Source organism: Leiobunum rupestre, chromosome 10, assembly GCF_980474605.1.
Source record: "Leiobunum rupestre chromosome 10, qqLeiRupe1.1.hap1, whole genome shotgun sequence".
Classification (NCBI taxonomy): domain Eukaryota; kingdom Metazoa; phylum Arthropoda; class Arachnida; order Opiliones; family Sclerosomatidae; genus Leiobunum; species Leiobunum rupestre.
The window spans coordinates 27482565-27626743 of NC_143393.1; the positions used below are offsets into that span (position 1 = coordinate 27482565).

Consider the following 144179-nt stretch of genomic DNA (forward strand, 5'->3'; position numbering starts at 1 on the left):
TGAAATTATATTAGAATAATTATATTGTTAAACTTCTTTCATTTTTAAAAATGTAGTAGAAAATGAAAGATATTTAAATTAAAACATTTCTTAATTTCTTTATTACCTAAAAATATTTACAATATTTACAAATTTTTATATTGTTTAACTTCTTTCATTTTTAAAAATGTAATTGCTTGACTTAAATAAAGCGTGAAAATTATTAGTTTCAAATGATATTTACAAATCTTATCAACTCTAAAGTCCATTTTTCAGGTATTAGTAAGTATTTCATACAAACTAACTTCTAAAATATGGATTTAGTTAGTAAATAAAATTCTTTTAAATTACTTTGAAGGACTCTTTATACGTTTTGAATTTGAATAATATTAAAAACAATAATCTAAGATACCCTTTAAAGTTAAATTCCTTTAGTTTATCAGTAAAACCACTTACTTTAAGTATTTTTTAATCCGTTCGGTCTAATAGTAGATTACGCACCTATAATCCATGATGTTTTCATTTAAATTCGAATTATAACGAATTGAAAGTTTGAAGAAAATATTAATTTAGTTTGTAAATGAAATCCTTTTATAGTACTCTGAAGGGCTCTTAATACGTTTTGAACTTCCAAAATAAATTAATGTACTAAGTTACGTTTAAAAGAACCTTTTGTAACAATTCCAATATATATATATATATATATATATATATATATATATATATATATATATATATATATATATATATATATATATATATATATATATATATATATATATAAAAAACCGTGATAAATAGTAAAACCCACTTATTTTTCAATAAATACATTTCAGATACACAAATTAATTAAATAAAAGTATTTAAATAAGAATTGCTTCACTAAATTATGCATTTGTACTTTAAATAATACCTGATTTTGAAATTATATTAGAATAATTATATTGTTAAACTTCTTTCATTTTTAAAAATGTAGTAGAAAATGAAAGATATTTTAATTAAAACATTTCTTAATTTCTTTATTACCTAAAAATATTTACAATATTTACAAATGTAATTGCTTGACTTAAATAAAGCGTGAAAATTATTAGTTTCAAATGATATTTACAAATCTTATCAACTCTAAAGTCTGTTTGTTTTATTTAAAAAATAGGCTTGTTCACTTTCGATTATTTAAACATTTAACAATTTTTATTTAACTATTGGTTATTTAAATAAATACCACTTTTATTCAAATAAATGCAGCAAGTTAAAATGATATTCTTTTTACCAACGTTTTTTAAATTGTAGTAATTACTACCTATATTTGCATTTCAGAAATCTATTTTAACATATTGAACGCCAAGAAAAGAGGCTTTTGTAGTATTTACTACCTATATTTGCATTTCAGAAATCTATTTTAACATATTGAACGCCAAGAAAAGAGGCTTTTGTAGTATTTACTACCTATATTTACATATTGGTATGTAATTTAACGTATTGAAGGTAGAGTATAGAGATTTTGTAGTATTTACTACCTACATTTGCATTTCAGAAATCTATTTTAACATATTGAACGCCAAGAAAAGAGGCTTTTGTAGTATTTTTCCTCCTATATTTACATATTGGAATGTAATTTAACGTATTGAAGGTAAAGTATAGAGATTTTGTAGTATTTTACTACCTATATTGGCATTTCGGAAGTATATTTTAACGTGTTGAATGTAGAGTATAGAGAGTGTTGTAGTATTTTTCTTCCTACGTGACTACACCGGAAACGTCTCTGTGTTATTCGCTTTAGTAATCAAGCCGACTCTGAACATATGTTTTACTCTTTATTCTACGAGGTTTAAACATACACCATTTCAGTACATTCTTAACTTATTCCATACGCTATTTAAAACACATGCGATAAAGATAACGAGGAAACAAGTTAACTCTGAACATATATGTTATGCTCTATACGTGAAGGATGTTGTAAGCTTAAATTCATAATGGTTAATGTGTAGTATTTTTCTACCTTTTTACATTTTATAGTATTTCTTTATCTATATTTGTGTATCGGAAATGTATTTTAACGTATCGAACGTAGAGTAATTTTTTTTTCTTTATATATTTGCGTATCAGAGTTGTGTGTTGTCGTATTAAAAGAAGAAAAAGGAACTTTTAATAGTGTTATTCTACCTATTTACATATCGGAAATGTATTTATATTTTACCGTATTTAAAATATAGGTAATTGTTTTTATTGGCTTGACTTAAATAAAGCGTGAAAGTTATTAGTTTCAAAATGATATTTACAAATCTTATCCACACAAATTTAATTTAATTTTAATTTTAGTGTTTTATAGTATCTTTCTGACTATATTTGTGTATAAGAATTATATTTTACCGTATTTAAATAGTAATAAAAGCGAATTGAAAGTTTGAACAAAATATGAATTAAGTTCGTAAATAAAATCCTTTTATAGTACTTTGAAGGACTCTTAATACGTTTTCAACTTGAATAAAATTAAAAACAATAATCTAAGATACCCTTTAAAGTTAAATTCCTTTAGAGTTTAACAGTAAAACCACTTTAAGTATTTTTTCAATCCTTATACCTATATTTACATATTGGAATTGTTACAAAAGGTTCTTTTAAACGTAACTTAGTACACTAATTAAGTATTTTTAATTTACCGTAATTAAAATATAGGTAAGTGGTTTTTATCTTATTTTATACCTACGGAAGCGATAAATAAATTAAAGCAATAAATTTTTGGAGTTTGGAGATGGGTGGGAAAAAAAAAATAAGGCTCTTCGTTTTTCCAACTGCTTTTCTGATGTACCCAAAAATGGACCAAAATAGAACAAAAGTACCCTTAAAACGACCAAAGTCACCATTTTCGGCCCTATGTACCCCATTTCGGACCAAAAGTACCCCAAACTGGACCTATTAGCTTTATTGTAATGTTAAACCCCCATAGAGATTCCCCTAAAAGAAAAAAACTTGCGGTCTAATTTTGGGTACATGAATTATTTCGGAGAGGGAATCCATGTTTTAAATTCAAATTAACCGCGCGCCCGGGCAATCCGCGCCTCCCAGGTAATCCACGCCTCCCAGGTAATCCACGCACGCGCGCGCTATCTTCCTGCCTAGGTTATTAATCATACAACTTATATAATTTCCACTTATTTCGTACGATAAAACGTGATCGAGATATACGTTTCAAGAAATACTCGTGAGATTGGTTCAAGTGTCAAGCATACTACAATGATATTAAAATGAAGTTTAAAAATATTTCCATTCTACTTTAACAACGAATATTCCATGACGTCAAAACACTTCAATTCAAATTAACCGCGTCCCCCGGGGTAATCTGCGCACGCGTCGCCTAGGTTATCAATTTTTACATCATTTCAACTTATTCCGTACGATAAAACTTGATAAGATATACGTTCAAGTATCTTTCGAGATAAGCGTAGATAAATGAACAAGTTGGCCTGGACACAATATGTTGATATACGGGAAAACAAATCGTCGCGAGAAATACCCTAAATACATTGACTTTTCGACGATTTTACCCCCATTTCACCCCTTAAATCCCGGACCCCGATCCCGAACCTGACCCCGTCCCCGGGATCGGAGCCTCGCCCTCACTTTCCTTCTACTCATAATATCAATAAGTATGACACTGATCAGCCAAGGCTTATTGAATAAAATTTAATTTGAAAATAAAAGTAGTTATTTGCAAAATTTTGCTTACGGGGGGTTTTGAAACTCAATGTGATTTCAGAGCACGATGTTCGTGTTGATTTTTAGTTTTTTCGGCTGATTTTCACCAGATTTCAGGATTTTCAAGTGGATTTCAAGATTAAACAAAATTATTTTTCTCTAGAGTGTATGGGATTTGTACGAATGTACTTATTTATTACGTTACTAGATATAAATAACTCCTTTTAATACCTAAATGAAGATAAGTTAATTTGCTAGACGGGTTTTCATTGTCTGAAAATACATTTTATATTAAATATTTCAAACCTTAAGTGGAAACCTTAATAGTTCTTTCTATAAATGTTTTACGCTTACCCAACTTGTTAAAAGTAGAAGTATAACATGTTGCTCTTACGTCACAAGACTGAGCTTTGGTGGAATTATCTTAGCACGCGCAATTTGCACGAGCGTTAGAAAATAGGAAGCTCCTCGTGATGCGAGCGCGCGCTCGTAGTGTTGGAGAAGGTAAATGCAGTGACGTAAGAGCTACATTAAAACAAGAAGGCCATGTTACCAGAGATCCTGGTAGTTATAGAGATGCGAAACTCCGCCGAAAACCTGACCAAAAAATGCAAGCATCAGCGCCGCCCTTCGGCCGGAAGGAAGCGCCCGTTTCAAGCCGAGAGACGCAAAAATTGTAAACAACGGTAACAATCCTAGGATCTCTGCGATTACTCCCCACGTACAGGCGTCGCTGCGATCGGCAAAAATTTGAAAAAAACTGGTTTGCTTAGGGTAAAGGGAGTTTCGCATCTCTATAACTGCCAGGATCTCTGATGTTACTTTATAGAAAGAACTATTCCGTGAAATATTAAACCATCTACGTCATTAATAGATAGGTCTGGCCGTCTGGGATTTCGCGGTAAGGGAGCCTGCGTAATAATATTTCCAAAAACTAATAAGTTGATATAATAATAATAATAATAATCAGCTAGGCTAATACCCAAGGCACCACCTTAGGCCTAAGTCATAAAGCGACTTTTAATGGAATTAATTCAGGTGTCTCGGTTACAATGCGTAGGTTGGTGGTGGCAAGCCCTTCATGCTACGCGAGCCAACAGCTACCTACACTTACTATTAACCTCTACAAGTTTTTATGGAAAGAGGAAATCGAAGAACTCGGGGGAAAACTCCTTTAACCAGTGGGGAGATAACTTGCAAACTCAACGTGGAAGGATTGTTTCCGGGTTTTCATCCAGTGTCACAAGCTGATATCGAACCCGGCTCCTCTTGCTGCGAGGCGAAAGTGCTAACCTCTCCTCCACCCCACGGGATTTCCCGTTGGATTTCAGAAATTCTAGTCGGATTTCGGGATTTCTCGTTGGATATCAGGAATTCTAGTCGGATTTCGGGATTTCTCGTTGGATATCAGGAATTCTAGTCGGATTTCGGGATTTCTCGTTCGATATCAGGAATTCTAGTCGGATTTCGGGATTTCTCGTTGGATATCAGGAATATTAGTCGGATTTCAGGATTTCTCGTTCGATATCAGGAATTCTAGTCGGATTTCAGGATTTCTCGTTCGATATCAGGAATTCTAGTCGAATTTCGGTATTTCTCGTTCGATATCAGAAATTCTAGTCGGATTTCGGGATTTCTCGTTGGATATCAGGAATATTAGTCGGATTTCAGGATTTCTCGTTCGATATCAGGAATTCTAGTCGGATTTCGGTATTTCTCGTTGGATATCAGGAATTCTAGTCGGATTTCAGGATTTCTCGTTCGATATCAGGAATTCTAGTCGGATTTCGGGATTTCTCGTTCGATATCAGGAATTCTAATCGGATTTCGGGAATTATCGCTGTATTTCGTGATTGTTAGCTGGGGCGAATATGAACCCGAGCTGACTAACCGGTTATCTTCCGATATCTGAGAACCACGACCCGAATAACCTGATCAGTTGGCCGTGCATGGAACTTGGAAGTACTATTGGGCGAATACTTTTGGGCTACCCTCGAGCGTTTTATGACCAATTTAAAGCTACACTTTAACTGGTAACGAATGTAAAATGTTGGTACTGGTGTAGCTCTGGATCCCTTAGAGCAGACGAAAGGTTTTCAGTATTTCCTCTATTCTGGGACTGTAAATGTGTAACATTTATTATAAATGAATCTATTCCACCAATAGAGTAACTCTTCAAAAGTGTAGCTCGAAATTGGTCGTCAATGCTCGAGGGCAGATCAAAGGTATTCGCGCGTAATGAAAATCGAATCTCCCGCAGCTAGAATGGCCGTAAATAAAAGAAAATGGCGAAGATGGCGACATCTATCGAGAGCCACCGTAAACGCTATAGCTCCGAAAGTCGAACCGCGGCAAAGGGGAACGCGTCACAATTAACTTAACGGAGCTAAAATACGCCCCCCCCCACAAATCGCCCGATTAATACTGACGCGAAACTAAATCTCGAATTCCTCCATTCTAGGAAAGGCGTCTCGTAGAAATTAAATCGGACACGATTTCGGAGAAGCGCCGAGTGTCAGCCACTCTTAACCTCCTTTCGGACAAACTCCCGCAGCCTGGATGATTTATCACTAAGCCAATGGACTCTGATTGAAAATCTAAATCTTTCTCAACGCCAGGGAAGGTCAACAGGGGGGGGGGGGGGGCTACCGTCATTAGAGAGACACCTAGCGACCAAGGGCTAATACGAATTTTATATCCGACGGGTGCATGGTAGCCCCCCCCCCCCAATTTAACTGCCCAGGAATTTCGTTTCGGTGATAAAGAGGGAGTACCTGCTTTTATTGTAAAGACACCCCCCTTTAGTTTGGAAGTTTAGGGTTTTCGTTGGTTGAATATCCGTATTACTATGCAAAGTGTAGTTTCTAAACTAATCAGAGGTAAAGACCAGAATGTATTTATTTTTACCAGGAACGCATTTATTTATACGAAGAACACATTTATTTATACGGAGAACAAATTTACTTATACCAAGAACGTATTTATATACATATATATATATATATATATATATATATATATATATATATGTATATATATATAAACGCTTTTATTTATACCAAGAATTCATTCATTTATACATAGAACACACTTATTTGTACCAATAATGTTTTCATTTATACCAAGAACGTGTTTATTTATACCAAGAACGTATTTATTTGTACCAAGAACGTATTTATTTGTACCAAGAACGTATTTATTTGTACCAAGAACGTATTTATTTATACCAAGAACGTATTTATTTATACCAATAACGTATTTATACCAAGAACGTATTTATTTATACCAATAACGTATTTATTTATACCAATAACGTATTTATTTATACCAAGAACGTATTTATTTATACCAAGAACGTATTTATTTATACCAAGAACGTATTTATTTGTACCAAGAACGTATTTATTTATACCAAGAACTTATTTATTTATACCAAGAACGTATTTATACCAAGAACGTATTTATACCAAGAACGTATTTATTTATTTATACCACGAACGTATTTATTTATACCAATGACGTATTTATTTATACCAATAACGTATTTATACCAAGAACGTATTTATTTATACCAAGAACGTATTTATTTATACCAAGAACGTATTTATTTATACCAAGAATGTATTTATTTATACCAAGATCGTATTTATGTATACCAAGAAAGTATTTATGTATACCAAGAACGCATTTACTTATAACATAAATGCATTTATTTAATACTTTGGGAGAAAGACTATGTTGAAACGGGCATTATAGGTCGAATTTTCGCGTCAGAAGTCGTCAATTTTCGACAACCAATGAAATTTAATTTTTTTGTGGGGAAAGGAGCTTACTGTTAGACCATGAAGTCCTCCCGAAACGGCGCGAAACCTAGACCATGGTACCCGCAGAATAGTCCTAAATAAACGCATTCTTAGCATAGAGCGAAACGCCAATGCAATAAGCATCGTATCTTTAATAGAATCAGTAGCTTCTCCCGAGGCACCGGTGTACTGCTACTGGAACACTTCTACAGGCGTTAGTAGGTCAATAATAGACCAAATATTTGTTCATACTTTAAAAGGAATTCAATTTTAAAGGTAAACATTAAGCGATTCTAATTTCTTCGTAACAATACCTGGTAGATACAGAGTGTTAAATAAAAAACGATACCACGCAAATAACTCCAAATGTATTTTAGCTAGGAATTTGAAACTTTGAGGGGGTCACTCGGCAACGGAAATTTCTATGACCTTGAACCATGTTCTCAAGGTCATTTAAAATTTATCTCGAGAAACAATGGATTTAGAGAAATGGTTCCAATTTGAAAGGTTTTCATCGGGTTAAAGAAATTTAGATTTAAAATTTCAATTTACACAATTTTTAAATTTTAAGTATTTCTCTCATTGGTTCTCGAAATAAACTTTGAATGACCTTGAACCATGAGTTGAATGTCATCCGAGTTTGCAAATTCTAAAGACTGTCTGCTAGATGAGTATGTCTAGCAAATTTTTAAACTCTGGCTTTAGGACTTTTCGAGCTATTAGCCCTTCAAGCTGGTCTCTGGGACACTATTTTCATCACGACATTCCTGTTTTTATCTAAATTCCCCAGACTTGTTATTAGTCAAATTAGGTGTTATCAAAGCAATTTAGACCTAAAATTTGACGGGGAACACTTGTCTAATTGAAGCCAACTTTGTATCTCTAATGGATCTCAAGATAAATTTAAAATGACCTTGAATACATGGTTCAAAGTCATGGAAATTTCCGTTGTCAAGGCACCCCCTGCGCGTTGTATGTTTCCTGAAAATTTCAAAATTATAGCTAAAACACATTTGGAGTTATTGGCCCTGTATCGCCTTTTAGTTAACACCCTGTATAGGCCATTGTAAACTATACTCTGTTTGTTCGGAATTACAATGAAAATTTGCAAACGCACAAAAGTTCTAATTAGGCGGATTCGGGAAGAGCAAATAGTGACGTCGGCGACAATTGGCTCTTCTCTTATTGGCTATTTAAAAAAGCCAGATCTATTTCGTCTCGAATCAATATTTAAAGAGAAGATGGGTTAAAATGGGATCGTCGAAATACAGCGAAAAACTGTTGGCTCAAGAGAGAGAGATGCCTCCGAAGTCGATTCCGGGAAACGTAGGGCACTTCGAACTCAAATTTAGTCGCTTCAAGATGCGAAAGGGACTGAAAAAGATTGGGAGACCCGTAGAGGGTGAAATTTGCGATTTTCATTATTTACGAAATTAGGGAAGTGTGTTGAACTTTTATCATTTTCTGTGTAAGGCAAAGCGAAACATTCCTGACATAATTTCGTTACTTTAGAATAAAAACTAGTAATCTTAAAGTAATTCGATATTATCTTTGCCATTTAAATACTGTAAGGATAATAATTTGTATTGTTACTATAATTTTATTCGTATTTTAAATTAATTATTATTTTGTTTCTTATTTCATTATAACTTTACTAATTTATTTCTTATATCATTATAATTTTACTAATTTATTTTTTTTCATTATGACTATACTAATTTATTTCTTATTTCATTATGACTTTACTAATTTATTTCTTTTTCATTGTGACTTTGCTAATTTATTTCTTTTTTCATTATGACTTTGCTAATTTATTTCTTTTTTCATTATGACTTTGCTAATTTATTTCTTATTTCATTATGACTTTACTAATTTATTTCTTTTTTCATTATGACTTTACTAATTTATTTCTTTTTTCATTATGACTTTACTAATTTATTTCTTATTTCATTATGACTTTACTAATTTATTTCTATTTTCATTATGACTTTGCTAATTTATTTCTTATTTCATTATAACTTTACTAATTTATTTCTTATTTCATTATGACTTTGCTAATTTATTTCTTATTTCATTATAACTTTACTAATTTATTTCTTATTTCATTATACCTTTACTAATTTATTTCTTATTTCATTATAACTTTACTAATTTATTTCTTATTTCATTATAACTTTACTAATTTATTTCTTATTTCATTATAACTTTACTAATTTATTTCTTATTTCATTATAACTTTACTAACTAATTTCTTATTTCATTATAACTTTACTAATTTATTTCTTATTTCATTATAAATTTACTAATTTATTTCTTATTTCATTATAACTTTACTAATTTATTTCTTATTTCATTATAACTTTACTAATTTATTTCTTATTTCATTATAAATTTACTAATTTATTTCTTATTTCATTATAACTTTACTAATTTATTTCTTATTTCATTATAACTTTACTAATTTATTTCTTATTTCATTATAATTTTACCAATTTATTTATAAATAAAAATATAATAAAAATTTGGTACGCCACGCTTTCGTTAAGATTTTAAAAATTGAAATTCGAATTTCTCGAAAAGCGTCAATTATCTAGTTGCAATGTTTTTATTAAGGTTTTATCGGTTTAACCAAGAACGAATAGAAGTAACAAAGAACTATATACGATAATATTTTTTCCTGCTGCCATGATGTTACACTTCGAATGAACACGCCCTCAAAATCTGCTTGTAGCGCTATCTCGAAAATGCGAAAGTGAGTAGATAATAATAATTGGAAGATAATATTGAAATTTGCATTCGCTGACTGAAATATTATAATTTAAAATTATAAAATAAAATAATAATGACCATAAATAATAATAATAAATAAATATTTATAGACTTTACACGGTTCTAGAGGGCGTCAATAAATTTATTGAGGTTATTTTACACTGCTCTCGAGTTTCAGAAATATAACTTCATGGTGCCAGCATTTAATATTTCATATATAGTTGGTTATTTTCCGGAAAAAATAAATGTGAAAAAATTTACGGGAAATTTTTCCAGATAATTTTCCGCAACTCGGGCAAATAAAAAATTGAAACATATTACTTTTTAAGGGTTTTAATTCTAGACTAGTCTAAAAGTTTAGTTTTACTATATTGGATTCGACAAAATGAGGCGAAAATGCCGTGAAATTTAAATTACCGAACAATATTATTCTAATCATGGCATGAAAACCTTTTTCTACTTTTTTTCGGAAAATACGGAAAAGTTCCTGCAAAAAAGGACTCGATAATTTTCCGGAAAATTTTCCAAGCGAGAAATTTTCAAAGGAAAATTTTCCGAATTACAACACTAATTTCATAGTTCTTGGTAACTTCTAGGTCGCTAGGCATTCTTTGTTTTACCGGAAAGTGTATCGTTGAGAAAGGTAATTAAGTGTTAAAATAATGCTGGAAAAGAATTATTTGGGGCGTTAATAATTCAGTTCAAAGGGAACGCGACTAAGAAAGCAATTCGGAAGAGTTCGTTAAAAGAGAAACAAGATTTCATCTTCAGCCAAGTCTCTCTGGCACCTCAAGTGACGTTTCAACCCAAGACAGCGAAAGTGAAAAAGTGCCATTGGCTGAAGTGTCAGCCGATAGCGGAAAAGGGCAGACAAACGAAAGCTAATATGGGGGAAATCAATGGCACTCGATAGCGAGTAGAGCGTCGGTGGAAACAAAACCATAAGACCGCCCCCTAACGACAAACATCCGAAATATAGGGTACTTGGAAAAATCCATAAATAAACGGAAGCTGAAACGTGTGATATTCGTTGAACAAGTAACGGCTGTGCTGTCGTGCCTTCGCTACAAAAACGACTCCCATTGTATTCGGAGCCAAAGTCAAGATCGTGGACTGTGTGTCTAATAGAAACCATTCGGCTGGTAAAACACACGATACAATAATTGTACAATTATACAATAATGGTTTATTTGTACAAGCTTCAATTGTCGTTCCTCAAAAGCATAAGTAACATAATCACCATAAGTATGCTATTGCTTTAACGGTTATTTTTTAGCGAACCTTTTTTCGGCCAGCTTACAGTGGGGTGGCGAAGGGGTTTGGTTAGCAAACTACTAGGAACCACTTCTTCAGCGTTGAGTAATTTAGTAATTTTAAGTATTAATTTTATTTTATTTAGCCGCGTTGAAAAAAAAAACGCATTTAGCCTTTTCAATGTACATAGCGCCACTTAGCGGCCAACGCGAGAAGCTCATTAACTGTGGGATTTTCGACTGCTAAGCAGACGATTTGCGTTTTATAAATAACAAATCGTCAGTTTAGTAGACGAAAATTCAGCACTTAAGGAGCTTCTCGCGTTGGCCGCTATGTGGCGCTACTTACACTGAAAATGTTATTTGTTAACCGGTTCAATTTGAAATTCCACAAATACGTATTATCATAAGGAACATAAAAACTATAAGTACGACACTTTCTATTGTTTTCATTCCAATTTTCTAAGCGAACCTTTTTTTCGACACTGACGCCTTGGATTAACAATAGTAGTGCCTACTATTATTTATCCAAGCTGACGCTCTCGCCCAACTTCGACTTGGACTCGCAGCCGAACTGACAAGGAGACTACCCTAGGTGTTACACACCGATTTTATTCAAACTCGGGGCATTGGTAGACCTTCATGTAACTTGACAAATCCTAAAGGGATTTTATTCAATGGGCAACGGTTTTGCCATGGCAACGAAAAATGTTGTTGACAACTTAAAATAGAAATTTTCCCATTGAAAATAACATGGGATTTTGACCGATTCCAAGGGTCCCCCCTGTGAAACATTTTACAAAATTGAAAAAAAATTAAAATACCAAAATTATAAAAAAAAATTGATAAAAATTGACGAAAAAAATCAAAAATGGTCACATTTTTATCAATTTTTTCACAGTTAAATCGGTCAAAATCCCATGTTATTTTATGTTGTCAAAAACATTTTTCGTTGCCATGGCAAAACCGTTGCCCATTGAATAAAATCCCTTTAGGATTTTTCAAGTTACCAATCCCCCGAGTTTGAATAAAATCGGGGTGCAACACCTCGGGTAGTATATTATTGCCTTGGGTGAGCCCTTCATTCCACACGAGTCAACAGCTCCCTACACTCACTATTAACGTTCACCTTAACTAGTTTTTTTTAATAGGAAAGGGGAAACGGAAGAACTCGAGGGAAAACTCCTTCAAGCAGCGAGGAGATAACTTTTAAACTCGGCGCGCAAGGAGCAGATATTACGAAAATAAAGATATCAAAATCTGAAATGATTTCCGAGATATTCCAGTCTATTGAACCGAGGATCTCCTCATTAGGGTCAATGGGCGGAATCAATTACTAAAACTTCCAAAGCGGAAAAAAATGGAGAAAAATACCTCAAAGAGAAACGTTGCCGCCATCTATCAACGAACGAACGTTATAAAATAATGAAAGATAAAAAATCACGGAGGAGGGCAAAACTATCGTTGTAAATAGGTCTCCATTTGTCATCACAGTCCATCCACGGCGCGTTTCTTACCCCCCTATTAGCCTCCCCTCCCCCACTTTCTCGCGTGTCTGGACAGGTCCGCGTCATTCTAGATTGGCTCTCTTCGTCCCTTCGAAACGGAAGTAAAGGCGTTAGCGAGAGGGGATTTTCGTCAGGTAGGGAGTGTCATTGAACGTCGAGATGAAATTGGTGGACGCAGTCGGCGCTCTCCTTATCTGCCTGAAACAGATACGGTCGTAGCATTGATTAATCAGTTCGGGTTTGGAAGCACGCTGGAGTGAGATACCGAGGTTCCGCTCATTAATCAGCGGCCAATCTGACGGGGACTCACCAGCGTCCGACAAGGGGTTAAGGGGACCCCCCCCCAGAAATTGTTCACGTGGCTAAAAACATCGGCTTCGATTATCAGCGGGTCATCAGTGACTGAGAAAGATTTGACCTTCCGGGTGAAAGGCGAATTCATTTTTTACAGCCTTAGAACAGACATTTATTTTACGGAATCAAAGATATCCTCTAAGATTGCCAGATGATTGAATTGTAAACTGAGAATTTGGACTCTCGGAGAAGGAGAATTTTGATGGAATGGTTACCTTGATCAAGTCAAGTGGCGAATAGCGCTTTCGATGGCGTTTTTAAAAGACTTTTGACCCGGAGCGAAATTCTCTAATAGCTTCTTCTAGTAATATCCGTGTCCGATTCAAAGTTCATGGCCGGATTCACCTCCGTTGAGGCCCTAAGCTTGAGAGTAGTTTGAGGCCCCAAACAAATTATCCTTGTATTTATTCGTTTCTGTAACTCGATTTAATTTATGGGAGATAGTAGCAAGATTAATTTTAATAGAGTCAAGGAAAATTGGACAACCAGCTGGTTTTTCAACAAATTTTTAGTGCGGTCAATTGTTTAACTTGACCTTTTGAGACTTTGGAAACTTTATAAAATCAGACCTTTTGAGACTTTGGAAACTTTATAAAATCAGACCTTTTGAGACTTTGGAAACTTTATAAAATCAGACCTTTTGAGACTTTGAAAACTTTAAAAAATCAAAAATTTTGAGGCACCTTCCAGCTTGAGGCCCTAAGCTTACTTAGCGTGTTCGGTAATCCGGAATTGAAAAAATTAATGGATTGGAAACGATCTTTTTCCCGAACCCACCCTCCAAAAATTGAAAATATTTCTGTTAAATATAACCTTGAATTTGGAACCTACCAATTAACTAAATGAATTATAAAGTCAATGTAATAAAAGACAGATGAAAAATAAAAATTGAAATCAAGACGTAAATTCGCTAAAAATATAACCATCCAAGATATATCTATTCCCGTCTCATATTAATACCGAAAACATCCTCTTGAATTATTCAAGAAGACAGAAGATGAAGTCCGACTGACCTGGAAGCCGGAGTTACTAATACCCAGAGCAGACTTTAAGCATTCTCGGGCTCATTCCGAACTGTCTCCGAGTCACAATTTTCATTTTTAGCGGATCCACGAGAGTCTCCTTCTCGTAACGAAGTCACTTAATATTTTCGCGACCGTCTTTATTATTTGTCTCCGAGCGCTCCACTTTCGTCCCAAACGAAGCGAAGATACCCCTCCCCCCTATACATAGGACATAAGTAAAGTAATAATAATAAGTAAGACTAGTGTTGTAAGTCGGAAAATTTTCCGTATTTTTCCAAAAAAAATAAAAAGGTTTTAATTCCATGATTAGTCTAATATATTGTTGAAAATTTAAATAAAACGGCATTTTCGCATAATTTTTTCGAATCTAAAAGTAAAACTAAACCTCTAGACTAGTTTAAACTGATTAGCAATGTGACACTATTAATGTTTTGTAGTGTTGTTTGTTTACTGATATTAGACATTTTATATCGATAAAAAGTTAAAAACATTAAAAACCTTTAAAAAGTAATATATGTTTCAATTTTTAATTTTTCTGATTTGCGGAAAATTTTCCGCATTTTATTTTTCCGGAAAATTAACAACACTAAAGTAAGACATTTTTGTCGGGAAAAATTACTGTCATGTTAGTATGACACGAGGGATGTTTTCAATAGTCAATTTTATGTTACGATTCAATAATTCATTTTATTTTGCCAAAGTAAGCTTTTTTTTACTGTTGAAAGTCACGAAAGTGTTTCAATAATTACTAAGCCTTGGCTGATCCATCAAAATATGCAGTTGGCTGCGATTTCTCGGGCACCGTTACCATATAAGTTATATTAATATTGTCATTGGTCAAACAGACATTCAGTAAAAAATTAGCGTAAGCGGTATACTTATCGATATTATGTTACTTATGATATTAAAATTTTAAAAGCTTAGGTTAAAAATAGAGTTCTACTAAAGATAATTATAAAATGAAATAATTACGTGTTCATTAACTAATATTCCTTTTCATAAAATAAGCTACGCTTGCTGGACTTGTTTTTATGTAGCTCATTCGTCACGAAATACGTAGAAGTTCCGTTCAGTTTATACCTAAAAACAGGGTGCCTCGTCGAATTTAACCTCATGTCCAAGAATTTTCGTTGAAAAAGGTCATCGATACGTCACCCGTGACGTAGCAGCTAAATCAAAACAAGAGGGCCAACGTTAATTTATGAAAAGGCCAATTGGAATGGCGTTAAAATCTCAACAACAAAAGTCCCCAAACATTTCAAACTATTTTCGGCAATAATACGGAATTAGGCTTAAGCCCAGGTAGCCGTAAGAAGAATAAAATTTAAAATGATCTTCGTTTAAGCGTCACCCAGAAGAGATAAAAATCCTACTTTCTGCTTAAAATCAGCGCCTCGAGGCTGAAATCATAACCGAGGCTGAGAGCCAGTTAGAACATTAAAAGTTAAGGAGCAGTAAAATAGTTGCCGGGATTTTCGACTCAAATGAAACGGAAGACGCCGCCAGGGACTCTTGTTAGAGAAGGAGAGCCGCTCTGGTACAAAGCGTTTCGTTTCCTCCGTTATGCAAAAGAGGGCGCCGCCAGCGTTTGACAAATGAAGGCTGATGATAAGCGTCTAGCAGAGAGAAGCGCATCCACGAGGAAAAGCCAGAAGACGTCGTCAAAAGAAAACCGGAGGAAAACGACCAAATCTAATTACGGACCCGCCTTTTTTATCGCCCGTAAGATGGAGCGACGGCGGCTTCCGGTTTGCCGAATGCGCTCACGCGTCTTCCGCTTAGGCTAAAATGTTTTTCTCCGACCATAATATTCGATTACTCGGGAGACGACGGCTGAATTCGCGCTCCAGTTCACTGCGGTAGAACTCCCGAGGACGCGACATTTTGCAAATCTACACTAAAGAATAATTATCACACGCGAATCCCAACTTTAGGATTTTAATCATTTCCAAAACTTACAAACGTTATGATTTTTTAAAAAACCTATTTTTAAGGGTAATTATTTAAGAAATATAAGTTTGTTCTAACATTACTTTTTATTAAAACCAAGGATGTTTTTATCAATAATTGGGATGCAACGATATATCGGAAACCGATAAATCGGCCGATATATTGGCCTATTTTTCTAATATCAGTATCGGCAAATATCGGCTTAAGCGAAGCCGATATTGGCCGATACCGGTGTTAGAAAAATATTTTCAGAAAAACATTTAAAAATAAGAAAATTCTCGATTAATGATAATACTTTATTTTTTTTAGTCGATTGTGACGTGTGGGACAATTCCGTCCTCTCGTCCATTTGAATAATCAGGGCGAGATATGTGTAAAGGCCACGCCAACGGGGGGATACATGGGGACACGGGTGAGGACACCCGTGGCGGAAGTATTCCGACCACCCGTTGAGGGATTGGTGGTCCTGGCCATCCACAAACTCTGCCTCCCAGACGCTTGAGGTTACAGGAGTACGCCACTACTCCCGGCGGACGACAGACTTCAGAAACTATTTCATACCTTTTTTTTACCCATATCGGTGCATTCCTATACTTAATATAAACAATAATGTATTTAATCAAGTACGTTTGTTATCGAATTTTAACAAAATTTCAAACCCTTCGATAACCCCGGGTTACCAGGTACACCAAGAATTAATTAATGAGAGTTTATTTGTTTCTTCGTGTGCCTGGGTGTACCGCAAATTCGTCATAATTGTACAAGGCCTAGACGTATTTCAATTCAAACCAGTATTTACTCTTTTTAACAAGTATGCTGCTAGGTAAATAATAAGTTGTCATAACTCTGTCTCGATTTGTTGAGAAAATTATAATTATCAGTATTTTAATTTGAACACTTTAAATGTATTACGACGTGTATGCTCGACAGTTGCTAAATATGCGACTCCAAATTTGATGCTGAAGAAAATAAACAGTATGATATTTTTGTGGACTAAAATGATATTTCAGAGAATACAGAATGGCAAGTTAATTTCCGAGGAAATCTTCCGTTTAAATTATAAATCTAATGTTTTTTTCCGTTATATATTTTCGTGATATTGTGTAAAATTAATAATTATTGTCCAAGGCTTTATTTACACGTTCGTGGAATTCTCGTAAGGCGCCATCTTTAGAAGAATCTTTATACACTTGACGCTTTTTATCGAGTTCTCACGGAGATAAAAATTATCACGAAAAACTCTTCTCCAGAGAAGAATTCCTTCTTAGAATTTTGACGCACTCCTGGCTATAAATTCTGACACATGGCGCGGCGTACGGCGGCGATGGCGGTGAGACAATAGTGGCTACAGGAGTTTTACACCAGCCTACGCTAAACTCGTGTAAATCTACCGTCGTTATTCGTGGCAATAATCTACGACTCGAAAAGCCGCACGTGCCAACGGAAGAGTCTAAACTTCGGATAAGTCGAAAAATATATAAAGGCACTCTGAAAGATCCCATTCTAGAGAGCTAAGCAGCCAGAAAATAAAAAGGACACGAAGGCGACCAGTGAAGCTTCCCAGAAACGAAATTTCCCAGCGCCCTCAGTCGTCGAATTCGCGAAACTACCTTCGCGAAAAGTTCTCCTAAAATAGAATTAAATTGTGATTAATTATCGCTAGACTGGCTTTCTGAAGTTATCTTTAAAAAGTCTCGGCACTTGAGACGAGAGGTCTTCCAGACGACGTATTGGTCTGGCACGCCAAAAGTGGAGCGACACGCGGTTAATGACAAATACAGACACAATAGCGTTACTCCAACACCATGTCAACACGTAGTTACGTAACGTAATTACATATATATACAAAGGTTCTCGCTATTGTAAAAAAATATACATATTATGTTCAAACGGGCCCCGAAGAAGTATTAAAATATTTTTTATGTTCAAAGGCAGGAATCCATACCTCTACTTGGAATGCTTATCGCGGCAGATTTTCGTCTCGATGTGGTTGGCGGTGTTTTTGACGTCACTATGTTAACTTAGGCAATACGGCTTGCCACCACCATCCTACGCATTGCAACACGGTCACATGAATTAATATCTTTAAAAGTCGCTTGATGACTTAGGCCTAAGGTGGTGCCTAGGGTATTGCTGATTATTATTAGTATTATTGTTAGGATAAGCATTCAAAGTAGAGGTATGGATTCCTGTCAAAGTTTTTTTTTAAATGTAATAAATATTTCAAAAACTTACATTGTCGTTGGGAATTCAAGGTATTCACACTAGGTGGAACTGTGAAAGTGGTCCCTTAGATGTCCAACAGAAAGTTTCCGGTCACTTTTGTCGTCTGTGGATGGCGTTCTGCGAAACAAAGTATATATATATATATATATTCAAATTATTTTCAAACATTTTACTTGATAATATTAAAAAAATAAAGCTAGATCAATAAAGTATTTGTTTGTTCTTAATCCACCTCATGCTCTAATAATAAGCTCCTCCCCCCTAAACAAAGCCCGGCATCTTATTGGTTCCCTAAAACTGACATCTTCCAACGCCGGTGACATTTTCCTAGCTCCATCACAGATACGAAATTAAATAAAGACACATTCAAATTATTAAAAAACTTAGGCGCAAATTACAAAAAATAAATCTATATAGATAAGCAATTAAATAAAGAAACATTTGAATAACTAAAACTATTTTCTGTAAAGCATACAACGAATAAAATGGTCGCCATGATGGTACGCTTTTTTTCCCACTTATAAAAACATAGGTTACTTATTATCTACGTCATGCTGCCAAATTTCTATAGACCCTAGCATCTAGGAGCAACAAACACAAGGAGAACGCAGCTAGCCTTTAAACACGCTAATGCAGTGTTGTGTACAAATTTCATTGGACGATCCTTTACGGTGCACGTTTTACGGAAAGGGGAAGACAATTTCCGAATTTTCCCCTTCCAACGGCAGCAGGCGCTAAAGCGTCTAACCAATGAAAGCTGTACGCAAGAAAATCCACGAATTTTGACGGGTTGCGTTCTTGTATGGGGTGCTGTGTTTGTTGCTCCTAGCTGACACTGCCTTAATTGGTTTGCGTTTCTTTATGATAATTAAATTTATATTTAAAAACTAAGATGCGAAGTGTAACAAAAAAGCTAGTCCAATACTTTGGGATAATTATTTTGAAGTAAGGCAAAAAGGTTTCGAACAACTGTGGAAAGGCAAAAACAGTATATTTTTTTCCCAACTCGCCCTAAAATAAAAGCTCCTAATGATAAGCCTAATTTATCTCCGAGAAAATTGGTTTTTTGCTTAGCCACACTGAAAACTTTTCGACGTCGTCGCAAAAACAAATTTTCACCACCAAAAAAAAACCTAAAGAAAATACAATGATTTATTAATCCAAGAAAAAATGTAGAAGCCTAATGGATTATCTAAGCTAAAGAGGCAAAGAAATACCAAGAATGACTACGGGTTAGTAGGAGAATAGAGTAGGAGCTTTGGCCATGGCCGCCATTGTGGTCGTGAATTTTTTTATGAATAGGAAAAAGCATGGGGGACGTCGTGTGACGTAACACTGCCATTACTCTATATGTGGCTTCAACTATAACACCTGTTTTCAAGATTTCCGGAAGATCCGCCTACACGGAGATAGAGAACGCAACCCGTCCCAAGTCGTGCATTTTCTTGCGTACATTTTTCATTGGTTAGACGCTTTAGCGCCTGCTGCCGTCGGAAGGGGAAAATTCAGAAATTGTCTTCCCCCTTTCCGTAAAACGTTCAGCGTTAAGGTTCGTCGAATGAAATTTGTACACAGCGCTGCGCAAGCGTGTTTAAAGGCAAGCTGCGTTCTCCTTGTGTTTGTTGCTCCTAGCTGCCATTGTACAGGAGTGTCTACACCCTCTGAAGCCATAAAACCGAAAAATAAGATTAAAATATAAATGCATACTTTTATTCAACGATATATTTCTGAGAATATGTTTGGCAGCTAGGAGCAACAAACACAAGGAGAACGCAGCTAGCCTTTAAACGCGCTAACGCAGTCTTGTGTACAAATTTCATTGGATGAACCTTAACGCTGAACGTTTTACGGAAAGGGGGAAGACAATTTCTGAATTATTAATTAATTAATTATTATTAATTTATCGAGATGACCCTTTATGATATATCTCCGCAATTCATTCCCACCCAACAGGGCCAACACATAAACATTACATAACCAAACTGAATTAAAACTGCCGCGACGGTGAGCGTTCACGAAAAGCAACAAACAAACTCAACGCAATCGCAAATTTATCCGTTAACGCTTACCGTCACACGGCGGTTTTGCCAACCTTTAAACTGCTAAAACGGTTATTCGACTGCGTACGCAGTGAGCCAAGAAACTGCGTACGCCCCGAAAATGCGAACGCGTTCGCAGGCCTGACAGACAGACAGACACGGTGGTTGTATAACCCCTCCTAGGGGACTTTTGTCAATTAATTGTTTATAAACCATATGTTTTAGATGTAATATTTTTTGAAACTCGTTGTATAATGTATTTCTCCTCGCGCTGTTTGGTCTTCTGAATGTTATTTTGGTAAATAATGGTAAGAAATGGTATTTTGGTAAATAATGGTAAGAAATGGTATTTTGGTAAATAATGGTAAGAAATGGTATTTTGGTAAATAATGGTAAGAAATGGTATTTTGGTAAATAATGGTAAGAAATGGTATTTTGGTAAATAATGGTAAGAAATGGTATTTTGGTAAATAATGGTAAGAAATGGTATTTTGGTAAATAATGGTAAGAAATGGTATTTTGGTAAATAATGGTAAGAAATGGTATTTTGGTAAATAATGGTAAGAAATGGTATTTTGGTAAATAATGGTAAGAAATGGTATTTTGGTAAATAATGGTAAGAAATGGTATTTTGGTAAATAATGTTATTTTGGTAAATAATGGTACTTTGGTAGGTAATGGTACTTTGATAGGTAATGGTACTTTGATAGGAAATGGTATTTTGGTAAATATTGGTATTTTAGTAAATATTGGTATTTTAGTAAATATTGGTATTTTAGTAAATATTGGTATTTTAGTAAATATTGGTATTTTAGTAAATATTGGTATTTTAGTAAATATTGGTATTTTAGTAAATATTGGTATTTTAGTAAATATTGGTATTTTAGTAAATATTGGTATTTTAGTAAATATTGGTATTTTAGTAAATATTGGTATTTTAGTAAATATTGGTATTTTAGTAAATATTGGTATTTTAGTAAATATTGGTATTTTAGTAAATATTGGTATTTTAGTAAATATTGGTATTTTAGTAAATATTGGTATTTTAGTAAATATTGGTATTTTAGTAAATATTGGTATTTTAGTAAATATTGGTATTTTAGTAAATATTGGTATTTTAGTAAATATTGGTATTTTAGTAAATATTGGTATTTTAGTAAATATTGGTATTTTAGTAAATATTGGTATTTTAGTAAATATTGGTATTTTAGTAAATATTGGTATTTTAGTAAATATTGGTATTTTAGTAAATATTGGTATTTTAGTAAATATTGGTATTTTAGTAAATATTGGTATTTTAGTAAATATTGGTATTTTAGTAAATATTGGTATTTTAGTAAATATTGGTATTTTAGTAAATATTGGTATTTTAGTAAATATTGGTATTTTAGTAAATATTGGTATTTTAGTAAATATTGGTATTTTAGTAAATATTGGTATTTTAGTAAATATTGGTATTTTAGTATTTTTGTCCCCTAGGAGGGGTAAAAATTTGAAACTCGTTGTATAATGTATTTCTCCCCGCGCTGTTTGGTCTTCTGAATGTTATTTTGGTAAATAATGGTAAGAAATGGTATTTTGGTAAATAATGGTAAGAAATGGTATTTTGGTAAATAATGGTAAGAAATGGTATTTTGGTAAATAATGGTAAGAAATGGTATTTTGGTAAATAATGGTAAGAAATGGTATTTTGGTAAATAATGGTAAGAAATGGTATTTTGGTAAATAATGGTAAGAAATGGTATTTTGGTAAATAATGGTAAGAAATGGTATTTTGGTAAATAATGGTAAGAAATGGTATTTTGGTAATTAATGGTAAGAAATGGTATTTTGGTAAATAATGGTAAGAAATGGTATTTTGGTAAATAATGGTAAGAAATGGTATTTTGGTAAATAATGGTAAGAAATGGTATTTTGGTAAATAATGGTAAGAAATGGTATTTTGGTAAATAATGGTAAGAAATGGTATTTTGGTAAATAATGGTAAGAAATGGTATTTTGGTAAATAATGGTATTTTGGTAAATAATGGTAAGAAATGGTATTTTGGTAAATAATGGTAAGAAATGGTATTTTGGTAAATAATGGTAAGAAATGGTATTTTGGTAAATAATGGTAAGAAATGGTATTTTGGTAAATAATGGTAAGAAATGGTATTTTGGCAAGTAATGGTAAGAAATGGTATTTTGGTAAATAATGGTATTTTGGTAAATAATGGTACTTTGGTAGGTAATGGTACTTTGATAGGTAATGGTACTTTGAAAGGTAATGGTATTTTGGTAAATAATGGTAAGAAATGGTATTTTGGTAAATAATGGTAAGAAATGGTATTTTGGTAAATAATGGTACTTTGGTAGGTAATGGTACTTTGATAGGTAATGGTACTTTGATAGGTAATGGTATTTTGGTAAATATTGGTATTTTAGTAAATATTGGTATTTTAGTAAATATTGGTATTTTATTAAATATTGGTATTTTAGTAAATATTGGAATTTTAGTAAATATTGGTATTTTAGTAAATATTGGTAAGTAGAGATTTTTGGAGAAATAACGGTAATTACCGGAATTTTGGTAAATAATGACCAACAAAGATTTATTTTGAAATAATGATAAGCCTAGGTATATTGTGAAATAACGGTAAACAACGGTAAATTTTGAAATCATTTTAAATAATGGTAAACAACGGTAAATAGTGTAATTACATTTTGTTAAATCAAATCATTCACAAGCAGTAGAAACGAACCGAGAAAACAAGCCAATTAAATTTAATTTTATGAGTATGTAATTTTTTCTAAAAATCGTATTTCCCATCTCAGCTTCACCGTAAATGATCGGTTTTATGGACCTACATTGTTAGAAATTTTTTGTAGTTGAACGTGATTTCATTGTGTAGAATAATGTAAATGTAAAAACAATACAACGTTAGCTGATATCAAAGGCACGGTTTATAGAATCTACACAGGTTGGAGCTCCCTGTACCTTCGTACATGCTAGCGATTAGGTCCCCTTATTTTCTACTGCCTGCCAACCCTGTTCCAGACTTAGCTATCTATGCGCCACCTGTATGTTATAAAGAGTACTAATGTGCTTTATATACAATTTGTTAAAAATAAATTTGAAATATAAATACAACAAAAGCTTCACCTCTTTTTTTATTTAATTTCTATATTCAAAATTTTAATTTAAAGCCAAGATTATAGAGAAAAAAATCCACGTGTCTATCTACGCTAAGGCCTAATAATAATATCATATTTTTAAAGGGATCCCTCACTCACAACAGGGGAAGGCATAGGGGTCACAAAAAAACTGGTTTTGAAGCACACTGCAAGTCTAGATTTTATGTTACCCCTATGCCTCCCCCTGTTGTGAGTGAGGGATCCCTTTAAACAGGAAGCTTAAAACACATTCCAAAAATACAATTTGAAAATTATAAGGTGTTTTAGGATTAAATAATATGAAAAATAAAGAATTAGAATAAACAATATATTTACCTTAGTTAAATATGAAATTCAGAAAACCTCCCGAACATTTAGTAAAATTAAATCACTAGTTTTCTCCAGATGACGCTTTCGGCGCCTTAGCCTGCTGATTTCAAACTTCTAAACGCGGGAGTAGCGAGTAAGCGGACCCTCCCATATCCCAAGCGCTCCAACCTGTGTAGATTCTATAAACCGTGTCAAAGGCTTTTGACTTACGTACGCGTGCATGCAGACATTGCAGATAACGCTGTATAATTTGTTTGCCGGCGCGTGCTGTTTTACTATATGTCGCGGGCTCTAGCCAGAGTAATCTAGAAACAGGTGTTCGCCAAAAGCCCGTACAAAAAGAGATTTATCAAGATGTAAAAAAATAACATCATAGACAAATAAAAACCCAACAAACCTGCCTATTGTATCAGGAAAAACCCGCAATTATTGGGTTTTAACTGTGAAGTTCGTAAGCCTAGGAAGTATTACTATTAACACTTTGGTTCGCCATTGAAAGCTAGATAGGTAGCTACTAAACTAGACGCTATTAGTTTATCCTAAAGCTGGGCGAATAACCGAATTAACCGAATAATTCGATCGAATATCGAGACGAATAACCGTCTCGATATTCGCTTCACGCCTTTTTTGGTATTTGATCGAATATCGAATAGCATTTGTATTATTCGGTATTTATTATCCGTTAAATATTCGGTAAATATTCAGCGAATATCCGGCAAATATTCGGCGAATAATCGTAAAATATTCGGTGAATATTCGGCGAATATTCGGGAAGATATTCGGCGGAAACAAAATTACAAAAAGTACCCTAAAAATAAAATGTGATTTTCTTATTTAATACCGAGATATACTTCAATATTGTAGTACCAAAGATTGTTTACTCTAGTGATATTTTAAAATAAAATACATTTTTTATTTTGGGATGCTCAATGGTACTTTAAACTGATGCAATTCTACCATTTAGATATTAATTTTTTTTAATATTTAAACTATTAGATCTGTTATTCGACAAATATTTGGGTCAATATTCGGTATAGTACTCGACGAATATTCGGTATAGTATTCGGCGAATATTTGGTATAGTATTCGACGAATATTCGCGCCTATTATTCGACGAATATTCGATAAGGTAATATTTCTACTAAGCCTAACTATTCGGTATTTGGTTCAAAAACTACTATTCGTCTCGGTATTCGATTAGAAATTTATTGGGTATTCGATATTCGTCTCGATAGGCTAAAAATGCTATTCGCCCAGCCTTAGTTTTTCCTCATCGTTCTTCGTAAATTTGATTTGATAAATAGTGATACTAGCATTTTAATATTATTTTTGCAACGGTTGCTTATATTTTCATAAGTTTGTTTAAAAAAAACCTTCTTATGACTTTTTAATTTGTCTGTGGCAGACGCTAGATCAGAAAATCCCAATTTGTTTTTGGTGTGGAACCCTAAATTATCCAGCTAATTCTGGCGGAACACAAACAAAGATGGCCGCGCTGTGAATTCTCGGATCAAAATTTTAATTCAAATTGAACGCCATCTGTCGGGGATTTATTTTAAAATATTTATTCTTGGCACTGTAATTGAGAATCTACGAAGTATTTGGCTATTTAAGGTGAATTAAATAAATACATCGTTAAATTGACCTTTAATTAATGTGACACGAACTTAATTAAAAGCTAAATTGAAATTTTCTGTCGAAATATTAAAGAACACATTTTACCGACTGATACATAGATGGCGTGATACAATTGGCCAAATGGAGAGTTACAGGTTTAAGAAAAGAGCTAGCGGACGTGGAAGTTAAGCTCGTTCTCAGTTATTTAAATAGGTTCTTTACTTAATCAATTAGTTTCCCCTTATTTGCATATCAAAAGATCAACAAGACATTCAACTTATTTTGTCTTGAAAAAATAGTTTTTGGCCCAAAAAGTTGAAACGCAAAATTATCCAAAATAACGCCAAGTATTTAAGGTGTATCGCCAGCGCCGCCACGACCTTGTTAGTGTCAAGCGATTTGCGAACTAGCCTAACTTTCTAAAATCGCGCAATTTAGGCTTAGGTGACACTGGAACAAATCTTTCGCGTCTTCAGCAGCGCGCGCTTTTATATTGCGTTTTTAATTTTAATCAAGCAAAGAGTGTCTCACCGATTTCTCACCAGGTGTCGCATCGGACGCGAGCTTTTCGATTCCCCGAAATTTCTTTATTTTATTAAAAATTAACCGTTTAATATTTTTTGATGCGGTTTTCGCCATACATTTTAGTTTTTACGGGCTATAGGGCTATCTAACTGGTTAAAGCTTGACCGTTCCCCTTGAACTACGCCATAATGTTGTTTTCGCGTCGCCTTCCCTTTAACTTGAGCGATTGGGAGAGAAAACGAAGTAGCAGACGACGTTATGACGTAGGGGGAAAGAATCACCACAAGATAGGGAATCCAAGGTTGTAAATAAGGATATTTTTATTAGTAGTCCGCCCATGGACTGTAAATTTTAGAGGACGAGTAAAGCGTAGCCTTCTCCTGTAGAATTTTTGTTTCCCCGAGCATCAATCACTTCGAACTAGAGAGAGAGAGAGAGTCCATCAAGGTCATTTGTACCACGCATAGAGATAGACCCCCCCCCGCATGTTATCTGGAAATCTGGCCGACCGAAAGACACGCGCTTTAGTTTTTTTTTATGACCTTGAGCGACTCCCGTCAGCCTGATCGGTGAACGGGGCGTAAAATACCTCGGGAATACCGGTCCTCTAAAATTTACAGTCCGTGGTCCGCCTGACTAGTGAGCGAAATGTTGGCTGTCCTTCTTGTTTTATACCCCCATTTTTAACCCCACTAGTCAGTGACTATTAAAATAAATTAACGTAGAATTTATTTTAATAGTCACTGACTAGTGGGGGTAAAAATGGGGGTATAAAACAAGAAGGACAGCCAACATTTCGCTTTACCCGTCAGAATTGAAATAGGAATTTATTATCCCTTGAGTTACATAATGTGATTTTTTTAAATAAAATGGGCTTAATGAATGATGAATTTATAATACGCCATATTCGCCATTATTTATGAATATTTCGGTATTAGGTATATCCATCTAATAATACCTGAGGATATAAAGATGTTATTAAAGGCCATGGGCTTTGATCTACAATGTGGTAGGGGTGAAAGTTTTTCATAGTGAACTTCTGTTGAGTATAAAGAGATTAAAACAATGAAAACGTAAGCTTGGATTATGCTACTGCTCATTCTAGTGTCAAGAGTAAGAATTATGTTGAAATAATTGATCTTCTTTAAGTTAAAGAATTGATTGTGCCTTATGTCCAACCCTAATAGGGATAATGGTATTTTCACCCACTGACTTTCGTAGACTCGTATATTCAAAATAACCTAAATAAGTAATTGTTGTCAATTAGTTTAGCCACTAAATTTGGCCAACTAAATGAAAACGATTTTTGGGCCTACGATATTTTTGAGATATACAACTTCTTGAAATTCAATAAATGAAATTCACTTAGTTCGTGACGTCACTGTCGCGAATATATATTCTATTGTTTTAGTTTAAATATTACCAGAAAAGGGAAATATTTTTACGTAACATAATTTTTGAACGGCCCCCAAAATGGCGGCCATGGAGGATTCCACTAAAGAGACGACGACGTCACGAGAAACTAACCGACTGGTAAACGGCAAAAATAGGTCCGCAAATAAAACGTAATGACCAAAACAGTAGCTGTTGGCCGAGCTACTGGCCGAAAGCTCAATTTTAAAGGTACATTCCCAAATATTTGGACCTCGAGTTTATTTAATAAAACAAACATTCCAGGTAAATATTTTTCAAGACCGACTTTTTAAAAAAAAAATGGAGTTACCATTATTAGAATAAAAAAACCTTCACAAAATGTTTAAAAAAGTCCGAAACGAAAACATCCGAACCGAAAAATAAACAACTTCTATTTGGTCCTACTCTTTTTAGTCCGGGGCATCGTAGATGGCGCCAGAACTATACTCTGATAAAGGTACAAATTTCATTAACTTCGTTTTAGTTGACACCAGTGACAAAGGCAGAGTGGACCTTAGATATCTCCAAAATGGATCTCAGGGTATAAAGGGAGTATATAAAGGGGCTTCGTCGTTGTCTGTTCTAGGAATATGGAGCCCTCAAGCTAAATTATAGAATAAAATAATGTTAAAATAGAATTCAGAATGAAATTAATATTAAAATAAAATTCAGAATGAAATTAATATTAAAATAAAATTCAGAATGAAATTAATATTAAAATGAAATTCAGAATGAAATTAATATTAAAATGAAATTCAGAATGAAATTAATATTAAAATAAAATTCAGAATGAAATTAATATTAAAATAAAATTCAGAATGAAATTAATATTAAAATAAAATTCAGAATGAAATTAATATTAAAATAAAATTTAGAATGAAATTAATATTAAATTAAAATTAAGAATGATTTTAATATGAAATTGAAATTAAGAATGAAATTAATATTAAAATAAAATTCAGAATGAAATTAATATTAAAATAAAATTTAGAATGAAATTAATATTAAATTAAAATTAAGAATGATTTTAATATGAAATTGAAATTCAGAATGAAATTAATATTAAATTAAAATTAAGAATGATTTTAATATTAAATTAAAATTCAGAATGGAAGGAAATTAATATTATATCAACATTCAGAATGTAAGGAAATTAATATTATATTAACATTCGGAACGGAAGGAAAATAATATAGATTAAGAATTAAATTAATATAAACAGAAACAGAAATATTTAGTTTCACGACTGCAGATGTCAACTTATGCGCCGGACAATGAAATGCCTTTAGCAACTTGTCTCTTCTTCTGGGTCTTGGAATCTAATGAAAAACTCCAAAAATTTAGCAGGCTTCACGATGCTTCAACGCAATTCCGTAACGCGAGTCTATTTCGAATGGTTCACTACATACTAAGCTGACAGTGGAGGGAAAGTTGAAGCGGCTTTCAGCGATTGTCGATAATGCTTTCATGCGGGCCACAAAAGAGGAGTCGCTACACAGCAGCACCTCAGATCCGAGCGTCATTCTGAAAACTGTCCACTTTAAACTTTCAAATTGAGCTGCATTTTTACAAATTATTAAAAACGCAATTACAATATTTTATATTTTACCTAATTTGAGAAGAAATTTTATTCAATTTGTCTCATGGTTTTTACACAATCCTAAGGATTTGTGTGTATTAGTCTCACGTACAGTATAGCCGTTGCCGATGCCGATGGCGCCGTGTCACGCATATCTCTTCAACGGTTAGGGCTAGAAGAGTCAATGATATCTCGTTCGAATTTACATACATCGCAATTGATAGCCTTTCATAAAGTTTTCAAATCGGAGCCCTAGAAGTTGGGCATTTGCACAATTTATTATTTTCGGTGGTTTCGCATATGTGGTAGATATTTTATTTAAAATTAAGTCCGATAACGTTAAAAAAAATATTATTGGATAGGTTAGGATTCAGTTGAACTACAACTCGGTTTTATCAGTAAATATTAAATTTAAGTATAGTTTTCGGGGTTATTTACCGGACCCCAATGTTCGTGGTTTTATATTTTCGCCTAAAAATCTGCATACAGTTCCTTAATTTAAGTCTGATTTTCATGAAATTTATATTTTTGAATAGCTGTGGTTTACATATAACCTAGAGTGACAAATACGTTTCTTAATTTTAATTCTAAGTAAGGTTTTTTGGGCAGCGTATACGGACCCCCGCAATTTCCAAAATTGTAAATCCGCGTGTTTATAGAGGTCTACGCGCCCGTTTCCCTCTAGCGTTTTTCAAGGCCGTTCTGAGTGCGCCGCGCTTTCAACGTATGACCAGAAGTAACAATTAAGAATGACACTCAACGTAACAAATAAGTGTGATCAGAAGTAACAAATAAGTGTGAAACTGATCGAACTAGTCTTTGTCGTATAACCAGAAACAATAAGTGTGACACTCAACGGCTGACTAGTAGTAGGAAATAAGTGTGATCAGAAGTAAAAAATAAGAGTGACACTGATCAAAGGAAATTTCGATGCTTTCAAAGTATGACTAGAAGTAACAAATAAGTGTAAATACAATTATGTGTGACCGTGGATATATATTGGTTGTGATACCGGTGTTGCAGGTTGCTGTGAATAGCTCAAACAAACTTATCACATTAGAAGGATTGTGTGTATTCTGACCATCGTACGTCTTGTTGTACATTGACAGGATTACATACCTTTACTTGGAATCCTTATCGCGGCAGATTATCGTCTCGATGTGGCTGACGGTTTTTTTGACGTCACTATGTTAACTTCGCAAACAACAACGTGAGAGTCGAGCGCGGGCAAAGGGTAATTTTATCTCGTAGGCGGGGCCAAAGCCGTCAGAGTGATCTTAAAATACGCGATACGGCAAGATAATCATTCCTGACATTAAGTATAGACTTTTGATCTCGTGGTTGTTGGTTACTAGGCAGTATATTTCAGTAAGCTTAAAAAATCTAATATGATTGCTTCCGTAAAACTGACGGATTCTGACGCGATTGTAGTACACGCCGGTGACGTTGAACCTAGGAGCAAAAAACACAAGGAGAACGCAGCTAGCCCACGGACTGTAAATTTTAGAGGACCGGTATTCCCGAGTTATTTTACGCCCCGTTCACCGATCAGGCTGACGGAAGTCGCTCAAGGTCATAAACTAAAGCGCTTGTATTTCGGTCGGCCAGATTTCCAGATAACATGCGTGAGGGGGGGGGGGGAACTAGCTCTATGCCTGGTACAAATGACCTTGACGGACTCTCTCTCTCTATTTCGAAGTGATTGATGCACGGGGAAACCAAAATTCTACAGGGGAAGGCAACGCTTTACTCGTCCTCTAAAATTTACAGTCCGTGGCTAGCCTTTAAACACGCTAATGCAGTGTTGCGTACAAATTTCATTGGACGATCCTTTACGCTGCACGTTTTACGGAAAGGGGAAGACAATTTCCGAATTTTCCCCTTCCAACGGCAGCAGGCGCTAAAGCGTCTAACCAATGAAAAATGTACGCAAGAAAATGCACGACTTTTGACGGGTTGCGTACTCCTTGTGTTGGGTGCTGTGTTTGTTGCTCCTAGGTTGAAGTAGGAATAAATACTTTGCTGATATATTATTTTGTCAGGGCCTATTTTTGTGGAAAGTTCTGCCTTATTTCTAGGTTCTTATTTCAGTTTGGAAATCAGTTTGGGTAAAGTGGCGGAGTGGTTTGCACTTTCGCCTCGCAGCCAGAGGAGCCGGGTTCTATCCCAGCTTGTGGCACTGGGTGAACACTCGGAGTCACTGCTTCCGCGTTGAGTTTGCAAGTTTTCTCCCCGCTGGTTTAAGGGTTTTCCTACCAGCTCTTCAGTTTCCCCTTTCCATGAAAACCTGTTGAGGTTAACGGTAAAAGCCAGAATGTATTGAAGTTACTAAGAATATTTCAGCATAGCATTAACCCTTGGTACCATCCTCACAGCTTTTGTGGAGAAAGTTCGTCTGCATTTAAGGGGCATTCAAAGTCATACCATATAGCAAACTTGAATGGGAAAGCAGACGAATTTAAGCTACAAAGGCTGCGAGGATGGGAAACAGAATCCTGTAGTCCAATATTCTTAGTACCTTCAATACATTCTTGGTAATAGTGAGTGTAGGCAAGGATTCTATCTTAAAATATAGAATCCTTGGTGTAGGGAGCTGTTGGCATTCAGGGGGTTGCCACCACCCTCCAACGCATTGTAACCCGGCCACCAGCCTTAATTAATGGTTTTAAAAGTCGCTTGATGACTTAGGTGGTGCCTTGGGTATTAGCCTAGCTGATTATTATAATTGGTTTTTAAATTTTCGTTAATTTTGCGTAGTTCTAAAAAATTCTTTAAAATAGATATTTCACTTTATCACGATTAAGGTTTCGCACTCACCACGTCACATTTAAAATATCTTTATACTCGAAAGGTAGAAAGAGCTCTAAAATTTCATTATACTCAAAAGAGCCCGTTGAACGATTGCAGGAACACGGGATGAATCGTCTACAATGGGTAATGTCAGTCTTAAACAGTCTTCTAGACGTTCGTTTAAAATTATTTGGCCCCGAGGAGTTGCGACGTACGCCCGACCTCTTTGCCAATAATCCTAAGTTCCCTTCGATGGTGGCCATTCGTTGGAAATATACCAGATATTCCGCCGCAGTTTCGCGAAGGAGCTCTCGTAAAATGCAACGAAAAAATGTCATGGACTCTACTAAAAGGAGAGAATAGATCGACGCCGTCCTGAAATAGGGGGGCTTAACACCCTCCTAAAAGGACAATCGCGTGCTTGGAATTCCTTAGCTCTATTCTCTCGTTTTCACAAGAGTGAAACGAACGATATTTTTTCTTATTTTCCATCTTTCCACGATCTTTCCTACACGGCTTTTATTATTGACGAATAACTTAACACTTTGTAGAATTTATACACTATTGTAGTGGCTTACCTACTATCCTACTACATTTTTCCCTCATAATATCCTACTACAATAGCTTTATAAATAATTGCATATAAGTTCAGTGTAATATTTTACATACTATTTTACTACATTACATATAAAGTATTCGGTATATGATTAATATAGTATTTTACCTACTATATTGTATTTGTTAAATGATTAATATAGTATTTTACCTACTATATTGTATTTGGTAAATGATTAATATAGTATTTTACCTACTATCTTGTATTTGGTAAATGATTATTATAGTATTTTACCTACTATCTGGTTTTTGGTAAATGATTAATATAGTATTTTACCTACTATCTTGTATTTGGTAAATGATTAATATAGTATTTTACCTACTATCTTGTATTTGGTAAATGATTAATATAGTATTTTACCTACTATCTTGTATTTGGTAAATGATTAATATAGTATTTTACCTACTATCTTACTATATAATGTTTTTGGTAAATTATTATTATAGTATTTTACCTACTATCTTGTATTTGGTAAATGATTATTATAGTATTTTACCTACTATCTGGTTTTTGGTAAATGATTAATATAGTATTTTACCTACTATCTTGTATTTGGTAAATTATTAATATAGTCTTTACCTACTATCTTGTATTTGGTAAATGATTAATATAGTATTTTACCTACTATCTTGTATTTGGTAAATTATTAATATAGTCTTTACCTACTATCTTGTATTTGGTAAATGATTAATATAGTATTTTACCTACTATCTTGTATTTGGTAAATGATTAATATAATATTTTACCTACTATCTTACTATATAATGTTTTTGGTAAATTATTATTATAGTATTTTACCTACTATCTTACTATATAATGTTTTTGGTAAATTATTATTATAGTATTTTACCTACTATATAATGTATTTGGTATATGATTAATGTAGTACTTTACCTGCTATCGTATTATATAATGAATTTGGTAAATTATTAATATAGTATTTTGCCTACTATATTACTATATAATGTTTTTGGTAAATTATTAATATAGTATTTTGCCTACTATCTTACTATATAATGTTTTTGATAAATTATTAATATAGTATTTTACCTACTATATAACGTATTTGGTATGTGATTAATGTAGTACTTAACCTGCTATCTTACTATATAATGAATTTGGTAAATTATTAATATAGTATTTACCTACTACTTTACTATATAATGTATTTGGTAAATGATTAATATAGTATTTTGCCTACTATCTTACTGTATAATGTATTTGGTAGATGATTAATATAGTCTTTTACCTACTATCTTACTATATAATATATTTGGTAAATTATTAATATAATATTTTACCAACTATCTTACTAAATTAGCTATTAAGTATTTTGTATACGTTTAGTGTAGTATTTTACTTACTATCTTACTACATAAACAATTTATTGTTTATGTAGTAAGATAGTAAGTAGTATATGCTTAGTGCAGTATATTCCCTACTATCCTACTACTGTATATGTTCAGTAGGAATGTGCGTGATATTTGGTTACACCAAATAATTCAATCGAATATTAATCAAGTCGAATTGAATAGACCTTGAAAATGTTCAAGAATATTCATTTTCCTGATCGAATAGTCGGAAATTCGAAAATATTAGGTTTTTAAATTTTTTGTCCAAAACTGGACGAATAACAGCGGTGGTTTTCTTGATCGGTGAGTTTCAGGGCCGTAAATCAAGAACCTGATGGCTGGATAGTGACTCTTAATGAGCTGTTTGATCTCTTATCGGCTAAATTACTGAGCTAAAACAGCTACCTAAGTAAAATAAAAACTAGACCTGTAAAATAGGAGGGACCTGTAAAACCAAATACCTCAAAAATTTTATTTGGTATTCGAAATACTATTTTTATTTCATCAGCTAAAGCTTAATGGGTCTTGTTTGTTCATTGAAAAATATTCGATCAATCTATGCGATGATTTAAATATTCGATGAATCTATTCGATGATTTAAATGTTCGATCAATCTATTCGATGATTTAAATGTTCGGTCAATCTATTCGATGATTTAAATATTCGATCAATCTATTCGATGTTTAAATATTCGAAATATTCGATTTGGTATTTGACGTGGATAGAAAATAAATATTGGATATTCGATTCGAATAGGTGGTATTCGCTCAATGTTTAGTGTAGAATTTGGAAGGTGCTACACAAGGACATTTCTCGTGCGAATCTAAAGCCGTGTAAAGTCTAAGCGCGAGATGGCGCCACGTATATCAAAATACTGGGGCGAACCAAAGACTAGTGAAAGTTTACCAAAGACGTGACAGTCTCGAGGGACTTAAATATTAGTCTTATGAGCACATGTTTTAGAAAGCAGATGTGATAAACTGAGGTACTATTTGGTTTTGAAAACGTAGGAAAAAGAACTGTAAAGAATACAGGTCTTACAACAAAATTCCAATATGTGATAAAAATGTTTCTTTAAATTACTTAAAATGATTAAATAATTCAAGGAAATTTAACCATTTTGAAAATGAAACTCTATGAAGAAGAGCTAGGCCTTGCTCATGCAGACCTAGGAAAAACAAACACAAGGAGAACGCAGCTAGCCTTTAAACACACTAACGCAATGTTGTGTACAAATTTCATTGGACGAGCCCTTACGCTGAATGTTTTACGGGCGGGGGGGGGGGGAAATTACCGAATTTTTCCCTAAAGCGTCTAACCAATAAAAATGTACACAAGAAAATGCACGACTTTTGACGGGTTGCGTACTCCTTGTGTTGGGTGCTGTTTGTTGCTAATAGATGCAGTCGAAACTCTTTTAAAATGAAAATGAAAATAATTGCACGTGATCATCACCACAGATTATACAGGCAAAAGCGTAGGGGGTTCTTACGCGAAAGGTCCTAGTTGAACGCCTGCCTTACCTAATATCTTACTACATCAGTAGTGTTTTTTTTTTCTATAAGATACGCAATGGGGATCGTACAAACGTCGTTAAATAGCGGATCCCAACCCCGATTTCCCCGTTCCTTTCGTTCAGGGATCCATAATAATTCCATCGTTCCACGTAAGGTGACGCCAAAAGACCCTTTTAACCAACAGTAACCCCCGACCCCCCGAAATTTCGTTTCTGTACGTACAGCCCAACAAAGCTGTTCGCAAAACTGTTCGAAGAAACTCAAAACAATATGGTAAAAACGATAATAGTGCGGCGTAAAATTTTCAGAAACCGTTAAAAAAAAAATTATTTGGAAAAAGGCCTTTCTATAAAATAAACTAAGCTTGCTGAATTTGTTTTAATGTAGCTCATTCCTTACGATATACGTAGAAGTTCAGTTCAGTTTATGCTTAAAAAACGGCTGCCTCGTCGAATTTACTCTTATGTCCAGGGCTTTTTGTAGTAAAACGTCATCGATACGTCACGCGTGACGCAGCAGCAACATCAAAACCAGAAGGCCAATGTTACTTTATAGAAAGGAAAATTTCAAAGAATTCTCTGGTGTTGGTTTAATGTCGTCGATATGAATTTTAGTTCAGGTGGTCCAAGTATAACTTTTCATTTTTTTGGAAACTCAGGAAATTTTAATTTATGTGACAATTTTCTGTAGAATTTCAAAACATTTCAAAGTTTTCGGTTATTTTAAATTTTTGGCCCCTTTTGGTAGGATTAATTATTAAGAGGTAGGTATTCAAAATCTCAACTATGCATTTCTGAAATAAAATTCACGAAATGCATTATGAATGCGCACAAGCCGTGCGCGAACGTTTTTAAACTTAGAACCAGGCGGGATAAATCTCCGCCGCGAGCCCTTAGCACCGTAACCAAGGCTTATTCGAAAATGTATCGCTTTAAAACTTAAAATTAACACCTATCTTTGCCATCAGAACCTAAAACTGGTGATTAGAAATAAGAATTGTGGTCCATAAGGTATTTATTTTTCAAATGTGAGATTTAGACGCGTTTTGTGTGGCATTTATCAACTCGAGCGTGGCTGCTCTACCAAGTAAGATAATATTTTAAATGCCGAAATTTTGAAAAAGAAGATGTCGCTACTGCCCTATCGCCGTACGTTAATTTTTTTCTCGTATGAACAATGCCGTTAACGTGGTGCTCTATGCTAGACCTTTACTTATGGGGACCTTATGACAGGCTTATGATTAGGCTAAAATGTAAAGATGCAGTTGGCATATTGGAGACGAAAGATTGAAGCATACTGAAAATATAATTGCTTCCCTATTTATACAATTGATGGCTTTTAAAATTCATTTTGCGCGTGAAAATACCTTTACTTGTTATGGTCAAAAAGCACGCAAAGAAGGCTGTGTGCCCAAGACATGTACCTGTAGTGTCGCGCGCTAAAACGTAATTTCAAAATCCGTCAATAGCTCTTTATATAAAATACGAGAGGTCAAGTGATTACATTAGATTCATCGTGCATTTAAAGTTAGAGAGCACGCGCATATTTTTGTTTTTGTTGAGCTAGCGCGAAAACGCACGAGACCCTCTACACGGAAATATTAGGAAGCGCGCGCTCCAAAAAATAACACTTTTTATACATGTATGCGTATATATTATTTATAGAAAGAGCAGCTATTGACCTATTTCAAAATTACGTTTTTGCACGTTGTGACTTGGAGGAATAAAACAATTATACTTGTTTTATTCCTCCAAGGTTGTGAGGTATAGCGGGCATATTTACCTGATTTTATACCCTAACATGGCGAAGTATTTTCACGCGCAAAATGAATTTTAAGCTCCACCAATTAGAAAGACCATCAACGTTTGACCTAAGGCATAACATATTTGCAGTTAAAATTACGCTGTTGAGTCAATCAAACAGGGTATTAAGGTCGCGTGTTGCCTAGCACAATATTTTCGTGTCGACACAAAAATCTTCGTTATAGGCCTAGCATAGCGTCGTTTAACACTTTTCAAAAGAGCCAGTACAAGGACCATATAAAGAGTAGCTTACATGTCCAAGCTCTATGTATTACTACTTCGTAGCGAAATGCTGGATGGGTTTTATTAAAGCGTCTATAGGGATAGCAGTAAATAATTATGAGACCAATTAGTGCAGAAAAAAAACGTGGAGGAATTTAGAAATGAAATAGCGACGTAAAAGTAACTAAAAACTGTCAAAATAAGAAAGCAAGTGGCGCCTCCAGTCTAGTTGAATTCGCTCGTTGAGTAAGCATCTAAATCTCGCGTTGATTCGAGCGTTAATTTGCTTTTCGGAATCACGTGATTATTAAACAAGTGGTTTCGGGAAGTCAATAGATGGCAGACAACTCGCCTTTCGTTTAAGTCCCCGGAAGGTGCTGCCACCTATAAGCATTTTTGTAAAAGGTTTTTTACTTTTTTTATAGAGCCGCCACTGGCTTTAAATACTGGCCACATGATTTATACTTCTCAAACTCAGGGAATTAATGAAGGTCCTACATTTCCATACAGGTAGCTAATATGAAGTCTATATATTATTAACTGCCATTAAATCTTCAGAGTGAGGACAAAATATCCAACTTTTGCATTGTCCAGATGAGAAGTATAACATGGCAGCAGAGGACGGTGTTATCGTACTTAGTTTTTTGCAGGGTAATAGCGTTAAATTTTGGGCTCTGGTGTAAGTGTCCTGAAAATTTTAATTAAATATAAATGAACGGTCAATATAATTTTGGATATTCTTACGTTTATCTCCATTCGACCGAAAGAATTTTAAAATGTAGCCCAATTGGCGGGGTGATTTGGTATTTTATTTATAAGGTATGTACTATCTAAGATCCATGTTTAGGTTAGGTTAGGTTAGGTTAGGTTAGGTTAGGTTAGAGTTGGTTAAGTTTACTATTTCAGTTTTTGTTCAGTTACTTTTCTTGACTAGGTGAAGATAAAAATATAATTCATGCTCAATCCAAAAGCCAATTTATTTATATTTATATAAAAACCGCACGTTTCGGCGGAATTCGGTCGAATGGGACACCTCAAAAACCGCCTTCGGTCGAATGGTATTTCGGTCGAATGGGACTAAAGCATTCTTTATTTCTGCCCCCAAGATATTATTGGGAATAGTAGGCGACACGACTTCGCAAATTATGCCTGGACAATACTACTATTAATTGTAAGTGAATATAGCAACTCTGTATGTCATTTAGAAAGTTTGTTGGTAGATTTGCTCGTTCGTAACTGTCCCTGTATATACCATTTTACAATTTCCACCGTGATTAGCTGGAATGCGGGGAGTAAGGAAAACACTAGTCAATAAAAATCAGTTTAAAATTGGAGTGTAGTATTGTCCAGACAAAACTTTTTGTCTTCGTAGATCCTACTACATATCATAATATTATTAGGGCAGAAGTAAAGAACTTCCATAATTTAAATAACAGCTTTAAGGAGATTAATCTAGGAATATGAAAACTCGGTACCCTGGAATAGAAAATTGTATTCCCCCACTACGAGCTCCTCTCTCTCTCTTCGGCAACGCAGCGCGAGCCAGAATCGCGGACATAAGCGTTTAGCGCCACCTTTTCTACATGTTTTTAAAAAATTCGTCTGCTAGTTTTCGAATATGAAAATTCATTGTCTATTCCTACTAAAAACACGAGACTAGAAATACGCGAATAGAAAAACTAGCAGACGAAAAGCCGATTAAAAGTGTAAAGGTTCTATGATAGATGGCGATACTTGTTATGTCTGTGAATTTTTTACGACCACTCCAGGTTAGCTTGAATCCTCCTAGGATTAATGACGTATCACAGTTTCTGTCTTTTGTACAACAAGCGGCTAAAACCCCGAACATTATCCAATAACTTTCTAGGTATTTCTCCATTTTTTAAAAAAAGCAGGCTACACCACACTTCTATTTGGAGGAAGGTGTTTGGACAATACTATATGGCGGAAAAGTTACAATACGCGTATTTTTTATAGAACACTAGCCATAGAATTTCTAATACTAAGAAATATACGGTTGTGAATATACGATTAATAAAATGGAAATACAATAAAAACATTTTATCGACTTGAGCCCATTTGTACTTCGTAGTCGAATATTTTACAACTTGAAGACGACGCCATATTTCTGTCGAGCTTACGTGACACGTCATAATATAGTTTTAGAATAAAAATAATGATAATTACAATTATCCAACTCAACAAATGGACACAAAGTTATTACAACTTATTATTTATCTAGCAGAATACTTGTTTGAATTGAAATTAACCTAGGCCTTGTTACTTGTACAATAAAGATTAATTTGACGAAATACGTACATTGAATTGGAATAGTACCGCTAGAATGACATAAGCGCGTTCGGGAGTCGTGGTTTCGCGAAACAAATTCTGAAATTTTGAGTCGGCGCACTCTATCATTATACGGGTGGCGTCCTCTATCACTTTCAAAGTACATTAGTACTATTATATTGTATAGTATATAGTTCCCGCAGCTAACAGCGGATGGCGCCACTGACAAATGATAGAGTTCTCAATTTTGAAAAATTTGTTTCGCGGAAGGCAGATTGAAATTGTCATTCTGGCGGTACTATTCCCAATTCAATGAATACGTACGAGTATACAAAGATATATTTGCGGTACACCTGGGTACACGAAGAAACAAATAATTGTATATCGACCACACTCATACCTATACGTAACGCCTGTTCTAGTTTAGTTCAAACTACGTTTTTAATTCTTCGTGTACCCTGGGTTAGCGAAAGATGTACAATTCGTTAAAACTCGATCGCAAACGTACTTGAGTGCGTTAGCCGGCGAACTGAAAGCGATTTCAAAGAATGTTCCTTCTCGAACTCGAGGTACTCCGGACGTTGTTGCCTTGCAAAACCTCTCTATTAACAGTTAAAAGCCACCAACGAATTGGCGTCCGTTTTATCTCCATGTATAAGTCAGGCGCGACGGCTAGATGGCGTTAGACGGCTGACTAAAAAGGAGCGTACCATCCATTCAAGAATCGATACGGAAGATTTTCTGCCGTTAGTTTTTATATCAGACGCGGGGTGGCGCTGGAATCGCGATACTCGGCGCTATACCGTGACCGAAGCTTGGACGACACCGATAACAAGGTAAGCGGAAAGGGTAAAGTCTGTGGGAGGATATTAAATATAAACCGCGTAGTGGGGTCTCGCCCCCTACGTCGGGAAGATAGGGGGAGGCTGAGAGGGGCCAAACGCCCGCGATATAAAACCGATATCGAGCTTCCTCGGCGGTTGAGGGCGACTCGACGCAGCAGCGGCAGACTTGGCAGGCACGGCGTATCACGCGAGAGGGCGCGCAGGTTCGTTAAAACGCGTCGTCCCGGCTGTACGCGTTGTGGGGAACTCGGCTGGCATCATCTTCTCTTCCCGGCGGGCAAGCGGCTGTCTCATTCCCGTTATCTTCCTCCCGCCCAACGCACACCATTCCAATTTCGGTACTTCGCGTCAACGGCCGACGTTCCGCTACGGAAAATTTCACCCGTTTTAATTCCGAAAAAAACAACTACTCTTCTCTGTTCCATTCTAAAGTGTCGTCGAATCTCAATGAATCTAATGAAATGAAATAAACCCGTTCAAAGACAAGACAGCTTTTTCTGAGATAAAAAAATAACGGATTAAGATTGTGCGTTTTGGGAAATATATTCACAAGGCAACAGGTAAGACGATTTTCTATTTGAATTTGGACACTGCTACGGATATTTACATTCGTTTCTTACAGTATTTGCGAATAGTTTAATTAAATTAATAGCTTTTTACTCATTATATCCTTAGCATTATTTCCCTGACATAATGAAATTAATATTACTCTTAATTGATGTATGATATTTACTACATTATCTTTTGGGTATGATTAACTGTTAAAATATCTGAATATTCAATTTAAAATAGTCGTTGACGAATTTCGGGATTTAAGTTTATATTTGTTCGCTGAAGTACCGAGAACCAAATATAGTTATAAAACTGGTTTTTGTGGTAGAGGAAGACTTTCATTTGGCGAAAATATTTTATTATCTTGCCCTTTCGCGTTTCGGTATAAAGGTGAGTGTTAAGTTTCATAGCAGCTATGTCAAAAATGTGGAATGTGATAAAAATGGTTTTGATTTCACCTCGATTTTCACAAATATGTGGCAAGTCTCGCTATCGTTTATATTATCGAGGGACGAGGGGGAAATATTTTCACCCAAATCTACTCGTCTTTCGTTTGAAAAAATCTTAGTAAAATATATGTTTATATCGAAGCTATCTTGAAATGCTCTTGAGAAGTAAACGTCAAGGACGTAAAAATTCAGTACTTTTTCAATTTGAGCTAATTTCCCTCTTATTTGTAAACCATTTTTTCCCACTGAAATAGTTTTAGAAATTCACTACATATGTGTCACCCTCCGTAGGGACATTTACTTAGTGTTAGAAATTCACTACTGGATGTATCACTCTCCGTATGGACATTTACTTATTTAAAAACCATATTTTCCCACTGAAATAGTTTTTAGGAAATCACTACATGATGTATCACACTCCGTAGATACATTTAATTTGTTTTAGAAAACTCTATAACAGGGTTGGTTGATAATTATCGATGGATAATTATCATGAGAATAGGGAGTTTACAGTATGACGTGCCACTACGTCACCCGTGCTTTTTCCTATTGATAAAATATTTCCCCCCACAATGGCGGCCATGCTCAAAGCTACGAAGTCATATTTCCCTAATTATCCGACGGAAACATCGTGATAATTATCAAATTAATTTTTTTTAAATTAAATGAAGTTGGCGACACATGTTGAGCTGCTTTTTTTGCAATACGAGTTTAATTTCAAAGCAATACTTACAGGTTGTAAGAGGTATATACAGCAGTATTTATATTTACAACTATCCAAATTGAATTTGATCAAATTTTAAGTGTTTTGCTATGTAATTAGTCTCATTTCAGAGTGAGGGATAAGAGTTCAAAGTGTCATTTTTATTTATAGGTGACAATTTCGTACCTATATGCGGTTAAACAGGCGCCGATTTGTTATTCTTGAAAATATCGGATAATTATCGTATAAATCGGATTTTTTTATTTTTTCCGAAAAAATCCGATTTTTTGCCAACCCTGCTCTATATTATGTATAACATTAAGTTGGCACATTTAGCTTTTAGGAAATCACTACACGATGTATCACACTCTGTAGGGACATTTACTAAGTTTTAGAAGTTCACTACATGATGTATCACACTCCGTACTTACTTACTTACAAGGAGACGACCCGAGGTGATAATCACCGATTTTGTTCAAACTCGGGTATAGTGTACACCTCCATGTACCTTAAAAACCTGCAAAGGAAAAGTTGCGACGGGCTTTTGTTTAGCCATCGCAACCAAAAACGTTTTTGACAACATGATTTGGGATTTTTCCATTGAAAATAACATGGGAATCTGAAGGATTTTAAGGGTGTGAAACCTTTTAAAAAATGAAAAAAATTTAAAATTTCAAAAACGCTAAAAATACATTTAACTTGATTTTAAAAATTAAATTTAATCAAGTTTAAATGCAATTTGGTCAATTGGGGGGACCCTTAAAATACTTCAGATTCCCATGTTATTTTCAATGGAAATAATTCCAAATCATGTTGTCAAAAACGTTTTCAGTTGCCATGGCAAAACGAAAGCCCGTCGCAACTTTTCCTTCGCAGGTTTTTCAAGTTACATGGAGGTGTACATTATACCCGAGTACCCGACTTTGAACAAAATCGGTGATTAACACCTCGGGTCATCTCCTTGTTAGTTATAAACCATATTTTCCCTCTGAAATAGTTTTTATAATTCACTACCTGATGTATCAGACTCCGTAGGAACATTTACTTATTTAAAAACCATATTTTCCTACTGAAATAGTTTTTAGAAATTCACTACGTGGTGTATCACACTCCGTAGGAACATTTACTTATTTAAAAACCATATTTTCCTACTGAAATAGTTTTTAGAAATTCACTACTTGGTGTATCACACTCCGTAGGAACATTTACTTATTTAAAAACCATATTTTCCTACTGAAATAGTTTTTAGAAATTCACTACGTGGTGTATCACACTCCGTAGGAACATTTACTTATTTAAAAACCATATTTTCCTACTGAAATAGTTTTTAGAAATTCACTACGTGGTGTATCACACTCCGTAGGAACATTTACTTATTTAAAAACCATATTTTCCTACTGAAATAGTTTTTAGAAATTCACTACGTGGTGTATCACACTCCGTAGGAACATTTACTTATTTAAAAACCATATTTTCCTACTGAAATAGTTTTTAGAAATTCACTACGTGGTGTATCACACTCCGTAGGAACATTTACTTATTTAAAAACCATATTTTCCTACTGAAATAGTTTTTAGAAATTCACTACGTGGTGTATCACACTCCGTAGGAACATTTACTTATTTAAAAACCATATTTTTCTACTGAAATAGTTTTTAGAAATTCACTACGTGGTCTATCACACTCCGTAGGAACATTTACTTATTTAAAAACCATATTTTCCTACTGAAATAGTTTTTAGAAATTCACTACGTGGTGTATCACACTCCGTAGGAACATTTACTTATTTAAAAACCATATTTTCCTACTGAAATAGTTTTTAGAAATTCACTACGTGGTGTATCACACTCCGTAGGAACATTTACTTATTTAAAAACCATATTTTCCTACTGAAATAGTTTTTAGAAATTCACTACGTGGTGTATCACACTCCGTAGGAACATTTACTTATTTAAAAACCATATTTTCCTACTGAAATAGTTTTTAGAAATTCACTACGTGGTGTATCACACTCCGTAGGAACATTTACTTATTTAAAAACCATATTTTCCTACTGAAATAGTTTATAGAAATTCACTACGTGGTGTATCACACTCCGTAGGAACATTTACTTATTTAAAAACCATATTTTCCTACTGAAATAGTTTTTAGAAATTCACTACGTGGTGTATCACACTCCGTAGGAACATTTACTTATTTAAAAACCATATTTTCCTACTGAAATAGTTTTTAGAAATTCACTACGTGGTGTATCACACTCCGTAGGAACATTTACTTATTTAAAAACCATATTTTCCTACTGAAATAGTTTTTAGAAATTCACTACGTGGTGTATCACACTCCGTAGGAACATTTACTTATTTAAAAACCATATTTTCCTACTGAAATAGTTTTTAGAAATTCACTACGTGGTGTATCACACTCCGTAGGAACATTTACTTATTTAAAAACCATATTTTCCTACTGAAATAGTTTTTAGAAATTCACTACGTGGTGTATCACACTCCGTAGGAACATTTACTTATTTAAAAACCATATTTTCCTACTGAAATAGTTTTTAGAAATTCACTACGTGGTGTATCACACTCCGTAGGAACATTTACTTATTTAAAAACCATATTTTCCTACTGAAATAGTTTTTAGAAATTCACTACCTGATGTATCACACTCCGTAGGAACATTTACTTATTTATAAACCATTTTCCCATTGAAATAGTTTTTAGAAATTCACTACCTGATGTATCAAACTCTGTAGGAACATTTACTTATTTAAAAACCATATTTTCCCACTGAAATAGTTTTTAGAAATTCACTACCTGATGTATCAAACTCTGTAGGAACATTTACTTATTTAAAAACCATATTTTCCCACTGAAATAGTTTTAGAAATTCACTGCGTGGTGTATCACACTCCGTAGGAACATTTACTTATTTAAAAACCATATTTTCCCACTGAAATAGTTTTAGAAATTCACTACCTGATGTATCACACTCCGTAGGAACATTTACTTATTTATAAACCATTTTCCCATTGAAATAGTTTTTAGAAATTCACTACCTTATGTATCAAACTCTGTAGGAACATTTACTTATTTAAAAACCATATTTTCCCACTGAAATAGTTTTTAGAAATTCACTACCTGATGTATCAAACTCTGTAGGAACATTTACTTATTTATAAACGATATTTTCCCTCTGAAATAGTTTTTAGAAATTCACTACATTATGTATCACACTCCGTAGGGGAATCTACTTAGTTTTAGAAAATATCTACCAGATGTATTACATTCCGTAGGGAAATTTACTTATTTATAAACTAGCCGAGAAGCCCACCCTACCAAGCGCTCCTTATAATATAGATCGAACATGAGCCTGCGAAAGTAAATGTTTTAACAAACAAATAAAATTTAGCAGTATGGGATTATGAATATATCCGTCCAGATATTATATAAGCTCGTGATATTAGTAAAAATAAAAAAGAATAATATTTACCAATTAGATAGGCGCGTGCATTGCGGGTAGAACACATCTACAGGCGTTAGTAGGTACAAAAATATCTACAAATGTGGTGGAGTATTGCGAATAAATAACAGCCGTAACGTACGGGTAAAAAGTGAAAGCACCTGAAAAGGTGATTAAAAACGGCGATCGAAAACGTCAACAAACAATGAGAAGCCGGCGGCGTCGCAGTTCAAACTCATCCGTTTACGTTACAGCGAAATCAGCGCCTTAACTTGTAAACGCAATTACGCGTAGAGACACGCGTACAACAGAGCCCTTCGCAACCCCACCCCCCCCCCAATTGAAAACAACGCGGTTATAAAACACTGCCCACCGCCGTTAATATCCGTCGTCTTCACAGCGCCATCTAGCGCGTGATAGTGGTGACGTCGCTCCGGTAATAGCTATTGTGGCCAGACAGTGCTGAAGGGTTTTAGGCTAATGATAGATCAGATGAAGATCATTGTTACAATAATCTCGTAGCCTTTACCCCTCCCCCTTATATCCGCGACGTCATTTCCCAATTGGGCTCGCGCTGAGCGGGTGGGTGAGATACGCGACTCGGAATTTGGCACGCCAGACCACGATTATCCGATACATTTATACTATCAGCTTCCATAGGGCCACGTAGAAGGTCTGTCAAGCCGCGCGCATTGCGGATTGGGCTCACACGCACCCCCCCCCCGCCCGTTTACTTGGGCCAATCTCTCCCAAATATTAATCAGCTCGTAGTCAAATCGGACGACTCGCCTCGTCTCGGTTCGGTTTGCCTCTTACGTAGTCGTTTTTCGGATTTATTTTTTTTACGAGGGATCGTTGCCACGGTAACCATCCTTATGAAGCGGGTGCTAGTTTGTTGGGATATAGGTACGCTTCTTTCACAGGTGGTTGATTAAATCGTTTCTTACTATGTTAAGCTATTAACTAAATCGGGTTATTCGTCGATTAATTTAAACTATCGATTAAATAAATTAATTCGGTTACTTTTAAATAAGGGTTTTATTGGTCGATTAATTACGGTCACTGTCTACTGATTAAATTAATTCGGTTATTTCTAAATAAGGGTTTTTATTGAGCAATTAATTGCGGTTACTATCTACCGATTAAATAAATGAATTCGGTTACTTTTAAATAAGGGCTTTTATTGGTCGATTAGTTGCGGCTAGAGCATAGCGCCGAACCAATCTTCAACGGCGGCGGCGGGAACGATAATTAGTTCGGCGGCGGCGTGGCGCGCCGATTTGCAGAAAATAATCGGCGGCGTTGAAAAAAATCGGCGGCGGCGGCGCCTAAGGGGAAAAACTGCCCCCCCCTCAGAAATAGCGACAGCCTTTTAAAAGACCGCTAGAGCTTGAACTGTTAAACACATTTTAAAAAAATACATGTTTAATAGAATGTATTTTATTAAAATAGGAACCACTTGTTTCCAAAACGAGAAAGAGGTAACTTTGGTTACATACTATCATATGTAACTTATTTAATCATAAGTGTGCCAGAAAGAACTTTTTCACAATGAGACCTTGTTGCAAGGATATGACGTAATTGACGTCACTTCCCAGTCGATGACGGTTTTATCGTCATCAAAAGTAGTTCTGGCGGGGAGGGAAGGAAGTTAAAACCAGTTTTACGCGACGTTAGTCCGTATTTTCTTTGGTGGCTGTGAAACAAGGTCTCATTTAAACTTTTAATACAGAGATGTTAAACAGAGGCACACTTATGAGTAACTATGTTACATATGATACTATTAAACTAAAACATTTACGCTGGTAATAACAATACTGTACTTATTTACTAGTATTTCTCTAGTATTATTACCTATATACTCTTTTTAGAAACGTTTACTGGGCGCCGCCATTATCGTACCGACAAGCAACGAGCCAGCCCTCTACCGCTGAAATTTCATCTCCCCAAAACCAGTTTTTTCATCACCCTCCCCGTAGACTGTAAGGTAATGGCGGTCGATTGGGAAGGCGCTTTTAAGTCTATTATCACAAATTATTTTATCTTTGTATCAAAGGAATTTTTAAAATATAATAGACTAGTTATTGCTGAATGCAGCTGCTGATACGTTTCTGTACTTATTGCAAAATACGAGGCGAGGCAACTCCAAAGCAGTTTCCGTTTCTCTCTCTCCAATCCCAGCTGTCTGCTGCAGAAAATGTTAGTGCGCGCGGTGCAGTGGTGCCAGATCTTTTAGAAATTATTATTTTTTCCAATTTTATAACGCGAGTACGGTGCACCCACCAACCTAGAAATCGTATTTAGAATTTAGATCTCAAAACGCAATTATTATACTATAATAATGTAAATACATTCGGCGGCGAAATAAAAATGTTTCGGCGACGGCGGCGGCGGCGCCGCCGAAATTAAATTTATCGGCGGCGGCGTTTCGGCGTTATCTAAATAATCGGCGGCGGCGGCGTTCGATCGGCGGCCCTATCCTCTAGTTGCGGCCACTATTTAAATAAATGAATTCGGTTATTCCTAAAACGGGTTTTTGATGGTTTATTATTTAGGGTCACTATTCCCATCGATTAATTAATTAAATTCGGTTAATTCTAAATAAGGGTTTTTATTGGTCGATTAATTTAATCCCATTATCTATCGATTAAATAAATGAATTCAGTTTTTCTAAATAAGGGTTTTATTGGTCGATTTATTACGGCCACTATCCACCGATTAATTAAACTCGGTGATTTAAAACAACTTTTATTTATTTCGGCGATTTATGTAGAATGTTTTTTAAATCAAACAATTTCAATTAAAAAATTTTTAAATGAAATCAATTTCACATTAATTTTGATTTGAGTTAACATTACCAATGCATACGTATTATAAAATGGTTTTTAGCGCGACCGTATGGAAGCGAAGTTCTATAGGCTTATATTACCAGTCCTGTAGGATGTAGTTTGCCCATGGGTAGAAGGTCATACAACGCGGACATATCCTTATAAGGACTTGGAATCGTGACATCACGCCGTACCCTTGCCTATGGGTGACGTATTATCTACGTCACGCTGCCAAATCCCTATAGAATGCCTAATTAATTAGTAAAAACAGCCTCTTTGATGGTACAGACTTTCAACACGTTGCTAACGAAATGGGCTTCAAATCCTTTCGGGGGGGGGGGGGGAATCTCGAAATTTCGACGAAGAGAGTTTGTAGCCCCCCCCCACTCCGCTGCTTTCCCCTCTTTAGACCCAATAAATACCGAGGGGGGGGGGGGGGTGGAATTGGAGCCTTATCCTTATTGATTTTGAAATCGAATAGATTTGATTTACAATGGAGTTCCAAATGTGGAAGTTCCGAAGGCGCTCACACGCTATGCCAGGGGTTGCCAATCAACTTAAGCTTGGATTTATTTATTTCGAAATTCTCTAATAGGCGAAACTATAAAGTCCAGGGGGCTGAAAAGATGGTAGTCTGCAGCTCCATCTATCCTAAGAAATACGAACTATTATGCATTTAATTTTGCTAATGGTGGTTTAAATTTTGATCGATTCGTATATATTCTCTATTTATTATTTAAAACATTTTGTAGTAGAAAAGTGTAAGTTAATTAGCTGTCTGCAGTATCTGGAAGGAATATTTTTTATTTAACGTTGCACTGCCAACTATTTACACGAGTTACCGAATCGAAGTTGGCTGTGATATGGTAGTCACGTGATTTTGTTTTCCCATTTTAAGAAGTTGGTTAAGACCAAATTTACTTAATAGTATCGCCTATTGAGCAAAGTTGTAAATGGATTATTTTAATTAAAATGTTATTCTTGTCCGGTCGATATATTTGTCTGACTGATGTCCGCGTAGAAATTCGGCCAGGGAATTATACGTAACGTTGTTTTAGGGGGGGGGGGGTGTCGAAATGACTTTATGGACCTATTAGGTGATTCCGAAAAAGATCGGTGGTCACGTGATTTGGTTACTTTCAATCATATGGTTTAAGTATTTGAGAACGCGATTTTATTTTTCATTTGCCACAATCTACTAACATGTAGACGACCCGAGGTGTAACGCACCGATTTGGTTCAAACTCGGGGGTTTGGTAGACCTTCATGTTACTTGAAAAACCCTAAAGAGAAATGTCTTCATACGCAACCTTTTGGCCATGGCTACCAAAAATGTTATTGACCAATTCAATTGGCCAGACTATAGACTAAATATAATGTTGCTAGTACTATTCCAACTAGTTGGTTATTTAGTCTATAGTGTGACTAGGTCTCACTAGAAATTTTAATAGGCGCGAAGGTACAGCTGACACACTTTTGGGTCTTATGCTACTTTTGTTATTATTAATAGATCAAGAGCGCGCGCCAGAATTAACTTTTATACATGTATTTATCGATTTTATATTTCAGAATCACCTATTCTAACGTCAGTTTTAGGCTATCGATGAGATACTAAACCAGTGGTTCTCCACTCTTGTCACCTCGTAGAACCCCATTTATGTTTCAAATTTATCGTAGAACCCTCGCTTGCTTGAGAAAAAGTTAAAGAAACGATATTTTATTTTTAAATTTCATGCCCCTAGAATTGGAAATGGAGCCCTGGGGTTCCATAGAGCCCCATTTGAGAATCACTGTATACTAACCCGATTTGATTCTTCGAGCGATAGGAGGATTGAAGTGAATACATATGGAGATTTTCAGAGGAGGTTGTACAAAGGGCTTTGGGGATTTTCAAGATGATTTCTAGGCTTATGAACTGTGTTTTCTGGGATAGTGTCTGCGATTTTGGTGAATATTCGACGACTTAGTTGCACGGCTCAATTTGAAGTAAATCATGATTTAAATAAAGTAATTTTAAATTTCTTTGATTTAAATAACATAATGGAGGATTTAATAAAGACAAAAACCTTGTTCTTTCTATAACAATTAGAATTATAATAAATTGTAAATCTGAGGAAACTAAATTATTAATTAGTAATTAAATATAATCGAGATTATTTTTAATTTGAGATAATGTAAGCGAAAAAGGCAAAGGTTTATTGTTTATATAAAATCAGTTTATTAGTTGAAAGCTAATTTTAATTATTTTTAAATTTTTATTTTTATTTGCTTAGTTGCATTTCAGTTAATTGGCGTATACATAATGGTTAAGTAATACCAGAAGCGTATAATATATCTGTTACGAGATAAGTTTACCGCTAATACTATTCGCTCGTACCACGTATTTTACTATTTTCGCAAGCTCCCGTTGATTTTTCAAAATGCTATTCACCAAATTTGATTTTTAAATTATTTAAAAAAAATATCCACTCTATTTATACGAAAAAAAACCTAACGACTCTTTCACGGTGTTCGTAATAATGATCATTTAAATTTGTAAAAAACAGTGTATAATTAATTGGTCTCGCAAAATCAAATTATTGTTGTCTTGGCACGCTTGACCCAGTTCCCAACCAAAACAAAGCTTTCAAGATAGCGCTTAAAACAAAATCTTCCGAGTACTAAGTTCGAAAATCAAGGTCGATGTACAATAACTCCAAACCTCCCCTTGAACGAAAAATATTCGAAGAGCTCCAATTTACAGGAAAAAATAAAGCGTAACAACGAAAGTAAATAAAAACAGGACCCCCAGAGGTCCTATAATTCCCATAAAATCCTATATTTTAAAAATGTCCTATAACATCCTATATTTTTAGCAAAATCCCCAAAGAGTCCTATAAAATCCTATAATTTTGATAATTTGCTCATTTCAAATCCCGCCACTCATAATGTCAGTGAAATTGTTAGATTTAGCTATAGGATAAATTCCTATTCAAAGTCATTTTAGTCTATACGTTGGTGGTTGTTAAAATGGTTAGCTACTTGTATATTTTGGTGATAAAATGGTTAAATTGTTTCTATTTTTTAAGTGAAAATCAAAGATTTATTTAACTAAATATAGATTTTGTTTTTTAATTGCATAAAAGAACTTTAGTAAATAACATATATAGTCCTATAAAGTCCTATATTTTTAGAAATACAATCCTATAAAAAAATTGAAGATTTGAGGGGGTCCTATAAAAAGTTTAGAAATTCAGGCGTTTTCTTAAAGGGAGTGTGAGTTTCCAAATATATGGTGTAGCAAGGGGTTTCGTTATTCCTCCACCAGGTTTAATTAAATTTAGGCGTAATTGGCGCTAGACACGTTAAAAACAAATCGAAGCACGTTTTAGCAGACAGTTTTTAGATTTAGTTTCTCGAAAACACGTGACTGAGAACCAATAGAATTGCTTCAAATTCACCGCCTTTAAATTGCACGTTTCTAGAGGCTTCTGTATTTGATTTTGAGGCCTGTTTTATTATGCCAAATAACCAATTATTGTACTCAGATTAATTTTAATTAAAATCTGATACATTTTAACAAAATAAATAACTGTAAAATATTGTAATTTTACGAACCATTTAAAACATACTTGTTTTTATCATTTATAATAGTATTAAATAGCATTCTAGATATAAAAAAATAAAAATTCATTTATTTTTCGTGTAATTTAATAATTTTAATGGCTATGGTGTTATGATAATTTAAAGGGGGCGTTAGAATATTTGTGACGTAATTTAAAGCAACTGTCAGCTCTATCATTGCCACCTTCATTATGATAAGGTCTATTAGAGATGGCAATTAATCTATCCGATTCTTCGAAAAAAAATTATTTTACTGGAGAGCGTGGTGCCATCTATTAATGGTACTGGAAAATAAAATCCAGAAAACCGTTGTAGAGTATTAAAATTAGACAACTAATACTTTACTAAGTGGATTTTAACCTAAATTATATGTCCCATATAAAATATATTGTTAAAAATTACTATAATTTAAGTTACTGAGCTTATTGTCAAATTTCAAAACGAGCAAACCAACACGAGGGGTACCTATAAGTACCCGCCTTTTGAGACAAAATGTAGCTGAAGCATCTTGTTTTGATTTCGACGCTAGCGACGTCTGTTGAAAAAAAAGAGCTAATACACGTCCAGCCGACACTTTCTTTAAGGGGTGGGGTCTTTCCAGTTGTCACTCTTTACTACGAGGAGTCGATTTTATTGCGTTACGTAATTTGTAATGGACTCCTAAAGTATCTTTAAATAAATATGGGGGAACGAAATGATATCTTGAAAAATATCCCCCCCCCCCATATTTCGTCACGAGAGCCGATCAGAGTTGAAAACTTCATCTCCTATTTACTTTTGGAAACAATCGAATTGTCGAACAACTGATAAGGAACGTTTCGGTTAATAATTAGGCTGCAGGATGGTGTACTTACTGCGTATTCGAAGCCCTTGTTAATTAGGCAGATTAAGCCAAATCTCAACGGGGTCGTTTTCATCCCCGCGAGTTTTATTTCACTCCATAAACGCGATAGCGGCAGAGACACAAGAATAACATTAAAAGCCAAGCTTCATCCGATGCTGCTCACGAAAGGGACTAACGATGGGTGGAGGTAAGACTTCTCGTAATGACAACTAAAACGGGATCGAACCCGTCTTTGACACTCACGTTTACAGTGGATTTAAAGGCTGTAAGAACTTTCGCTTCTAGTTTCAGGTGACGTAAACTAAATGTTAAAAAATTGTTAATTTTACCGTCGTATAGGCGTTTTCAAAAATATATATTTTTTTTAAATTTCGAATAACTAAATTTTATACATTATACTAATATTATATGTAATGTTAAAAATTCTAATACACAATTTTTTTATAATATACTAATATTATTACAATATTATAATGTTCAAAATTACAATATTATAATGTTCAAAATTCGAATAAACAAATTTTATATAATATACTAATATTATTACAATATTATAATGTTAAAAATTCGAATAAACAAATTTTATATATTTTAACCAATGTTATTACAATATTATATTATAATAATGCAAAAAAAATGAATAAACAAATTTTAATTACATACTAATATTGTTACAATATTATAATATAATAATGCTAAAAATTCGAATAAACAAATTTTAATAATATTATTATAATATTGTAATATAATGTTAAAATTTCGAATAAACAAATTTTAATAATATTGTTATATAACAATGTAAACTTATGTAAACCATGAAGCGGCAAATATTTTTATTTACAAAATATTATTTTTTTTAATTCCGTTCTTTTCGGATTGTGTTTTACAAATTCGTGGTTGTTATATTAAGTTGAAGACACCATTTTTACAGCAATGCGCCTTGTCACCTAAAACTCGGCGCTAAAGCGAGGTTAGCCTTCACTCCTCGCTGCCAACCGGGTCCGAGTCGGTTCGAATCCATTGACTGCATAATGGCGCGCGCACTCCAACCGAAGGTGAAACAAAATTATCTCGCTATTTTAAATAACGAGCGAAGGGATTAATTAAAATTCACGCGGCGCCCGTAGATGGCGCTGGGAATACATTAAAATAACATAAAAGGAGGAGTACGCCACCAGATAAGGCGCTCGGGAAAATGACGTCACCTAGTTTTATCACCCAATAGCAATAACGACCAAGCGGAGAGTGGAAATTATGTATATCGGACAATAGCGCCCTCTTTTAGTAATGAACGGAAGCAATGGCTTTGTTTCGACTTGACCTCGAAGTAATTAATCAGAAACGAGGGATATTTTATAGGCAATCTCTCTTTCGGCTTCTGGTGTCGCGAAAACAATACGTTTTCCATTCATTATTGGCAGACCAACCCGGCCCCCCCTTCGACGCCATTTATTATTCTCTCGCCTGGTTCCTATCATTGGACCACGCCTTCACTCGTTGCAAATAATTCAACTGTCTTACGAGATAATTAAAATTAATTAAAAAATTAAGCTCGGGGACCAAAAAATAAGAGATGGATGCCATCATAAGTAATGTAATAAATGTAATATAAGTATGACAATGAACTATTTCGGTTATTGATAGGCCAAAGAATTGGACGAAAAAGATAGTGATTGATATTATCATAAGTAGCGTAATAAATATAAGTATGACGCTAATTGATATTAAATTCAATTAAATTCAATATTTATTTGAATTTTTAATTTAATTTGACTTTGTAATTTTTTTATTTTATGTTATTTTTATTTTTTTATTTTATAATTTATTTTACATTTAATTTTTAATTTTAATTTTTATTTCATTTTACATATTTATTGTATATATATATTTCATTATATATTTTTTTTAGATATTTATTATACGTTTATTATTTTTTGTTATATATGTATCATATTTATTTTATATATTTATCGTATATTTATTTTACATTTATCGTATATTTATTATATATTTATTTTATATATTTATAATATATTTATTTTATAATATATATATTTATTTTATATATTTATTTTATAACGCAAAATGGTTTCTTTTTCGGATTTGCATAATATCGTTTTTCTATGTCCTGAATCTGAACTGCCCCGTCTTCCCCTCTCTCTGTTCAATATCCCCCCCTCAGGTTCTACCCCCTCTCACGAACGCGTGAGGGGGAGGAAGAGATTCAAGTTCACTATCTCGAGGTGGCAGGTGCGCGCAGACTTCTCTGAAAAGGCCATTTTCTTTTGAAATATTTGGGGGATGTTGAAAGTCAATGACACGAACGCTCTCGGTCCTAAAAAGGAGATTATGTTCTTACGAAGGCGACGTTCAAAGAGTATGATGTCACCCATGTATGATGACATTGTTAAACGGTGAAACTGAATGTTATTACGCTGCCTTAAAGCAATCGTTTTTGCGTCTTGTAATGTCCTGTTTCGGTATTCCTTGATTACGCTAGCTACTACACTGCCCTACGTTTCAGAAACGCATTATTTTTGTAATTCTTATGAGAAATAACAATACTACCGTATTTAGGTAACTGAAAACTAGTTGTTAGGGGTTTCTTTTAGTTCTCAATCTAAATATGACAATGACTATCGCCAAAATTAAGTAAATCTCAGAATAATTTGACATAATTCGTTTTTGTACGTTTATATTTGGCTAAACCTCTTGGCAGAAACGCATAATGTGGTATAATAATACTGGTAACGGCCATTGTGACTGTTACCCTGGGAATGCGGCTCAAGAAATTGGAGCAGACAAAATTATACGAAATGAAGACGGTGTCTTTTCGATTTTAAAGCGTTTTTGCATTTTGAAATCTCTGAAACTAGACTAGTACAGACTTGAAAGGTAGGGCAGTACATTTATATAATAATATTAATAATATTAATAAAATAATAATTAAAACGACAAAAATTATTTAGGGGGCCTAGCTTCTATGGAGGCTAGGTTTGGCCTAGTGGGGTATTTTACAAGTATATGCCCTTAGGATTTATGGCCGTTACAATCTAGACAATTTCAAGGTTAGAGTACGTTTTAACAGGAGTTTATAATTTTGGATAAAGTTAGAAGCGCATTGTGATACGAAACCAAAACAATGATGAAACGTAAAAATTGGTTTAAAATTAGCCATGTAAATTTATTTTAACATTATTTATTATCAGTATACTTATCAATTTATGAGATTAGTATACTATACGGAGATGAGTCGCTCGATATGAGTACTTGCTTCGCGAGAAATATACTATACACTTTTGTTGTTACTATTTTTATTGAATTCTGCTAATTGATGTATTTATACTTAAAATAAATATTCCAAACATAAAGTACATGCTTTCTTCATAAAAAACAGTAATATTAAATTAACCAAAATAATAAAGAAAATATTGAGAATATTAATAAGAATTTCGAGCAATTAAAATAATTATAATTAATTATATTTTACGGTACATTAAACAGAAATATTTTATTGGGCTTACTAATACGTAATAAATTGTTAACTTGGCAAGAGTCGTTAGAAACATTGCGACAGTTGAAATAACTCATTTAGATTCTCGACGGAGGTGTAAAAAGTCTCGAATTTGTGACGCTTAAAAATAGTAGCCAGCCCCCCAATAGAGGCCGGGAGTGGCCCAATGGAGTTTGCCACCGGATGTGAATCCCGGGAACATGAATCATATTATACTCCGTAAATAATTTGTCAGGTTTCGTCAGACTCTCTCACGCCGAATATTTAACCTTTTTTTGTTGCGAAGCTATTACGAGATTTTTATGAAAATAAAATTGAAAATTAGTAATAATCTCGTGTACGAAACGCGATAGCCTTATCGAAAAATTTACCTGGCGGGGGGCGCGGGAAACCCATTAATAATTTTTTCCCGGAAATTTGAACAATTTTAAAAAGATTAAACTGTAGTCATTTTAAAAGTGAGGTTCCGTCGAAAATGGTCACTGTTTTCGTAACCGATGAGGGCGAAATGACCCCACTGACCCAAATAGCCTTCGCCGGAGCCGAACACTCGTGGACTTCCGGTAGAGAGCGGGAGTGAAAGGGGAGAGCTTACTTCCGGGGGAAATAGTCGGGCGCCAACCTTGTCGCTCTACTGGCGGGCTTCAACGAGGTTTTATCCGTGGTTTTATCGTCTCTAGGCCTAGGGAGATACCGCTCAAAAACGCTACTTTTAATTAGCCCCGAGTGTGTTCCTCCCACGAAGGAAGAGTTACCAGTTGGCAGGGTTGGCCAGAACCAGCCAGGCTGGGTTAATCTACCCTGGTTTAAACCGGTTTTATATACCGAAAAAAATAATCATGGTTAAGGGGGAAGACTACAGTGGCCATTGTCTACTTTCGCGCTATTTCAAGCTAAACTCTTTTAATTTAGTATTTTAACTTAAAAATTAATATTTATGTGCAGAACAGCCTCTTGTTTAGTGATTAAAATAATTTTGACAATTTTAAATTTATAAGTAATTAAGTTATTACGTTTTAATTCGGACTTCCGGAGCTAAACAAGTTGGACAACCAAACTACACTTTAGTTAGGAGTTAGGACCTTATATCTCGTTAACTATTAATATCAGAATTATTTCAAGCACTAGAGGAAGGTGCAGCTTAATAAGAAAAATATAATTAAATTATGTAATTGTTAAAACAAACGTTCAGCTTGAACGAAAAAGAGGCTTTTACTGTATTCTTCCCCCTTAAATCCACTCTATTTATTAAAAAAATATTGAGAAATGAATTAAAAATATTGAAAAAACTAAAACTTGACCTTCATTTTTTTGTCGTAAGTAATGAGAGCTAGATATAAGCAATAAGGGGATCTTAAAATTCATTTTGCGCGTGAAAATACAGCGCCATGTTAGGGTATAAAAGCGGGTAAATAAGCCTGATATACCTCACAATGTAAAGGTACTGTCACGCGCAAAAACATAATTTTTAAATCGGGCAATTTGAGCATTATCGAAGTAATGAGGGCTAGATATAAGCGATTTGAGCATTTTTTATTAATGGTTTTAACCGGTTTTACGCATACTGGATTTTTAAATTTTAATAAAAGCCGTTTTTTTGCCAACCCTGCCAGTTGGTCGGGAAAACCGCCAAATTGGGCGACTTTTTGCGCTAGTTTCATTTTGCATTTGGGCTGCTGGGCACGTCACTTCAATTCAATTATATTTTTTATTTACATCAAAATGTAACTCGGAATAATTAGGGAAGGTCCACCTACGACCATTATTTAGATAATAATTTCTAGACGTACTACTTAGTACGCTATTTTCAATTATTTGTTACGAGTGTACGATATAATGTTTATGTTATATATTTTTTGTTTTAGTTTAGCCCAACTCGATTAAAAATTTGATTTTTCATAAATAAAACCTTCGGCTATGTTTACCGCCTATTTTCGAGCACGCGATAATATTATTCTGAAATCGATAATTTTCTGCCCTTGCTACGATAATTTGATTTTCAGAACCTGGCAACGCTGTCCCACGGCGACAATTTTCAAATCGCGTGCGTCAAAGGAAATAGTAATTTCGTTCGTTTTTGTACTTCCGTGATTTTAGTGGATTAAATCATTCTATCAATAATTTAATATTTGATGTTATTAATTCGAGCCCTCCCTCTGACCTCGCGGAAACAGGAACGCCGCCTAGCGTCGGATTGTACAAAGGAAAGCTTTTATTTGTTATTTGACGTTTCTAGATTCGACAGCGACCTCCAGCGGTCGTTTCTCGTGGACCATAGAAGTTTCGCTAATGTCGATTTATTAAACATTTTTTATTTGTTATTTATTTATTTATTTAATTTATTTGTTATTTACCGTCAGAGAAAAGTCAGGCGAATTTTAAAAATCTGTAAATTAAGCCTAAAATGCCAGGAGAGTTTAGATAATTTAACTATAAAATCCCTTAAATTGACTACAAATTTCCTATTTTGCCTGTAAGATATTTTTATAGTTTTCTTTGGTCACCCTGAAAAAGTTAAAAAATTAAATTAAAATCCTGGATCGGTATATTCCCATTCGATCGAAATCCCATTCGACCGAATTCAATATGTTTCCGAAATATAGCCCAAAAGGCGGATTCGGTTCATTGGGACCTTTTGTTTTGTTTTTTACTTTTGCCCCGAGATATAGCAGGGTACGCAAAAAACGTTATACCTAAACAAAATTGCTACAGGTGTACTAACGGTTAGGTTAGGTTAGGTTAGTCTCTCACTTCCCTAGGGTGGCGCGCTTTTATAAATATATTTATGCTTTGAACTTTTTATTTATATCAAGAATACAATAATTCGAACAATTTCATTTTTTAATGTGAATGGTTAAGTTTGTAGCAATTTCGACGAGTAAGGCTATAAAAAATAATATAAACGTGCAAAATTGGGCTGTAAACCGCACAATTGGGGTATTTTCGATCGATTGGGACTCGATGTTAAATCGTTTTCGAACGAATGGGATTTCGGTCGAATGGGACCAAAGCCCTGGATCGCCTGGTTGCACCCCTGCCACCACGACAAAATTAAATTCCATCGCTTTTCTAGCAAAAAGTCTTAAAGGGAAACGCAAGTGAGGTTCGTCTCCGTCATTCTGCTCACCTGAGGGGGTCAAATACGGATAATTTTCTTCGTGAGAACAATCGACGGATTATGGCAAGTCCAGTTCCGAGAACATATGAACGTGCGAACGCTTTATGGTACCTTCTTTGAGAAAATCTGATTTAACCATGATTAAAAATTAGATCGTTATTAAAATTTTGAGAATAATTAAATCGTGATTATTTTGATTAGATCTTGATCTTAATTGAATGATTAAATCGTGATTATTTTGATTAGATCTTGATCTTAATTGAATGATTAAATCGTGATTATTTTGATTAGATCTTGATCTTGACTGAATGATTAAATCGTGATTATTTTGATTAGATCTTGATCTTGACTGAATGATTAAATCGCGATTATCTTGATTTAATTAGTTTACTTTGATTATATAACGCATCCAAACCAGTAGTGACCTGCCCGTTGTAATTATAATAAAATGGTAATAACTAATACAGTATTATCTTTTAATAGTGAATCTATTGACATAAGCAATGGTTCCAGCGAGGGTTCCAGGGAAGTTCACTTCCTTGATCAACTACGCACCCCTTAGATGATTAAATCCAATTTATTCGTGATTATATTGATTACATCCGTTTTAATCATGATTATATTGATTACATCCGTTTTAATCATGATAATATAGATTACATCCGTTTTAATCATGATTATATTGATTACATCCGTTTTAATCATGATTAAAGATAATATCGTGATTAGAGCACCAGAAAATCGAAATAGCTGTGTGTTGTAAAATCGGTTCAAAATTCTGGGAAAACGTAGAGAAAAATTCCTCGTCCGAACGGTCACCGCTATTCACCTGGGAGGGTGAGCTAACCCCCCTAGGTTACCCTAGCTTCTCCGTGCGAATAAGTTAAAGAGCAACGCAAGTGAGCTATCATTTGTGTGAATATGTATGTAAAGTGCGAAATTTATGGTAAACTGTGCGTGGTGTCGCCAGTACCGAGGGAGGGTGTAGGGGGTAAAAAGTACGTTGCTTTTCCTTTTTTTGCCACAGAGCTTGCGTTGCCCTTTAACCATAAAGGGGTATTTTCAGGACCAATTCGAAGAAAAATCTTCGGTATTAAGTCCTGACAGAAATATTACAATCCTCATCTTGACAGATACATCCCTGCAGGGGGGGGTGTTAGGGTTACCTCCCCACTTTCCTTGAGGGTGACGCTGTATCGGAAAAACCGTCACGGTTCCTCGCATGCCAACGAAAAGGATTCGAAATCATACTTCCAAAGTAAAAAGTCGCGAGGAGGGACTCGGGGGAAAAGTACGGAGGGGGGGGGATAGATGTGACGTCGCGCGGGGGGGGGGGGGGACACTTTCAAAAAAATATGGGGTTTAGCAAAGAAGTGACGTCGTGTGACAGCATTGCCAGATCCTAAAAATAAAATTATCGTACAATGCCCAAAAAATTATCGATTTTTTAAAAAAAATATCGTACGCCTGAAAATTGTCGGCAAATCTGAATTTGGTGGGAATATTGATATTAAACTTGGTCCAAGTTATGTTTACGAAATTTTTTTTTTAATAACGCTTAAATCAAGTTTAGTTTATTCGAAAAATCTGGAATTAAACCTAAAAATAATAAAATCATAAAAAGTGTATTAAAATATAATGGTACATTATCGTACGTGGAGGCTGATTTATCGAAAATCGTTTACTATATTGTACGCCGTTGAAATTAACGTACGGCCCATAAATTAGCTTGAAATTATCACGGCAGGTTGATTTAGTGTTGTTAATTTTCCGGAGAAATAAAATGCGGAAAATTTTCCGGAAATCGGAAAAATAAAAAATTTAAACACAAATTACTTTTTGAAGGTTTATAATGTTTTTAACTTTTTACCGATATAAAATGTCTAATATCAGTAAACATACTACAAAACATTACATTGATATTCAGTTTAAACTAGTCCAGAGGTTTAGATTCGAAAAAATTATGCGAAAATTCCGCTTTATTTAAATTTGCAAACAATATAATAGACTAATCATGGAACGAAAATTTTCCGACTTACAACACTAGGTCGATTTGTTATAATTTATTTCGTTTCACCATAGTTTTATTACATTTTTTTTAAAAAGGTAGTCGAAGTTGGCCGTAAATAAGGTAAATTCTGACCAATCAGAGAAATCCTAATTTTTTTCTCCGCGGGTAAAGTACTACTGATAAGCTGAATAGTTTTATGGGCCTAATATTGTACGTCTGGCCAAAGAATATAATATATTCTTTGGTCTGGCAATGCTGCTCGGGTTATAAAAGTGACATCACGCTGGGGGGGGGAGAAACATTCCGGGGGGGGGGTACACGGGGGAAAAAGAACGAGAGGGTTGACAAAAAGGGAAGAAGACGCTGTCAAAATTTAAGAAGGGAGGCTGCAGCGGACTTCTCACTTCGCCTCGGCAGCGTGGCAAGCCGACTTCGACCACGTTTTGTGTCACGCTGCCAAAGAGCGGTGATAAATAGAAATTCTCCGACTCTTTTATGCGGAATTTCGCCGGGCTGGTCCGTGTTTTAGTTTCCGCCCCTGTTAAGCCCTCCAAGTCCTAGACTCCCCGTCGAGTTGAACGGAGGTAATGGCGGACGGGAGGAGGCAACTAAGAAGGGAAAAGAAAGACGCGAAAAAGAGTTTATTTTCGTCCGGAGAATCGAGAGCGTTGCCCGCTAAAAATGAAGCTGAATAACAAAAACAAGCTAGTCGTGAACCGGACCTACAGGGTTCTCTTTACTCTATGCAACGAGGCAGCCAGAGAGAAATATTGGGGAAAGATAACGAGGGGGTAGCATTGGCAGCCAGAGGTAAATATTGGGGGAAGACAACGAGGGGGGTAGCATTGGCAACAGAGAGAAATATTGGGGGAAGACAACGAGGGGGGTAGCATTGGCAACAGAGAGAAATATTGGGGGAAGACAACGAGGGGGTAGCATTGGCAGCCAGAGAGAAATATTGGGGGAAGACAACGAGGGGGTAGCATTGGCAGCCAGAGATAAATATTGGGGGAAGACAACGACGGGGGTACCATTGGCAGCCAGAGAGAAATATTGGGGGAACACAACGAGGGGGTAGCAAGGGCAACAGATCCCTACACTGAGAACTTGGAAACTCAACGCGGAAGGAGTGGTTACGATTTTTCACCCAGTGCGACAAGCTGGGTCGCTAATACAACATAAGACAACTGGCGCCTTCTATTGATCAATGAATGAAGCTCCGCCGATGTTTATCAACGGTAAATGCCGGCCACTTTAGTACTCTCAGGTAACACTGATGTAATTAGATTATATAATTAGCTAAATTTAAATGAAATGTTTCTAAATTTTAATGATTTGAACATCGTTAAGGGTTTACGAATTAATTCGATTTTAATTAGGTTTAGAAATACAATACGTATAGTTTGGAAAGTTCCTTCAGTTGGAAAATTTAAATTAGAATATTTTAAATCCAATAAGTGCGTTTTTCTTAAAAATTATAAATTTACTTTTTTAAACCAAAAATATGTTTATCAATACTTAACATAAAAATAATTTATTTAATAATACTTCTGTTGAGGGGAGTCACGGGAATCATTATCGAAGTTTAAAGCCTTTAAAATCAGGTGGTCGGGTTACAACGCGTAGGAGGGTGGTGCCACGTGAGCCAACTACACTTAACTATTATAGTTAACCTCCAAAAGTTTTTATGGAAAAGTGAAATCGAAGAACTCGGGGGAAAACCCCCTTAACCACCAGGGAGAGAAATTGCCGCTTGATTTAAAGGCATTTAAAGTCGCTAGATGACTTTGGCCGAAGGTGCTGCCAGTGTTCCTAAAATGTCACTTTTTTCGAATATAGGCCATGTCACTGGTAAATAGTGACAAATAATGACAAATTTGACAAATAATGGCATATAATGACAAATAGGGGAAACAAATAATTTTGTACTCTTAGAACACTTTATTTGCTATGACTTTTAGCAATGAATAAAATAAAATAAAATAAATATAAAAAATAGCCCAATTCTTGGCAACCTCGCGTAGGATAATTACAAAAATAGCCTAAAAATGCTTTTATGGTATTTCATACGAAACATTTATTAGTATTTTTACTTTTTCTAATATTTGCCACTATATGTCAATTTGTCACTAAAAATCATTATTTGCCAAGTCACTTTTTGCCACTATTTGCCACAATAAATGTCAGGTGGTATTTACCACCCGTGAACACTGGGTGCTGCCTAGGGGTATTAGCCTAGCTGATTATTTACAGCTGTGAATATCTCTGAAATAGGATTCCCAATAGTGGTATGAACCCTGCCTGGTTAAAATTTCCTCTCTAAATCAAAATAATTAATTAACCAAAGACTCGTATTTGTAAGCATCGAAAACTACGGTACCCCTACAACAGCGACTACGCGCTGAGTATTGTAATCGTTTCCCTCAAATAGCGTCTATGAACGAAGGAGAGGAGAAAAGTCGAGGCATCCGGAGAAGAGTCGAGAGGAGCCGGCTCAGTGACACGAGCGAGTCAAGAGCAGTTCCCCCGCATTGTTGGACGTTTAGTGACAAAGAAACGGCGGATAGATGGCGCGCCTGAAGGAAAAATTCGGTGAAACCGAAGAAAAATAAGAGAGAATAACAACACGTAGCGTATATAGTTAGAAAAATATTCATTGCGTGTGTGATACGTCGGGAACAATTTATTAATTAAAACCTGTGGCGCCCCGGGGTGAGCGCGACGGTAACACGCTGATAAAGAAAAATGATAGTTTATAGGTTTCTCAGACGGCCCGAGGTAATGTAGCACCTCGCCAAGAAAAAAGAGACATCTACCGGCCCACAAATTAGCTCGCCTTCTAATTAACAATTAATTCGTTACGGTTGCATCCTACCGTGAAGTCCGACAGACGTCATATTTCCGTGGAAATTCTTTGGGTACTTTGAAAGATATTACATAAATTTGGAGGAAATTCTTCTCAATATACGCTTCAATAATAACCCCATTCTGAGAGTAGTAATAGTAGTGTGGACGTGCTAGATACTCTTTATATGGTCGTTGTATTGGGCTCGTTTCTAAAGGACAAAACTCCGGTATGGTGACAGCGATTTTTGCGTCCACGCGAAAAACTTGTGCTGATTTGATAATATATTTTTAAATAGTAAATTAAACTAATTTAAAAATGGCAAATATGAATAAATAAATGAAATTTTGATAATTTGTAAACATTAAATTGAACTAATTTAGAAATGGCAAATATTAATAAATAAATACATTTTTGATAATATATCTTTAAATAGTAAATTAAACTAATTTAAAAATGGCAAATATAAATAAATAAATTTTGATAATATATTTATAAATAGTAAATTAACGAAATTTGTCATTTTTAAATTAGTTTAAAACCTCTATGCTTATCGCAGTTTCTTCTAACTTTCTTTCGTATGAGATATACATCGCATTGAGTTGTTTGGGTGCGAGAGAGAAAGCTTTCTATTTCTCTCGCTCCGAGTGGCCGCACTGAATCAAACCCCATTCCAAAAGAATATCGGACTTGGGGATGAAAATCGAACCCGCAACCCCCCCTCTTCTCCATAGCAACGAGGTTTCAAAAGATAAATCTCCCCCCTCGTGCTTGGAATGAAACAAAAATAAAACAACAAGTCGCTCGACTCAAAATACACTAGGCCTTTCCATAAAATATTTTCACTTTTTTTCTACGTCACCCACCACCATTTTCGCTAAGACTAAACAACAAGTTGGCTGTACTTTTTTAATTTTCTCCAAACATTTTAAGGGAGCTCGGGTTAGGCTTAGTGACATCGGAGTTCAAACTGATTTTAATTTATTTTCGATACTAATTAAATGAATTATTATTGCAATACTCATATCAACTCTATGAAAGTATTGTTAATACTTAGATATTTATTAGCTAGTATTTTATGATAAACAACAATCTTTACCTGATACACTGCTGTGACTGTCAATGAAATGTTAAGCCTTAGTTCACAAAGCTATAAACTTTTAAACATTATCAAAACCGTACAAAAAATTTCGTTATTTTAAATATTTAAATCCCCTTCTCTTATATAGTTAATTAAATAAAATACTTTTATACTTTAAACATTTCATATATCAAATTGGATTAATTTTAATCCGCCGTGTTTTGTAAATACTTACACTAGGTAGCAGACGACATACCGAGCTCAAGAGTCGAGCGAGGGTAAAAACAAGGAGTAATATATGTAACGTTGATCTAAATTATCCTTGCAAAAACGAACATTTTATTGAAAAGGATAGTTAGGAAAAATGAAGTTCTAGAAAATTTAGAAAGTAAATGAAAATTTTATTTGATTAATATCGCAAAATCTTTGCCCCTTAGTTATGCATTTTACGGGAAATACTGAAGGAAATATTAAAAAATAACGATAACTTTAAAGTTTCGATATTCTTTAGCCAAGCAGTGTTGCTACAGTACCTGGAAAACCTGGATAACCAGGAAAATTCAAGGAATTTGAAAATGGGTTTGAAATTTTGGGAGAAGTCAGGGAATTTGAAATTGAGTTTGAAATTTGGGAGAAGTCGGGGAATCTAAAAATGGGTCTAAACTTCAGGGAAAAGTAAGCAATTGCAAAACCTTTTAAAAACGTAAAGGAAAGGTTAGGGAATTTAATTTTAATTGCAAATGCCGAACGTTTGTTAAAATACAGATAACAAATTTGCCAAATTTTGGCTTAAAATAAGTCGAGGAAAATATTTGGAAATGATCAAGGGAAACCTGGAAATGTACTGGAATTTTTATCTGAAAAATCTGCGGCAACCCTTTCTAGCAGTCTCATTTTAAAAGCGTTAAATATGGCGAAAACCTATGAAAACATAGCACCGGCGAAAAGCGGAAGGTTCACGGGCTGAGTAAAAAGTATATATATAAGAAAGAACAGCTAGGAAAGAACAAAAATAAGTTGATTTGAGAGTCCGGCTTGACTGACAGTTACTTTTAAAGGTTTGAAGATTTAAAATCCGTTCGGTTGACTAAGATGCAGGCCGCCTTCGCGCCTAGTAGCGGGTGAGCGGCGCGTCGTAGCCGCAGCTGGGAGCCACTGGAGGAAATTGCATTACATCGGAGTAAAAAGAGTCTCTGACGTTGATTTCGTTTTTATTAGACACGCTTTGAACTTTCTCTTCTCTCTAACTTCAATTTTATAGTGTTGGTAAATCGCTTGTTAAGGACCAAGCTGTACAGCCAGCCAGTAATAATGGTATTTCCAGGAGCGGAGTTCCAAATTCGACCTATTTTTAGAGCATTATTTTCACGTTGATATTACCATTAATCTGATAAAAGGGTGAATCTGTTGATTTTCGACCTTTTTTCCCAAGCATTAGAGGAGTGAAAGGAAAGTCCTGTCAAGTTGAATTGACGCTGCTTCTTTTGGATAACTTTACAGTGGTGGATTAACCCTCACGCGGGGCCACCTTAAGCTTGACGTTTATTAATATCCAATGGTCTTAATCTAGACTACCTTTTGGCTAATGTTTCGCGCGCCCCCCTACGTTTTGGCTAATGTTTCGCGCGCCCCCCTACGTTTTGGCTAATTTTCCGCGCGGCCCCCTACGTTTTGGCTAATGTTCCGCGCGGCCCCCTACGTTTTGGCTAATGTTCCGCGCGGCCCCCTACGTTTTGGCTAATGTTCCGCGCGGCCCCCTACCTTTTGGCTAATGTTTCGCGCGGCCCCCTACCTTTTGGCTAATGTTTCGCGCGGCCCCCTACCTTTTGGCTAATGTTTCGCGCGGCCCCCTACCTTTTGGCTAATGTTCCGCGCCCCTATTCTTCAACCTCCGCAGCCTGTTGTAGTGCTACCAATATGTTACATTCCCTTCCAGCAATCTAATCTGGAATTTTATCCGATTCGTTATCCCAAGAAACCGATCTTAATTGGTCCGCTATAATTAATCTCGGTAATTTCATTTATCTGAACAGATATCTTGGGGACGCGAGGCAAAATAAATAGAGATTGAAAGTTCGAAGGGAAGTTAATCCGGAGGATGTCTAAAATCGAGAACTTCGATTCATCTGAAATGCGCTCACCTTCCAGTTTCGGGTTTTAACTATTTGATTTGCATTTGGACCCAAATCATCTAATCGGTTAATATCTTAACGTAAATACGGATAACCTGATTTATCACAATGCATTTATCGCTTCAGATAACGCCATTGTTATCTGAGGATCGATTTGAGAGACTAGTGTATTGGTTAATCGGACGCTGCGGTTTTAGTATCTCAAAATATATAACGTCTGTAAGTTTCAGGGTTGGAAAAAAAAAAGTGTTTTTTAATAAAAACTCAAAAATCCGTTTTTTTTTTCAATCAGGTTTTTTTAAACACTGCTATTATTTACTTTTAAGCTATTTTTCGCTTTTGTTTAACCGTGCATACATATTACCAATCAACTAAAAATTAATGAGTATTATTACAAGTCTCACGTGACCAGAACAAAGTTTTAGTTTTAGTTTAATAATATAAATGCAGGGTGACCAGGAAAATGCCTTTAAAATTTTATAGAGAAAAAAGGAAATTTTCAAGGGAATTAAACGGAAATATACACTATAAGAGAGGGGGAAGGAGCGAAAAAGAGTGTATAGGAAAATAAGGATTATTATCGAAAAACAGTAGCTAAAATGAAGTTAAATATATTATGAAGAAGGGTATACTATGACGGAATGAGAAAACCTAAGGAATTTATAGGAAGGTATTGAAAATATAGGAAATGTGGTCCCCTTGTAAATGTTTTAGAAATGTAATCATTTCTTTAAGAAAATGTACACACATTTTGGAATAATTTTTAGTTAAATAAAAAAATTATTAATAAAACTAATTTTAAGCCAGCCAACCCTAGTAAGTGTAGCTGCTGGAACGTAAAACGTGAAAAGAAAATACTATTTAATTGAGCTTTACTGTACCCAATACCGTAGGATGCTTTGGAAGTCCCTACCTCCATCTGGTGGCAGAAAACGTTACTAAAACATTAATATCGTTTCCTCTTAAAGAAATTAGCGGTTTTTTCGACGTCTAAGCATCAGTATCCAGGAACTTTAGCCTAATGTTTATTTTGGTAAAGCAGGGTACACGACGACGTCAACATGTGGAATATTCTCTGAACTTATCCGACGTACTTCTGTCCAAACACGGAATTCGTCGTCGCGTGTCCTCCTTTACCAAAATAAATATTAGGCTAAAGTTCCTAGATACTGATTGCCGGTTTTGTAACGAAGCGATTACCCACTTCCGGCACGTCACTTCCTAAAAACATCTATTTTAAAGGTAGTATAACCCCTCTTGTTTGGTAGGGTGCGCTTAGACTATACCGACTAGCTTCCACAAGCCTTCTTAGCGGGGTGGGTGGGGGGGGGGGGGCAAGGAAGAAGTAGGAAGGCTTGTAGAAGCTAGTCGTTGTAGTCTAAGCGCACCCTACCAAACAAGAGGGGTTATACTCCCTTTAAAGGTCTAAATTTAAAATGTGCTCTGAACAGTTTTTATTGGATGTTAAAACCAATCTGCCTAATACTGAATTCATACGAGACCTATTAACCCAGATAAAACCACGTTTAATAAACCGAAGTTAATTTTCAAATCGGTTTTATTTACTAACTATAACTATATTAATTCTTGGTTTTAAATAAACTGAACTTGACTTATATTATAATCGTCTGAATAGGGTATAATAGTACCATAAGTAACATAATAAGAATAAGTGTGTCACTTCCTATTGTCATAATGCTAATTTTCGGACTGAACTTTTTTACACACAATCCGTCAGGGATTTGTGTGTACTGGACTCACGTACAGACTACAGTGTAGCCGATGCCGATGCCGCCGCATTCCACATAACTAACTCTTCAACAATTAGGTCTCAAGAAGTTAATCATTTCTCCAACCAGTTGTCTAAAGCAGCGGTTCCCAAAAGGTGTCCCGCGGAGCCCCAGGGTTCCGCGGAAGGGTCACAGAGCTTCCGAGAATTCGCAGCGCGGCCATCTCTGTTTCTGTCAAGAGTCTTTTAAGATAAATAAAAAAAATAATTGTGGTTCCGCCAGAATTAAGTGGATAATTTACGGGTCCATAGCAAAAAAAAAATGGAAACCGCTGGTCTAAAAATTAATTTAATTTAACGTGTTCCAGGAATCCATACCTCTACTTGGAATGCTTATCTTGCCGTATCGCGTATGATAAGATCACTCTGACGGCTTTGGCCCCGCCTACGAGAGAAAAATCCCCTCTGCGCGCGCTCCCCTCTCACGTTGCTATTTGTGAAGTTAATATAGTGACATAAAAAAAAAACCGTCAGCCACATCGAGACGAAAATCTGCCGTGATAAGCAATCCAAGTAGAGGTATGGATTCCTGCGTGTTCGCGTTTCGCTACCCTATTTCCAAAACCACGTAGCTCGAAAAATTCGGTTTGTCTAAAAATTAATTTAAATTAACGTGTTCCCGTTTCGGTATTTTATTTCCAAAACCTGGTAACTCGAAAAATTCTTTTTCGATAAAATTCCTCTTGGGTTTATTAAGTTAATGTACCATATGATTGGAAATTTGTTCAAATTTAAATTTAATATTTAAAATATAGTTAATGCATCGGTGGGATTTTGTGTCCTTAAATGTCGGTGACATCTTGTTTCGGCTGGGACTCGCAACCGAACTGAACAATGTATAATTTTTCTCGGTTGTAGTAGTTTATTTCGGCATTTACACAGTGGCGTAGCTGATGGACCGCAGGGCCCGCGATGCGGGGGGGGGGGCTCGAGCTTCGCAGGGGGGCCCCGCTAAACATAAAAAATAAAAAGGGGGGCCTCATAGAGATTTTGGCGGGGGGGGGGGCTCTGAGTTCTCAGCTACGCCACTGCATTTTCATATTTAGACACGAGGAGGCTCTGCGCTGAACTAAACCTTGATAAAGCTAAATAACTCTGAAAATACGTTCGATGATAATTTTAATATATTGTCATACTTATTTTTTACATTACTTATGGAACTATTTCTATGTATGGTTAACTGTTAGCGCCATATTTTAAGTAATTTTTAATTAAGAGTCAGGTTAAATATTTTATCGTATACTAATATGAAATAGAAATAATAACTTGATCACGCATTAACTCTGAAAATGCGTTCGGTCGTAATGTTTGATAATTGTCATACTTATAATTATTATGTTACTTATGATAGTACTAATGATAGCGTAAACTCTGAAAATGCGTTCGGTCGTAATGTTTGCTAATTGTCATACTTAAAATTGTTACCGATTGTTACTTATGATAGCGGAACCCTTGAAAATGCGTTTGCAGGGTTGCCACGGTACCTGGAATTCCTGGAAAAGTCAGGGAATTTGAATATGGGTATAAAAGTCGGGAATTTAAAAAAATAGTCTAAAAATCAAGGAAATGTCCAAAGAATTTAATTTCGGTTGTAAATAGGAAACTTTTTCTAAAATATAGGTTAAAAAATACCAAATCTTGATTAAAAATAAGTCAGGGAAAATCTCTGGAGATGGTCAGGGAAAACCTGGAAAAGTCAGGGAATTTGACTGTCAAAAAACCCTGGTTCGGTCGTAATGTTTGCTAATTGTCATACTTATAATTATTATGTTACTTATGATAGTACTAATAATAATAATGTAAACGCAAAACCGCAGCCCGACAATATCACGGCTTCCTGAAACTATTGTTGAAAATTTACACTCATTTTAGAAATAGAAAAGTGGGTTAAATAACCGAAAATAATCTATTATGTACTTTTTCGCAATCGGCGTTCGCTTGAACGGCGGGCTTTCATCGGGAGATTAGGATGAAGGGGTAGACGCTTGTGTCAGAATGACCCCCCCCGTTTTGCTAAACTACTGCCCTCTACCGGTAGCTGCGTAATATATTTTTATTGTGATGATTTTGCGGCCGTCGCCCCCCCCCCCTTCGGTTCCTTTTGCGGACCGTTGAGTTTTTAGGTCGATGGAGTCTAGAGATTTATTTTATCTCTCTCTTCTCCGATCCTTAGCAGACTATACAATTCTTTTCCCAAAAGCAGAAGCAACAAAGAAAGGATACGGGGGGGGGGGGGGTCGTTTTGAGCCCATCTTTTGTTATGGAGTGCAATTTTGAATATTAGTCGTTTTTTTTACTTCGCTTCGAAATCGTCAAATAGTCCTTTAAATAAAAGATCATTCATAGCCGTTTATAGACAGGGTTGCCACAGTACTTGGGAAACCTGGAATTTCTGGAAAAGTCAGGGAATTTGAAGTATGGATTTAAAAATCAGGGAAAAGTCGGGGAATTTTAAAAATTAGTTAAAAAATCAGGGAAAAGTCGGGGAATTTTAAAAATTAGTACAAAAATTAGGGAAAAGTCAGGGAATTTAAAAAATTAGTACACAAATCGGGGAATTTTAAAAATTAGTACAAAAATCAGGGTAAAGTCGGGTATTTTAAAAATTAGTACAAAAATCAGGGAAAAGTCGGGTATTTTAAAAATTAGTACAAAGGTTAGGGAAAAGTCGGGTATTTTAAAAATTAGTACAAAAGTTAGGGAAAAGTCGGGGAATTTTAAAAATTAGTTCCAAAATCGGGAAATGTCGGGGAATTTAATTTCGATTGCAAATAGGAAAAGTTTACTTAAATATAGGTGTAAAAAGACAATCTTGGTACAAAATAAGTCAGGGAAAACCTGGAAAAGTCAGGGTTGTGAAAAGTCTGCTGCGACTGGACATGTAACTGGTTTTTCTATGGTTTCTCTTTATACTGCCAAAGCTGAGAATTTGCTATGCATAGATCTGGCAGCATTCTTCATCAGGGGGCAAGACAGTCAGAGAGGGGTTTATTTAAGCGCCCACTTTAAATGCAAAATGAGGGGGAAGCTACTAAAGAAATCTGGTGAACAAACCGTGATAAATCGAAATAATTATTAACTGAAATATATTAAATATTGGAAATCCAGGGTAAATATTGAAAATCTAGAGATTTCCAAAGAAATGTTAGAAATCTCGAGAATTAAACGGAAATATTTTCGATATTTCTGGAAATCTAGAAATATTGGAAATATTTAACAGGGTTCGTACACGACATGGAAAACCTGGAAAAGTCAGGGAATTTCAAAATGTTTCCAAAAGGTCAGGGAAAAGTCAGTGATTTTAAAAGGTTTCCAAAAGGTCAGGGAAAAATCAGGGAATTTAAAAATGGTCCCAAAAAGTAAGGGAATTTTAAAATGATCCCAAAAAAATCATGCAAATAAATTTTTTAAACAAATTTTTTCCAAGATTTTTACCTCAAACTAGTGATGTAAGTCGGGTAAATACCCAGTGGGTAGGGTATTTTTAAATAGGTATTTACCCGGGTATTTACCCCATGCACGGGTAAATACCCAAAACTAGGGTTTTTATGATTAGAGCGTTAGTTAGTATCGGGTCGAGTGGAGCTATCTGTTATCCTCCTTGTCTACATCTTTTGCTTGGTTTGGGCTTATTAGGTTGGGCCATTTGGGCAAACTACATTTTTAAAAGCAGTTTTATGTTAGTCAATTTTATTTCTAGCCTGGGAGTTATTCAAAGATAAAAATAAAGGTGTTGCTTTCATGTGTATATTGCTGTAAGGAATACAAACATTCTAATGTCAACAAAATGACAAAGTATATCAGGAAATGTTTTAATGGCCCACATGAAATGAATAAAATCCTTAATTGCTCATGTTACTGTTAGTGTTAAGCCTGGTAATAAAATAGTCATGATGAGGAGTCTGAGGAGAGCCAGGGGCAGCAGAGACTGAACTTTCAAGTGATCATCCAGATAATGAATAAATAATATTTAATAGTTATCTCATATGTAATGTTACTATGTAAAATTTGCAAAAGAAGTGAAAAAACCATAATTAATATTTAATATGAGAATAACTTGATGTGTTTGTGGGTTTTTCAATTACCATATTCTTAACTTAATAAATTAAAAAATATTTAACAAAGAAATTAAAGGTGTTTATAAACACATGGGTATTTATGTATTTTGGGTATTTACCCGGGTAAGTACCCAAGGTATTTACCCTGCGTTATAAATACCCGGGTATTTTACATCACTACCTCAAACCATTCATTTATTCTACAAAAATGGACAGGGAAAATTTGTCAATTTGGTCAGGGAAAACCTGGAAATGTCAGGGAATTTCATTCCGGAAATTTTGTATGAACCCTGTTTAAGAAATATCGGAAATATTTGGAAATCATAAATCTGGTGTATAAGTTTTTTCGAAGTGGCGACTCCTCGATGCCAAATTAAAGAAATACGAACTTCCAATCAATGTTCCACGCGAAATTTATTTTCAATTTAACGAGAAAGGTTTTCTAGGACGAATATTCCATATCAACTCAATTCAGTTTATTAATTCATAGAAATTCTCAGAGGTATACAAAAGCGCGTGTCGTGGGCTAAGTCAACTGGCGCCTTGTGATTGTAATGATGAGATATTTTGGGGTCATCCATGTCATATTAATGGGGAATTTACGTGAAAGAACGCGTATTGACGTCATCAGGGATGCCACACATGGTAGACATAGTACCTGGAAAACCCAGGAAAAGTCCAGGAATTTAGTTAGGGTATTTTAATAAATACGGGAAAAGTCAGGGAATTTTAATAAATTGTAAAAACTTCAGGGAAAAGCTAGGGAATTTTAATAATTAGTAAGAAGTCCAGGAATTAAATTTTTGGGTGCAAATGGAAAATATAGGTTAAACATTGTCAAATTTTTATTTTAAAAATTAGGGAAAACCTCTAGAAATGGCCAGGGAAATCCTGGAAAAGTCAGGGAATTTTAATCTTAAAAAACTACGGCAACCCTGCCACAGGTTTGTTTGAGAATACAGGGAATTTAAAAATAGGTCTAAAATGTTAGGGGACTTAAACTCATCTTGAAAATGTTTGAAAAATATATCTAAATTAATAGGGTTTTGTAAACTTTCCGTTGATTGCTTTGGTTAAAACATAACCCGAAGAGTCGACTTACTAAAATATTAGATTAAGTGAATTCTTCTGATAAAGTAAAGGTAAACATAGTTTTATTTTAGCCTCAAAAAGGTCACAGAAAATAATCTAAAAAGGGTCAGGGAAAAGTCAGGGAATTTTATTCTGAAAATATTGAGCAAATAAACAGTAACTAAAATTTCTAAAATAATTTAATCAGGGAACTGAGAGGCATCTGAACGAATTTAGACTAGTTTCTAGTGGCGGAGTGGTTAGCACTTTCGCCTCGCAGCAAGAGGAGCCGGGTTCGATCCCAGCTTGTGGCACTAGGTGTAAACTCGGAACAACTCCTTCTGCGTTGAGTTTGCAAGTTCTCTCCCCACTGGTTTAAGGGGGTTTCCCCCGAGTTCTTCGGTAAAAACTTGCTTAGGTTATCGGTAATAGTTAGTGTAGGGAGCTGTTGGCTCGATCTCGTGGCATGCAGGGCTTGCCACCACCCTCCTACGCATTATAACCCGGCCACCTGAATTAAGGCTTCAAAAGTCGCATGATGACTTAGGCCTAAGGTGGTGCCTTGGGTATTAGCCTAGCTGATTATTTATTTTAACAAATCTGGTTTGCATCAACTGATTTGATAAACTAATGTGAATAATGTGATATATCGCACTGATTTCTTCAGTTCGGATAACGCAACTTTTATCTGAGCATAGTTTGGAACCGCTAGATCGTACCTGAGTGTGCCCCCCCCCCGTACCGTGGAGGGGCGTGGCTTATCTTCCGGGAATTCACGAGTCGAACAGAAAGCTTCCCCTGTATTATCCGTTCACCTCAATGCATTTTCCCAACAGACAACGTAACCCCTAAAATCGATTCGTTTAGATAACTTGTTTTCAAAACCAGCGCAGCGTGATAGATTGCTTTCGAAACGACAAGGCGGGGAGATCACAATTGCTTATATTTTGAAAATTCAAGCAAATAATATTATTGTACGTATAACAATTTTTCGTCCTTTCAAAATGCGAGGGGTCGGACACTTGCCATTATTTTGTACGGGATTTCGGGATTTCGTAGAGATTTTGTCTATTTTATCATTACTTTTTGAAGTGATTTTGGGATTTCAATGTTAATTTACCATAGAGAGAGTTAAAAGATTTTGAGATTTTAGACAAAGTGTACGGGATTTTGGTAAAAGTCCGACCCCTCGTCAAAATGCTTCGAACTGAGTCTGTAACCGATTTTACCCTCAAGTGTGACCGGGGTTTATTTTATCCCGGTGCGGGATGAAATTTGAATATTTCAATAGTCGTTTGTTTCCGAAAATATATAGACGCTAGAGAGAGATCTAGTGTCGAAAGCACCGCTCCATTCAAACCGCGTCAAAATAATACACGGCCAATTTCTTGACATCAAAGGAAAGTGTATCAAAACTAAACTTTTTCCCCGACCTCGTAAAATTCTCCCGGATATTGGCGCCGTATTTTTATGGGCTAAATCACATTTCCCAACTCTTTGCCAGCCAGGGATTAAACGACTCTATCCTTACAGTGGACTCGGGAGGACGGAACGAGGTACGGTTTGCGTACCGTATTACTATTTAGGAATGAGAGGTCACGCGGGACAATTTCCGCTAAATCGCTAAATTGTTTAAAGACGTGCCCAGACTACGTAAACGCGAATCAACTAAAGGGGGGCAGTAAATGGCCACTACCCCCCACTCCCCGAAAAGGTTTATAAGCTATATCCCCCTTAACAATGATAACAGAACGGGGGGGGGGTGGATATTTATAACCTTCTTAATTTTATTTGGGCCACCCCACTCGTTGTCATATTTAAATCTAGCCGACGTAATGGAATCGCCTCGCAACGAAAATGAAACTTTTATATTATTTTTCGGGGATAAAGTGTAGTGCTCTCACGCTGCGGGCCAAAATGGCTCCTCCCACCTTGAAATGGTACAAGGGTTCTTTAGCGACCTCTCTTAAAAATGAAGTGCTGTAAAAGTTTTACGACTTTTAATATTTTAAAATGCGTCTACAATATTTAATTATAAATAAATGGACAACCTTGGTTAAGTTTAAAGGAATAACCGCCAGGAGGTGAATTTTCTCAAATCTAGTTGAAAGAAAAAATAGTATTCAGGTTAAAGGCCGACTACATGAATTTTCGGTTTACTCAGACTTTAACTGGAAGTAGGCTGACTGCATAGCACACGTGCCTTGCAGTCAGCCTACTTCCAGTCAAAGACAGAGTAAACCGAATATTCATGTAGTCGGCCTTTAACAGTTATATGTCAGCTCAATTATAGCCCACTTGGAAAAAATGTAAACCAGATTTTTGATATACAAATATTTGTTATATTTCTGTATTTTCGATATTTCTCAACGATTTCCGATATTTCCAAAATATCTCCGGATTTACCGAGTTTTCTAGTATTTCTCAGAATTTCTTATATTTCCGATATTATTTTTGGGATTTTATGAATTTCCAAAAATAATTATTTCGATTTCTTTCCCAACAGTTTCCTAATTTCTTGTGTATGTTTCAGTATTATTGAAAATTTTCTATATTTCTTGTGGATTTATTAATTTGTAGAAATAATAATTTTTCTCGATACTTGTACACCAGATTAAATGATTTGCAAAAATATCTTTTATTTCTGTATTTCCGATATTTCTTGCGAATTTCGGTATTTCCATTATTATTTAAATTGTTTCTACGTATTTCTACAAATTTAAAAATGTCTACTGATTAACCGAGATTTCTAATATTTCTTCGAATTTCTTATATTTCTTATATTTCTTGTGGTTTTATTAATTTCCATAAATATTATTTTGCGATTTATCGCTACTTGTACACCAGATTTCTGAACCTCTTTTTTTCGTGATTTCCTGGTGATATGCTCCGCCTACACGAAGCGAAAGCCTGGCTTTAAACGAGGGCAGGCGGCGGGGCGTGGCTTTAAACGAGGGAATCACGAGGCGACCATGTCGCTAAATGCGTTGACTCGAATATAATCTGGATCGCACTTACAGAAACTAACTTTCGAAACAGGGTGGGAACTTTTTCTGGAAACTCAGCAAAATTTAGTTAATACGATGTCGCTGTGCGGAATCAGCTTAAAACATTTTAATAAACAGAAAATTATGTAAAATAGAGTGACCCTTCTCCTCGTTTACCGACTCATTTTGCATACGAAGTAAATTTGGAGGATTAAATCTTCTCGAGGGAGGCCAAATTAGAATTTACATAGGGTCCCTACTTTATTTTCCAAATTAAATAACGCGATTAAAACTTGGCCCGCAAAAATTGAGAATATTCCGACAATAGAGGCTTATAACTTGATATAAGTCACAATTTCAAATGTTTTGCGAATGTTAAAACAAAATAATACTTTATTAAGGTCTGGTAGTAAATTTTCGTATTTTTTGTGAACGTTAAAACCAATATTACTTTATCAAGTTCTGGTAGTATAATTTTTGAATGTTTTGTGAATTTAAAAACAAATAACTATTTATTAACTTCTTTTGATATAATTTTGAATGTGTTTTCGAATAATAAAACAATAAATTACTAACTTTTCGTAAAATAATTTTGTACGTAAACAATTTGTATTGGTTTACCATAACCCCACACCGACATTCTATTCCGAAAGTAAATCTTTAGGGTGGCGGCTCGCGCTTTAGGGTGGCGGCTCGCGCTTTAGGGTGGCGGCTCGCGCTTTAGGGTGGCGGCTCGCGCTTTAGGGTGGCGGCTCGCGCTTTAGGGTGGCGGCTCGCGCTTTAGGGTGGCGGCTCGCGCTTTAGGGTGGCGGCTCGCGCTTTAGGGTGGCGGTTCGCGCTTTAGGGTGGCGGTTCGCGCTTTAGGGGTGGCGTCTTACACTGTAAGAATGATACTTGTAATCAACTAACTCAACTAGCTGGGGCCTACCAAGCTACTGGACAAAATACAAAAGGCGGTGACTGAGGACTCGCGGTGAGAGAAATGCAAGGCAAAAAGAGGTTGCACGAAACTAAAGAGAAATAATCGATGGAAAAAACCGGCTCGCGTGTTTCGACTCAATAGATTTTCTAAAAAATAAATTCCCGTTCAATAGGCTCAATACCAACTTCCATCGCAATCATAGTGATGTAAAATACCCGGGTATTTATAACGCAGGGTAAATACCTTGGGTACTTACCCGGGTAAATACCCAAAATACATAAATACCCAGGTGTTTATAAACACCTTTAATTTCTTTGTTAAATATTTTTTAATTTATTCAATTAAGAATATGGTAATTGAAAAACCCACAAACACATCAAGTTATTCTCATATTAAATATTAATTATGGTTTTTTCACTTTTTTTGCAAATTTTACATAGTAACATTACATATGAGATAACTATTAAATATTATTTATTCATTATCTGGATGATCACTTGAAAGTTCAGTCTCTGCTGCCCCTGGCTCTCCTCAGACTCCTCATCATGACTATTTTATTACCAGGCTTAACACTAACAGTAACATGAGCAATTAAGGATTTTATTCATTTCATGTGGGCCATTAAAACATTTCCTGATATACTTTGTCATTTTGTTGACATTAGAATGTTTGTATTCCTTACAGCAATATACATATGAAAGCAACACCTTTATTTTTATCTTTGAATAACTCCCAGGCTAGAAATAAAATTGACTAATATAAAACTGCTTTTAAAAATGTAGTTTGCCCAAATTGCCCAACCTAATAAGCCCAAACCAAGCAAAAGATGTAGACAAGGAGGATAACAGATAGCTCCACTCGACCCGATACTAACTAACGCTCTAATCATAAAAACCCTAGTTTTGGGTATTTACCCGTGCATGGGGTAAATACCCGGGTAAATACCTATTTAAAAATACCCTACCCACTGGGTATTTACCCGACTTACATCACTACGCAATCATAAAAATAATTTATTCAGTTTGACAGAGCCTCAGTTTTCATGATTTCCGGAAGATAGTCTCCGCCCCCGCGGATCGTAGCGGAGTGTTTTCCGCCGCCCCTTATCTCGAGAAAGATTACGCGACGAAAGGCGAAGGGGGCGTGGTTTTTCTTCCGGCAATCACGAGGCGAACAGGCGGCTCCGTTCGCATTCTCTTCCTAACATTTCAGAAACGCATTACCGACCATTTTTGACTTTTTGAGTTTCAATCCTCCTCATATTAATTTTAAAGTGCTGATTCTAAAATTCAAGTCCGTTTTCTTCTATCTGGTCTAGTTTCCGAGATGTAAAAACGCATTAACATCGAAAAGTTTCGAAAATACTCCGCAGAAACGCATTATGTATAGTTATTAACCAATATTTAAATTAAATTATTAAATATTTTCGGTTGCCATGGTAAATCGAATGGGTAGTGCAACGTCTCCTTTTGGGAAATTTCATATCTCATATGTCTACATTACGCCCGACTTTGAACCAAATCGGCAATAAACACCTCGGGTACTCTCCTTTGTCAGTTTTAGCCAAATATAAACGTACAAAAAGCATTATGTCAAATTATTCTGACATTTACTTAATTTTGGCGATTGTCGTTGTCACATTTAGATTGAGGACTCAAAGAAACCCCTAACAACTAGTTTTCAGTTACCTAAAATCCTAAATACGGTAGTATTGTTATTTTTCATAAGAATGAAAAAAATCGATTTATCTCGAAATGCCGAAACGTAGTGCAGTTAATCTGGTCTATACGTATCGCTACACGTTACGCAACTCCCGCAAACGCGTAGCTAGCTTAATATCGAACGCTTTCTTTCAAAACTATTTTAGACCATTCCGAAAAACGTATCGGGAAAAAAAAAACTATACGAAAAGTTAAGAACCAACAATATTGGGTTTTTCCCCCTAAGATAAAACCATTTCCCGCTAGGGATAGAAGAATAAATTTACGTAACCAAAAAATGACTATAAAAAAAAAGGTTTTTTTGGGATGGAAAAAAATCAGCGCTATCTGTTCGACGCGTTACTTATTTTGTCTGGTTGTATTTGGCCATACAGTTATCGTTGATTTTATTGATACTAGGGCTGCTCAGTTGCCATCCAAGAAACTTTTACCCGAAACACGTGACATCGATTTTATTCCGCCCTCTGGTGGGGAGAGACCCAAGTAATTGTGGCGAATTTTTCTTCTTTATACGTTAGATGTTAAAGGTATCGGTAACGACCCTGGCTCCCTCTAGACATGACACCCGAAACTATCTACTTCGGTGTTATCATCATCATTGGATGGTAATAAAAAGAAAGCCAAAAGGAAAACCTAGATGGCGTTGGTAGTGCTACAGCGTTAGTTCCTCCCTCTCGCCTTTGTTGAAATAGTGGAAATCAACGGGCGAAAAAAAAAGGGTATTCTAGTCGGTCGAATAATATTGCCTTTTTCGTAAAACTGTTGCTATCATTTGGAAGAAGAATTTGAAGGGTTCCTACAGACGGGGTTATTTCGATAATTTTTTTAAAAGATAAAACCGATAAAGGTGGCGTTTTATTGATATTCCATTTGAAAACTAATACTTTAAAAGTTACGAAAATGTGAAAAAGAAGTAACATTTACAAATAGTCGCTTGCAAATTCTAGTACATTTCCCAGAGGGATGACCTCATCTTTCTTATCAAATATTTTACTGAAACTATGTAAGAAAAGTAAAACATTTTTCCATTTTCTAAAAACACGCTTAAGATACTTAAAATAATGCGTTTCGTGAAGAAGGGAAAAACCATTTACAGGCGAGGATGGCAGTTAAATACTTAAAAACTAAAAAAAGGTCATAAAAATATATAGAAAGAGACTTGGAGGATTATAAACATTATTTTTACCAAATAAAATGTGCTGTTGGTAAAAATTAAATTCTGTGGCGGATAAAAAGCAAAGTTTTTCTTCAACCTTGGGCGAATGAAGTGCCCGTATCTCAGGGCTCCCACCAGGTCCCTAACATACCTTAAGTCCTTATTTTTCTACCCTAAAGTACCTTATTTTCATGCAATCTAGGGAATTCAACATAATCTTAAAATATGTTTAAGCATCTGCTCAAGGACATTTTTCAAAATAATCAAAGCTGAGGATTAACGATAAAATAGTTCGACAAACTTGGAAACATAATTAAAATCCTAGGACTGAGTTTAGTTAAAATAAAGAACTTTTTGTTTTACACTGATCCTTAATTTGAAAAATTTTGGTCCTTAATCCCTAATTTAAATCCAGATTTTGGTGGGAGCGTGGTTCTTTCCGATATTGGAAAGATTTACACCCAAATATTAAATAAGTTAGCGAAATAATTGCACCGACGTTAGGTCATAAGTGTATAATTTTGTTACATAAGTGTGACACTTCCTATTCTCCACATGCAAAAGTTTTATTGAGAGCTATTCACAAGACAATGCATTACGGGCTTCGTCGCCGTTATGCGTCCGCTTGCTAACGCGTCACACGCAGTGGCGTATTATCCAATAGGCTGAGTAGGCTTAAGCCTACGGGCCCGGAGGATAAATGGGCCTGGTAGGATTTTTCTAGAAGGGCCCTCGAGAATAAATAATCCACAGTTAACGCAAAATATAAAAATATTTAAGCTTTTAGTTGGAAAAAAATTGTTGGAAAATTGTCCAAACACAAATTTTTGTAATCGCGTTGCCTACTGATTGTCGGATTTCATTTCAACAACCGCCGCTAAGATCGTCTATATTATCTTCGTTTTGTAGTAAAGCCGGATACATGAAAACGTTATTTTTTTTGATAATACTACTCTGCTTATTGATTTTATCTATATAGTATAATCAAAGCCTTTATTTTATGTATCCTGTTGTCCTCAAAATTAAATTAAATAATACTTTGCGAGTAGCCACGAAATAATAAAGGACCTGGACAGTACGGATCGGAGTCAGAGTCCGAGTCCATCACCAATGAGGCGGTTATTTTCATGACCAATTTTGATATATTATAATATTTGATTAATTGAATGACTGATTGACTGTGATAAACTGTGCGCTGTTCATAAAACTTAAGGCAAGTGCCAATCGAGAATGGATTAGAAATTCTAATTTCTGACTCGAGTTATCTGTGCGACCCAAATAGCAAGAAAAATAATTTCGCGGCTTCTGAGACGAATTCAGTTAAGGTGTGCTTTGTCAATGGTCAGTTCTTCATCTTGTATCATCAGATTTTTTTAGTTATATATATTTCATAAGAAAGTTTAGTATCGTACAAAGTACAGTCTGTTACCAAAGTCTTCGACAAAGGGAGTTTTTGCATTTACCTTAAATTTTCTCGAAACGTGTAAACGATAGAAAAATGAAACCAGAAGCAATTTTAATACTTTTTTATTTCCTTTCGCTTGGAGTTGTCGTATTTTGCAAAGCGATAATAGTTACGGCGGAAACGCCAAATGTCGTTTTTGACCACTTTTCAAATAATGGAGTTACGCCCCTGAAACCGGCATTTTCATTTTTCTATCGTTTACACGTTTCGAGAAAATTTAAGATAAATGCAAAAAGTCCCTTTGTCGAAGACTTTTGTAACAGATTGTACAACCATAAATGCTTAAACGAATAATATCAAAACCGCCGCGGCAAGTTTCCCAAGGTCAAGGGGCCCCTAAACAAAGCTAAGCTTAGGGGCCCGAGTGGTAGTTAATCCGCCACTGGTCACACGTAGCCTTTACCAGCGCCTCGCCAAGGGGAGATTTTCTTCTTGTGATGACGTCACTCCGTTACTAGCTCTCGGTAAAATATTGCACCTAACCAATGAAAACTGTACGCAAGAAAGTGCAACACTTTTGACGGGTTGCGTTCTCCTTGTGTGGGGCGCTGTGTTTGTTGCTCCTAGCTAGCAGAAACTGTCTTATTCAACTTGTTAAGAAGTTGCTCGCGCGTCTTGATATTTTAGTGTATACGGGCTCCAGCGATTCCGCGCGAGCTCCCTAATTTAAAACAAAAAGTACGCGAGCTTTTGACGATAATATATCAAGGAGCGCGTGGAACCTTTTCAAGACATAAATAGCGCGCGATGGAGGAGAGGAGAGGGGGGGAACCGATGTCGACCCCCAGACGACCTTCGATGAAAATGTTCTATAATAAAAAATAAACCATTTTCAACCGTAATGGTGTTCGCGTGCGTCTCATTTTGAAAAGGAAGAAAAAATCGTTTCTTATGATTATATATTTTCTTCAAAATTGGGTTAATGCTTTTTTAAGCGAAATATAGGGGCTCCGTAATTCCTTTTAAGTTCGACAAAGATAAGAACCCGTATTATCGTTCTCAAACATCAATTAAAACGATGAATAATTAGCTTTTTTAACTAGTTAGCATTTTCCTATTTAAGGATATAAATTCTTATCGAGACATATTGACCTCAATAGTTAAACTAACAGGCTCTGTTGATGTTAATAAACAAAATTACACGTCATTTACTCTTAAATAACGAGAAACATTGGAAGAACAATAAGAACGTATTTAATAATACTTGGGAAAAATTCCGAAGTACAGGCTAGCACCTATAATTGTTGATTTTATAAAATGTCTTTACGCTTGCCCAACTTGTTGAAATGTTGCCCTGGAATAGTTCAGCGAATGTCTAAGAATGAGTTCATAAACTCTTTAGTGGGAGATAAAACGGATCCACAGCTGGAGCGGGAAGGCAACATTTCAACAAGATGGTCAAGGTTATTTTATAGAAAGAACTATTCCTATAAATTCCAATAATTTTAAATTTTTCCTATTTTTTCCTATTTTTCTAAAATTGTCATTAGATAGCTGCTGAAACGCTTATCAAAAAGGTACTAAACACCTTAACTTATAGGAAATCTTAAAGAAATCAATTAATTATAATAATAATCACTTAAAAATATTATTATTATTAATTTAATTTATTGATGAAACATATACATCACCCTAGTGCCACATAAGCAATGAATTGCTTGTGTGTGGCAGAGTTTTAAATAATAAATTATAAGTTACAAAAGTAAAAATGTTAATTATGAATTACATTTTAGATTAGGAGAAAGGGTTAGTTAACAAGAATTCATTTAATTATCTAGTTTTTTATATAACTCAATAACACCAAGATTAATTATCCATGACATTACCTTTCTTTTTTAAATATAGCTATGGACAGTAAATTAAGAGGACAGGTTTTCGATACCCTTCCACAGTGCATTTTATTTCTCCCCGCGTATCAATCAGCCCGAGAGACTCCGAGGGAGTCTTGCAAGGTCGTTTGTACCACGTGATCTTAAATTTTCAAATTGGCAATCTAATGCGGTTGATATTGTTACGTAATTTTTTGCGCTTCATATTTTAGTAGTTTTTAATTTTAGTTTTTTAATTCTATAAAAACTATTAACTGATATTTAGTATATCATATTTAATCTATAAAAACGTGAAAAAATACCTTTTGGCGTAATAATGTACTTCGTATTTATCTTTTTTCTTTTTTCGAACAGTATCGTCCACTCTTAGCGATACCTGTTTTTTTTCGAATAACCTTGGCCAACTCGATTAGTGTGATTGGTTTACGGGGGCTGAAAACCAAGCTTTTTACCAATCCTCTAAAATCTACTATCCATGGTTTCACATTTCTTAATATCGTTATCCAGAAAATTATATAAATTTGGGCATGTCTTAGATAGCTGTTTAAACGCTTATGGGAAATGTACTACACACCTTAAAGGCCGACTACATAAATCTTCGGTTTACTCTGTCTTTCACTGGAAGTAGGCTGACTGCATGGCACACGTGTATTGCAGTAAGCCTACCTCCAGTGAAAAACAGAGTAAACCGAAGATTTATGTAGACCGCCTTTAATTTATAGGAAATCGTAAAGAAATCACTTAATTATAATAATAATCACTTAAAAATAATAATGATGTATATTATAATTACCACTAGGACTGGGGTTAACACTTATTTATCTGGCTGCTCTAAGCAGTGCTACGGCATTCTTATGGAATCTGATTTTTCCAAAAAAAAACGAAACACGTATTTTTATTAACAATTTTAATTTTGATACACGTTTTAAATATTGAAGCAATATTAAATGTGACAGAAAAAATTAAAGTGTTAAAATATTTGACTTTTGTTATAAGGGTTTTTTTATGGGGATGATGTTCCTATATAATCCTATTTTTTCAAGAGATTTTTAGTTATATCCCCACTGGTTAAAGGTGTTTTCGCTCGAGTTCTTCGATTTCCCCTTTCCATAAAAACGTGCTGAGGTTAACGGTAATAGTGAGTGTAGGGAGCTGATGGCTCGCGTGGCACGAAGGGCGTGCCACCACCCTCTAAGCAATTTAACCCAGCCACCTTTATAGGTGTTTCCATAAAACAAAACTTTATTGCGACGCGCGTTTCGCACGTGGACTCAAATTCCAAATTCTTTATCGACTCGAGCGCGCGCTTTCTATCTTAAATATTAACAGGAATCCATACCTCTACTTGGAATGCGTATGGTAAGATCACTCTGACGGCTTTGGCCCCGCCTACGAGATAAAAAATCCCCTTTGCTCGCGCTCCCCCCTCACGTTGTTGGTTGTTAAGTTGACATAGAGACGTCAAAAAAACCGTCAGCCACATCGAGACGGAAATCTGCCGCGATAAGCATTCCAAGTAGAAGTATGGATTCCTGTTAATATTTAAGACAAATTCAAATACAATATAAAATATAGTAATTGCGTTTTTAATAATTTGTAAATATTTAAAAATCCAGCTCAATTTGATGGTTTAAAGTGGACAGTTTGCAGAATTACGCTCCTGTACATAACTATATAATTACTCATAAGTGTGCCAGAAATAACTTTTTCTCAATGAGACCTTGGATATGACGTTTTTATCGTTTTTATAGTCATCAAAACTAGTTCTGGCGGGGAGGGAAGGAAGTTAAAACCAGTTTTACGCGAGGCACACTTATGAGTAATTATGTTACATATGGTATTAGCCTAGCTTATTATTAAGATAGTACGCTGACGTCACGGTCTAATTTACCCCGGCAGAAGTAGGGGGGGGGAGGAAAAACGTCACCGGAGTGTTCTTCAATCGAGTTGGAAGATGTCAGTTTTTCTGAGGGAGAAAGGTGCTATATAAAGCGCGATGGGGATTAGGAACGAGGCTAAAAATAATCTCGACGTTGTAATTCTATCTAAGCAGAAATAAATATATTCTTGATAATATCTGCATATTTAAATCTGTCGAAAATTAGATTCTTTTAAGAATAAAGGACCGACCTACTTTCCCAGCGAAGACGAGAAATTTTTATCTTACTTTTATCATTTTGTCCTTCCAAAATGGGAAAAACAGATTAATGATATTACAAAGAAGGTTTTAAACAGCTAACGTTTTTATAGATAGCAAAGGCGTTCAACATAAATAATAAACAACGTTTCTTTCCCATTTTACAGATAATTCAAGTTGATATCCGAAGAAGAGTACAAGAATTGACTAAAATTTCGAATCCGTCCAAAGAATTCAATCCATTTTGGTGAAATTTGCTTAAAAGAATATATTACTGTTATTATTGGAAAGTGCGCGTGCTGCAGTGGCCGTTGAAGGGTCGTGGAAACCCATTTTCGCGTTGACTGAAGATCAAGCGGTCGCGTTTTTGTATCGGAGAGTGCGTTCAGATGGAAGAGTGGAGTTGCAAACTAGTTTTGGTAGGGAATAGCAGAAGTGGAAAAACATCATTGGTGCAAAGATTCATTCAAGATCAATTTCTGGAGGTAAGCCCACTGTTTAATAGAATGTTTTATACTATATTTAAAAAAAACCGCGCTAATACATAATAGTTCTTTTTATAAACTAACGTGGCCTTCTTGTTGAAATGTTGCTCTTACGTCAGTCTCTTACTTTCACAAGCCTACGAGCGCGCGCTACAGTCACGAGGAGAATAGATTTTTCTAGCGCACGTGCAAATCACTCGTGCGAAGAATATACTAATAAATCTGTGTCTTGTGACGTAAGAGCAACATTTTAACAAGTTCGACAAGACCACTTTTTATTTTATAAAATCAACTATTATTTCGCGTGGATGCTAAAATCTTTGTTAGGCCTATAGCACTAATTTTTCGCGTCGTTGAAAAAAAATCTTCGTTAGGACTAAATTGTAAGTAAATTTTTTGGCATTGACTCAAAAATCTTCGTTAGGCCTCGCAATTGTTTCGCGTCGACGCAATAAACAATCGTAAGGCCTAACGCCATTGTTTCGCGTCGACGCAAAAAATCTTCGTTAGGCCTAACGCCCAGTCGCGTAGTTAGGGGGGGGAGTGGTTAGGGTGTGATTTGGGGAGTGACGCCCGATCGTGAAAAAATAAAAACTAACACAAACTAGAGACTAGCACACAATGATAACCGCCCCGGGTGTAACCCATGCTAGCAACGCCACTGCTAACGCCGTTGTTTCGCGTCGACGTAAAAATCTCAGTTAGGCCTAACGCCGTTGTTTCGCGCCGACGCAAAAAAATTTCCTTTAGGCTTAACTCCATTGTTTCACGTCGACGCAAAAAATCCTCCGTTAGCCTTAACGCCATTGTTCCACGTCGACGCAAAAAATCGTCGTTAGGCCTAGGACAAGTTTTTGAGTCGTTTGACTGCAATAGGGTAATGGCAATTCGTATATAGAATTTTTTTGTCAATAGGATAAAAGCGTAGGTGACGTTTTGTGACGTCATAATGCCAAATCCCTATTCCGATAAGGAATGGCAGCGTCAGTCGCGTAGATAAGGGGGGTTCCGTGTGCAACCCCTCCATTGGCGTAGCTTTGAATGTACGAGATTCATTCAGACAGACTATCATTAACTGAATTCGTTCTGTGCCATACTTAAGTTTATTATCCACTTATGATTTTGGATCGCAAAAGGGAAAAATAGCTATATTTAAGGAACAATTTTCGTTACTTACAATATTTCTAACAGAAATAAGCGAGTTTCAATAACCACACTGATATTTATAAAATCATAACAGGGGTTTGCAGGTAGTTTTACATTAAACATATTACAACATGGAACTATGAATTATATTTTGATTAAAAGCATTTAATTTTAAAATTCAATCTGGAGTTTGAGATTAGTGCTTAAATTTTAACTGCAACTGATCAGGTTATTCAGGTCGTAACTTTCAGGTATCTGAAGGTAATCAGTTTGCCAGATCAGGTAATATTTTATATTAATGCAATTTGATCACAGTGATCAAATTATATCTGATTCCTTGTCACAAGTACCTGATCTGAACTAATCAGTTATAATTCATTAGGATATTTAAAGATAATCAATGATAAAGATCAGGTTTATATTTAACATTTCCTCTCCTAGAAATTCAACTCATTATCCTAAGAAAACTGATTTGAACCACTTATGTAAGCAGGTGCAGAAAGCGAAAAATCACATGAGAAAATCACTGCAACCCACTGAAATATTGTGAAAAATCATTGACAGACAAATTGTTAAATAGAACGTTTTTCTAAGATAAGAAATCAGGTGTACAAACGTGTTACTCCCACGGCACGACCTCAGATATTTGAGATCAAACCAATTTAAATGTAGTGGATAAAATTAAAAATTACATACACCGCTGAGTAGTTTGTTTCAGTATGAGCTCAGAAGAGATAACCTAATTATTCTATCGACAGTAGTTTTTGTACAACGGCTTAATCTTTTGGAAAATATCTAGAGAGCGTATTTTCCTGCGCTTTTAATTTACATTGGAATGTCCCAAACTATGCAAACATAAAAATGTGAATGTGACTTCTCGGAATGCGGATAATCTCATTAAAATTAGAGTTTTAGAATGTTACGAGAGAAAGGACGAAATACGAGAACATATTTAGGATTACCGAGAACATACTTATTCGCTCATTTTCTCTTATGGGTTGTAAGAACTACTTTTTTCATCTTTCGATAGTAGAGAGATTAATTCGGTGTTTGATAAAGCTACGTCTGCACTTCTAGAAGTTTCCCGTACACGTTTTCTGGGGCGGGTTTAATCTCCCTAATTAGAATTGCTGTTTTAAATCCTAATTTAATTCGCGCGCAACTTTATATAACGATTGAATTTAATGTTTAATTTTAATCGTAGTGTTCTCCAGAATAAATATCGTGATTGTAATATTTACCGACAGATGGCGATACTATTTTAATATTATTACTAGCAAAAGTGACATAATCACCAAAAGTGTGACAATCCCTGTACTTTCGTATGCTAAAGGTTTAATGAATGCTCGACTCGAGATCAACCATATAAAAGACTATTTATTGTCGCCTTTCTGGATCGTTTTTTGGTCTATGGTATTATATCGTAGGTAGATGGCGATAGCATCTCCACAGAACGACGAAAAATCAAAAAGTGCACTAACTTTGACCAGTGCTACTTAGTTCCTCCGTTCCTCACTACGAGGCGTTATTTGTTGGTTTTAACTTCCTTCCCTCCCCAAGGCATACTTTCCCTTCTCCCCTCCCAACTTGCATTTCGCTCGTTTGCCAGTTAGGATAAAGTTACAGAACTTTTCTTTTGTGAATAAAATCTCTAAACACAAGTAGAAGTGGATTATGTTTTTTCAACTAAAACTTTTAAAAACTAAATTTAATTTAAATTAATATTGAAAATGTAAAAAAATTGTATAATTAAGTATATTTCAATATCCAATCATCAAATATTGTATTATTATAATATTTGGGGAAATAATTTGGGGGTGATCACCCTTACCGCCTGACCACCCTTACCTAAGTGGACGCCGCTTTTGCCGGCATTTATACTCCATTGTTGGTCACATTAGTGATTTTAGGTGGTAACCAAATCAAAAAAGTGTACAATGTTCAGACAGATTATTAAAAAAAAAACACACATTTAAAGGGAATATAACCTCAGGTATTTGGTGTGGAACACCAACGCTTGCAGCTTTGGCCGCTCTTGCCTTTGGCATTAGAAATGTTTGGCGCCACTGTGCAGGGAAATTTGAAATATTGAAGGGGTCTTCCATAAAGATGGCTTTGCAGGTTATATTCCCTTTAATCAGCTAGGCTAATACCCAAGGCACCACCTTAGGCCTAAGTCATCGAGCGACTTTTAAAGCCTTTTTAATTCAGGTGGCCGGGCCCCATTGCGTAGGAGGGTGGTGGCCAGCCCTGCAAGCCACGCGAGCCAACAGATCCCTACACTAACTATTGCCGTTAACCTCAACAAGTTTTATGGCGTATAATGTTAACAAAACTGGCCAAAGTTAACTGGGAGATTAGTTATTTTAGCGTCACGCGGGTTTCCTTATAAGCCGCAGCTCGGTTTCTCCGCCGATTGCATCCATCCATTAAACCCCTCTTAATACGGGTGTCCGATCAATTCCCGCTTCGTATCTCGGTGTTTATATCTCAGTTCCACTTTGTCCCGAAAGTCGGGAAGCCTGATCGACGAAGTTTGGTGAAAAATGATCCGCTTCCGCGGGCTATCATTTGGCGCCGTCATCCGCTCTTAAGACACCTTCCTCTTCGACATCATCCATAAGGACAGACGAGGGAAAGAGACCGATGAGCCATCCCTAATCTTGCCTCGACTGAAACTCTATTGGCTTTGGAAACAAATTCTTAAGGCCGGATTTCACTGTGTCGACTCGAAAAATCTCCGTTTAGATTTGAAGGCTGGTTTTCACTAGGGCGCGCTTAGTTTTTCAATGTGGGGCGCGCTTAGTGTACAAAATTGTACGCTTATTTTCCGCTAAGGCGTGCCTAACTCATTCGACGTCGAGAAAAACAGCTTTTATCCTACGTTTCCAAGTTAAAGGGCCATGTAAATGTTTGAAAAATTCAAGCCAATTTCGGGTTGCTCCTCCCCTTTGTACCATGTGATCCAACCCATCATAATGTAGCATTTTTGTGGCCCTATTTCTGGCAACTAGCGAAACACGAACGATTGCGTGGCCTTTTTAAATAAAATAATTTTGACAGTTGATAATTGGATACTTAAGCCTCGGCAAAACGCGTTGGACTTTTATACGCGAACCAAAATATATAGGTTTTGAAACAAATTAAGTCTGGATAACAGTGAATATGACGATTCATCTATTTGTTAGAAAAAATGAAAGTGCTTTTCATTTCGGTTTTATTTAAGCCTCGGCCGTAAGTTATCCTGTCGCCTTCGGAACGTAGTCCGTCATCGACTTTACTAGTCAAGCGTCAGATTATCGAGGCAGTAACCGCCGCCTAGAGCGTCGAGAATTGATAGCAGTCGCCGTCGGGTGGCGCTGGCGCTGCGGTAGAAAACCGGAAGAGGTCAATCGTCCTGGCACTGGCGGCGCCCCCACTCGGCGTTTTATTAAAACACCCGCTAGCTTCGATGACAGGCTCGATAGCGCAATTGGAGGGGGGGGGGGGGGGCTGGGAATTAATGAAGGAATGGTATTCCCCCGTTTCACGCCCCCTTCGCGGGATGACGTCACTGACCAATAATTCGGGCCGGCCATTGATCAGAGTGAAAAGAGTCCGCCTAGTGGCGTTCGCTCGAATTAACTCTTATTTAGTTAACGATTCCCCGGAGCCCTAATCGCTTGCTCTAAAATGTCATAAAAGTTTCCAACGCAAAATTGATATACGTAAAAGTAATTACACCTAATGAAACGCTGCTACAGGTAAATGGTCGAATCAGTCATGTTTCTACGTTCAGCCACTAATGGAAAATAACAAATATTAATCTGTACCGGCGTTCCATTAGCTCTGAATGTTTTCAAAGTGGTTGTAAAGAAATCGGAAATTAAAATTTGGAATGATAGATGGCACCTAGGAGCAACAAACACAGCACCCCTTACAAGGAGAACGCAACCCGTCAAAAGTCGTGCATTTTCTTGTGTACAATTTTCATTGGTTAGACGCTTTAGCGCCTGGTGCCGTCAGAATGGGAAAATTCGGAAATTGTCTCCCCCTCCCCCGCCCGTAAAACGTGCAGCGTAAAGGCTCGTTAAATGAAATTCGTACACAACACTGAGTTCGTGTGTCTACAGGCTAGCTGCGTTCTCCTTGTGTTTGTTGCTCCTAGATGGCACTTACTTGGGGAAAAGGGGGTGTTTCGCTGACGTAAGCAGTAGCGGCGCCAGAATTTTTTGGGAGGTTAGGCCAACCATTTGGAGCCTCCCCCCCCCCCACCACCACAAGTTTTGCATATCCGTCCACGTGGATTATAATTTTTTTTTAATTAAGTGGTGCAATTTTTGGGTACAACGGGTACGCGACGAAAAAAATAGAACTAAATATGAATTTAAACATTAGTAAAAACAGAGTGTGTGTTGATCCTTTTTTGTGTACCGATTACACTTAAAATGAGTGGTTATTTACTTGTTTCTACGACTGAATTCCAGTCTGAATTCCAGTCTATCAATTTACATTCGCCCTTCGGTCCTTCGCATATACATCCCTTACATCAGAACTTACAACTTAACTAAAATGAATGTCCGTAGGTGCACTATAAGTTAAGATTTTAGAACCATTTATTTGTAAAGATAAAATTAAAATACAATTTGGATATAGTAGCGCTCGCGAAAAATGAAAACTTAAAAATAAATAATAATCATAATAATAATGTAAGTAAATATACTCGTACCTTTGAAAGGAATAAAAACCGCAGTGTTGTTAAGCGAATCACTCACATTGAATATTGAAAAATTATTAAATAATAAAAAATTTCGCAAACAAATTACAGAAATATTTTGGAGGCCCATATATTAAATTTGTGAGGCCCCTTTAGCCGACTTTTGGAGGCCCTCTACCACAATTTCAGTAGGCTCTGATTTTATCAGATTAGTTGATACTGGTCAAAATGCACACCAATTAGTTGAAATCCGAAATTAATCTGAATTAATTATGAACCGAACGACAAAAGGTGAGCGGATATCAAATATTTATTTTAAATATCCACCAATTAGATTTCTTTCGAAATTTTTATTTCTGTTCATTTTGATTTGTATCTATTAAACATAATAGAACTGCTCAGCTAACTGAATCTGATCAGATGATCTATAAGCGGATCAGTCTAGATCGGTTACTTGGGAGAATGAATCAGATACAAGTTGAGATCAAACTGTTGAGTGGGGGGAATGTAAGTGATCAATTTGATCCGACTGATTATCTTCAGAAATCTGAATAACTTAATTTTCCGGAAAAAAATACATACAATTTTACGAATAATTAAAAATAAACATATATTACTTTTCAAGGGTTTTGATTCTAGACTAATCTAGTGGTTTAGTTTTACTATATTGGATTCGACAAAATGAGGCGAAAATGCCGCGAAATTTAAATTTGCGAACAATATTACGCTAATCATGGAATTAAAACCTTTTTTTTTCTTCTTTTTGACGGAAAAATACGGAAAACGTTCTGGAAAATAGGCCTCAGTAATTTTCCGTCTTACAACTCTAAAAAATATTAATTAAACACTCTTTACGAACGACAAAAATGTGTCGATTTTAGCGCAATTTTTAATCAATTACGGTGAAAATTCAAGACTATTAGAGCTAATAGTCCAGTATCGCAAAAACCTAATTGGAGAAATCTGTACGACCGGCAAGAGCCGTGTTCGAGCACCCATAGAAAAGCTAATTTTTTCGGGAGGTTCCAGGCTCCGAAACCTTCGATGAAGTCGAGTAATTTTTTATCTACTAAAACCAGCAGCTAAAAAGGAGCAAAATGTTCCAGAAACCGTTTTTTTCTGTCGCGCTGAAGCGAAACAATTAAGCCAGCTCGTCCGTTTAACTATTCAAAAGCGTTTTTTCTCTATTATCGCTCCGCCATCGAACAAGGCTTCAACTGGAATCGGGATACAGCCAGAATCTCGAGAGAGTTTCGAAGGAGAGTTTGCTAAGCTACGGATTCCGCGGTAGATAATTCTACCGCCAATCCGCGGTTTCAGTCGAAAGCGGCTGGCTGGTAAAGTTTGCTGGTCAGTGGTCTCTTCCCCGCGGAGACCAATGGCTAGTTTCGTGGATTCTAAAGAAAGAGGTGTAAGGCTGGAGGGGATCGAGGCGCTGGCCGCGGATAGATGAGATTCGCTGTTTACTTTATACCACCCTTTATCTCTCTTGTTGATATAAGGTTCCCTTACCGTCGCTTTAGAGCGAACAATCCCGCCCTCTACCGCCGGGAATTAAAACTAGGATGTTGTCGCTAAATTTTGGATGGCTGGCTACTTCAAAAGAATATCCGTATGTTGGAGAGCCAGATAAGCTTTCCCATTCCCAACGATTCCCGTTGAAACTATACCCATTCCCGTGTAAACTATACCCATTCCCCGGATTCCCGCCCATTCCCGTGTAAACTATACCCATTCCCGTGTAAACTATACCCATTCCCGTGTAAACTATACCCATTCCCGTGTAAACTATACCCATTCCCGTGTAAACTATACCCATTCCCGTGTAAACTATACCCATTCCCGTGTAAACTATACCCATTCCCGTGTAAACTATACCCATTCCCGTGTAAACTATACCCATTCCCGTGTAAACTATACCCATTCCCGTGTAAACTATACCCATTCCCGTGTAAACTATACCCATTTCCGTCCATTCCCGTGTAAACTATACTCATTTCCGCCTATTCCCTTGTAAACTATACCCATTCCCGCCCATTCCCGTTTAAACTATACCCATTCCTGCCCATTCCCGTTTAAACTATACCCATTCCTGCCCATTCCCGTTTAAACTATACCCATTCCCGCCCAAACTATACCCATTCCCGCCCATCCCCGTTTAAACTATACCCATTCCCGTTTAAACTATACCCATTCCCGTTTAAACTATATCCATTCCCACCCATTTCCGTTTAAACTATATCCATTCCCACCCATTTCCGTTTAAACTATATCCATTCCCACCCATTTCCGTTTAAACTATATCCATTCCCACCCATTTCCGTTTAAACTATATCCATTCCCATATCATTTTACTTAAACGTTTCCTTTTTTCCAATTTCCTTTTGTCTAGCAATCAAATTCCATTCCATTAGACATAAGCTTTCCCATTCCCAACGATTCCCGTTGAAACTATATCCGTTCCCGTCCATTTATTTGGTCTAGCAATCAATTTACATTCCATTTGACATAAACGTTCCCATTCCCGCCCATTCCCGAATTTAAAATTACTTTTTTTTATGGTCCTTACTGTATGGTGTTGAACTTAAAATTTCATTACGGAATAGCTCTGAAAATCAGTTCGGTGATAATTTTAAATTGTAATACTTTTTTTATTAAGTAACTTGTGGCACTATTTCTATTAAATAACTTGTGGCACTATTTCTATTAAGTAACTTGTGGCACTATTTCTATTAAGTAACTTGTGGCGCTATTTCTATTAAATAACTTGTGGCGCTATTTCTATTAAATAACTTGTGGCACTATTTCTATTAAATAACTTGTGGCACTATTTATATTAAATAACTTGTGGCGCTATTTCTATTAAATAACTTGTGGCGCTATTTCTATTAAATAACTTGTGGCGCTATTTCTATTAAATAACTTGTGGCGCTATTTCTATTAAATAACTTGTGGCGCTATTTCTATTAAATAACTTGTGGCACTATTTCTATTAAATAACTTGTGGCACTATTTCTATTAAATAACTTGTGGCACTATTTCTATTAAATAACTTGTGGCACTATTTCTATTATTTAAATAGCTGTTAGCGCCACTTTGACATACGTGTGATAAATAATTTATCTTTTATATTTTAAATAATTCATATACTAGAGTTATGTTAAATATTTTGACTAAAACGAATATGAACTAGAAATACCTAACTAAATAATATTAATTAATTGCCATACTTGAACGATAGTATATTAATAAGAATAATCGGCTAATACCCAAGGAACTGAACCACCTTAGGCCCAAGTCATCTAGCGATTTTTACTACAACGTGTAGGAGGGTAGGGAGAAGCCCTTCATGCCACGCGAGCCAACAGTTCCCTACACTCACTATTACCGTTCACCTCGACAAGTTTTTATGTAAAAGGGAAACCGAAGAACTTGGGTGAAAACCCCATCTTGCAAACTCGAAGCGGAATTTTCAGCCAGTGCCACAAGTTGCGATCGAACCCAGCTCCTCCCGCTACCCTTCCACGTGACCAAATGCACCGGCTAAAAGTAATTGAAATCTTAAGACTTACTACTTATTTCAAATGAGCCGGCAGTGAATGATTCTATATAGCTTGGATGACCAGGCCGCTGATATAACGACCCAGTATGACAAATCTTCTGTAAATTGGAGACGAACCTTGAATGTCAACAAACGAAATCAGAAACGGTACATTAGCAAATGAGCTGCAAGCATGTCCAATATATATGAAACCCAACCAATACCTTAAAATAGGTAGAAAATTAACCGCTAAAGTTTTGATTAACCATAAAAATTACGATTAACGGTTTATCCATGGATATTATCCACGGCTATATAGCAATATAACATGTGAAATAATCGTTTTTTTCCCGGATAATTTTCGTTTGTGGATAAAAACAAATAAAGTGATTATTTCTTATCCAAACGCCGAGCTCTAAAAATAGGTTACCAATTTTTTCGTTTTCAGGGTCTATGAAATTTCTCTAATCGATTACTAGGTCCAGGGTGACCAGGCTTCACATATTTCTTATTTTCAGCTATTTTCCGATGTATTCCTATAATTTCACGGTCTTTTGAAAATGAAAGAACTTTTTTGTACGTGTCATAGAACATCTATAGAACCAAATCTTGAAATGTAGGGCTTTGTAAATCCGCTCAATGTTCCAATGGTGCAAGAAAGCAGTGTACAAACAATTTTCAATATTCTAGGTGATTCGAGTCGAAGTATCCCGATATGCAATAATTACTTTTATTTTTCCTATTTTTCATTATTTAGGGACCAATATTTTCCTATAATTCGCCTATTTTTATTTCCTATATTTTCCTATAAATCGCCTCTAAAATTCATATATTTACTATCAAAATTTCAAAGCGTTTCCCTGGTCACCCTGCCATAAGTATAATTTAATACATTCTTGAAATCATATCATTTGTCTTTAGCTTTAAAATTACTTTAGTATGTGAGAAGATTTTTGACAAATGAAATCATATCATTTAAAATTACTTTTTGTATGTGAGAAGATTTTTGACCTAAGAAAATTGGGTAATCGATGCTACGTTTGGCAGAACTTGTAGAAAAAGTGTAGGGGAAAACCACCTAATTTCTCGATATTTTGTTAATCTAGACCGAGCATGGTTTGAATTTAAAGACATTTTTCTAAAATAAATGATCCTACATAACTTACGAACTCAATAGAACTATTAGCATATTTTGAACAATAAAATGAAGCTTCTTAATGTATTCCCCCATCCATATTTAATTCTCCAAATGGATTCTCCAGTAAAATATACGCCACGCACGTCAAGAACATTATCGGAAATATCGACTACGACAGAAGAAATAATAAAATATTGACGATTTCAGAGAGTAATACATATTCATTCGTAAGAAGAGAAAAAGCGGCTGGGGTCCCGGAAGAGCCTCCTTAATTAGGAATTTCAGCTCAGGTTCCATTTAAAGGCGGCCCGAATTTCCCTCGTGGTTACGTGTTATATTATCCTGACAAACGTACTTAGTAGCCGGCTAGATTTTTTACAGGCTTGTATCTCTCCGTCGAGATATCGTCTACGATATGGCGATTTCGGCCACCGTAGAAAGAGGCGCAACGCGTACCCTCTGAACCCGTTGAAGACGCGCTATCGGGTAAGGCGCGAGAAACCCCCCCGTCCAATTAATCTCCGACGCAATCGAGAGAGGAAGCAAAACCGAGAAAAATCCAGTCTAGAAAACAAATCCCGAAGAAAAATACGCTTAGATAGTTGACGGCCGCAACTTCGGATCGTGGAGGCCGGCCGCGCTTTGTACGGCGCCCAAATAGCCGACGGGGCTTCGACGTTTCCCGCGGGACACGCGCCGGACGACGAATCAATTGAAACGGCTAAGGCTTCAAACGACCCGCTCGCTTGACGGCGAAATGGAAGCTGGGATTGAGCCTCCGTCGAGATGCCGAACCGAGTCAACAGACGACAGAACGGCGTGTCGGTGTACCCTAAAAGCCAATAAGCGGTGGTAAAACTACGTGGGAGGGGTGGAGCCAAATTTATTACCCAATTAACTTTCCGTTTCCCCCTCTTTTCTCTGCCCGCCACCCCTTCGCGGCGGCTTCCTCCGAGTACACGCTCATCTAAGACGAGGCCAGTCGCGCGAAGGGGAATAATGTAAAAACAATAATCCTTCTCCAATATGTACTCTTACAGGTATTTGATGCCGCCTTTCTTAGATACATCTTGTAAGGTCAACGGAAAAGGCTGGGAAAACCAAAAATAAAAAACTTAATTACCTTGATATACAAAGGCGCTATTTAATCTTTACTATTTTACGGGATGATTTTTAAAATTTACATTCGTTATACGGAGAATAGGTTTTTTAGATGGTAAAATAGAATAAGAAAGTTGGATATTCTTAACTTCTGGTCTCAGATACTTCGAATACTTCGATACTGCCCACATTCTCTTTTGGTCATTCCTGGTTCGACTTACTGAACATAATTTTTGACGCAATTTAAAGTAAAAAATTAAACAATTAACGAAATATTGTTTTTTTAAGACAAAACTCCACAACCGTCAAAAAAATTAAAAAAAAAACTCATGTTCCTTTAATTTTCACTTAATTTTAGGGTGACCACACTCCCATATTTTATAATTTTTCCTATATTTAGATTGTCTTCCTATAACTTCTTATAATTTGTTTTGAAATGAAAATGTTATATTACTTAAATGCATTTTCAAGTCACAAAGTTTGTGATGTTTCTATTACATCAAAGTTCATTTAAATGCATTGGTTTTATCTTTATTAAAATTATTCGAATTAATTCACCTGAACGTTCCTATAATAGCCTATAAATCCACCTGAACGTTCCTATAATAGCCTATAAATCCACCTGAACGTTCCTATAATAGCCTATAAATCCACCTGAACGTTCCTATAATAGCCTATAAATTCACCTGAACGTTCCTATAATTTCCTATCAATTCACCTGAACGTTCCTATAATTTCCTATCAATTCACCTGAACGTTCCTATAATTTCCTATCAATTCACCTGAACGTTCCTATAATTTCCTATCAATTCACCTGAACGTTCCTATAATTTCCTATCAATTCACCTGAACGTTCCTAAAATTTCCTATCAATTCACCTGAACGTTCCTAAAATTTCCTATTAATTCACCTGAACGTTCCTAAAATTTCCTATCAATTCACCTGAACGTTCCTAAAATTTCCTATCAATTCACTTGAACGTTCCTATAATTTCTTATCAATTCACCTGAACGTTCCTATAATTTCCTATCAATTCACTTGAACGTTCCTATAATTTCCTATCAATTCACCTGAACGTTCCTATAATTTCCTATCAATTCACCTGAACGTTCCTATAATCTCCTATCAATTCACCTGAACGTTCCTATAATCTCCTATCAATTCACTTGAACGTTCCTATAATTTCCTATCAATTCACCTGAACGTTCCTATAATTTCCTATCAATTCACCTGAACGTTCCTATAATTTTCTTTATTTATCTAAATAAAGAATTTCCCATTTTGTTTATTAAAAATTGGAGGGTTTCCGGTGGTCAACCTGTAATTTTCATGAACGCTTTAGTTTTCAACAAGTAACGATAGATGGTGCCATGGTCGAGGAATGGATTGGAAAGGTGATTTTGAGTGGTTCGGGACTGGATTTTTCCCTTTGGCCGCGGTACTTTTAATCGGGAATGAGCGGGAACTAGAAAATTTACGTCAAATGAAACGAGAATTTGTTGAAAGATAAATATTTGAAAGAAAGGTTTGAAAACGAAAACCGCGTAACTCGCGTGTTAAGTGTTTCAGCGTCCAGACGCCTAGCTCATTAACCCACGCTAAATTTCGCTGACTGAATAGTAAATTGTTTGGAAATTGCCCGTAGCGCGCCAACCACCGAAGCGAGTTTCGGAGTCGCCAACTCGAATTTGTCGCCGATAGCCGCAGCCTCCAGTCGGGCTTGCTTTAGGAGGTCGTTATACGCCGAACCGCCGGTCGAATTTGATAGCGTTTATAGGGAAGGAATCGATTAAGGGGGGCTGTTGCCGTAATGAGATTAGCGAACCCGCGCGGGTGTCGCTAAAACTTTAATTAAAGCCAAATATCGTTTATTCGAATGAGCCGTTTAATAAACTAGTAAATATTCATTCTGAGCCCCAAACCTTGTCGTGGCGCGGTTTAGCGTCGGGTTTACTCGCAACTATATCACTTGCACCAACCGTTCAAATGTCTGCCTTGAAATCAATTTTAGCCGAGATTACCTATTACAGGGTTGCCACGCATCAGGGAAAAGTCAGGGAATTTAAAAATGGGCCTAAAAAGTCAGGGAAAGGTCAAATAATTTTAAGAATTTGTAAAAGGTCCGGGAAAAGTCAGGGAATTCGATTTTCTCTTGACAGTTTTTGAAGATAATTTCACTCTAGATCTATCATTTATTTTATTGAAAGTTTGGCTAATTTTTTCAACATAGCATTAACCTTTTTACTGAAATATAAGGCCTTTTAAATTTATTTAATTTTGTAAAATCTAAAATAAAACTTTTGACCTTAAAAAGTCAGGGAAAATCTCTTAAAATGGTCAGGAAATAGTCAGGGAATTTGAATCTGAAAATTTTGTGGCAACCCTGTATTAGTAAACCGATATTTTTCGTCCGAGTAAAGCTCGTACATGTACATGTACGAGCTTTACTCGGACGAAAAATATATCGTAGATTGTTGTTAATATTTCGATTTTCATTAATCGATTTTTGCTGTATTTCGACTTTGATTCGTGATTGTTTTTAATATTTTGATTTTCATTAAAGGGCCACACCGGCACTAGTTTAAATTAGTATATCGTACCACGTACTAAATTCGGACTGAGTTTTTTAAATTCCGGTTTGGCCCTTTAATCGATTTTTGTAGTATCGCGACTTCGATTGGTAGAATTTGAAATATTTCAATTTTCACCCCATTTCCTGAAATATTATACCCTGGCATAGAAACAGTTTACACCCTGTATTCCTACACAAACCTAATCGCTATAATCTACGGTGGAAAATGGTTTATGGAATTACAAGAACTGTCACTTACTGAGGGGGCCCAACCAACGCCGAGGAAATCGGTTTAAATTTAAATTACAATTTCTTCCCCTCCGCAACGCGCGCATTCTAATGTTATTATTCAAATGATATACGAAGGCTATTAAAATTTCCAACAGCGCGAGCGAGTTCGTGATTAATAAGTGCCATTTAATTCAGACCCCCCTCCCCCCCCCCCGACTTGGCGTTCAGTATATCAAGTTCACGATGATCCTGCCAATCGATAAGTTATTAATAATATAAATCGCCCGTTTCCAAAGTGCATTCGAGCGTTGCGCTTGAAATAAGCCTCCTCCTCCTACCTGAAATACGTTTCATTTTATTGTTATATACAGACAGAAATATTTTTTTTGTCATATGGCCGATTAATATTCAAGCGATTTTTTTCGGGAAACCTAGCTAAAATGTGCGGGTTTCAAATAAAACCCAACCTAAATTAACCTTACCTAGCCCAAGCTGAGTCATGTCGACCTAACCCTACTTAACCGATCCTAAGTCATATCAACCTAGAACAACCTAAGTTATATCAACCTAGCCCAACCTTACCTAACCCAACCTAAGTCATATCAACTTAGGTTGGGTTAGCTAAGGTTAGGTTGGTCATATCAACCTAGCCCAACCTAACCTTAGCTAACCCAACCTAAGTCATATCAACCTAGCCCAACCTAACCTTAGCTAACCCAACCTAAGTCATATCAACCTAGCCCAACCTAACCTTAGCTAACCCAACCTAAGTCATATCAACCTAACCAAACCAAGTCAACCTAACCCCACCTAACCTAAGCCAAACCAACTTAAATTAACCTAACCCTACCTAACCTAAACGAAACCAACTGAAATCAACCCGACCCAACCTAATCTAACCTGAATCAACCCACCCCCCCCCCTAAACCAACCTAACCTAAACCAAAACAACTGAAATCAACCCAACCCCACCTAAACCGACCTAAACCAACCTATCCTAAACTAAACCAACTTAAATCCACCCAACCCCACCTAAAGCAAACTAACCTCTCCTAAACCATAGACTAAGAAATGTGTAACCTAAACTAAGCCAAATCAAACCAACCCAAACCAATCAATCCTAACCCAAACCAAACCTTCCTAACCCAAACCAAAACGGCCCAACCCAAATCAAATAATCGGAAAATATGTCTGAAAATTACTAGCGCACCCAGAAATGAATTAATGTAATTCCGTTCGTTTTAGGAGGGTGCCACTGTTAAAAATATTTAATTTCCAGTATTGATCCTACCAAGAACGTATTTAGGTTTACGATGAGACCAATCTACGGAAACCCAATGTACCATTGTACCATAGTTCAGACACCACGAACTCGTTAAAATTTCCTTTTTTTTCAGTCTCTATTCCGTAACAAATTACACGTAGAGGTCGCCCTAAAAGTTCGTACCTTAAAAAAGAAATAGGAGACGTAAAAAGGCAAAGGCCTAATGAGCCGGAATAAGGCTTCGTAGACCCGGAACAAAAAAAGAGAATATTTTTCTCTTAAAGAGCGATCGTAGACGGGGAAAAAATGCCCCAAATTGACGGAAGGGTTTCAAAAAGCTCGGGGCTATAGATGGAGCCACCGTACATTCAATTCCCGCCAAAAAGGGTCCACGGCGGGAAAAGGGGAAATATATTACCAGGGATTTAGCAGGTGTAAAATAGCGGGGGGGGGAGGGGGTTGAAGGAAATAAAGCCGCGTGGGTCGTGAAGAACTCTTTAGATTCATCGGCGTTGGCGCCATCTATTATATTTTATTTTTCTTTCCATGAACTAACGAAAGAGGGCGTCTCGCTTTTAGATCGACTTCCACAACGGTTTTTTTTATTCTTCTTTTAAGGCGTGTTTTTTTGTTTTTACTGGCAATTTTCGCAAAGCAAGGCGGGCGTTTAAAGAACCTTGATGATAGGCTACCATTACCGATTCGCGGGTATTTACCCAACTGGGGGGGTTATCCTTAAATTTCCATAAATAACTATAACTGGTTTTAGGTATGACTCAGTGTTTCACATGTTAACGTTAGACTATTATTATTATTATTATTGTAGAAGCTTCGAAACTTTATTTGAGACGACGGCAACTGAATATTAATACTCATACTCGACTTGAAACGACGACACTTAATATTAATACTCATCCTCGACTTGAAACGACGCGGCTTAATATTAATACTCATCCTCGACTTGAAACGACGCCACTTAATATTAATACTCATCCTAGACTTGAAACGACGTGGCTTAATATTAATACTCATCTTCAACTTGAAACGACGCGACTTAATATTAATTCTCATCCTAGACTTGAAACGACGCGACTTAATATTAATACTCATCCTCGACTTGAAACGACGCGACTTATCCTCGACTTGAAACGACGCGGCTTAATATTAATACTCATCCTCGACTTGAAACGACGCAGCTTAATATTAATACTCATACTCGACTTGAAACGACGCCACTTAATATTAATACTCATCCTAGACTTGAAACGACGCCACTTAATATTAATACTCATCCTAGACTTGAAACGACGCCACTTAATATTAATACTCATCCTAGAATTGAAACGACGCCACTTAATATTAATACTCATCCTAGACTTGAAACGACGTGGCTTAATATTAATACTCATCTTCAACTTGAAACGACGTGGCTTAATATTAATACTCATCTTCAACTTCCAACGACGTGGCTTAATATTAATACTCAGTTTCAACTTGAAACGACGTGGCTTAATATTAATACTCATCCTCGACTTGCAACGACGTGGCTTAATATTAATACTCATCTTCAACTTGCAACGACGTGGCTTAATATTAATACTCATCTTCAACTTGCAACGACGTGGCTTAATATTAATACTCATCCTCGACTTGAAACGACGTGGCTTAATATTAATACTCATCCTCGACTTGAAACGACGTGGCTTAATATTAATACTCATCCTCGACTTGAAACGACGCGGCTTAATATTAATACTCATCCTCGACTTGAAACGACGCGGCTTAATATTAATACTCATCTTCGTTTAAAGTTGATGATGAGTTTTAATATTGAGTTGCATCGTTTTCCAGTCGAGGATGAGCATTAAAAATAAATTAATATGTGCGTTATCTGAACCGAGTTAATAAGTACGAAATATCAGATATCAGCTAGTTATCAGCATTTAAGCTTAGATATGGGTGAAAATGCAACCCAGATAGTTTTAATCCGAAATTAATCCGAATTCATTGAACAGATTTTTCGCGTAATTGAACTGCATTATAGTCCATTGGTGGTTCTTATTAACTTTAACTTGTAGATTTTAAATATCCAATTAGATAAACCTGATTATCTTCAGATCTCTGGAAGTTCCGGTAAAGACGTTTTAAGTGAAAATTTTAACACTAAAACACCGGATTGGCTGACGTAGCCATTGGTTTAAATGAGACGACACTAAAATTCGCTACTACAGACATTAAATAATTAGAACGAACAGAACTTTATGAAGAGTCCCTAGTGATTTGAGAGGTCGTGGCGCGAATATGGAGGCTTCCTCAAAGACGGTGATGGGCATTTTGTTAAAGAACCGCTCAGCTCGCACTCGAGAAATTGAGTGCCGAAATTTTCGCTCTTTTAATTTCCGTTTTGCGCTCTTTTAAAAAGATATTTTACCGCTCAAAATGACCAAAAACTGTCCGAAATTACCAAAACCCTCTCGAAACGACTTAACCAGCTCGAAAGGACAAAAACCGCTCGATACGAACAAACCCACTCGAAACCACAAAAATCAAAACGAAAAAAATTCCTCGAAATGACGAAACCCGCTTGAAATGACAAAAAAACGCTTGAAACGACGAAAACCGCTCCGAAAGACCAAAACCAAAACGAGAAAAAGCGATCGAAATGACAAAAAACGCTCGAAACGACAAAAAAAAACCGCTCCGAAAGACAAAAACCAAAACGAGAAAAAGCGATCGAAATGACAAAAAACGCTCGAAACGACAAAAAAAAAACCGCTCCGAAAGACCAAAACCAAAACGAGAAAAAGCGATCGAAATGACAAAAAACGCTCGAAACGACAAAAAAAACCGCTCCGAAAGACAAAAACCAAAACGAGAAAAAGCGATCGAAATGACAAAAAACGCTCGAAACGACAAAAAAAAACCGCTCCGAAAGACAAAAACCAAAACGAGAAAAAGCGATCGAAATGACAAAAAACGCTCGAAACGACAAAAAAAAACCGCTCCGAAAGACCAAAACCAAAACGAGAAAAAGCGATCGAAATGATAAAAAACGCTCGAAACGACAAAAAAAACCGCTCCGAAAGACCAAAACCAAAACGAGAAAAAGCGATCGAAATGACAAAAAACGCTCGAAACGACAAAAAAAAAACCGCTCCGAAAGACCAAAACCAAAACGAGAAAAAGCGATCGAAATGACAAAAAACGCTCGAAACGACAAAAAAAACCGCTCCGAAAGACCAAAACCAAAACGAGAAAAAGCGATCGAAATGACAAAAAACGCTCGAAACGACAAAAAAAACCGCTCCGAAAGACAAAAACCAAAACGAGAAAAAGCGATCGAAATGACAAAAAACGCTCGAAACGACAAAAAAAAACCGCTCCGAAAGACAAAAACCAAAACGAGAAAAAGCGATCGAAATGACAAAAAACGCTCGAAACGACAAAAAAAAAACCGCTCCGAAAGACCAAAACCAAAACGAGAAAAAGCGATCGAAATGACAAAAAACGCTCGAAACGACAAAAAAAACCGCTCCGAAAGACAAAAACCAAAACGAGAAAAAGCGATCGAAATGACAAAAAACGCTCGAAACGACAAAAAAAAACCGCTCCGAAAGACAAAAACCAAAACGAGAAAAAGCGATCGAAATGACAAAAAACGCTCGAAACGACAAAAAAAAAACCGCTCCGAAAGACCAAAACCAAAACGAGAAAAAGCGATCGAAATGACAAAAAACGCTCGAAACGACAAAAAAAACCGCTCCGAAAGACAAAAACCAAAACGAGAAAAAGCGATCGAAATGACAAAAAACGCTCGAAACGACAAAAAAAAACCGCTCCGAAAGACAAAAACCAAAACGAGAAAAAGCGATCGAAATGACAAAAAACGCTCGAAACGACAAAAAAAAACCGCTCCGAAAGACCAAAACCAAAACGAGAAAAAGCGATCGAAATGATAAAAAACGCTCGAAACGACAAAAAAAACCGCTCCGAAAGACCAAAACCAAAACGAGAAAAAGCGATCGAAATGACAAAAAACGCTCGAAACGACAAAAAAAACCGCTCCGAAAGACAAAAACCAAAACGAGAAAAAGCGATCGAAATGACAAAAAACGCTCGAAACGACAAAAAAAAACCGCTCCGAAAGACAAAAACCAAAACGAGAAAAAGCGATCGAAATGACAAAAAACGCTCGAAACGACAAAAAAAAACCGCTCCGAAAGACCAAAACCAAAACGAGAAAAAGCGATCGAAATGATAAAAAACGCTCGAAACGACAAAAAAAACCGCTCCGAAAGACCAAAACCAAAACGAGAAAAAGCGATCGAAATGACAAAAAACGCTCGAAACGACAAAAAAAAACCGCTCCGAAAGACCAAAACCAAAACGAGAAAAAGCGATCGAAATGACAAAAAACGCTCGAAACGACAAAAAAAAACCGCTCCGAAAGACCAAAACCAAAACGAGAAAAAGCGATCGAAATGATAAAAAACGCTCGAAACGACAAAAAAAAACCGCTCCGAAAGACAAAAACCAAAACGAGAAAAAGCGATCGAAATGACAAAAAACGCTCGAAACGACAAAAAAAAACCGCTCCGAAAGACCAAAACCAAAACGAGAAAAAGCGATCGAAATGATAAAAAACGCTCGAAACGACAAAAAAAACCGCTCCGAAAGACCAAAACCAAAACGAGAAAAAGCGATCGAAATGACAAAAAACGCTCGAAACGACAAAAAAAAACCGCTCCGAAAGACCAAAACCAAAACGAGAAAAAGCGATCGAAATGACAAAAAACGCTCGAAACGACAAAAAAAACCGCTCCGAAAGACCAAAACCAAAACGAGAAAAAGCGATCGAAATGACAAAAAACGCTCGAAACGACAAAAAAAACCGCTCCGAAAGACAAAAACCAAAACGAGAAAAAGCGATCGAAATGACAAAAAACGCTCGAAACGACAAAAAAAAACCGCTCCGAAAGACAAAAACCAAAACGAGAAAAAGCGATCGAAATGACAAAAAACGCTCGAAACGACAAAAAAAAACCGCTCCGAAAGACAAAAACCAAAACGAGAAAAAGCGATCGAAATGACAAAAAACGCTCGAAACGACAAAAAAAAACCGCTCCGAAAGACAAAAACCAAAACGAGAAAAAGCGATCGAAATGACAAAAAACGCTCGAAACGACAAAAAAAAACCGCTCCGAAAGACAAAAACCAAAACGAGAAAAAGCGATCGAAATGACAAAAAACGCTCGAAACGACAAAAAAAACCGCTCCGAAAGACCAAAACCAAAACGAGAAAAAGCGATCGAAATGACAAAAAACGCTCGAAACGACAAAAAAAACCGCTCCGAAAGACCAAAACCAAAACGAGAAAAAGCGATCGAAATGACAAAAAACGCTCGAAACGACAAAAAAAAACCGCTCCGAAAGACCAAAACCAAAACGAGAAAAAGCGATCGAAATGACAAAAAACGCTCGAAACGACAAAAAAAAACCGCTCCGAAAGACCAAAACCAAAACGAGAAAAAGCGATCGAAATGACAAAAAACGCTCGAAACGACAAAAAAAAACCGCTCCGAAAGACAAAAACCAAAACGAGAAAAAGCGATCGAAATGACAAAAAACGCTCGAAACGACAAAAAAAAACCGCTCCGAAAGACAAAAACCAAAACGAGAAAAAGCGATCGAAATGACAAAAAACGCTCGAAACGACAAAAAAAAACCGCTCCGAAAGACAAAAACCAAAACGAGAAAAAGCGATCGAAATGACAAAAAACGCTCGAAACGACAAAAAAAAACCGCTCCGAAAGACAAAAACCAAAACGAGAAAAAGCGATCGAAATGACAAAAAACGCTCGAAACGACAAAAAAAACCGCTCCGAAAGACCAAAACCAAAACGAGAAAAAGCGATCGAAATGACAAAAAACGCTCGAAACGACAAAAAAAACCGCTCCGAAAGACCAAAACCAAAACGAGAAAAAGCGATCGAAATGACAAAAAACGCTCGAAACGACAAAAAAAAACCGCTCCGAAAGACCAAAACCAAAACGAGAAAAAGCGATCGAAATGATAAAAAACGCTCGAAACGACAAAAAAAACCGCTCCGAAAGACCAAAACCAAAACGAGAAAAAGCGATCGAAATGACAAAAAACGCTCGAAACGACAAAAAAAAACCGCTCCGAAAGACCAAAACCAAAACGAGAAAAAGCGATCGAAATGATAAAAAACGCTCGAAACGACAAAAAAAACCGCTCCGAAAGACCAAAACCAAAACGAGAAAAAGCGATCGAAATGACAAAAAACGCTCGAAACGACAAAAAAAACCGCTCCGAAAGACAAAAACCAAAACGAGAAAAAGCGATCGAAATGACAAAAAACGCTCGAAACGACAAAAAAAAACCGCTCCGAAAGACAAAAACCAAAACGAGAAAAAGCGATCGAAATGACAAAAAACGCTCGAAACGACAAAAAAAAACCGCTCCGAAAGACCAAAACCAAAACGAGAAAAAGCGATCGAAATGATAAAAAACGCTCGAAACGACAAAAAAAACCGCTCCGAAAGACCAAAACCAAAACGAGAAAAAGCGATCGAAATGACAAAAAACGCTCGAAACGACAAAAAAAAACCGCTCCGAAAGACCAAAACCAAAACGAGAAAAAGCGATCGAAATGACAAAAAACGCTCGAAACGACAAAAAAAAACCGCTCCGAAAGACCAAAACCAAAACGAGAAAAAGCGATCGAAATGATAAAAAACGCTCGAAACGACAAAAAAAAACCGCTCCGAAAGACAAAAACCAAAACGAGAAAAAGCGATCGAAATGACAAAAAACGCTCGAAACGACAAAAAAAAACCGCTCCGAAAGACCAAAACCAAAACGAGAAAAAGCGATCGAAATGATAAAAAACGCTCGAAACGACAAAAAAAACCGCTCCGAAAGACCAAAACCAAAACGAGAAAAAGCGATCGAAATGACAAAAAACGCTCGAAACGACAAAAAAAACCGCTCCGAAAGACCAAAACCAAAACGAGAAAAAGCGATCGAAATGACAAAAAACGCTCGAAACGACAAAAAAAAACCGCTCCGAAAGACCAAAACCAAAACGAGAAAAAGCGATCGAAATGACAAAAAACGCTCGAAACGACAAAAAAAAACCGCTCCGAAAGACCAAAACCAAAACGAGAAAAAGCGATCGAAATGACAAAAAACGCTCGAAACGACAAAAAAAAACCGCTCCGAAAGACAAAAACCAAAACGAGAAAAAGCGATCGAAATGACAAAAAACGCTCGAAACGACAAAAAAAAACCGCTCCGAAAGACAAAAACCAAAACGAGAAAAAGCGATCGAAATGACAAAAAACGCTCGAAACGACAAAAAAAACCGCTCCGAAAGACCAAAACCAAAACGAGAAAAAGCGATCGAAATGACAAAAAACGCTCGAAACGACAAAAAAAACCGCTCCGAAAGACAAAAACCAAAACGAGAAAAAGCGATCGAAATGACAAAAAACGCTCGAAACGACAAAAAAAAACCGCTCCGAAAGACAAAAACCAAAACGAGAAAAAGCGATCGAAATGACAAAAAACGCTCGAAACGACAAAAAAAAACCGCTCCGAAAGACAAAAACCAAAACGAGAAAAAGCGATCGAAATGACAAAAAACGCTCGAAACGACAAAAAAAAACCGCTCCGAAAGACAAAAACCAAAACGAGAAAAAGCGATCGAAATGACAAAAAACGCTCGAAACGACAAAAAAAAACCGCTCCGAAAGACAAAAACCAAAACGAGAAAAAGCGATCGAAATGACAAAAAACGCTCGAAACGACAAAAAAAACCGCTCCGAAAGACCAAAACCAAAACGAGAAAAAGCGATCGAAATGACAAAAAACGCTCGAAACGACAAAAAAAACCGCTCCGAAAGACCAAAACCAAAACGAGAAAAAGCGATCGAAATGACAAAAAACGCTCGAAACGACAAAAAAAAACCGCTCCGAAAGACCAAAACCAAAACGAGAAAAAGCGATCGAAATGATAAAAAACGCTCGAAACGACAAAAAAAACCGCTCCGAAAGACCAAAACCAAAACGAGAAAAAGCGATCGAAATGACAAAAAACGCTCGAAACGACAAAAAAAAACCGCTCCGAAAGACCAAAACCAAAACGAGAAAAAGCGATCGAAATGACAAAAAACGCTCGAAACGACAAAAAAAAAACCGCTCCGAAAGACAAAAACCAAAACGAGAAAAAGCGATCGAAATGACAAAAAACGCTCGAAACGACAAAAAAAACCGCTCCGAAAGACAAAAACCAAAACGAGAAAAAGCGATCGAAATGACAAAAAACGCTCGAAACGACAAAAAAAACCGCTCCGAAAGACAAAAACCAAAACGAGAAAAAGCGATCGAAATGACAAAAAACGCTCGAAACGACAACAAAAAAAACCGCTCCGAAAGACAAAAACCAAAACGAGAAAAAGCGATCGAAATGACAAAAAACGCTCGAAACGACAAAAAAAACCGCTCCGAAAGACAAAAACCAAAACGAGAAAAAGCGATCGAAATGACAAAAAACGCTCGAAGCGACCAAACCCGCTCGAAACAGCAACAAAAAACGCTCTAAAAGACAAAAACCAAAACGAGAAAAAGCGCTCGAAATGAAAGGATCGCGGCCATCACTGCTCAAAGAGAGACTTCAACATCTCCATCTGGCGGGAAAGAGACTAGTCAAGTAGGCACTATGGGGCGAGCCAACCTGGCTGCCTTAGGCCTGATTGAGAGCTAGGTTTCCTTTAAAACAGAGCCGCGCCGTGAGAGCCGGGGACTTTATACTCCGAAAGATGAAGAGAAAATAGATAATCTGAAAATGACTTCCTCGCGGGAAAGAAAACGAAATAGGAGATGGCTTCTTTTCTATTCGGAAGCTAAAAACATTTTTTATGCCCTCCTGGTTTTTATATTTTTCTAAAAAAAGCTTAACTTTAATCTGTAATCTCGGGGTATTCTTAAGAGCCGACAAGACAGTACGATGTTGCCGCTCTCAAGTTTACGCGTGACACAGACGAGATGAAGGGATGATGAAAGGTTGCGTTCGGATCCGTCGTATCAAAACAATGGCCGTCTTTTGGGTTGATAAGCGCGGTTACGAAGTGTTATTTAAATTATGTGGTATAAAACGGGAAAAGTGGTAAATTAGGGTAAATAATATATTTCCATGAATTATTTACAGTATTTAAATCTTAAAGTTACGAATATGGAGGTTAAACCTTTTAGACTTGGAACAGACTTGTAGAGTAATTAAAATAAAGATTAACGGCCTAGGTTTTCTTCTGCCTGTCCCCCTTTAAATTAGGCCAACATGTTCAGCGGTTGGCCTACCACCAGGGTATTTGTGCTCCACTAAGTTAATTTAAAGGGGGACAGGCAGAAAAAAACCTAGGCCTTTAAGATCTTCAATACAACATAAAGCAATATTTACCAATATTTAACATATTTACCAGCATACCGCGCAAAATTCTAAAGAAATTGAGTTTTGGAACACTGTTAAAAGAGCTTACTGAATAATTTTAATGAAAAGCGTGGTTTTTCAGCCGGAAATAAGTATTTTTGAAAAAGAAAAAACCCCGCCAATTGCTATAATTTAGGTTTAAATATAATCTTTCTTGTACTTCCCCCCTAAATTTGCATTGGATTCTACCTGTGGGTGGAGATCACGCCGAATTTTTTTGTAAAGTAAAAATAAATAAAAACTTCTATAAGATTATTAACTTAAAGGCCGACTACATAAATCTTCGGTTTACTCTGTCTTTCACTGGAAGTAGGCTGACTGCATGACACACGTGTATTGCAGTAAGCCTACTTCCAGTGAAAGACAGAGTAAACCGAAGATTTATGTAGTCGGCCTTTAAATTTAATAAATTAATTATATATAGATATATTAAGTCTTTAAAAAATTAATATATATATATATATATATATATATATATATATATATATATATATATATATATATATATATATATTGTCTTTAAAAAATTAAAACATATTTGTTTTATATAAAATTATGATACTAAATTATATAAAACTTTGAAATTTTAATTAAAATAAAAAATCCATAAAAAGCAGATTTAAATAAAAAAAAATCGATTCATTTGATTTTATAATTCTTTTTAAATCAAAAAATTTAAAACCCGGATTATTTAAGCTAATGCGCGAGGCACCACCCAAAGACTATGAAAGGTTTCACTTTCATAGTCTTTGCACCACCTTACGCCTAAGTCATCGAGTGACTTCTAAAGTCATTAATTAAGATGGCAGGGTTGCAATACGTAGGAGGGTGGTGGCAAGCCCTTCATACCACCTAACTAGACAGTTGTAAGCTGATTAAAAAAAGTACTTATTTATTCGTCAATATGATCCGAACGTCGACTTTGTAGATAAGTGGATTTAAAGTAATAAGCTTCAGTTTATAACAAAACGTGGGGAAAATGTCAGAGGCTTATGTCAACGTTTCGGTGACACGTAATTCGAACAGCGCTCGGCCAAGAGTGGGATGTCATCCTGAGAGTCCCCGAAAGGTTCCCGAGCAGGAATGGGGAGATCCCGAGGTCATCCGCGCAGGCAGCCTCCCATTAGGGCGCGTTAATTGTTTCGCAGTTAATGAGTGAAAGTTAGCCGGCGTCCCGGACTTAATCCTCTTTGGGGCCAAATCTGACGTCGCCTTGTTTTGTTTTTCGGCGCATCAAAATCTTTCCTCTAAAAACAGTCGTTTGCGGCCTTGTCTAACAAAATCCTCATCGCGAAAAGTTCACTTTGCAAACACGTTCGATCGGAGGATTAGGAAATTTAAAGAGACAAGCGTGAATGATGTAAATATTAGTTCATTAGGAAATTTTATTAATGGTAAATTTTAATTCTAAATTTTGATTAATTAAAAAAATTTAGTTCATTATAAATTTTGATTCATTTTTAAATTGCGATTCATTTTTAAATTGCGATTCATTTTTAAATTGCGATTCATTTTTAAATTGCGATTCATTTTTAAATTGCGATTCATTTTTAAATTGCGATTCATTTTTAAATTGCGATTCATTTTTAAATTGCGATTCATTTTTAAATTGCGATTCATTTTTAAATTGCGATTCATTTTTAAATTGCGATTCATTTTTAAATTGCGATTCATTTTTAAATTGCGATTCATTTTTAAATTGCGATTCATTTTTAAATTGCGATTCATTTTTAAATTGCGATTCATTTTTAAATTGCGATTCATTTTTAAATTGCGATTCATTTTTAAATTGCGATTCATTTTTAAATTGCGATTCATTTTTAAATTGCGATTCATTTTTAAATTGCGATTCATTTTTAAATTGCGATTCATTTTTAACTATGCGATTCATTTTTAACTATGCGATTCATTTTTAACTATGCGATTCATTTTTACTATGCGATTCATTTTTAAATTGAGATTCATTTTTAACTATGCGATTCATTTTTAACTATGCGATTCATTTTTAACTATGCGATTCATTTTTAACTATGCGATTCATTTTTAAATTGAGATTCATTTTTAACTATGCGATTCATTTTTAAATTGAGATTCATTTTTAATTTCTAAATTTTAATTTCGTAACTTTTTTCAATTTGTCAGCCGTACACACCGACTGGCTTCGAGAAATACCCGGTAACCTACGAAATGGCCGACATCAGAATTCACTTTCATCTTTGGGACACGTCGGGTAAGTAGCTACGCAGTCACTATCAGCCTACCCGTCACTGACGCCACCTGTCCATAAATGGTTTCGCAGGAGCTCAAGCCTACGACACAGTTCGGCCTTTAGCCTACCAAGACGCCAAGGTCTTTCTCTTGTGCTTCCAAATCGGAGATCCGGACTCCTTAGATGACACCGTCAATAAGGTAACTACTCACGGAGCGTGTTTAGGAATTTGTAAAATAAGAATCGCCACTGCGTGGTAAGTTCTCCCAATTTCGTGAAAATTAAACGAAATTCTATATATTAAAGCAAATGTCGGCTCTATCATTGCCACCTGTATTATGAAAGGGAAACTAGATTTTTCCGCGGTTTTTTCCACCTATTGTTTTCCTGTTAAAAACCGTGTGGAAAATCGTATTCCATGGTTTTTTCCACCTCTAGTGGCAAAATTCAATAAAAAATAAATAATAAAAGCAGTATATTCTTCTATTCTATTCACTCTTATTCTGGCCTTTTTTTCATCTCTCCTATTTGCAATGGCCAAATTAGTCTCTTAATGGATATATCAATGATTAATTTAGCACGATAAGAGTTTTTTCTATTTTTTCTGGTTTCTACCAGTTTTTCCCACATGTCCCGACAAAAACTTGTTTTTGCCAACCCTGTCAGAGAGCAACTGTAGGGTATTTTATTTAGACAACTTATACTCTATTTAGTGGACTATAACCTAAATTATATATCCCATGAATCCGTGAGAAAATTTTGTTTAAAATTGCTGTTATTTATGTTATTGACCAATATACAAACGATCCAATCAACGCGAGGGGTACCTATAATTACCCGCCTTTTGGGTCAAAGTGTAGCTTAACTAACTTGTTTTAATTAGACGATAGCGACATCTGTTGAAAAAAGAGCTACTTCACGTCGAGCCGACACTTGCTTTAAAGAACGACTGGCTTCGAAATGAATAGAGCGAAGCCATGAGAGGTTCTTTTTAACGCTTTCATTTATACCAGATGGCGCCAATTTAAACCTTTTGGCGGGAAAGCAACAAATACTTAAATGGTTTATTACAAAAACAAATAACTATTTTTGAGTGATGTTTCATGTAGAAACTATTAATAAAAACATTTGGATGGTTCATGGACCAATAATCTAAGGGGACTCAATGTTCCCGATATTTAGGCGCGGCCTAAATCGGAAGGCTTACCGAGGTACATCAGCCGCTTTGAAGACCCTTATCAATTCTGTTCAACCATCACTACGAGAATCTTAGTCGGGACCTAGGGTACCTGCGAGAGTGTTAGATTAGGCTTAGCTCATGAAATTTTTTAAGTTTAGAAATGAAATGGATTCCAGTGAATTGGATAAAAAAAACCTTAGCCATACGCGGCTTACTGGTTATTTTGACTTAACACAATGTTTAATTACCATCACTTAAACTTTTAAAGAACCAATTTCAAAAATAAGAGGTCTATAACTTACTAAGCCTAATCATTTAACCGACAACAACAACGCCATTTTGTCAAAATTGAACGTGAACGCTCCAGCTTCTCAAGGAAACTACGCCGGAAATCGACTTCAGCGACGCCAAGTTTGTTCACAATGAACTAAAATTAACCGTGATTTTCCTATTCCCAGTATAGAGTAGTATCGCTCTGTAGCTTTGGGCTATGGCCGCCATTTTGAGGGCAGTTTAGCATCTATAGGAAAAAGCATGGGTGAAGTCGACAAACGTCACATCGATATTACTCTATTCACGCGTGCTTTTTAAAGCCTGAACAGTGAGTCCCCTTAGATTCTTGGTCCATGGCCGATTTTTAGATAATTAAAATTTTCGAAGTTTCTGACTGCTGGCGCCATCTTGTAAGGTTTCGGGTATTTAATAAATTGCACTTTAATGACGTTACCCTCGTTAAAGGATTTTATCTCTTTAATAAGTTAAATTCAGGTAACATTTGTCATATAAAACATAAAACAATAATTTTCGCGGTTTTTAGCTAATTTAAAATTTAGACGTTTCGGCGCCATCTGGTAAGGCTGCGGGTATTTAAAAATTTACCTCTAATGGTGTTACCAACGTGAAAAAATCTTATACCGTTCTCAAATTATTATATTTGGATGTACGATAAAAAACTTTATATGAAAATAATTATAGTGGCACCCCGAAATCCGGCAACAGTGCACCAACGTTCCCATCATCCTTTGCGGCTGCCAGAGTGACCTTCGATCCGATACGGACACGATATGTGATTTGGCCAAATTCAAAAAGTCGCCCGTAACGTCCGAACAAGTAAGTTCAAAAGTTCATTATAATTAAAATTGGTTGATTTTGCCCCATATAATTAACACTTGTTGTTTTAATTTTATACATTAACTAATACAGACGATAAATTCCAATCAACTTTTAATGGGTGGGTACTTCTCTCGTAGAGATATAAACCTCTGATAATATATAGATGCTTACAGTGGCGTAACTAAGATCTCTGCAACCCCTCCCCCCACGAAACTATTTTGGGGGATGCCCTTATGTTCAAAAATTGTTTTCGATATATTTAAATAGTAAATTAGTGGTTTATTACCTTAATTAGCCTTTCCAGGGAAAATATAGACACGTTGTGACCAACGAGAGAAGTTCATTAACTGCTGGATTTTCGACAGCTAAGCAGATGTTTTTCATTCATAATATACACAGTTTCTGATTAACAGACGAGTATCTAGCAAATCTGATTTATACAGGGTGTTTCAAAAGGTTATGCAAAAATTGGAAGGAGTTGTAGGGGTGATTTGAGAAGTATGCCTGTTTTTTCCCGGGCGCCAGAGAGCTTGAAAGTGTGGCCTACTAGCCCCTGGAAGTAGGCTGCAACAAGCGCAAAACCAATTTTTGCACAACCTTTTGGAACACCCTGTAAAAAGAACTATAACGGGTTTGTCTTCAAAACTCAATCTTATTTTTTACCAGAAATATATAAATAAATAAAGGGAAGTGTGTAAGCGTATATTTGGTAACCCCGCTTTAGGCCTTGGCAGTGTCTCGGAGAATAGGAGCTCTGACGTACGTGGAGACCAGCGCCAAAGGGGGGGCGCGGACGGTGCGGGACGCCTTCGAGGTGGCGGCGTTGGCGGCGTTCGGGAAGCTGAACAAGAACCACGTGATGGCTTCCATGCAGAGACACAGGTCGTTCCTCAAACTCAGGTGCCGAAGCAAAATGGACCTCAAAGACGCCAAAACACGAAACTGCGCCATTATGTGATGACATCTGGTGGTCGAATAATGAAATCATTTAAAAAAAAAACTAATGAAACCACAACCACCCTTCCTATTAGTTCCTTTATATACCTTTAGACATTTTCGAAAATAAATCACACGCAATGTTCAACGCATTATATACGTCAGTCGTACTTGTAAATACGCGTATATTATATAGTTTTATATTACGATAAAAATAATGTGCGAAAAATAAAAGTGAAAAACTTTTACTGAACTAAAGAAATAAGAATGATATTAAAATAAAAAGAGTGTTTAAGAGAAAAATTTAAATATCCTTTTTGTAGATTTTACTAGAGGCGCGACAAATATTGTGGTTTTTTAAAACGAAAGTAATTGGAAGTTTGAAGATATTTTTGTGGGTTGTTACCGATGGTTAAATGATAATTACAAAAATAATGACGCGATTGTTTCGCGGTTTGTGTAGTTTATATATAAATTAACGATTATTATTCAATAAAAATTGGAATGTTTTTCGTTGCGAAGGGAAACGTTTGTTAGTGGTCTTAACCGAACTTGTTTATAGTGTTTATGATGTTATATATTACTATTGACGTCGCCAATATTCCAAGTTAAATATATAATTATGTTCATTAAAATTTAAATCTAAATAGTTCAAAATTAGACATTTAATTTTATTATAATATTCCAATTTAAATATTTAATTTTATTATAATATTCCAATTTAAATATTTAATTTTAGTATAATATTCCAATTTAAATATTTAATTTTAGTATAATATTCCAAATTAAATATTTAATTTTAGTATAATATTCCAATTTAAATATTTAATTTTAGTAAAATCATTTCAAAATTAAAAATATTCTATTCCGTATTTTCTCGACTTTGGTCTAATTTTAACCTACAAACGCCTGTAAAAGTGTTCTAGTGGCCATACACCGTTGTTCGTGGGAGAAGCCATTACGAGGGTTCGTAAAAGGAGTAAAATTAGCGACCGCAAGTATTTTGATTAACAAATTAACGCGGAATACTGGCGACGGAATAAAAGTAAAATAAAAGCGATTGTCAAAGGTTGTTCATTGGCTGAAATGTGAAAAGCCCTATAGCGAATTTGTATTCCTTATTTTGTATGAGTGGAAAAATTCTAATTTGAGTTGATGCGGACATATCTTGAAAGAAAGCGAGCTAAAGAATGGAATTAAAGTATAAAACTAGAAAAGAAAATGGCCTAAAAATTTAAACGATTGGAAAACCTAAATTCTTTCCGTTGGTGTTTCTAGAATGACTTTTGCATACCGTTGGCGCAGGCAAAGATTTAACTCGGGGGGGGGGGGGTGAAACGGGAGATTTTCGATCCTGTAAAAGCAAACGTACGTAAGAAAACTGCTATTCCGTAACTCGAACGTTGTCGCCTTTGGTTGTTAAGAGTTTCGCGGTTAAAAAATGAGAAAGCTGAAATCTACGTTAAGACCTAGACGTTTTCGTTGCTAACGTCGACCTCTTTAACCTCTCTAATAAACTAAAGGGACCGTTTAAGTTATGGAATCGCTACGACCGTTTCCATTAAAGGGTATCTTTCATTTTATTTTTTTGGCCGCACCGCAAGATGGCGCGAGGGACGGCGGGCTATATTTGAATTTATTGTTTCTATTAAAAGCGGCGGGCGGAAAATTCTTGATCCCAGCGGCCTCTTAACGACCTTTTTCGTTTGCATTTCGCTCCCAATTCTCTCTTTATATTTATACTGTTATTATTATTTTATACGGAACGCGAACTGGTTTTATTGTGGAAGTTTCGGGAGAGATTTTTTGTCCCCCCCCCTCCCTGGCGCCATCTACCGACGTTGGCGAAAACTATTAGGTCCAGAGCCTCTGTTTCGGACCATTTGGTAAGGGTGGTCGTAAAATGAGAAAACCAGGGTTAAAAAAGACGAATGAAGTCCTTTAGGCCATTTCTCGCTAAGCTCCAATGATCATAATAATGAGAGTAAAAGAAAATGTTAATATTAAAGATAGTTACAAATCGCTCTTTTGTTACGGAGCAACGAAATTAAACCTTCTTTTCAAGGCGGTATAATCCTAGCGGTGAAGGTCAAGAATCCGTCGAAAATTACCACAGTCTAGAACGTAGTTGTAGATACCAGTTTTCCATCCTACCGGGAGGTTATATCAGTGGCGTCGCTAGGGTGTTTTAGGCGGCGCTTGAGCCACCTGTAAAATTTCTGAAGCGCCACCTAAAATTTCTGAAAAGCGCCTCCTAAAATTCAGAATTTTTACAATTTACTTGGCGAAATGTTTCTTCGAACTTAAAAATGGGATGGCCCTGACCAGCGCTTACGGCTTAAGCGCCACCAGTTTGGAAATCCTGGTGACGCCACTGGTGTATATACGCAGATGCAGGTTAAGAAAGGCAAAATATCTAGTACATTTGGTGGAAGGATACTAGCACGACTTTCCGGTAAATCAGCTGCGGGAATTTCGAATTTGGCCTATTTACGGTTTAATTTCTAAATATACCAGCGCGCGTTGTATAAATTTGGAAAATACCGCCTATAGCCTTATATTTCAAAATGATAATTAATGAATTAACATAGATAAGATTTAAAAAACAGTTGTAATCATTTATTTTTAGTATTACCAGTGAGGCATACCTACAAAAATTCGATTTGGCGAGTCCAGGGTAAGTATAGAACGGGTAATACCGAGATTACCCAGTTGACGTATATAAAACGCGATTTGATGATGGTTTAGGAGCGTAATACTAAAACTACGCTATAATTAAGCTTAAATATAATAATCTACATTACATTTTTATTGATCACTTTGAAATTTACGAAATAGACATTTATAATATGGATTAATATAACTCGCGTAGGAACTTTGTGGGAATTCAACAGAAAATAGGCGAAATTCGAAATTCCCGCCGCCAATTTACCGGAAATTAGTGCTAGTATATCTCCGCCAAATGTACTAGATATTTTGCCTTTCTTAAGCTGTAACCATGGATAGTAGACTGTCCATGCTGCAACTGAGTTTAGAACATTTTTGTACTACGTTCTAGACCGTAGCGCCACCAGTTAGTATTGACGGAAGCTGAACTTTCCCTGCTAGGGTTATAATCCTTTTATATTGTATCGTAAGTAACATAATAATATAATAAATGACACTTAAGCCGCGTTCACACTGGACACTTTGGAGACGTTTTCTCCAAAGTGTCTAGTGTGAACGCGGCTTTATATCGCTAAAACGCTAAGGACTGACAACGGTTCCAGATTTGATAAAACTGCCAGGTAACGATGCCCGGGAAATCAAGCCTTTTTTTCAGATAAGTCAAGGCTTATTGAAAATGGTATTTTAACAGTAAAATTAAATGATTGAAAATATAATGAATTGGTTGGTCGTTATTTTCGAATTTACTCGCAATCAATATTAATCTATGTTTATAACCTGCACTGCAAAAGGCCCTCTTAAAGGCCGACTACATAAATGTTCGGTTTACTCTGTCTTTCACTGGAAGTCGGCTGACTGCATGGCACACGTGTATTGCAGTCAGCCGACGTCCAGTGAAATAGAGTAAACCGAAGATTTATATAGTCGGCCTTTAAGGGAAATTTAAAGCAAGTGGCGACTGTATCGAAAAAAGTAAAAAATATTTACAAAAAGGCTTCTAAAAGCGCTTTCAGGTGGCAGCACCTACCCGGGACTTAAAAGAAAGGCCAGTTGTCTGCCATCTATTGGCCTCCCGAAACCACGTGTTTAATAATCACGTGACTCCGAAAAGCCAATCAACGCGAGAAGCCCCAATTTGCCACACCCTTTATACTAGATTTTAATGCTTACTCAACTTGTTTTAATTATTTATTTTAATCTCTTACTGTAAGGCGTTTCAAACAGTTTCTACCTCTCCGAGGGGACTTTGTACCCTAGAAGGGGTTATACAACCACCGTGTCTGTCTGTCTGTGGGTGGGTCTGTCTGTCAGGCCTGCGTTCGCATTTTCGGGGCAAAGGGTAATCACTGCGTACCCAGTTTCTTAGAATCAGGGAAAAGGTTTTTCCAAAAGCGCCCTCTTTTTGTCATTGGGTGTAGTATAATTTTATAATCGGCTGGGATTCGAACCCGAGCCCTCTTGCACGACAGATAAGCGTTCTACCGCAGAACCATGGATTCAATTACGCCAACTTGTTTAATTACAACTTGTTTTGATTTATACGCTAACGACATCTGGCGCGGTTGAATTCAACTAGACTGTAGCCGCCACTTGCTTTAAAATAACACGCTGTAATTTTGTCAACACAGTGAGTAAGATGTGAAGAATTTTTAGTTAAGAAGTTACAGATTACGCAATATCCCCGAGGACAAAGTATCTTTCAAATATATCGTTCAGTGTCGTACTTATGTGTATTACGTTACTTATGATTATATTTATGGATTTGTTGGAAGAACGGAATAGCTTCTGCTAGCTCCAATAATTTACTATCGCTTAAATCGTTAAATTGTATCTGGAGCTTTACGTCAAGTTTAAAAAATGTTAGATCGAAAGTGCACTTTTTATAGGCTGTTTTATTTCAACTCTATAATTACTTTTTTTAAATTAAAGAGACGTTATTGGTCGATTATAAAAGTAAAGGGTGTGGCTTATAACTTAACAGGAAGTGACGTCAACGTGCGGGTGAAAATGAAAATATTATAAACGTTTTCGTTATGTTTTCTGGATTTGAACCACGTGACCATCCCCAAAGTGTACTTATTAAAAAATGACAAAAAATCACTTAAAACATTGTTAGATAACTGTTCTACTAAAAAAAATGTCAATTTTTAATTAAATTATTAAAAAAAAAACTTTTTTAAAAATACTGTAATAAAAAAGAAACTCGAAATATTGTAATAAGTATTTAAAACTTCCCACCAACAAAAACAAACGCTATTATTATATAGATAATGTAAAAAAATAATAAAGAAATATGTTAAATTAACAGAAATTTCTTTGTTCGCGTTATAATAAAAATTAAAAAAAAAACAAAGTTTATAAATAAAAAAATGACTTAACAAAAAGTTCGGCGAATAAAAATGTTATTTAAAAAAATTGTGACTTTTCTTGTAAGGATTTACAGGCATACGTCTATAATTTAGCCTATAAATTTAAAGGGGCAATGAGTTTTATTTTTCTTGGCTCAATTTATGCAAATGCAATGTTTCCGGCCTAAAAATATAAAGTAGCTGCCCCACTCCGGGAAAACATCAAGAACGAAGAGCCGCCAAAAGGCTGAAGAAAGACCAAATATAATCCGGCGCTCAAGTCGCCATCTACATTCGTGAAACCGAACATTTGGTGGAAAAATCTAGGTAATAATATTTTAATTTAATTCTTTATATTAATGCCGTTCTTTATTTTTAATTCCATATTAATTTCTTTCTTTATTTTAATTTCATATTAATTTATTTCTTTATTTTTAATTCCATTTTAATTTCTTTCTGTATTTTAATTCAGTATTAATTTCATTCTTTATTTTAATCTAATATTAATTATTTTGTTTTATTTTCATCCAATGTTAATTCCATCTTTATTTTCATCCAATGTTAATTCCATCTTTATTTTAATCCAATGTTAATTCCATCTTAATTTTAATCTAATATTAATGTCATTCTTAATTTTTAATTTTTTAATATAATTTAAATTTCATCCTTAATTTCTTTCTTTATTTTAATCTAATATTAATTTATTTTTTTATTTTAATCTAATATTAATTTATTTTTTTATTTTAATTCAATGTGAATTCCATCCTTACTTTAATCTAATATTAATATCATTCTTATAATTAATAATTTTTTAATATAATTTTATATTCATTTCATCCTGAATTTTAATTTCATATTCATTTCATCCTGAATTTTAATTTCATATTCATTTCATCCTGAATTTTAATTTCATATTCATTTCATCCTGAATTTTAATTTCATATTCATTTCATCCTGAATTTTAATTTCATATTCATTTCATCCTGAATTTTAATTTCATATTCATTTCATCCTGAATTTTAATTTCATATTCATTTCATCCTGAATTTTAATTTCATATTCATTTCATCCTGAATTTTAATTTCATATTCATTTCATCCTGAATTTTAATTTCATATTCATTTCATCCTGAATTTTAATTTCATATTCATTTCATCCTGAATTTTAATTTCATATTCATTTCATCCTGAATTTTAATTTCATATTCATTTCATCCTGAATTTTAATTTCATATTCATTTCATCCTGAATTCTAATTTCATATTCATTTCATCCTGAATTCTAATTTCATATTCATTTCATCCTGAATTTTAATTTCATATTAATAATAAAATTACTTTTGGCAAGTTTAGCCTCCATATTCCCAGAAGCCCCTCTATACCCTGGCAGTCATTTTGCAAATATCCAAGGTCCACTCTACCTTTGTTACTAGTGTCAAACCAAAACGAAATTTATCAAATTTGTCCTTCCATCAGAGTATAATTCGGGCGCCATCTATGATGCGCCGGACTAGAAAAATCCTTTCAGCGTATTGGATTTGACTGGCAGCGCTGAAACTAAAACTAAAACGGAGAGGGGGGACACACGAACCTAACGTCCAATTTTATTTTCTTCTCTTCTACCACTTTTATAAATATGACGAGATATTGCGAATAAAAAAGATTTGATAAAAAAATGGAAGCGCTTATGCACATTTTATATTAAGGGAAGACGTCACTCGCAACTCCTTATTAAAAGAATACGCGAAGGGATTTAAAGATCGACCGCTCGCCGTTACGAAGTCGAGGTAAACGCGTAAGTCCGTCTGCGTTAAGAATTAAGATTTTGTAGCGAGGCTACACTGTCAGTTTTTGAGACGCCGGGATAAAGGCACCCCAACAAAAAAGTGATAAAAGACTCAATAAAGATGCCCACTTTACAAACCTCCCAAAATATCATCATCTAAACTAGGCGTTTCAAACATATTTAGATCATTTGTAGAAAAGCAGGATTGGCAAACGTTCTTTATGCGTCGAGTTTGACATTTCTTCCCCAGTTTGCTAAAGGGGTTTTTCTCCGAGGACTTCGGTTTCACTTCATAGAGGTCTTCAAGCAATAGTTGGTCACAATTCATCGAACTATAGGGAAAGCGATTTCCCTAATATTTCCCATGGATATTTCCATGATTGTTCCAGGTGCAAGGGATAACCTATGATCATATGATCATGATTCACATTTAAACGAAATTGGTTTCATATATATGAGATAAGTAATAAACTCAACTCTTTAATAAGAAAACTTATTGATATAAATTTTTACTTTTTAAGGCAAAATTTCTGAACCCTCATAAATTTCCCTAATTTCTACGAAACCAAATCGGAATTTCCCTGATATTCCCTAATTTTTACAAAAAATGCGAGCTTCCATGATATTTCTGTGATTTTTACAAAAAATGCGAGCTTCCCTGATATTTCCCTGATTTTTACTAAAAAATGCGAGCCTACCTAATATTTCCATGATTTTTACAAAAAATACGAGCTTCCCTGATATTTCCATGATTTTTACTAAAAAATGCGAGCCTGCCTAATATTTCCGTGATTTTTACAAAAAATGCGAGCTTCCCTGATATTTCCCTGATTTTTACAAAAAAATGCGAGCTTTCCTGATATTTCCCTGATTTTTACAAAACAAAATGCAAGCTTTCCTGATATTTCCCTGATTTTTACAAAATTGAGAACTTTCCTGATATATCCTTGATTTTTAAAAAAATGGGAACTTCCCTGATATTTCCCTGATTTTTCTGTCTACAGTATATTTCCCTAATATTTCCAGGTTTTCCAGGTATGTATGAACCCTGTTGGCTTGTCAAAATGATTTAATGTCTGTTGAAATGCAGGTTATGAAAATAGTTTACATATAATAAATAAATCTTATTTTATTCATTAAAGTTTATTATTATTGTTATTATTAGTATATCCAGATGCACACTTTTGGAGGTAAGGTAGGTTTTTATATAATCTCTATCAAGAACGTATTTAGGCTACTGAGAAAGTATTACCTAGGCCAGAATTGAAAATCATTTTTTAAATAGAAATATTAACGACATCTGACGGGGATTTGATTTAAAATATTTGTTCTCAACACTACTAAGATTGTAAATATTTTGATTATCTCTCGCTTCTTCCCAAACGACTTCGCTTATCAATTACAATGACTGGCTCTTCAACTTTCAATCTGGACAATTTCGTTGCCATTGTTCAATGTAGATTTCAAGTATTTTTCATACTACAAAAGGGAAAAACTGACTGAGATAGGAACCGGGTACGTTCTCATTAACCTAAATACGTTCTTGACTCAATCAAAGAACCACTTTTCGAGGAATAAATCCACGAGAAAAGCGCGGAAATTATCAAATTAACTCGTTCGAAAAACGCGCTAAACAAACGCTCCGAAACCGATTCCGACGTCGGAATAGAGCGCTTACCAAAAGCGGCCGTCTCAAAACGACGCAAACCGCACCCTCCACCGCGGCTTCCTTCGCTTCGGCCTCGAGACACTCTTTAGCTATAGATTTATCCGCGGGTGATACTTCATCAAGCTAAAAGCCACTTCATCTTAATACCTCTTTAGGTCGAGAACGGAGACTACACCCCCCGGCCTTCATTCCACCGCGCTGCCTTCTATTATCGCCAAAACGTCAACAGAGTATTCTCCGCCGTTCCACTTCCGGGATGGAAAAATGGAACGAAAAAATGCAGTTCGTAGCTTTACCAGCACGCGCGGGCTGCGTCAGTCCAATTGCCGAAATAATATTTCCACCAGGAGGGGTTGCTCGCCTGACTAAAATTTCGCCAGCCACGAAAGCTAAAAGGTAGGGGGGGGGGGCACGAAAACAGGGGGGGGGGGGGGCGGAACACGAAATGGAGGAATAGAGCACGTTGTTATGTTTGTTCACAACGGCAGAAAATCGGACAAGCAGACACGGATCCGTTTCCATGACAACCGCATCCTCCTCCGAGGATGAGAAGGGGGGACGGCAAACGCGTATCTCCCCCCCTTCTGCTCGCTCAGAGATGAAAGCTACGCGGATGAATTATATTCCACCGAGTTGAAATGGGGGCCGTAAAGAAGCTGGGAGGGATTGTGTATGGCGTAAGCGACCCTGCTGACGATTCTGGTAAATGTAGAGTCTCTCTACATTTAAACCACGCGAGAAATTGACGTAACAGATAAACTAGGCGAAAATAACCGTAGATTAAATTTTAAGATTGATAAAATTAAATGATGAGATGCCAAATAAATATGGATAGGAGGGGTGTGCTAATAGTTCAATTTTTAAACTGATTGGAATATAATTCAAATAGTAATCGGTTATTCGATTTCCTAAATAAGTTATTCGAAAATTCGATTTTTCAAAACGATCATCCGAATTAACAAATATTCGGTATAAATGTCGAAAAGTCGGATTCTAAACGATTATTCTTTCGAATATTCGCTTTAAACGGTGAAAAGTTGAATTCTAAACGATTATTCGTTCGAATTGGGTTTAAACGGTGAAAAGTAAGATTCTAAACGATTATTTTGTCGAATATTCGGTTTAAACGGTGAACAGTTGAATTCTAAACGATTATTCTTTCGGATATTTGGTTTAAACGGTGAAAAGTAAGATTCTAAACGATTATTCTTTCGAATATTCAGTTTAAACGGTGAAAATGTCGGATTCTAAACGATTATTCGATCGAATATTCGGTTTAAATCGTTAAAAGTCGAATTCTAAACGATTATTCGATCGAATATTCGGTTTACCCTATTTTTTAGAATAACCGTTTCAAAATTCGGTAAGTCGTTTTTTTTAAATTGAGCAGTTGACATTCAATTCGATTAATCAATTAAGAAACCCCGAATAATATTCGAAAATTCGGTCCGGAATCAATTTACGTTCGTCCAAATATCGACTTTAACGAAATTTCCAAACGTAAGACGTACGCAGGTTGGTGAACTCCTCAAAATAAGCTTAGATGAAGTTCCGGGAAATATACGAAACCTTGTCGAAGTAGAAATCCGATTGGAAATAATCAAAACGTTCCAAGAAGAATCAGATCATTCGAGATTAAACCAACCGATATCGGAGGACCAAAGCTAAATGGAAAAGGAACGATTTTGCGGAAGAGAAGAGTTTGGAATTCTCCCCCCGAGGCGAAGTCACGTTCGCTTTTGTTGAACCTCTCGGAAAACTTTGGAGAACTGGGGCTATTGTGGTTCCCCAGATATTACGACCGGGATAAAAAAGGGGTTTTAACCCCAGCCCTTTATGGAGCCTCTATCGTCTTCTATGGCAACGCCAATGGCTTTTATTTCTCTGTATTGGTTATGGCCAATGCCACCATGCCTACCACTCATTGTCTTTTTTATTACGGTCGTCGTAAATAGTTGGCACTGGGTGAGGATACGTGGGAAGGAGGTAAAGTTAGCGTGGTTGCCTCAGGGGTTCGATTGTCAGACGTCCGTAGCGTTGCAAACCAAAAGGACCCGAAATCGACCAGTTTAGTCTCATACGAAATTTACCAACATCGTTTCGCCAGTTTCTAGCTTTTAAATTTAAAGTTTAACATTTATCCCGTATTTCGAAGCGCCACCAAGCGGAAATTTCGCGATTTTGAGTGCCAAGTTTTGTTTTTAAAAACCCTCAAGTAAACAATAGAATTTATTCCGCTTTGTTTCGATAAAATATCGCTCAGGTTCATTTTGAAAATATCGAACATCATCTCGAATAAGTAATTTGAAAATACTCGTCGATTATCGAGTACCAAAAAATTGCATAGTACGGTACTACTACTCTAACAAGGAGAGTACCCGAGGTGTTTATTGCCGATTTTGTTCAAAGTCGACCTATATGAGATATGAAATTTCCCAAAAGGAGACGTTGCGCTACCCATTCAATTTGCCATGGCAAACGAAAATGTTAAATTTTTCAAACTGTACAATAGTGGATTTTATTTTTAAACTTAGTTCATACTTATTTTAAATTTAGTTTCCTAATTACTTGAATAAAACCAACTCCTAATCAAGTATTCGATAACACGACTCGTTTAAAATATTACTCGAGGATTTTTCTGAATTACTGATTACTCGACTCGACTTCAATATTACTCGACTCGAATACTCGATGGAAAAAAATTCGTACTCGATACCCGATTCGATTGCCTAATATCGAAGCGTTGAATAAATTAAATTTTGAATTTACCGAATACGCTTATAATTATGGCATTCCATTCAACGATAACATATTTAAATTTAAATATTTTAACTTGATGATAAATTCGCGTATGATCAATAGCGCGATATTTAAAAACTAATGCTCTATGGAAGGAATACGAATTTATTCTTAAAGATAATTGATGCTATTGCATGTGATAGAGACCTCCAGTGGCGGAATTTGGAATCACCGAGTGAGAGGTACAGTCGTGTTAAAAAAATTATTTTCCCATAGCGTTACGCGATTTTCGAGGCGTCTTAAAATGGTTCTTAACCTAATTAAATATAGTTCATAAATAATAAATATTAGCGAAACGGCTTCAGAAAGGCTCGAAACATAATCTATTAGCGTTTTGAGATACACTGGAACTTTATTTTCTAAGTAAAAAAGGGGGAAAATATGACATAGTTTTTTAAGCCTCGGCGAGTTGGCGAATATATTTTTCGCGTTCTGCATCAGCTGGTAGCTTACAGCTGTGATTAAAAGCATCAATTGAAATTTTTTAAATAAAAATTAAATAAATATTTTAGTCACTTCAGGTTGGCTTAATATTGGAATTGCTTTAGAGCCATTGAATTCGATTCACGATTTTTATACCAATCTCTTTGTAAAACTACTGATTTAAATTAAAAATTTTAATTAAATCCGTGGACATCTAGTCAGGGTCTTAGCTAGGCAGGGGCGCCAAAATATAATTTTAATATTATTCTATAATATCGGGGCCGCCAAATTTTAACTCATTTAAAGAGATATTTTACCGCTCAAATTAGCTTAAAATGAAACCCCGCTCAAAAATGAGAGGAGCGTGCCCATCACGGTTGAAATCATGATTTAACTGAGCCAATCCGTTGTCGTAAAAACAAACCCGGAAATAAATGTTTTTCTAGACGGCCTCGCATTTCTCCAACAACGTCTTAGAAAAAGTAACACTCCAGACACTTGAAAATGAAAAACGCTCAAAACAAACAAACGAAAAATCAAGGGAGCTTTCAAAGAGGAAAGATTTGTAGGAGGCTTCTTGGAGCCAAAAACGGTACCGAAAAAAACGCCACCAAAAAACGAAGATGTACGTGCTGAAAGTAGCCAAGTGCGAAGCAACGTCTGGCTTCGGTCAACCCTGACTCAGACCAAATTCGAGAAAAATAAGATCAAGCCAGCCAAATACATAGATCGATTATCGCTCGCTTCTTCCAAAACGTCTTCGCTTATCGATTACAATGACTAGCTCTTCAACTTTCAATCTGGACCGTTTCGTCGCCATTGTTCAATGTAGATTTCAAGTATTTGAAATGTATTCTACACCAAAAGTATTTGTAGTACAGAGTTGCGTTGAAACTGGGCTCATTTTTTCATATTTACCAAGATGACCATGTGAACATAGCGGGAATACTTGCGAACAGTTTTATAATTTATGTTCGGTTAGGAAATGGCTGGAAAAGGGAATTGGAATTTCCTCTGGTCACCATATTTTAAATGGAACGGGAATGAGGTAATTTACGTCGAATGGAAATTTCGAGAATGAGAAAATTTACGTTGAATGGAACGGGTATGAGAACATTTACGTCGAATGGAATTTAATGAGAATGGAAATTTCGGGAATGAGAAAATTTACGTTGAATGGAACGGGTATGAGAAAATTTACGTCAAATGGAACGGGAATGAGGAAATTTACGTCGAATGGAATGGGAATTGGAACGGGAATGAGAAAATTTACGTTGAATGGAACGGGTATGAGAAAATTTACGTCAAATGGAACGGGTATGAGAAAATTTACGTCAAATGGAACGGGAATTGGAACGGGAATGAGGAAATTTACGTCAAATGGAACGGGAATGAGAAAATTTACGTTGAATGGAACGGGTATGAGAAAATTTACGTCAAATGGAACGGGAATGAGGAAATTTACGTCGAATGGAATGGGAATTGGAACGGGAATGAGAAAATTTACGTTGAATGGAACGGGTATGATAAAATTTACGTTGAATGGAACGGGTATGAGAACATTTACGTCGAATGGAATTTAATGAGAATGGAAATTTCGGGAATGAGAAAATTTACGTTGAATGGAACGGGTATGAGAAAATTTACGTCAAATGGAACGGGAATGAGGAAATTTACGTTGAATGGAACGGGTATGAGAAAATTTACGTCAAATGGAACGGGAATTGGAACGGGAATGAGGAAATTTACGTCGAATGGAATGGGAATTGGAACGGGAATGAGAAAATTTACGTTGAATGGAACGGGTATGAGAAAATTTACGTCAATTGGAACGGGAATGAGGAAATTTACGTCAAATGGAACGGGAATGAGAAAATTTACGTTGAATGGAACGGGTATGAGAAAATTTACGTCAAATGGAACGGGAATGAGGAAATTTACGTCGAATGGAATGGGAATGTAAATTTCGGGAATGACCGGGAATGAGAAACGTCCAATGGAATGAGAATGGAAATTTCGGGAATGAGAAAATTTACGTTGAATGGAACGGGTATGAGAACATTTACGTCGAATGGAATGGAATGAGAATGGAAATTTCGGGAATGAGAAAATTTACGTTGAATGGAACGGGTATGAGAACATTTACGTCGAATGGAATGGAATGAGAATGGAAATTTCGAGAATGAGAAAATTTACGTTGAATGGAACGGGTATGAGAACATTTACGTCGAATGGAATGGAATGAGAATGGAAATTTCGAGAATGAGAAAATTTACGTTGAATGGAACGGGTATGAGAACATTTACGTCGAATGGAATTTAATGAGAATGAGAAAATTTACGTTGAATGGAACGGGTATGAGAACATTTACGTCGAATGGAATTTAATGAGAATGAGAAAATTTACGTTGAATGGAACGGGTATGAGAACATTTACGTCGAATGGAATGGAATGAGAATGGAAATTTCGGGAATGAGAAAATTTACGTTGAATGGAACGGGTATGAGAAAATTTACGTCGAATGGAAAGGGCGGGAATGATAATAATTACGTAGAATGAAATGGCAATTGAAAGACAATTATTTGAATGGAGATGGATATTGTTCAAACGGGAATGGGCGGGAAAGCCAACGTCTGTGTTTCAAATGCCTCTCTCTCTCTAACTATTATTGTAATAGTTATCGTGTCTCTTTTACCACGAAAAAAAACATACTATGATGTTCTCCAAAGAATTCAAAACAAAATCACGTATTTTTAAAACCTCTATAAAAATAAATCATCCAAGCCGTTATCGAAGCAGGACCCGCAACGATGATATTTCAGAGTTACAGCCAGAAGAAAAGGTGACACGACGTTCGGGTTTCAAAATTGTTTTCTTCACAGACACACACCTTTCTTTCCTCCGTAAGACAAGCCCCTGGTGGGTGTCTTCGAGAGACACGTCGCTCTTCTAAATGGCTTCCCCGGGGACTCCTAAACTATCAAAATAAGAAGGAAAAAGTTGGTTCCGGAGTACAGCGTGGCTCGCGACCAGCAAAATAAAGCCTTTTTCGTTGATTTCTTTCGATTCGATATACCTCTTAGCTCACGCCTATTTTTCGAAAGGTACTATAATTCGTCACGTGTAGTCGGCGTAGTAAGTGACGTAGATTTGGGCTTTGCAAACGTGGACAACCTTGGTGTACAAATTTTCAATTTGAAATACCGAATGTCAAATCGTTATTTAGAATAAATACAGGGTGTTTCAAAAGGTTATACGAAAATGTTAAAGAGTTGTAGGGGGTAAGTTGAGAAGTATGCCTGTGTTTTCCCCATTTTCTTACGATGAGTTAAAAGAGCGCCAGAAAGCTTCAAAGTGTGGCCTACTAGCCCCTGGAAGTAGGCTGCAACGAGCGCAAAACCAAGCAGCAGGAATTTTAAATAATGTTTAAGTTTACTTTTTGACGCTGGTTACCTCGATTTGCTTACAAAGTCCTTTTTTACTAATCACACGAACCCAAACCTTAATGTTCGCGTTTCCCCGCTGCTTGGGTTGGCGCTTGTTGCGGCCTACTTCCAGGGGCTAGTAGGCCACACTTTGAAGCTCTCTAGCACTCTTTTAACTCATCGTAGGAAAATGAAAAAAAAAACAGGCAAACTTCTCAACTCACCCCTACAACTCCTGAACATTTTTGCATAACTTTTCGAAACACCCTGTATAACGGTTTAATATTAATATTAATATACGAGGTATCGTGATTTGCGTCTACAATAGTTATTGGTTTCTCGACAACAAGAAAAAAATCGGTCTTTGCGCATGCGCTTACATCTTTTGAAATATGGAGAACCCGGATTGGTTGATCTTAATAAAAAAAATAATTATTATTACAGCGCTCAGAGTTGGTTAGGGTGGGTTTTGACCTTTGGGATTCAAATTTGAATTACCCGACCATCAAATGTTTTTATACTATAATAATATTTAGTCTTTAGAATGATAATTTTCCTTAAATAATCTTATCAAAATATAAGGAAACGATGCAAAAATTATATTAAAATGCAAGCAGTGTTGGGCATTTTCATGAAAGAGCCGCTCAGCTCACTCATCGCTCGCACTCGCTAGCCTTATTTACGCTCACGCTCACGCATTTTTGAGCGGTAAAATCGGAGCTCCTCTCTTTTAGCTCATTTTTGAGCGGTAATATTTGTGCTGGTGGAGTGTCCAGGGTGTTAGCTTGCCTAGGGGCGTATCCACGTGCCCCCGAAATGTATGTTTATATGAACAACTTTCTTATTTTTTATACAATTGTGTGCCCACTCCGAACCAAAATCATAAATTTCTAGGAATCCTGGCTACGCCACTGAGCTTACCTGATGGCAAGTAGGCCCTAGGCTCAGGCTGTGGGCTTCGGGGGCCCTAATGAAGAATATGAAGTGGGCCACCCCCTTAAACATTAGGAACATGTCCCACAGTGACACAGTCCCACTGCCGGTGACTGGTGGGCCCTTTAGCCTCTAGGCATTAGCCAACCTATATTTTTAGCGCATTTTAAGTTCGTAGAAGTTAGAACTGTTTTGTTATAGCTTTCAATGGCGAACCAAAGGGGGCGTAGCGATAGTTTTCGGTGCAACGAACAATAGTCCTGAACGGACCACCTTGTTTACCTTTTTCAATCGGTGTACTCTTTTGGAAAAGTCGTTTTATCTTTCTCGATTGGGGACCTGGCAAAAAAGTTATCCCTCCCTGGCGCCCGTTGTCTCTTCGCAGACACGAATCGAATATCATTTCAAACCTTTGCCTTAGATTATCATTTTCCATCACTGTTTCGTTTAATTACAAACGGTTAATCACAGCTCACAGATTCGAGAAGAATTACGTTCCACTGCATCAACGTGATGTGGACAGAAATCGACAGCAGTTTGTACAAAATGAACTAGAATTTGCCCCTTCAATTTTTTAGTACATGTAATAATGGGCCAAGAATCTAAGGGGACTCACTGTTCAGGCTTTAAAAAGCACGCGTGAAAAGATTAATTTCGCGTGACGTATGTCGACGTCACCGATGCTTTTTCCTATAGATGAAAAACTGCCCTCAAAATGGCGGCCGTAGCGCAAAGCTACAGAGCTATAGTACTCTATACTGGGAATAGGAAAATCACGGCTAATTTTAGTTCATTTGGCGTCGCTGAAGTCGATTTCCGACGTAGTTTCGTTGAGAAGCTGGAGTGTTTACATTCAATTTTGACCAAATGGTGCCGTTGTTGTCGGTTAAATGATTAGGCTTAGTAAGTTTTAGACCTTTTATTTTTTAATTTAGTTCTTTATAAGTTTAAGTAATGGTAATTAACCATTGTGTTAAGTAAAAATAACCAGTAAGCCGTTTATGGCTGAGGTTTTTTAATCAAATTCACTGGAATCCATTTCATTTCTAAACTTAAAAAATTTAATGAACTAAGCCTAACCCAGCACTCTCTCCTAAGATTCTCGTAGTGATATTTGAACAGAATTCTTGAGTCGATTCAAAGCGGCTGATGTACCTCAGTAAGCTTTCAGATTTAGGCCACGCCTACCGTGTCAAAATATCGGGAAAAGTGAGTCCCCTTAGATTCTTGGTCCATGCTGGAACCATAGAAATCTCATAGGTAACTAGAATGCTGCCGCCTACGGCCGAGCTTGACGCCAGTTCGCCTTGAACCTTCAGCCAATGAGAGGCCGTAGAGTGGTTCCGCCAAGGAGGATAATAATCCTCCTTGGTTCCGTTACTATAGCGGGAGATAGGTGACGTCATTCTCTCCGGTGATATTAAATTCTTGGCAGAACCGCTCTTTGAGCTCTGATTGGCTGAGATCTGGCTATCGTCTGCCACGGCGTTTGGGCCATTTGCCAGTTACACGGCAGCATTCTAGTTACCTATGAGATTTCTATGGCTGGAACGGAGCTTTACTCTCGTTGAAAACGACATCTGCTGTGGGAAATCCAAACTAACATGACACGACGTGACGAAGTCTTTTCATATTAGGGCTGTGCTAGGTATTTCTCACTATTCGATTCGACCAAATTATTTGGCTAAATTTCAGGTTTACTATTCGCACCGACGACTCGATTTTTTGTGAGGGTTTAGCTTTTGTGCCCCCTTTTTATTATTAACTTTTCTACTTTTTCGCGTAATTTAACTAATTTTAAAGGCATTTTGAAGAAATTTACACTTATGAAAAAAACGTTATTACTTAATATTACTATAGTTTACATTTTAAATCTATCGGCGTAGCTCATGTTATCTTTTTACAAGTTATTACGTAAGCATTTGTGTAGATTATGGTCGCCATTTTCCAAGATGGCGTATTCTCCTCACCAGGGAGAGCGCGGGAGACCACCTTCGAATCTATACACAACAACATTTTCATAAATGTTTAAATTGGTTCTGGGTCAAAACTTAAAATTCCGGTATTAAGCGCCGTATCTAAGACTACATTTAGAGACACCAGAGCAAGATTTACGTCAATTTATATTGACCGCAACACCACTATGCTGGAGTGGAGCTCTACTTAATATTTAAACTTTAAATTGAGGACAACTAGTAATAATCAGCTAAACTAATACCTAAGGAACCACACAGGCCTAAGTCAACTATTGACTCGCGAAGCCAATTACTGGTTGCCGGGTTACAACGCGTAGGAGGGTTGTGGCCAGCCCTTTGTTACGTATACAACCTCTATGGTTCGGTGTTTGGTAGAGTCTTTTTCTTTTGTGAATCGCGTTTCCTAATTTTCATTTAATAAATGACACTTTTCACTATAGCTCAGTCAAATCTCGTCTAATGAACTTTAAAATTTCACTCTCAATACATTTACTAAACTCCTTCGAAAACAAATTCTCAACTGACAAAAACTTTTTTAAAACCTTTTTTTTTGCGCGCGGAATGAAACGTTTCACGCACAAACTCGAGCAATTTTTCAAATACATTCCGAATCAAAAATATACGATACAAAAGATATTAGCACGCGATACATGTATAAAACTTTTCATTACAGTTCAAAAATATAGTAATTCATATGGTAATTATTTTACAATGTTTTAAAACTGAATTTTATATATTAGCTTTCAAATATTTGCCTTTTAGATAAATATATTTTAACGAAATTCGCAACACCCTTCATGCCACGCGAGCCAACAGCTCACTACACTAACTATTACCGATAACCTCAGCAAGTTTTTATGGTTAGAAAGAGAGGCCCTTCACGGTTCAAGTGGTGCAATAACTGGTGGCTTTACCGGGGTGTCGGGGTCCGGCACTTGTAACCCAGAAGGGTGGTGGTGCACTGGGATATGTTACTTTTGTTAGCCGTGGTCCAATGGTCAAGTAGGAGCCGGAAACTGGGCTTCGGCTCAGGCTAACGCGCAAGTTCACTCATTGGTGGCGCGGCTGGTCTCCGCCAGAGGCGCTGTGGCCATTTGGGTCTCAGTGGGCCCTTGCTCTATATTATCATCTGTATGTGTCAAATTTCAGCTCAATAACACAATTTTGAAATCGTCACCTCATATTTGTAATTGGAGATCACTGTTGACCAGTTTTGACCAATTTCCCATGAGGGGGCTTTAAATGGTCATTTCGGCCCATTTTTAGGAGCACATTGCAAAGTAAATAATTTCTACTACAATTTGTTCTAGGTCAAACTCTAAATCGGTTGGACTAACGCAACAAATTGGAAAACAGTTTTCAATGGCGAACCCTACACGCTGCACCCGAATGCCCCTCGCGACTGGTACATCTAGTTCCGGAGACCTTTAACCTGGTCAGTACCCCAGTTAAACTTACAGTCTAATAATAATAATAATAATAATTAATAATAATAATAATAATAATAATAATCACTAGGCTAATACCCAAGACACCAGCTTAAGCCTAAGTCATCGAGCGACATTTAAAGCCATTAGTTCAGGTGGCCGGGTTGCAACGCGTAGGAGGGTGGTGGACTGGTGGCAAGCCCTTCAAGCCATGCACGCCAACAGCTCCCTACACTAACTATTACGACAATACTTCCTGATTAAATAAAATAATTACGCTATAATTAAAATTAACTCATAACGAAACTTCCGATGGCAGACGGTTAGAATTTGAAACTCAGCTATATACTCAAGATTTGTTCCGTCTACGATGGCAAAAAAAAACGTGGGCCCACGCTAGCACGCAATGCAAGCCGTTTATTTTTTACAGTGCCAAGCGTGGGATTAAGCACAGTGACTCGGGATATTATGGAAACATCTATTGTTATACGCAAATACAACAAACTATTTTCAACGGCTTCGTTACTTATCGCGTGTATACCAAGGCTGTACAGAGGTTGACTTTAAATCATTGCCCGGCTAATTATCATTGACACCGGCACGGGGCCCTTGTACGGGCAGGAGGGGGTCTTTTTTGATGGATTAAGCTTGCAATTGGGTCGAATCCGTTTACCCCCTCCCCCCCAACTCAACCCCGTTATCCGGAAAAATCCTCGCTCCCCCCTTCGCAAAGGGCACCGCCTGGTCGAGGGCTTCCGTGACGGCCATTTTCAATCGCCTCTCTTCACACGAGAGTGTCATGCCCCCGAATCTATACAACTTAATACAGGGGAAACAATGGATTCTAACCACCGCGTACACTGACTCTCTATTCGGACTAGACAATATTTTCTTACCAATTAAACTAACGGTGGTAATTAAACACGACCGGATTTTTAGATGCACATCGAGGCTAAAATATTTAATTATAAAATTTTGTAAAGTAAATTTTGGTTTGATTTGAATCAAGTTATTTAAAAAAAATCATTGATTAAAATCACAATTTATTTATGAAAATGTACGGAAGTTGGTTCTATAAAAATTCCAATTAAGAGAAAATATTGTTGTTAATTAATAATTCAATTTAATTATTTAACTCAAATTATGTATCAATTGGTCAAGAAAAACAGGCAGTAAACCCTAAAAAATCAATAAAATAAAAAAACAGTAAAAATCCAATTTAATAAATTGTTTCATTATTGAAACCTAGATAGGTAGCGTCTAAAGCGGACGCTATTGGTTTTTCCTCATCATTATTCGTAAATTTGACTTCATAAATAATGATACTTGCATTTTAATTTAATTTTTGCCTCAATTGCTTATATTTTGATAATTTTATTTAAGAAACAAGACGTACGACGGTCGGAATACACACAATCCTTCTAATGTGTTAAGTTTGTTTGAGCTATTCACAGCAACCGGCAACGCCGGTATCGCAACCAAAATATATCCATGGTCACACATATAAACATATTTACACTTATTTGTTACTTCTAGTCATACTTTGAAAGCATCGAAAATTTCTTCGATCAGTGTCACTTTTATTTTATACTTCTGATCACACTTATTTGTTACTACTTAGTCAGCCGTTGAGTGTCACACTTGTTTCTTCTAGTAACTTATTAGTTACTTTTGATCACATTTATTAGTTACTTTTGATCACATTTATTAGTTACTTTTGATCACACTTATTTGTTACTTCTGGTCATACGCCGAAGACTAGGCCGATCAGTGTCATACTTAATTGTTACTTCTGCTCATACGTTGAAAGTGCGGCCCACTCTGAACGGCCTTGAAAAACGCCAGAGGGAAACGGGCGCGTAGACCTCTATAAACACGCGGATTTACAATGTTGGAAATTGCGGGGGTCCGTATACGCTGCCCAAAAAACCTTACTTAGAATTAAATTTAAGGAACGGTTTTGCAATTCTAGGTTAAATGTAAACCACAGCTTTTCAAAAATATAACTTTCATGAAAATCGGACCTAAATTAAGGAACGTTATGTCGACTTTCAGGCGGAAATATAAAACCACGAACATTGGGGTCCGGTAAATAACCCCGAAAACTATACTTAAATTTAATATTTACTGATAAAACCGAAGTTGTAGTTCAACTGAATCCTAACCTATCCAATAATATTTTTTTTAACGTTATCGGACTTAATTTTAAAGAAAATATCTACCACATAAAGGAAATCACCGAAAATAGTAAATTGGGAAAATGCCCAACTTCTTGGGCTCTGATTTGAAAACTTTATGAAAGGCTATCAATGGCGATGTTTGTACATTCGAACGAGATATCATTGACTCTTCTAGCCCTAACCGTTGAAGAGGTATGCGTGACACGGCGGCATCGGCGGCATCGGCAACGGCTACACTGTACGTGAGACTAATACACACAAATCCTTAGGATTGTGTGTAAAAACGTTCTTATGACTTTTTAATTTGTCCGTAGCAGACGCTAGATCACCGGAGTAGCTAGCGCCGTTACGCCACCTAGACTCGTTTCGGTCACGTTTGATTTAAAATGAAATAGAATAATTAAATGTTAAAACTTAAAAAAATATTGTATAGAAAAATTAAATCTGTCAAAATTAACATATTAAATTAGTTTAATAAAATGTATTTATAAATAATTGTTAAAATCGCGTTCAAAGAAAATATTATTTGTAAAATGTATTGTAAAGACCAATTGCCTTTCTTGAACCGTGGTGTTTCTTTAAAAATAATGTTTCTAAACATTTTGTTAGATACCCTCGAAAAAACCCTAAAATTATAGAGAGCCCAATAGAAAATTTAATTGCTGAAAAAATCCCTATTTCTAATAAAAGCGAGCCTAAAATTATTGTTATCCACCAAAATTAAAAATTAAATAAATTAGAAATTACGAAGAGGAAAGATAAAATATAAAGAAGAATATTTATACAGGGTGGTTCAAAAGGTTATGCAAAAATTTGAAGGAGTTGTAGGGGATCAGTTGAGAAGTATGCCTGTTTTTCCCCATTTTCCTACGATGAGTTAATAGAGTGCAAGAGAGCTTCATAGTGTGGCCTACTGGAAGTAGGCTGCAACAAGCGCAAACCAAGCAGCAGGGACACGCGAACATTAAGGTTTGGGTTCGTGAGATAGGTAAAAAAGGACTTTGTAAACAAATCGAGCTAACCAGCGTAAAAAAGGTAAACTTAAGGGGGAAGACTACAGTAGCCATTGTCTACTTTCGCGCTATTTCAAGCTGAACTCTTTTAATTTTGTATTTTAACTTATAAAATTAATATTTAAGTGTAGAACAGCTTAGTGCTTAAAATAATTTTGACAATTTTAAATTTTAAAGTAATTAAGTTATTAGGTTTTAATTCGGACCCCCGGAGCTAAACAAGCTGAGCAAGCGCCCAAACTACCCTTTAGTTAGGACCTTATATCTCGTTAACTATTGATATTAGAATTATCAAAATTATTTCAAGCACTAGAGGAAGGTTCAGCCTAATAAGAAAAATATAATTCAATTATGTAATTGTTAAAACAGAAACGTCCAGCTTGAACGAAAAAGAGGCTTTTACTGTATTCTTCCCCCTTAAACAGTATTTAAAGTCCCTGCTGCTTGGTTTTGGTGCTTGTTGCAGCCTACTTCCAGGGGCTAGTAGGCCACACTTTGACGCTCTCTGGCGCTCTTTTAACTCATCTTAAGAAAATGGGGAAAAAACAGGCATACTTCGCAATTCACCCCCTATTACCCCTTGAAACACCCTGTATATATTCATTATTAGATCCGCGTTCATTTCTGAAAAGTAACCGGAAGTAATTATCTTGGAAGAGAGAGAGAGAAGATTATGGGAAAAGTAAAAACTTCCATTATGCAAGAGATGGAAAAAGATGGCGTCAGAGTGATTGAAAAAAAAGGGGCGAAAACTCCTCAGAGGGGAATTCGACGCGCAGAGTCTTATCTCGTTTATAGAAGAGATAAAGGATGATTCTAGTTGCGAAGAATTCAAGATCCTCGACAACTTGGAAGTGCCCAAAAAAGAAAGAAAAAAGGTGGAAATAGGGGGCGCTGTTAACGGCGCCGTAATTGACATTGGGAGGACTAGCAGACGAATTCTTCTCTCTCTCAACGCGCCCGAATGACGATGCGGGGAGGGGAGGCACTGCTGGTTTTTGTTCTCCGTGTGTCTCAGGGCGTTGAAAACGTTTGCCTCTCACTTAGGAACCAGTCGAGCGTGGTCACCCTCCCCCCCTCTCTCTCTCTCTCTCTCTCTCTCTCTCTCTCTCTCTCTCTCTCTCTCTCTCTCTCTCACTCCATCCTCTTACAATCCCTACTCTCAAATACGGCACCAAGTCAGCCTATATGACGTCTTTCCAGGTATACACTCACACCGTTTGAATGTGAGAAATAGTCGCGTTCACATTTGATCGTAGCTTATTTCCACGACTATTTAGAAGTATTTTGGAAATTTTTAAATTAACCCTGTTGCGAGGCGCTAGTGTACAAGTATCGATAAATTTAAATAATTATTATTGGAATTATAAAAACCGTAAGAAATGTGGGAAATTTTGGAATCCGGGCACATATACATAGTAATTTCGGGATATTCTAGGAAATATAGGAAATCTCGAGAAATAAAATAAAATCTTTCTTCTGAGAAATATTGAGAAGCATCTGAGTAATATTCATAAATAAGTGAGAGGTATCTGAGACATATGTGACAAGTATCTGATAAATATTGAGAAGTACCTGAAACCTATTGAGAAGTATCTGAGAAATATGTGATAAGTATCTGAGAAATATGTGAGAAGTACCTGAGAAATATTGAGAAGTACCTGAGAAATATTGAGAAGTATCTGAGAAATATTGAGAAGTACCTGAGAAATATTGAGAAGTACCTGAGAAATATGTGAGAAGTACCTGAGAAATATTGAGAAGTACCTGAGAAATATGTGAGAAGTACCTGAGAAATATTGAGAAGTACCTGAGAAATATTGAGAAGTACCTGAGAAATATGTGAGAAGTACCTGAGAAATATTGAGAAGTATCTGAGAAATATTTAGAAGTATCTGAGAAATATTTAGAAGTATCTGAGAAATATTTAGAAGTATCTGAGAAATATTTAGAAGTATCTGAGAAATATTGAGAAGTACCTCAGAAATATGTGAGAAGTATCTGAGAAATATGTGAGAAGTATCTGAGAAATATTTAGAAGTATCTGAGAAATATTGAGAAGTACCTCAGAAATATGTGAGAAGTATCTGAGAAATATGTGAGAAGTATCTGAGAAATAATGTGAGAAATATCTGAGAAATATGTGAGAAGTACCTGAGAAATATTGAGAAGTACCTGAGAAATATTGAGAAATATCTGATAAATATGTGAGAAGTATCTGAGAAATATGTGAGAAGTACCTGAGAAATATTGAGAAGTACCTGAGAAATATTGAGAAGTATCTGATAAATATCTGATAAATATTGAGAAGTATCTGATAAATATCTGATAAATATTGAGAAGTATCTGATAAATATCTGATAAATATTGAGAAGTATCTGATAAATATTGAGAAGTATCTGATAAATATTGAGAAGTATCTGATAAATATTGAGAAGTATCTGATAAATATCTGATAAATATTGAGAAGTATCTGGTAAATATTGAGAGGTACATGTATCTGATATGATAAATATCAGGAAATTTAGGGAAAACCAGAAATACAATAGAAAAATTTTAAATATTAAGAAATCACAAATTTAGCTCACATTTTTTATGACGTAATTTCCAATTTTTTTTGAAAAATTGTTGCAAATATCGTGAAAAAATTAAATGAACTCTAGCGCTACCTAATATCTAGGACTTTCAACGCAGATTAAAACAAATCGATTTTGTAATTAGACCGGGGATATAAGTATAATCTGAAATATTTCGAATTATTAATTTATTATACCCGTGGGTAAATAAGCGGGAATTAACGTGGCCCGCCATTTAACGGTAACAGAACAAATTTTCGTGAAGAGATCAAAGAAAAGCGAAAGCACCCGACATATTAAAGAGCAGCTCAAAAAAAAACAACCGAGAGAAACAATAGCCCACAGAAGGGGGGGGTAAAAAATTTGACCTACTACGAAAATTCCCGTCTGGACTACGCACCCACGTTAACCCATCCAAAACTAGTGGGCAGTGGAGCGTCAGCTAGCCCGATGCGGTACAATCTACGGCCACCAACGTAGTCCTCAGAAGAGAGGCGAAGACATTTAGCATTGAAGAACAAGTTAGCCAAAGGAAAAGTCTAGTCCGACGCTTCAAACGCCATCTACATTCAACGCGAGAAAACCGCACTATTAATATTTTATAATTAATAATTATAATTCAATACCAAATTAATTAGTAATCACCACCTTAGGCCCAAGTCATCTAGCAACTTATTATGCCTTTAATCAGATGGCCGGGTTACAATGCATTGGAGGGTGGTGGCAAACCCCGCAAGCCAAAAGCTCCCTCTATTATGGTTAAACTCTACAAGTTTCTATGGAAAAGGGAAACCGAAGAACTCGGGGTAAAACCCCTTTAACCAATAGGAAGAGAACTTGCAAACTTTACGCAGTAGGAGTGGTTCCGAGTTTTCATTCAGTGCCATAACCAGGGCCGGATTAAGA

At 36.0% G+C, this 144179-nt stretch overlaps 1 protein-coding gene and 1 long non-coding RNA gene across 2 annotated transcripts; one reads left to right on the forward strand and one right to left on the reverse strand.

Moving 5' to 3' along the window:
• Positions 1-17269: 17269 nt before the first annotated feature.
• On the reverse strand, positions 17270-45925 carry LOC149925307 (uncharacterized). Its single transcript, XR_016476820.1, has 3 exons — positions 45849-45925; positions 18573-18680; positions 17270-17964 (listed from the first exon to the last, which is right to left on the reverse strand). It is a non-coding gene; the product is annotated as an uncharacterized LOC149925307 (long non-coding RNA).
• Positions 40732-118619, forward strand: LOC149925308 (ras-like GTP-binding protein rhoA). Its single transcript, XM_090159644.1, has 6 exons — positions 40732-41212; positions 87097-87414; positions 114758-114845; positions 114915-115024; positions 116980-117114; positions 117842-118619. The coding sequence occupies exons 2-6, from the start codon at positions 87319-87321 to the stop codon at positions 118073-118075; spliced, it is 663 nt and encodes a 220-aa protein (XP_090015770.1). The 5' UTR covers positions 40732-41212; positions 87097-87318; the 3' UTR covers positions 118076-118619.
• Positions 118620-144179: the final 25560 nt, after the last annotated feature.

Bases quoted from the DNA above. Each gene is read 5' to 3' on its own strand.
- LOC149925308 (XM_090159644.1), top strand. From the start codon at position 87,319: ATGGAAGAGTGGAGTTGCAAACTAGTTTTGGTAGGGAATAGCAGAAGT. The intron at 114,846-114,914 runs GTAAGTAGCTAC...ATGGTTTCGCAG, and splicing joins TCATCTTTGGGACACGTCGG to GAGCTCAAGCCTACGACACA. The intron at 117,115-117,841 runs GTAAGTTCAAAA...ACCCCGCTTTAG, and splicing joins CGCCCGTAACGTCCGAACAA to GCCTTGGCAGTGTCTCGGAG.